Source organism: Salminus brasiliensis, chromosome 10 (genome assembly GCF_030463535.1).
Source record: "Salminus brasiliensis chromosome 10, fSalBra1.hap2, whole genome shotgun sequence".
NCBI classification, from domain to species: Eukaryota; Metazoa; Chordata; class Actinopteri; order Characiformes; family Bryconidae; genus Salminus; species Salminus brasiliensis.
In genome coordinates, this window is record NC_132887.1 from 34,038,057 (window position 1) to 34,182,235 (window position 144,179).

General features: G+C 38.9%; 1 protein-coding gene across 1 annotated transcript; it reads right to left on the reverse strand.

The window, feature by feature from the left end:
* Nucleotides 1-12,493: 12,493 nt before the first annotated feature.
* Nucleotides 12,494-74,971, reverse strand: spata17 (spermatogenesis associated 17). The gene is made up of 10 exons (XM_072690527.1): nt 74,901-74,971; nt 74,533-74,622; nt 73,724-73,805; nt 72,205-72,255; nt 64,521-64,624; nt 56,512-56,635; nt 48,294-48,473; nt 45,409-45,557; nt 37,785-37,920; nt 12,494-12,694 (listed from the first exon to the last, which is right to left on the reverse strand). The coding sequence occupies exons 1-10, from the start codon at nt 74,966-74,968 to the stop codon at nt 12,614-12,616; spliced, it is 1,065 nt and encodes a 354-aa protein (XP_072546628.1). The 5' UTR covers nt 74,969-74,971; the 3' UTR covers nt 12,494-12,613.
* Between the last annotated feature and the right edge of the window lie 69,208 nt (nt 74,972-144,179).

The window sequence follows — 144,179 nt, forward strand, 5'->3', positions numbered from 1 at the left end:
TATAGCATCTAAAAAACTAAAAAGTTAGTATCAGTTATAGTACATACACCATGTCGTCGCTGTCCAATGAAAAACATGTATCTCCAAAATGGTGACTTTACAGGAGAGGGCAAAAATGTAAACATTGAATGGAAGTCAATGTAAAAAGAGTTTATTCCAAGTAATTTAGAGCATTTGTGTTAGTCCATTAACCCAGAATTATTTACATAGTGTACGGATCAGCTACAGGGTTTAAACCATATGCAATACATGTACATAACCATATGAAATATGTGTACCACATGTAATATATATAGATATTATACTGTATATAGCCCAATTGACCAATAAATGCTCCACAATTACTTCGAATAAAATGCTTTTACATTGACTTCCACTGAAAGTTGATACGATAATTTGATGTCATATATTCCTAAATACACACTATGTAATCTGTATCTTTTGAGGTCCTCTTGCAAACACATGAGAAAAAGAAAGACTTTATTTCCATGCACATGGCTCCTAAAAATCTGTGTTTAGGCTTGTGAGGCAGTTTTGTGCAAAACACACAGGCAAACTGTGTCCAAACTGCTGCTGACACCAGTGCAAATGGCTTACCACATTGAGTAAATGAGTCTCCAGGTGTAATCACATGCAAGAAGAGAATTTTAGATACAGTTACAGTGTCACACTGAAGCGCTGCAGCACAGTTGTATTATATCACTTTAAAGCCACTGCACACAGAGCTAAACAAATGGAGCTCGACCACAGAACAGAAGGCAGCAGCCATTGTCTGAACGTGCATGCTGCACACTGTACATACGTGCGAGTGAGATTGACTGGAAGGCCTATCTCTCCTCACACAGGGCGCCGGTTAGGTGGTGGCGCCGTTCGAACTCTTCGAACGCCCGTGGGCCACACAGGCATTAGCACCATCGCCCAGGTGACCGATAGCGTCGCGCTAACCGAATGAGCTGCGCTTTTTACCTCTTGGACCATCTGGTCCCGCTGTCGGAGCAGCCTCCCCGCCTTCTCCCCGGTGGGCTTCTGTCTGAAAGGAGGAGGCAACACGAGGGGCTGATGAGTGAGGCCTCCGGGCCCTCCATCACTCCTCGCCACCAGGAAGGCACCAGCTGTCTTCACTCATTTGCATTCTCTCTTTCTCCAGTCCCCCCCTCCCAAAAAAAAATAATGAAATTAGCCACAAGTTTCCTGAGGTGATGCAAGACACACACTTAGGCAGGATGTGTCAGTGCACAAGTGCATGTGTGCGTGTGGGGGTGTGTGTCACCAGCCAGAGCAGGGAAGGTCATGGAGCTCTTAGCTGGAGAACGCCACTTGAATTAAAATGTTAAAAGGGAAATCTGCAACAACAAAAAAAGGATGGTCATTTTGGAGCTTTTGTCCATTGCCAGAGTGCAGTGCAGTCATTGCTGATACAGTTGTTAGCGAATAAGCGGTTGCAGTAATATGTGTAGGACCTGCATATATATCAAAAGTCATATATTTTAGCCCTGATTTTCCACAGGCAGATAGGTTTTGAAAGTCGCAGAGAAAAACATGAGCTCAAAGGCAAAACGATGTTCGCTTGGGCCTCAAAAATCGCTATGTGTAAATTGCAGATGTGACCTGACCTGCCTGCCGATTGCTCGGCGAGTTAAAAAAAGTATCTAGCATGCCAAATATAAAAAAATAAAAAATATATAAAAGTGTCATGATCAGGTTTGGTGCGGTGTCTCACTCTAGCCACTGAGTCCAGTCTTATCATGCATCTACATGTGTGTGGTGCAGGAGCATTTCATTGCACAATTCCAGCTCCCTCTGCAGAACAGACAATCCCTGCTGGCCTCACATCCCAACCCACTCCTTCATCCATATTCTTCGTTTTTTTAGCGAATCTTGCAGACATCCACATCCATGTTTTTTTGGAAATAAAAAACCCTTTCTCATGTATGAAATTGTGTCATCTGTCTCTTCTTACGTGTGTTTTTTCGTGACAAAACGAGAGCAGACAGACTCGTCTGCAATTTTTCCTGGAGTGGTCATGTAATGTGTGAGCTGCTGTTGTTGAACAGTCATGCAGTGTTCATACCACTACGACTTAAACATTCACGATTACAAGAGATCGAGTTGTGCAGTTTAAACAGTACAGCGACCTGGCAACTCTACAAGTTGTGTAGCATGTCCAAGCCATTAGCGAGCGCCCTGAACACTACACCTACCAAAGAGAAACAACATTGAATTTCTACATTAAACTGCCCATCAGGATATGTTTCCATCTGTTTCTCAGGGTTTTTAACCAACCTTGCTAATGACAATTTGAGTAGATTTTGATTAAATTACCCACTGATCTTCAAGTTTTTAAGCATTTTTAATGACAAACATGAGTAAATCTGTCCCTACGTTCAGCCCTCAGTTCACTCCTCTTCAGTTTAGCTCTTGGTTCCCTCATTAAAAACAACACATGATGAGTGGGGTTTTTCTGCTGGGGTTGAACATTATTAAACTTGATGAAGTGTGTTTGGTTGAATTATTGGTGTATTTACAAAAGGCAGTAGCCTCATGTAAATGGTCTATTGTGTAAAATCTAGTAGACCACTACCTTGATTAGATAGTAGCACTTTCATCGTTGAGCGAGAGAAAAATTACTGGTGTTTCTGACCTTTTTTCCACAAACAGCTCAACACTGAGGGTCTGAAAGGATGTGAAGTTGATCAAGAAATTCTTAATGAGAAAAGAAAAGAAGAACATTTGTAAATAAAACAAGGAACGATCTGCTGTTCTCAGAGTACTGCACTGATGTTTTTTTTTGGAATATAGAATCTGTGAACTTTTATATTTGATATTTTTAGATATTAAGGCATCTATATAATTTTCTGTAAAATTTATAATTCCTGCTTTAGGATTTGGGGTAGTAATTTACTGTATATTTCCATCCATATATAATATAAAATCTCAAGGAAGTAGAGTACATTTAAGATGCAATTGTTTATTATTTAAACAATTTAAAAATATATTGTTTTATTTATTTCTTTATTTAAGCCTTTAATATTAAAAAACTGACCTGAGTTGGAGAGACTAAAATAGGTAAATTAAAATAGGTAAATTAAAATAGGTAAATTGGTACACTTACTGCTGGCTCTTGGTGTTGGGCTCCCATTGGGAGTGGCTCCCTCTTCCTCTCGCTGCCCTCCTCTGTCTGCACGGGTTAGCCTTTGACAGCTGGCCTGATTGATTCTCTGAGCGGAGCCAGGCAGGGGCACGGGCAGCACACTGAGCTGTACCTGTCCACCCTGCCAGCGCCTGGGGCGTCCATCAGGGCCCGGGGTCACTCTGAATGGGCAGCAGATGACACCCTCCTCCGCTGCCCATTATCATCATCTCTATTTTCTCTTCTGGTCGATGGGTTGCTCGAGTCAGTTGACATATCCTGGCCATCAGAAGTATGGACCTGTCACCAAAGTGCTAGAGATCAACCATACCTTATATAGATTCATCTTTATTAGGACCTCTATTCCTTACAAACGTCTTACGCGTTATTTGAGTGTTTCTGGATATGGCATGGACCTTGAAAGGAAAAATGATAGCGAGAGAGAGAATCTGTCTCTCCTCTCTCTCTGTTTAAAGACATGTCAGCACATCCTGTCTATCAATAATGCCTTGTCACTCAGGCAGCTGACAATTGCCCGAGGTACACACCTGCCAATACACGTGTTTAAGACAGACACCTGTCTCTTTGTGATGCAGTGCACAGAACAAACGCTTGTCGATACCTCTTCTGATTGGTATTCATCATTGCTTTTGCTGCTGCATTTCATTCATCACCTGATTTGGCATAGAGTGATTGTGGCCACTAGTTTTGTGTTAGTGTCCAGTGCCCAAAGTTCTGTAATTGTTACCTTTAGCAGGAAATAGGAAATAAAAAAACAACAACAACAATTGAACAATTTAGAGGTTCCTCCCACCTTTATGATACATCATCTTACTTTTCATTTTTACTGTTACTGTTTACTACACATTAGATAGCCAGCATGCTAATAGCAAAATTACCTCTTCGGACTGAGCCCCTCTGATGTCTGCATTCGTTTTGTCCGTATCTGTGCACATTCACAGTGTAACAAATAGTTCAAGTGAAACACGACCGCTACTGCTAGAAAAGAAACTTTTGGCGGGTTATTTATATACACTGCTTGCAGCCGTTTATGCTGCTGCCTCTTCTGTATTTTTGGAGTAAGCACAGTTTCACAGCCTCTTTAGCTGTCTACATGTTTGATGCACCTTTGACTCTGAACTGCCCTTTAGTAGATATGTTGCTTGACATCCATGCCAATGTAAAGGATGCATAGAAGTATGTGGGCAGTGACGGTTGCATAGTTTGAATTGGACATATTCATTTTCCTAAGGATGTCAGGCCCCTCATGGACAGTGTGTGCATGTCTCAATCTAGTCTGCCACTACTAACATCTATAAGCCAGTGACACAAATAGATGCTTTTCAGACAGTGAGTTTTTGAAGCGTACAGGTGAAAATAGATGATCAGTAAATGGAGTCATTCATCCAAAACTGTCACAAAATCATGAATTAGTCAGGGGAAAGACATCGGGACTGGGGCCTTCAGAGTGGCAATAGAAACCTGCCTGCTCGGATCTGCATGTGAAATGTAATTATGGAATCACCCGAGTGAGCTGGGCCACACATCTGGCATGGCATCTGGTAGAACCCTCATTGCAGTGCTTTCGCATCTTTTCAGACAATTCAAATACCTTTCCTACAAGCCCATTAAACTCAATCTCTGCTTCAGGTTCAGGCAACACAGAGGTGATTTTGTAACTGTTCAGCTTAAAGCTACAAATCAAAAGAAGAATCAGGCCGGTGCACATTTTAATTAGTGCCAGAATGCAGCATGTAAACGCTGCTAAGGTTTCAAAATGTACCATTTACTCACAAATCCCTGAAGAAATGTGGAAACTTTGCTGCAAAAATACCCTGTTGAATTCGATGAGGATCTTTCTCTTTTACTAGAGCTCCTCGATAGATGTATGCCCATGTTTGTGTTTTTCTCACCTCTGAGAAGATTACAGGCACATTTACCTACTGTTACCTACTGTTTTTCACAGTAGTGGTGGTACTCTGTGGTGGTCTAAACATTTTAGTTCCGTCCAGATTTAAATCTCTATGTACCGTATTTAGTCACTTGTCCAAGATTCCCCTGGTAGATAAACACTTTCTAAACTTTCAGGATCGCAAAACAAAATGAAATCAAATGGTTGTTGGAATCTTGCTTAGCCTCAAACTGAAATGAGAGCTAGCATCTGTTTGACCGTTTAGACACAACTCATGAGAATGTGATCATATCGCTCATCCTGTGGTGATTTGATTGCCATGTGGATGCAAGAGTTTTATCACACCACTCGAGCACCCCTTTTAAAAATGTATTATAGATGCCTGATGAACAAACACAGTCAGAATAGGTCTATGACAGGAATTTTTGCCATTCTGACACAAAAGAAAGACTAGCTAGGATTCCGCTTCAAAACTCTCAAGGGTTTTATTTGGCACTTGAGTGTATCAGCTCATGTTAGCAGGTGGAGGTTTGGAGTGCAGCGGTTGGAGCAACAGCCAGGTCTGGCATTGCTTTCTAACAGCATGCCGCAGAGTGAAAAGATGGAAATGATCAGTCTCATTCCTCTATCTCTCTCTCCACAGGAGCCTCCCACAGCCTTCTGCACACTGACTGACAAAAGATGCCTCAGAAGCTAATGCACACTGATACGAAAAATAAACCTGTGTTTGAAGTTGCCGCTGAGTGTTTCAGTCAGGCTGGTCCCATGCTGAGGTAATTCTAGTGTGTGTGTATATGTGTGTGAGTGTGTGTGTGTGTGAATGGTGTTATTCATTACAGTAATAGTAGAGTTTTAAGCATTATTTAACTCCAGGCACATAAAATAAAGCAAAAAAACATGAGATACTACATGTTATAATGATTTTAGGTTTAGTTAAAGCAACACTATGCAACTTTTTTACCTTGAGATAACAGCTTTAATCTCATTGTGATGCTACACTCGCTTGAAATAGAAGGAAATACATGGCTACCCAAATAAACTTTGGAGAAGTGATCAGGAAAACATTTGTGAGAACTGTGTAACTGAGTTATATGTGTTTAGATTTAGGTAATATTACTCTGCCTAGTCAGTCAAGGTGTTTTTCACTTTTATTGGTGGTTCTGTATCTCACAGTTCTGCTATGTGTGAATGCTGCTAAACACCACACCCTAAACAAATGATGAACCTGTGAGCTAATATGTCCAGAATTCATCTGCAAATTAAAAGTGTAGAGAATGTGACTTGTGATGTGTGATCACAGTAGTTCAACCATGTTTTGATTACAAAGACATCTGGCTTAACCAAAGTATTTGTTGAGGTAGAACATCAGCATGAATCAACAGATCAGCACCAAAGAAGCGCTTTGGTCATGTCATTGATGCTCATGGTCATAAAGCCTAAAGTGATTCAGTCGAAGTTCTGATATCTGGGGATATTTGCAGTTATTGGCCTTCTCAGCCAGTCCCGATTCATGATGTGCAAGTGAGACCCACTCATTCACGCAATTATTCATTATACCTTGACAATTATACCTTGACTGACCAGCCAATCATGTAGCAGTGCAGTGCATAGAAATCTGCAGATATGGGCCATTAGCTTTAGGTAATGTTCACAGCAACAATCAGAATAGGGGGGGGATGTGACCTTTTGAGCATGGCATTATTGTTGGTGCCAGAGCTGGTTTCTTGGGATTTTCAGCACAACAGTCTCTAGAGTTTATTCAGAATGGTGCAGTAAAGAAAACCAATCAGTGCGTGGCCCTTCTAGGGACAGAAGAACTTTGTTGATGAAGGTTATGGTTCAGACTGGTTCAAGCTGACAGAAAGGCTATGGCAACTCAGATGACCACTTTGTACAGTTGTGGTGTGTAACTGGTTCAAATGTAAGTGGCTCTGGATAAGAATATGAATTATTGTTATACTTTAATACAGCTGCTTTATCTAGGCGCATGTTGTTTGCTGTATTATTGCATTGAGTGAATGAAAGAGTGGCTAATTCTTACCAAGGGGTGAGAAGATGGACAGAGCGGACGGACAGGTAGGAGGCAAGCCAAGCTGCTCTGACACATCCTGCTGTGGCCCAGCAGTGAGCTCAGACAGCCCATCACTTCACTGTCAGCCCTCCGACCCAGCTCCTCTCCCGACTCGCAGAGGCCGTTAGCCGAGCTTTGGAAGAGAGGGAGGAAGACCCCCCACCCTCTGTGCCCGAACCCCTTCTCCGTTCACTCACTGACAAGCTGACTGATCACTCTGACCCATAACCCTGCGCTGACCCAGAACATCAGCAATTCACACGCGGTCATTTTCATGAAGCCTGAAAAGCTGACTGAGGATGAGCTCTTACTGTCCTGTAGAGATTACTGAGATCTAGCTTTGTCTGCTCTTTTGCCCACTACTCTGTGGGTGGCTAGAGAAGCCAGGTGCCCAGCATTTTAGGATGCTTGCATGATGGAAATGTATGGAGCCAAATGTATGTCCAAATCTCAGACTGAGTGTATATTGTTCCAGAAATAATAATAATTCCCCCCCCCCCCCCCCCCCCGTCCCCTAAATGTGTCCATTGCTAATAACTCCTGTCCGATAAAGACTAGCCTCACCAGTATTCCAACTCATGAACACCCTTTAATCATACACGTAGACAGCAGTATCTAAAAAAAAAGTGTCCACAAAACAGTGAATTTGTAAAAAGCACTGTCCTACTGAAAAGGACACCAATACTTATTTAATATGTAATATGCCATTTTACAAAATGTTCTGCAGCACCCCAATACATCCCTCAGCCTTGGTTTGAGAGAATCCCCAAATTTGTTATCAGTTTTTGTACTTCATCCATTTGTGTTCTCTCACTGCAGTACCCAGCATGCATTACATTCAAATATTATACACCTATTGTTACTCTTGCCACGGTTATGACAAAATATCACACTATACAAGATGTATACTGCACCACCACTATAGGAGTCAAGTAGGCTGGCAAGTAGGCTGCATTTTCTCTGGTGTATCTCTTTTTAACCCCTTAAATAGCCTAGGGCCTGAAAGTACCAAGCTTCTATTACCAAATAATAGCCTCACCAGTTTGTACAGAAGTCCCTGTATTTACTGAATAATACACCTTAGTGTGTAATAGGCCTTTCTGCATTGAGGGGTTAAATTACTGTCTGAACTCATGATCATCAGAAGATCATAACATAACATAAATGTAAATAGGCCTTAAAAAAACCCATAAGACTACTGTACAGTGGCAGCAGGCAAGAGTTTGAGTACCTTGGTCAAAAATATGTTACTGCATAAAGTTTAAGATGACACATTTCTTCTGTTTTAAGCAGGATTACGTATTCCATTTAATTTCCATCTTCAGTTTCATTTAGCAGATGCTTTTATCCCAAAAAGTGCTTTACTGTTTACCCAGAAAATATTCTTAGCTAAGATCAAAAAGATATCTCTAAGCTTAGACAATACTAAAACCAAAAATCAATATGGAGACCACAATATTCAATAAACACTACACTTTGCCCTAGTAATCTTGAAAGAGGTGGGTCTTCAGTCTGCGTGTGAAGACAGTGAGCGACTCTGCCACTGGGACACCCAGGGGAGGTTCATTCCATCACTTCAGTGCCAGGACAGAAAAAAGCCTGGACGCTTGTCTTCCATGGATTTTAAGGGATGGGTGGTCAAGCTGAGCCGTACTTGAAGCTTGAAGGGCTCTTGGTGCCATCAAGTATGGAGGTGCTGGTCCATTCTTGGCTTTGTAGCGTCAGGGTTTTTAATCTGATGTGGGCAGGTACAATTAGCCAGTGAACATAGGAAGAGATCATAATCTGTTTCAAAGCTTTGCATTTTATTTTGTGCAAAATAAATCAAATGCCCTCTTTTAACCCTCTTGCTTAAAATGATGAAAAGAAGCTTTAGTCTTTAACTTTCATCTTTATCTTCTTATCTATTCAGAGGAACAGAAATGTTGTCTAGGGGGGTGTCCAAACATTTAGATGCCAATGTGTGCTTAAGTCAGACTGAGAATTTAAAGCTTTGCAGCTGGTGGACTTATAACGTCCAGCTGTATAAACCAAATTCCTTACGTTTTCATGCCTACTGACCCAAAATCGGGAACACACAAAGTCTTCTAACTAATACTATTACTAAAAGACGTACAGCATGCGAATAAAGAGGAGACAATCCCCTGTCTAAGATAATCTTCTATATTTACTGTACCTGTCTCCACTCATAATAGCATTTTAACACTTATGCTCTCCCCTCCACCGCTCAGAGCCTCTCTCCCACATATGGCCTTCAGACTGTGAGAGGACATCCCGCAGCCGCTGCAGCACCTTTCCACCCCACGCCTTGGCCAAGCTCCACACTCGAACTGCAGCCAAGCCCAACACACTCTCTCACTGAAAAGCACACTGCAGGCCAGACTGGATGTGTGAGAGGTCTTGTCTAATGTGGACAGTGATACAGGACCAGTATGAGTCTGATTTGGTGTTTTGACATTTTCAACTGATAATACGGGAGCCAGTGATGCCTGAATGTTTATTAATGAGACCCAAGATACTACAGTACTGTGGAAAAGGTGTTGACACTCTTAATGCGTTTAAAAAAAATGTATTCACTTCACAGCATCAGGAAGAAAGCATAAAACATAACATGTCACTGTGCATATTTATCATCACTTTTTGATGTTCTTCTTGTTGTATGAGTTTATTAACATGCTGTGGAAGGGACCCAGTTGAATATTAAACATAAACAGTAAGTTATATGATAACTTTAATAAATAAATGTAAATTTTATTTTAATTTTTGACATTTTATCACTGGTATTCCTAGTTATTGGAATTTTAGTTATTAGGAATTTTAAAGCAGCAGTATGTGAGAATTGGCATGTCTTGCTCCTGGGCTTACCCTCGAGTCACAAAGTAAAATCCACCACTAAAGGACATGCTTTACACATTCATTTCTAGACAATCTAAGAGCTACAGAACAATCACTGAAAGAGAAATAAGCAGGTGGAATAAATACAGAGAGCGTTGTCCTGCCCACCAAAGTTACAGTGCAGTTCTGACATGCCAACTCTGGAGTAGCCACAACAGAGACGGTATTCTCCCTATGACAGGTCAGTGAAGCATAAACATGGTTTAGAAGCTATTTTTTTATGTTGCTTAAAACAATTGCACCTTCAGGTCCATGGTGTAGGTGGTCCTGCATTTAGAAGCCTTGGTTAACGTTGACTAGGCTTGGAATAACAATACAGAAAAGCCAACAATCTTCTTGTCTTCCACAACATGGACAAAGTTGTACTGATAGCCCATGTGCAACGGCCCTTCTTTCCACTGGCCCGTGTTGTATAAACTTGGCGTGGAAAGAGAGTGCAATCAGATCAAGGTGCTGTGCTTTTTTCTAATCGCCCTGATGGAAAAGCAGCTTTTTTTTCCTCCTTTCTGTTTCCTCCTTCTTTTTGGAGGCAGGAGTCAGCAGTGGGCTGAGTTATTGTGAAGTGATGGACTACCTTGGACTGAGAGCAATCAAAGAGATAGCTCGTGCATCTCCAAATTACCGCTGCTTCTGCCTCTGATTCATCAGCAGGGGCGGTGGCGATGGCGGCCAGAAGGCTCTGCTTAGAAACAAACGCACACACACACACACACACACACACACACACACACACACACACACACACACCACTCACTGACACAACAGAACAAAGCACTCAGAATTATTTGTGGAAATTAAATCTCCGTAGGAGAAGCCTGGCTCAGCCGACTTTGCCTTTCTCCCACTCAGTGGAATTAAAGGACATTTATTTTCGGTGGAAGCTCTGCGTGGGAAACCTTTCAAACAAGCCCTTGGTTCCGGGAGGAGAAAAAATTGGACGCATGTGATGAGGTAGCTGCCTACTTGGCATGTGTCCATTGATGGATGGCTGTCAAGTCAGAACTCATGTCTCACAGCACTGAGCACAACGCATGACTAGAAACATTTCCTCTATTTGTTGATGTGGGTGCAACGTGTGTTGTTCTTAGTCTGTCACGTATTCACATCAAGAAGATGAAATGAGGACATGATTTTATTTATTTATTTATTTATTTTTGATCCTGGAAGTACTTCGTATGGCAGATATATTTTTGACCAATCGATATAATTTAACTGATCAAATAACATATGGAAAAGAATTTGTTACTGTATAATTGTATATTATATTTTATGTTTCTTGAAAAATAAGATAATAAAGTTCACAAAAAAGTATTCATTACAAAATACCCTGGGAACAAACCACTGAAAAAAAACAAAAACAAAAAACACAAGAGGGATACAGGAATAGTCCACATCTCTGCATACTTTTTAAAGCACCCATATTATAGACAAAAATAAATTTATGTTTTCATTTAATAAAAGTCATATAAATTACATACTATATAATAAAAGTGCCATATATAGAAATTAAGCTGTTTAATTAACACAAATATCATTGCATTTCCAAATACCTACAGCCTACATTGTTTAGCTCTGTTTAGCCAGGATTATAAGGAGTGTTGCATTTTGGAATGCTTTTTTTAACAAGGCACAATACAGGGCTGCAAGTCAGAACAGAGTTTATGTACATTTATGAGGCATAAGGCATGAACTTAATAATTATTATTTTTTTATTCTAGAATTATTGCAACTGGACTGTCATACAATACACATGCTTATATGCGGCTACGTTACGTTTGGCGTGTATGGTAAGCAATACATGTACTGGAGGGTAATTCAGAGTCAAAAGTTTCTGACAACAATAAACAAGGAGACAGTGGAGGAGGCCCTGATAATGTACATACTTTCAAAAAGACAACAGGGGCAGTGGTGTAGACATTCATAAAAGTTAGTAAACGTATAAAAGTAAGTGTAAACGTGTAAAGTGTAAAAAGTGTAAACTATAAGTCGTCTTCTTTGTTGCGTCCATATGGGAGTGTAAGTGTTTCGCTTGAACTATTGGCTACACTGTTTTCACAGTTTCCAGAGGTACTACTCTGTTTAATCCTTATCCGTTAGCTTTCCATGCACAAATATATGGATGAAATAAACACAGAGTATGGACTAAAGGCTTAGTCTCTATACGTTTTTAACGTTGTTCAGTTATCTTAAAATATAGCAGCCTGGTTCAGATTTTTGTTAAAATAGCCCTGCCTTGGTTTCCCCAAAAGCATTATAGTGTTAACATTATCTAAACTGGTAAAAGTACAAAGTGTGATGCTCGCTCTCCTATTTAAGAATCCTATTCCATCTAAAGTACTTTCAGGGAAACTCAAGCTCTTATATGTTAATATAAATTAAAAAATAAAACCACACAAATGTCAAAAGTGGACTTCAATAAGAAAGAACACTGAAAGATTAACGTAGGATATTAGCCATTTATTTTTTGCCATATTTCTCCCAGAACAAATAACACCATGTCTTTTTTTAAAATATAATCATGTCTGAAGATATACATGCAGTCTGAAGATATACTGTCTGAAGATATACATGCAGAAACTTGACTTATTACTGAATACACTTTCTGTTAGACAATTTTACCAGCATTGGAGTACAGGCGTCCAAACTTGTCAAAGACGTGGCACGTTGTGAAGACAGTCTTGAATGGCTGGAAACAGAAAGAAAATATTTCAATGGGAACATGTTGGACAATATGTATAATGTGTCCCAACAAAGTGTTTGCTATGATTTAATATGCTGTAGATATAGCTGCTCAGCCCAAAACACAAACAAGTCTTAAGCAGTTGAGAAAATGCTTAAAATGATTTATTTCAGCTGTACATAAATACAAATAAATGATTAGTCAGAATGTGTTGAAGTTATCAACACATTATTAATGTTGGTTAATCTAAATACTGTATGCATTTGTTTATTTTCTATTCATTCTTATGTTAGTATTTTTGTAAAACATCCAATGTTGCTATCCAATGTTGACTGTGGAAAGTGACTAAAAGTGCCCATCTAGATGTATGTTGATATAAGGGATGCTGTAAGGGGCAGATTTTCTGCACAGCGATGTTTGCTTACCTTGATATTACAAATATTTTATTAAAAGAACAGAGACAAGACTGAATAAACAATGTTGAGTCATAAACAAGACCAAGTCAAACTAACGCTGACACTGAGACGAGACCAAGTCAAACTAATGTAATGATCGGAGACAAGTTCGAGTCAAAATAATGTCAAGACAGAAACAAACCAAGTTAAAATAAGTCAAACTAATATTGAATCTAAGATAAGACAAAGCAGTTTCGAGACCATGACCAGACTCAGGTGCTAAAAGTTGTGTCTGATAACTAGAAGCCGTGAGGCTGCTTTATGCACTCGCACACACTTTCCACCACTGCGTGGTTCCTTCCCCTAATGCGATGTTAGCCATGGAGTAGCGTGCCCTCTTCATCATAGCTCTAATAGTTTTTTTCCCAAGCTCAGTCAGCCTGTTAATGATGGATGCCAGAGCCACAACACAAATCCTGACCTCTTTTTTTGCAGTTCTGCAAAAAAAAAAAGAAAAGAAAAAAAATCATAGTCAGATATTTTTAGCTGGACTGGATTCAGCCTTTTGCAAGTGGCCTAGTTGCTGCACTACTAGCAGGCCTGGGTCTCGCTAGGTGTGAGCTAGTGCTCGCTGACCCCCCCTAGAGGCAGACCTGCTCTAACACAGGCCACCTTTTCTTTAGCGCTACTTACTATTCAGAGAGGCCGAGTGGAGCGCGTCGGCAGGATAACAAAGAGAACGAGTGAGGAGTGAAGTCAGGCTGGAAAGAGGAGGGAGAAGAGAGGGAGGGAGGAAGGGAGCTCGTTGAGAAAGAGAGCGAGAGAGTGAGAGAGAGGAGGTTTAATTATATATTTTGTTTCTCTCATTTTTTTTAAGACTAAAAAAAGAAGAAGTTGAGCAAGGACAAACTAATGTCATAGACTGGGGCATTGACAATTTCCCTTCTCGCAGGCATGCATGTGATCCCTCTGTCAGTCAGCGTCCGCCGCCATGACAATCATCTGTCTGCCAGGGCCTCGGGACAGGCTGCAGCCAGCTGCCCTTGTAAACACCACTCAGCGCTGACACTAACGGCTGCGGAGCAAACGCGAGTGGACACACCATCTCAGGAAAAACGCACTCTGTTAAAATTCTCACAAGAGGGAAGAAAACTCAACAATTTCTGTGTTACACTGAGGTGTAAATCAGAGCGATTGGTCACGGTTTGGTGGCTCTATATCCAGGTAAAGGTTGAGTTAGGCCTTTTTTGTCCCTGATTGTTTTATTTTTCATTTCATGAAATGACAAAACAACACCGTTCCACACAGATTGTGACTTTGGATGGACCATTGTGGGTCAAACAGGAGGTCAGGGGAGCAACCATATGCACTTGTATGCAAATCAAAATAAAGAAGTTGGCTTGGAACTTTGAGTGTGTTGTGATCACGTTCAACAGCACACTCGGGGGCTGTTTACATCCTTTATTATTATTGTCTGGATATACTTTGGACAGATTCCATTTACACTTTTTACTAAAACGCATCCCCAGTGTGACCAGATGATTTGGAACTGTGGATGATGGTTTGCATAGCAAATAGAGGTCTGAAGTGAAGTATGGACTGATTGTGAGGAGGTAAGCAGCATTGAATCTTTACCGTGAAGGAGAATCTTTATGCAGGAGTCATAATTAAGCAGGTGTAGCGCACAGTAACACAGTAGTTATATTATGCTATATGGACAAAAGTATTGGGACACCCACTCGTCCTGTGAGCAATAGATTGCATTCAGCAACAGGAGCATTAGTGAGGTCAGGATGTTGGATGATGACCACCTTTAAACTCTGCAAACATCTGGTTCCCATCCCCAACATAATGAACAATTCTGTGAGCAGGTTTCTCCAGATTTTAGTAATTCAATTATGCAGACATGCTTTCAAGAATCAGTGGATTTCCACTTTAAAGTAATAGTGAGAAATGTAAGTAATATAATAATGTTGCTAACAATGAATAAAAGTCAATACCCATTACTTTATGCAAGCTACTATCAGGCTAAGTAGTGGTTACTAGCTTCCTAGTCAATAATAGCTTTGTTGATCAATGGCTTTAAAAGCCACTCTTTCATAGCTATAGGAAATAATACTTAAACTTGCAGATCCAGAGAGGGATGGGGTGCAGATAAAACTAGAGAGAGGAGCCAACCAATCAGCTTGAGAAAGAGCCCAGAGCCTAATACAGCTTTCTGAGTTTTTTTGTTATGTTGTATGTCCGTCCATAAATCTTTTTATTCATTAACCCTTTGAACCCTATGTTTAACGTTCAGTTATTAATTCTAATGAAATGAATCTATTATGTGAATGTGAATGTGAATTGTGAATTTGAAGTCCCACCAGGTTCTATTTTAGGGTCTTTGATATTATTTATGACAGTACACAGAAGTCTAAGTACTCAAAGAAAGCCTCAAACACCTGGGGGAGGATGACAAGAGAGCAGGGATACAAAGAAGGCACAGGTGGGAAGAATAAAGACTAGGTGGGGCAAGGGCGGAGACAAAGACCAAAACGTAAACAATGAATCACAAGGACAACACATGGGGAATGTAAACAAAGGAACAGAGACAAACACAGGGGCAAAGCTGGGCTAAATGTGACATGGTTAATCAGGTAAAGAATGGCCATTAGGAAGGGTTAGATGACAACAATTGCAGAGTTGAATAAAGACTCTTGAAACCCTGTACCAAACAACCAGCCTCAACCTACCATATACTTCTTCAAATAGCTAACTATAGATCAGAAAATTATTTGATGCCTTAAAAAGAAACAAAATGATAAAAATATAAAAATATTGCACTGTCTGAAAAATGATCAGTGTTTTTCTAATGAAAAAACCTTTACATTTGTGACACTGACATAAAAATGTCAAGTTGTTAAACAAATGTGATTATAAATGCAATAAGAATCACAGCAAAGAAGAATGTAGTACAACTAAAAAGTAATAACTTCTAACTCCTAAGGTTAAATTTTAAGTTTCTCTATGTGGGTACACATTTCAATGTTTTACTTTCATAAATACATCATAGCAATATCCCAATCTTAGCCCATTCATCTTTTATTGGGTATTAGCTATTTTAAGCCCAATCCAGTTCTGATTTTTGTGTTTTTACTGATGTGTTCTAGAACAGCATCCTCTGGCTTTTAGTGCTTTGTTCCTCCAGAAGTATCTGCTGTTTCAGCTATGTCACTAAAACCATGTGGGGTAGTCCATTCCTTCCAGGTCTTCCACTCTAATTATGGTCGGTTATTAACAATTAAGAAGACATGGACATATGCTGTTAAAGAAATGTCTAAAATCATTAATGAAATCACTAGAGCAGTTATCATTTTATATCAGTAGTCGACAAAAAACAAAAGTTGTATGCACCACGATACACATCAATCATAATCATTTCATAGCATTTTACATTACCTGGGACTTGGTTACAGAACAATTTATTGTAGTTGCAAAATAAAGTCTTTACATTAATAAATAAATAATAAGCTGCAATTTAAAGGGTTAAGGAAGTGATGTGTTGTCCTAGTCTTGGCACTGCACAATGCACAAGGTCCCAGGTCTTTAAAACACCTTCAATCAACGTGAATAAAGACAACAGTAAACCATGTAAGTCAGTGGTCCTCCAGTATTGGACGCCGGCATCTCTGTATTAGTGTGTTTAACAACTACTTAACAGCAGCTATAAGCAGGGACACTTTTTACCGTAGTGGAGCCATAATTTAACCCAGCATTTGTTTTCTTTTCTCCTCAACCTTACCCAATAAAAAAAATACAGGAGAAAAAAAAGATTGATTTATTTGCTTCAGCGTTCTTTGGGATGAAGCCGTCCTTTTTCCCCCCCTGAAACCAATTAGCAGGCTAGCACTTGTAGTGCAGAATGTAGGTCAGCATCGAGTAATAAAAAAGTATTGACTTTTCTCTGACTGTAAGCAGTGTGAAAGGGGTGCCGCGGCCTTGTCGTACATGAAAAGAGCTCCATTAATTTCACTTATTTCAAGAAGGACCCTGTCAAGTCCTAATGTGTCCAATGCACTTTTCGCAGTCCGACACTCTGACATCTCGCCATGCCCCAGCCGAAACGAGTTTACATTATGTTAGCTAGCGAGAAGTTGACGGCGTAATTCCCCGCAGCAATGGCAGAGGGCTCTTTCATACACGGCTGCTTCTTGGTTCCTTCCAATGCTGCTGTCACCATTTGCTCTTGAGGGTCCACTAAGGAGCAAGGCCAAATGACTGGTTAGAGTATCTGTTGATTTTTGTTAGGGATTGGGAGCTGAATGAAAGCAAATCAAGTGTAGCCTGCACAATGTTAGGATATGTGAGGCTCATACTGAAACTTTGAAATAATGGGGTTATTTTGGAGTTTTTTGAATGCTGAAACGACTGAAATAATGTAGTAAACAAGGCAGTATGAAGTAACCTGTGAAATTTATTTTAACAGTACAAAAGTATGAAAGGCCAAATGCACTAAATTAAATGCAGTACAATAGGATGAATCAGTGACAACAAATGCAGGTGGTGCTGCATCTGAGTTAACAAACCAACATACTGGAAAACAAAACCAATAATTAGAGATACTGCTTAATATTCACAGTTTGACAACCTAACGTTGTCATTGATATTAGCCAAACTGTATGCTACAAAAGCCGTTAAACTCCTTAAAACTCGTTAAATTCCTCTCCGCTTGGACAGGGCGCTTGGCACTGTGCTTGTTGATGTAAGGCTTGCAAGCAGCTGCTTGGCCATGGAAACCTATGCCAGGAAGCTCCCAGTACACAGTTTTTGTATTGACATTAATGCACTATACACCTAAGCACGCGACGACCCCGCTCTGTAACTTTACGTGGTCTCTCTGTGGTGTTTGATTTTAAACACCTGTGGCAACAAGGCTGAATTAAACACCTAACTTTAACGATTAAGAGGTGTGTCCAAATACTTTTGACCATGTATCGTATCACGGTCATACTAAGTACTGCGACATGCTGAGAAACACCGATGTATCTTATGGCATAGTGACAGTTGCCTTAATGTGACGTAGCCTGCATATCGTCGCTATCATGCAAAAATCTTGTATCTATCTTCATGCTGTTTCCCCTTTTTGTCAGTTGGGATCTGCCAGTTAACACATACAGTTTAATACACAAACATAATGGGTAGGATGGACAGACCTCTCCACACGATTCTAGCCAGTGTGAGCGTCTGTTATCTGATGTAACAGAATTTGCAGTTTACGTCAATGTGCGTAAGGCTGTCCAATAACGTTGCGCTGACGGCAGTTTAAAAACACACGGTTGACTGGCTTCACGTGACTTTGAGGAAGCGTCTGCTAGCCTTCAACCTCCCAGGACTGGTGGCAATGCATGATAGGGGAGTCATAGCATTATGTATTTGTTGGCAGCAACAAAAAAAAAAATTAGGATACTAGCCATCAGCAGCCGAGGCCCCGAGAGAGCACAATTGGCCTTGCTCTCTCCAGGGTGGGTAGATGGCGCTCTCCCCTCACATCACTTCGTTGCGGTGCTGGACGTCACTGGTGTCTGCAGGCTGGTGCTTTGGGGCCGGGTATGTGGCGCTTCCCATTCAGTCGTGTTGGTTGCCCAGTGATATTGCTTCTACGGCAGTTTGATAAATGAACGGCTTGACTATGCACGCATTGGAGGGGGTGTGTGCTAGTCCGCCTTCACTGGTGACAGGGAATCACATGCGATGGGGGGGGGGATTACGTATGGGATGGGCAATTACCCGTCCAAATTGGAGAGAAAATGGGGAAAAATTTTATAAAAAAAGTGGAGGGCACAAATTGGGAAAAAAAAGAAAAAAAATTGCATTATGCAAATTGTAATAATTGCACATTCAACGAGAACAGTTTCGTTCTCTACTATTTCTTTAACCTATTAATCATGCTTAATCATGTATGGTATCTCCGCACCACATATGTTCAGAAGAACGCAGTCAGAAACTGGGAAAACTACCTCGGCCTCCAAAGATAAGGAAAATATTTGTTGAAAATTCTGTATTCCTGAAGCAAGAGTTGGGAGACAGTTGCATGCTAAAGGGTATCTACAGGCAAAAAAACAATCAGGGCTAGATTGATAAAAAAGAAACCCTTTATGGTATATGGTAATCAGTCCAACCCCAAGATGGCAATGCATAATAATTCAGCTTTATTCAGATGCTTGATGAAATATGCATTCCACGTACCAAAGTCCTATTTTATCATCACGCTTATTTATTTATTTATTTCTCCTATGTGCGGAAGCGACTTGAGTCTGAGATGGGCAGAAGAATGCTGGAGACAAAAACAAACATAATAAGGCTCTCAGCGAGGGGTCCGCTGAAACATGCTGTTTCCACCGTGTGCGCATGGCAGGAAACAAAACAAGCCACGAAAGAGCTTTAATTGTATTATGATCTGTATGTGTTAACGGAATATTAAAGTATCATTAGAGAGCTAGATATGGATGATGGCTTCAAAGTCTTATAGTCAGTGATACAAGATCAAAAGTGAGAAGAGAGGAGGCATGCGCTGGATTGTCCTATCGCAGAGTTTGAGCACTCGCTCTGGTCTGTAGTTTGACTAATCAGATCGGATTTCTCCTTGTGTGCACTTATTATAGGGATCATGTTCACATAGCTGAGCCAGGAACAGTCGTCAGAGTATAAATTAATGTCACTATATCACTCATACTAGAGTAGTACAAGAGCAAAACCTAAAAAATTAGGAGTGACGTCAGCTTTTGAACTTCCTTTAGTTACAGCAACATTTTATCTTTATTGTGAAAACTCATGCTGTTATCAGGATGGATCTTTGCCCCTTTATTAGCACTCTGTATAGGTCCAAGATTGGGAAGATTACAGATTACTGATGTAATCTATTCATTTAGTTTCCATTACTATTGAATTATGTATCTGTTTTTGTTTTTGTTTAAAGACAAAAGAAAAACAGTGTATTCAGCGCTTTGTCACACTGTGACACTTTATTTGAAAACTACCTACACCAATGACTGTCGAAAAACATGGACAGCGTATCGTCTCTGAAATGTAAAGCCACCACAGGTCTAGCACCTCTACTGGCTGGATTTTCCATCTTATTTGTCCATCTCCCATGTCTTATTCTTGAAAACTGCAATTTTTTCATTTGTGAGATATGGGGGTAAATAAAAAATTGCCAAAAACTTCTATTACCAATAAATTGCCCAACCAGTTTGTCCAGAAATCCCTGTAGTTACTGAAGAATACACCTTAGTGTGTAATAAGCTTTGATACGTTAAGGGGTTAAGAAGGTGGGGTTACAGCCAAGACCACAGCTGTAGTCCAGTGTTCAGGCAACTAGTGATATACACAACACAAACATACTTTTATTTATTTTTACTTATTACTGTTTAATTTTCACATTTTGACAGTTGTGTCGTGCTATTCTGTTGGTGGTATTACTTCTGCCATTTCATGACATCTAGATAGCTACAAGTAGACTAGGGAATGTGCTGATATTCATTCTGTTAAATCTAAAGTAATGTGAAGCATGCAGCCCTAACCCTGACCTTGAATCCACCCTGAAACCCAACCTTGACCTTAACCTAAACCTTAAATCTAACCCTAATCATAGCCGTAAAAGAGAATGGGTAAGGTTAAGGTTAGGATTAGGTGTCACATACATTCAATTTTATTTAGCTAAACTTATTTATTTTATTTTATTTAGCTAAACTTATTTAACTGCATTTAAAAGGCTTTAGATCAGTGTTCATTGCGCATCTGTGCTGCATCTACAACGGACCATCCAAGCAAAGTGTTACCAATGGAACTTGCCTGCTAAGAGCTCTGTTCCATATTTTTGTTGAACATTAACTTTTTATATTTAAGTACATTTTGGAAGTAATTTAGTACTTTTTTCAAATAGAAATACTCAAATAGAAATAATGGCATCCCACTTGACTACAGAATTGTATCACTTTAATTTGAGAGCATTAAAATCTTCCATAGATTTGTCCTCGTCTTTCGTGTTCCATTACTTGGAAATGAGGCATCATAACAATGTTATAAATGGAATAACCACATGTCACTTAAGTCAAACAACACTTATGTCAATACAAGGCCAAAAACTTCATAAATCACCATGTTACTGGCATAAGCTGCATATAAAGATTCAAATATTGCTTTAGGAATACGTTCATACATACTCATTGTTTAAGTGAGAAAAACTCAGCGTTCTATGATAAGAAAACTTTGAGTAATTGTTTGAAAAGGTTCTAATAAGTCTTCACTTCTTCACTTCTCTGTACTGTTATTTTCTGTCAGAGGGTGAATATATCACAAGCTTCCCGTTCCTGTGTACAGAACTTTTCTAAAGTTACATAATAGGAGATGGTGGCTGTTAGTTATGCCCCCTATTACTCCGCTCAGATTAAAAAAGAAGACTCTCTCGTGCTCTGGATGTCAAAGCTATTCCTCTAATCCCACTCTTTCAACAGGGTTTAATGCTTTCATTCATCAACGTGAGTCTCCGCGATTTCCTCTATAACTGTAGTTCAGAATTTAACGGGCCCATGTTCCTACCTGCTGGTGCACCTCCTTAATCTAGCTCGTTTTTCATTGTCATCTTCAGCCAAGTCCTAACATGATTATGTGGAGATAGCCCAAAAGCATGGGAAAGTATTGCTAATGTCCTTTATGAATACATTAGTCATATACAAATGATGTGGCAATAAGGGAATGTATCAAGGCATGGTGCGTGCTGGAACAGTTGGAGATGTGTTAGGGTCTCTGATTAAAGGATCCCCAAAATTGAGAATTCTGAAATTGCTTACAGCAGAGCATATGAGCACAAGGGCTTGGCCAAATGTTTGTTAGCTTTGGCTAAGGACCTAAACATTTAGATTCAATATTATAGAGGCTGGAATAAGAAATAAGAAACTATCATAAAATCATATTTTTTTGCTTCTAAAACATTGCTGGGCCATTAGGCATTAACTGGCATTAACTGTAGATGTGGTAACAGTCATTGCAGTTGGATAATGTTAGCCGACCAACCAATTTAGTCTACTGACTAAACAACTTGATGATACAGATTTTTTAATTATCGTCTATGATTCAGATATCTCTTTATCTTCACATTTTCAGCCCAGTCTGGGTACCGTTGTTGTGTATAAATGGAGTGGACCCAGTGCAGGGTTTTTAGAGTCTTTTCACATAGTGACTGATTTTAACAGGCAAACAACATACTGCTGGAGTCTTTGAGTTGTGATGAAACTGTATTGTAATGATTGCTACTGTTTCTTTTCAAAGGTGAAATAGCCCAGTCTATTCCACAATTAGCCTAAAGAAACACACATGCACACACATACAGATCCAATCATTGCCATAAGATTAACCAAGAAATACCACAATAATGCAGTTTTGTGCAGGAGGTAATCCCTCTGCCTCAGTTGAAGAGGCCCCATTGCATGTCATCCGAATGAGGTTTCTGCAGGGATGCAGTGGGCTACTGGCATTACAACATGCACACTCCTGTCCTTGGAAGCCCTGTTATTGTGCCTTAATTAATTTAATCAATCCCCAGAGAAACAGAGACCGTCTGTGTATGCTATGAACTATATGCACAAGCAAAGGCCTGGAGTCTCATTTGATCCACAGCTGTTTTTACGGTTGAGGTCCCGTTCAATTCCATGCATGTTTTTAATAAGTTGGGCTGTAACTTATTTTGTTACTTAATCTGTTCATGCTTTCAGTTACAAGGTCACTTAAAAAAGGGTGCTAAACAGGGTGCCATTAAAAGAACCATTTTAATTCCATAAAGAATCATTATTATAAGAGATTATTATAGCATTATTATATCATTATTATAAAAGCAATTGGCCAGGACTCAAATAAACATATGTTGGAAAATACTAACGTCAAATGATCTCTGGAACCAAAGATGGTGAAGAAAGTACAGATTTTACCACAAATATGATCCAGATTACGCAGTGTTAAACAGTTCTCACAAGCGCTGTCCAGCCCACTTTACAAAGTTACATGTGCAGTTTCTGGCCTGGAGTAGCAACGGTAAAAATGCTACTCTCCCTATTACAGGGCAGTGGAGCACTTTTAAGAAGCCTTTTGGTTGCTTTTACAATATATTTTGCATCATTATCCAGCTGTACTGAGAGTTCCCATGAACAGTTACTAAATGCAAATTTCACTCTTGGAACTAACTCCAGACCTTTTGTCTCCTTATTTTATTACGAAATAACTGGTAAACTGGTCAAACTTGGCCATGAAGCTGCTTATAAGTCAAGCCAAAATGATTAATGCAATATTTTTGCTAACTCCCTTGAATTAAAACTGAGTCTTACACTTAAATCACATCTTTGCTTCAATGTTGCAATTTTACTATTTGTAATCAAGCGGACAGTCCCTTCAGATATTGTCTATATTAAGCCACTTCCTAAGAGTGCAATTCTTATTGTAAAAAATATTTCAAAACTTAAACAAGAATATTACATTATGCACAAAATGACAAAATAATTGTAGATTTACATTTTACCTAAATTCTGTAGCTGGATTATGGATTAACTCTGTGGAACCATATTGACCAATACTCAACAATAAAGTACTTGTGAAAGTAATCGAATCAGACGGCCAATGGAAATCTCTAGTTTTTACGTTACAAGGACAAGCAAGAAAAGGACAGAGAGTGGACATGAATTGAGGTGTGTATGTGTGTCTGGGTTTATTGTGTCCTGTTTTATGTTATGGGGGGTGGGGGTGGGGTGTTGTTAACCATCCCTGTTCTTTTTTTTTTTTTGCCACTCTCAATGGACCCTTCAGATTGCATCTGCATCTTTTCCATGTGTTCCCTCCCAAGTAATAGAGTGTGCATTTGCATTTTGCTCTTTGCTGACTTCTAGTCCATACAATGGAATATGAAGGCTGTCATGTCTGGCCGTTTGAAGGCTGAGATTTGGTGCCGGTGTGGAGAATGTGAGGCAAAGCAAAGAGAGAGAGACAGCAGTATATTGGTTCACTGGAGCGTAACTATTAAAGAGAGGCCTGGCTGTGAGGGTGAGTTTCTGACACGCGCTTAATGCAAAGATGCTTTTGAAGAGGGTTATCTTTGATTTCCATACTTACTGTAGAAGCGCCGGCCATATACTGGGATTTTCTTTGTTTTTAGGCTTTTTAAGCACAGATGGAATCTCTATCAAGAAAGCCTAGACCTGGTTATCTATTCTCACATTAAACCATATTGGACCAATGTACAAATCACTGCCTTTGAGACTTTTCTGATGTCTTTTTCAGCCTAGGACTATAATGTCTAGCCTATTTTCAGTTCTAAATAGTTCTGAACAGTTCTGATCCGTGTTCAATTTAAGTCGACTATTTCTATTCATTTGCTGAATTTAACATAAAATAAATAAATACATGCGACAGTTTATAACTGTTGTTTTAATGTGTACTTAATGATTATAAATAAACTTATAGTTGGATTATAGTCCTTACAGTGGCTGGAGTGTAGCAAGACCTGTATTTTGTTTACCTGCATTATTCTAAACAGCATATCAATGACTATACTGAAATAATATATTGCGACTTCTCAGGCTTGTGACTTTCTGAGGGTTTTGCACTGTACTGAAAAACAATCTTAAAAATAAAATATATGATTCCATATTTGTAAAAGAAGAATTTTCCCCTTTAAATTGTTTAACCACTTAAACAGACTATGGCCACCAGCAGGCCGAAAGTGTTATCACAAACTTCTATTACCAAAGAATAGCCCCACCAAGTCCCTGTAGTTACTGAATACTACACCTTAGTGTGTAATAAGTCTTGCTGCATTCTCAATGGACTCAAAATGTAAGAACCTTTATATTGTATTTAAACCTTTAAAAGATTCACGACATATATCTTTTTTTTTTACAAAAGTACGAAAACTAAAATGGTTCCTCTGTGGTATTGCTCAAAGAACCCTTTGTAGCACCTTTATTTTTAAGAGTGTACTGTAAGAAAAACTAGTATCTCAGAAATGGTGTCTTCATAAGAGAACGGAATAGCTTTCTTAACCTGTATGTGTATGTTAATAATACAGCAATGCAACTTTATTGCAAGTAAGACCAGGACATTTTCTATTGGTCTGTTCATCATGAAATGTTCTCAAAGTATAAAGATCATTCTGCTGTACAGAAATAACTACTGCATATGTAATATTTCATACAATAGTATCAAAATAACATTTTGTAACAGTATCATTTAGGGACGGATGTGTGAGGAAAACTATTAACAATCCCATTGTTTTTGACTGTTTTAAAAGGCCACAACTTGCATCAAGCACAGACCCTCTTTTAGATCATATTTCAAGTCGTGTTTATTTGACATTACTTGTATGCCGAATGATAAAAAAGGAAATGCTGACATAATGGAAGAAAGTGTGGAGTTAATTGATACATATAGAACATAAAAAGTAAGAGGCACGTCAGGAGAATTGTTTATAACGTGGCAAATGAAGGGGCCGGGAAATTTTATCACCCTATAAAACGGTTATAGTGAATCACCCAGTGCCTCTTGGTCACTAATGTAGTCCGGTATGATGTACGCGGGTGCGTGTGCGCATGGGTAGGGTTGAAACCTGGATGTCTACTATCCTGGAGTGGAAGCAGGCTGTCCTACTTTTTATTTTACTTATTTATGGCTCATAATGAATATCATTCACTTTTAAACACGGCTCGTACATCATGCGGATCATTTTGATGCATTATCCTGCCGATGATTAACAAGAGAAGGCAGTAACAAAGCATCATTTTAGGCTAAATATTCCTGTTGCCACCAGGCCTTCTAGCACAATAATTTAAAAAAAAAAAAAAAAAGACATTGCTTGAATCCTGCTTAGAGGTAGTGGGGGTGGTGGTGAGGGGGGGTTGAAAAAGCAATTACTGAGGCAACATTAAAAAAAACGGAGAGAGAGAGAAAGACAGAGAAAGAGAGAGAGAGAGAGAGAGAGAGAGAGAGGAAGGGGGAAAATGTAGGACTAGGCAGCGCACGAGGCTTTCACCAGCAAGATATATCAGTTTAAAAGCGTGATTGATGAAAGTCTAATGCAAGGCGATGGCGAGGCTTTTTGTGGCTAGGCATGGCCACTGCCTGCACTTCATTAGACGCTGTAATTAGCCCTGGTGCTTCAATTTGTTAGCACTGGTGGTGATAATGCAAACATCAAAACACAAGGCTCTGGCCACGCAAAGGGCAAACGTGCACCCCTGTGAAGGGCCATCCTCATCTAGCGGATGTTAACTAATGCACTAATTATGGAGTATGCATCAGCCGTCATCTTCGCCAGCTGGACTTTCACTATGCATCAGCAGAAACTACCATCATAGCAATAGGTTACGTGCAGCATACCACACTCACACTCAAGTTATAGCCCGGGCTAGGGCTGTCACGATTACACATTTAAACACTCGAAAAAGATTTATCATTCTTCTTCAGGCAACGATTAGTTGGCACTTTATATGTCGCTAAAAATGTATATAGTCAATTGACCTGCTGCATGATAAATGGAGATTTGCTATTTGACAAAGCCCAACAGGACCTGACACTGTATGGGTCATCGAGCTAGATTGGGATCGGGTTAATTTTTTGTCTTTCTCTCTCTCTCTCTCTCTCTCTATAAATGTGCCATCTCACAAGTCAGTGCCTTCGAAGATAGTGATAAAAGTACAAAATTGTGGTTTGAGACGTGTGTCGAAAGTGACAGTAATGTTGTCAACAAACCAATGGCTTCAAGGGTTCTTTGTGAAAAACAGTGGTTATATATATATATAACCACTGATATGCTTAAACTTACTTAATATGTTCATGCCTATAAACTTCTGTTAATACAGTAAGCTAAAGCCTGTTAAATCAACGTACTGTGCAAGGCAATGCTGGACAACAACAGAGAGATACATTTTTATCATGATCTATATTAGCTGTTGACTATATTGCATATCTATATTGCATATTTTGCTGCTGTGGACAGCATTTGACTGAAACACTCACAGTCCAGCTTTTCCAGCTTTTCACTAATTCCTGAAAATGTTATGTAGGATTTACATTTTTTGTGGTGCTCCATGGACTTGTAAAAGGGAAAATAGCATGTCTATCGTTGCTACTCTGGGCTCAGCACACTGCTAATGGCACTATGTAACTTTGGAAAAAATGTGCAGGGCAACGTTTGCGAGAACTGTGTAACACTGTGTTACCCAAGCCGTATTCATGTAAAATATTATATTACTCTACCGCGTCAGTCCACATTTCACTTTTACTTTCAGTGATGGTTCTGTATCTAGTAGCTTGTCCAGAAATGCATGTCAGTGTGTTGTCCTTGAGGGGAGGCTCAAAGCAGGAATTCCACTTCTCAAGCCTAGGAGAAATACCAATTCTTGCATAATGCTGCTTTAAATATGGTGTAGGGTTTTTTTCTTTGGACGTCATAAATATATAGGACCATTAAATGATTTTGGAGAGTTGATAGGCCCTGTTGAACCAAATATCATGATTTCTGTTACAACCTAGAGATTAAAACTATGTTACATTACAACAATAAAAATTACTAATATAATAACCATGCATTTACTAATGTAAATGATAATGACAGTTGTATATTTTAAAGCAATTAGAATGTTTATATGTATTCAAGCACTTAGTGAACTTTTCAAAGTGCCAGTATTCGAATATTGATATCACAACTCAAGGAGTCATTACATTTAAGTACAGGTAATATATAGAATGTACAGGCCGAGAGGTGATTTATGCTTTGGCAGGACAATTAAGTTAATATATCAAATTCTGTTCATACTGTATATAAAACTGTCTCTAACTACTCTAGATGATGTGAGCTAGGTTCAGAAACAGTGAAAAAATGCTGTATTTCTCAGACAAACATGCTGCCACATCATTCATTGAGGAGAAACACTGTACTGGTTAACAGTAGTGTTAGATCGTCAATTATCTGAAAAAGCATCCTGTGATACTCTCAGAAGAAATTTGCCTAGGCTATTTCTAAGTGATCAAACACATTTCCAACTATTTGCTGCTAAACTGTTGTGCTACAACATTTATATTTATTTGTGCTTAACATTTATATTTCACTTTTAAGGCACTTGGCTGACAAACTTATCCAGAGTAAAGTTCATTAGCAATGTATCTGAGCGCGTCCGCTGCCTCTGCAATCCTTCCCACATCGCCTGCTTTTATCTTTACAATTGAGATAAATCATTGTGTGCTGCTTTCGGGTTAAGACATGTTAATCCTAGGAAATAACAGATCTCAAGGTGCCGTTCCAAGGAGGAGTGGAGAAGGAACAGAAAGGAAGAAATGTAGGGGGAGAAAAAAACAGAATAGGTATAATTTAATCACAAATGCACCTGAAAATCACCATATCCATCATTATCTTCCTGTGAGTCAATGCAAAGAGGGAAAAAAGAGAATGAGGGGATGTGGAAATTCATTAGAAAGGCAGGTTTGTGTGCAGCGCATTTCTCACCACTAACCGCCAAAGGTAGGCAAACACGGCACATTTATCAAGCCACAGACAAATGACACTGGGTTACTAGTTAGACAGTGTAATAAGCGCCATTTAATTTCCTCTTTAGAATCAATTTACGTTTTAAAGTATAGGATTGTCATCAGGGGCTGAAGCTTTTCTTCTGAGAATTAGGAAGGTAGATTTTTTCCCCCTTGAACATCAAATTGCTCAGTGGTGTCTGATAAAGATTAGAGTATTAACAAGTATTAACAAGTATTAACATGGTCACTGAAACTAAATGTTATAGCTATCTAGCTAGTTACAAGTTTCCAACAATGTGCAGGCCTTGGGAAACATATTATCATATTAGTTATGATAATGCACGTCCTGCTCCTCTTGCTTTCGGTTTTAAATGCACTATTCTATATAAAACCAGAAAATACGCTTCTGTTGCCAGTAAACTTTTGTTGGCTGTTAGTGGTTTGCTCAAGTAGCCTGACCTAAAAGGTCCAAAATTCTGAAAAATAATGTAAATAAAAATGTACAATTTCAGTTAACCATTTAATTTTTAAAATGTCTTCTATCATTAAATAGCAAAGCATTTTTGTAAGTCGCTTTGGATAACAGTGTCTGCTAAATGCCTTAAATGTAAATGTAAATTTTCCAGTAGAGCTGTTGCTTCATACAGCCCACACAGACCATGTGTTGAGCAACAGAGCAACAGATCTCCAATAGTAAATAAATAAGTAATAACTAAGTAATAGGTAAATAACTAAATAAATATGAATATTTATACCTTATATAAAATAAATTATATATATATATATACAAATAATTTCAAACAAACAAAAACATATATATAGTACACAGGCTATAGAGAGAGAGAGAAAGAAAGAGAGAGAGAGGAAAAGCATGTGGTACGTAAAGTTAATGTCACGCCCACGCCGCCGCTCCCGCCTCAGGGGCGGTCCCGGGATGCGGCTCACACGGCTCTCAGAAGCGCCTGACCCGCGCTGTCTTTCTGTTTCACGTTTTTCCCCAGGCACTGCCTGTAGGTTTAGGTTTTCGGTATAGTTCTGGCTCAGCCCTGGCATGCTAGCCTAGCCCTTGTCCCTCACCAGCCACAGGTGTGCTCTTTTGTTTGCCCAGTTTGTTTGTCACGTTTGTCTTTTGTTTATCATTAACTCTGTTAATCTGTTGCTGCTTTTTCCTTGTTTTCTGCCCTGTTTGAGTTAATAAACTCTCTCGCTTTGGTCCATCCCCTGCGAGTGTTCTCCCTCATTGTCTGACCCAGTTGATCATGACAGAATTCTCGGCCAAATACCCCCGAACAGCGGGGATGGATGCCAGAGATCTAGCTGCTCGTGCCCAAGGACAAGTCTTGGGGCAGCAGCACCACTCTCAACAGAGTGTTTCTGAGGCCGTTGGTCGTCTGAGGCAGCAACAGGCGAACCAACGGCAGCTAGTGGCCAAACTAGTGGGTGACATCCAAGGGCTCACGAATCTAGTACAGACTTCGTTGGAGCCTGCTAGTCTTCCCTGCCAAGTCACTAGCCTGTATCTGATGGACATTCCGGATACGTATTCAGGCGATCCAGAGCTTTACGAGGGGTTCTTGTTTCAGTGCTCGGTTTATTTATGTAGTCAAGGAACCAGCACTGACCAGGCGAAGGTCGCCTTTCTTGTATCCCGTCTCGCTGGAGAAGCTCTGGATTGGGCCATAGCCACCTGGGAGGAGCTTAGCGTGGAGCCCTTCTCGACGTACCTGAAGCACTTCAAGGCGGTGTTTCAGCGTCCTCGAGGGGGACTCACGCCGGGCGACCTGTTGCTGTGGCTGGAGTAGGGCAGTAGGTCTGTAGCCCACTATGCGCTGGAGTTCCGCTTCTTAGCTGCGCGTAGTGGGTGGAGTCACGCTGTGCTTGCTGCCCAGTTCCGCAACGGGCTTGCCCCCCATTTGCAGCAGGAGTTGGCATGCCAAGCGAGGTGAGTCGCTTGAGCTGGATGAGCTCATAACGCTCGCCATCAGGCTCGACCAGCTCCCAGGTCGCCCTACCCCCACCATGTCACAGCCAAAGTCACAGAGAGCAGGGGGTTTAGCTGCTGGGCCTGGAAGGCAGACCGGTCCGGTTACTCAGCGTCGGGGTGGGTTTATGGATCCAGAGTCGTTGGCGTCATTATCTGCGGTACCTGTCAGCGAGCCCATGGAGGTGGTCGTGTGCCACTCCAAGGCGACGTCTGCTCCCGAAGTCCATGGCCCTAGGTCTACGCCTAGGGTCTCTGCTACGGTGGCTGTGCCCAGCTCCTCGGCTACAGGCAAGGTGGCGCTCGCGGCCCCGGATGACGTCAAGGTGGCGCTCGCGGCCCCGGATCACGCCAAGGAGGTGGCCCAGCCCGCCAGTCAAGCCACGGAGGCAGCCCAGCCCGCCAGTTAAGCCACGGACGCACCCAGTAGACTCAAGGAGCAAGCAGGGCCAGCTGTCCCAGGTTCAAGGTCTGGTCTGGCGGTGGTACCCAGGACTGCCCCAAAGCAAGCGGTACCAGCTGCCCAAGGTCCAGTGAAGGCGGGGATTGCTGCACCAGTGCCCTCGAAGATGGCGCCCTCCACATCGCCCCCTTTGACGGCTATGTCAGCCCCTTCGAAGGGTGTGCCCTCTACGTCAGTTCCTGCGTCGGCGTCCTCCGCCGGGCGTCGACGCCCACTGCGTCGGTTGTAGAGCCTGCGGCCCCTAGGGTTGCGACTGCCTGGGGCACTGATCATCATCATCGGCCCCCGGGGGGGGGGGTCTGCAGTGGCATAAGTTAAGTGGTTGTGGTCTTGGTTTGATTTTTGGTTTTCACAGGCTGGTTCATGTTTTCACCCTAGTCTTGTTTCTTGTTTCATGTTTTTCAGCTACGCCTGTGGGGTCTGGGTCCCTGGACGTGGTCACCCCGGAGGAAACGCCGCCATGGCCTGCAGAGGCAAGGGGACCCCCGTTCAAGCGGTCAGCCAAGGGCTGGGTTCCCGGAGGCGTGGGGGCCGGAAGCAGCGCTTCAGGGTCCTGGAGGGATATGGTCCCGAGGTGCGCTCCTGGGTGCCGGACGATCAGGGTATTGGCCCCGCACAGAGGCGGGGTCTTCACGGGCGTAGGCCGGTCCCTGGGCCGTGTGGTCGCCTCCCCGGGAGGTTCGCCTCTACGCTGGTGCTGTGCCCTTGCGTCTTCGGCAGTCATGTCCCAGCGAACTAGGCTAGCAGGGTTCCTCGGTGGCCGTTCATGCTCTGCAGGTTGCTGGCCGGCGACCGGGGTGTCCCCATCGGGTCTCCCCCTTCAAAGTCATGTCATGTTCATGTCATGTTTATGTTATGCTCTGGACTTTTATGTTGAAAAGGACTCTTGTGTTGACACCCATCGTCGCCATCTTGGTTTTAGGTTGTGTTTGTCATGTGTCTGTTAATCGCTCTGTTAATGTGTTTCACCTGTGGGCTGGTGCATTTAAGGAGGGCTAGCGCAAGCAGCCAGGGCCGAGAATTGACTTTAGTTGAGTTCTGTTAACTCTTAGTAGCTCTGGTTATCTCAGGTCAACACTGGGTTGGATCTGGTGTCTCGTAGTGCTGGCATTATCCGTTGGGCTCTCCAACGGTCTCTGCTAATGTCAGTTAAACCTCCTCTGTCTAGGGACTCTGCTCTGGTGCGCGCTCTAGTTATCACCTGTGCCCTGGTAAGCTAGCCCCGTCATTGTATCGGTTCTGTTTGGGTTCGGCAGCGGATCCCTCAGCTCCGGAGGTCCAGTAAGTCTCAGAAGCTGCTGTCTTTGTTTCACGGTTTTCCCCAGGCACTGCCTGTAGGTTTAGGTTTTCGGTATAGTTCTGGCTCAGCCCTGGCATGCTAGCCTAGCTCTCGTCCTTCACCAGCCACAGGTGTGCTCTTTTGTTTGCCCAGTTTGGTTGTCACGTTTATCATTTACTCTGTTAATCTGTTGCTGCTTTTTCCTTGTTTTCTGCCCTGTTTGAGTTAATAAACTCTCTCGCTTTGGTCCATCCCCTGCGAGTGTTCTCCCTCATTGTCTGACCCAGTTGATCATGACAGTTAACTGAGTAGAGGATGAACTGATCTTGAACGTTGACAATTTGCTCATTCCTCTTTAACACGTTCTCAAACCTTGTCCTCTTGTCTGAAAATTATATTCATTGATTCCCACAAAGCGGGAGAGAGAAAATTCTGAGAAAATGTTCAAGCAAAATATGTTCAGGTAGCTGTGTAATTACAAAATCAGTTACCAGTTTACAGTTAACAGTGGAGGTCAAGGCAAGGTGTGAAAGACAAAAATATTTAAAAAAAACTGCTCAGAGGACTGCTGGGAAATCAAAACCCCAAAAATGCATCTTTTGCTGCACAATCTAACAGTACACCATCCACACCAGAGTCTGCTAAAACTTTGGCATGGTGATGCACTGTTTGACTGTGCATCGCTACCTGCATAAACATGACCTAACTGGAGTTATCAAATAAAAATTCTGCTGAAGCCCGATGCATTTAGTCTTGTGGAAATGGAACTTTTAAGCCATAACAAGCAGTTAACAAAAATAGTGAAGGCTAAGTTAAGGCCTGCCCACTTTAAAAGACCAGTTATGCATAAACTCCCTGTCTAAGCCACATCCACTTTCAGTTTCAATCTGACATGAATACAGGTATTTTGAGCCTAAACAGCATTGCGTTACACCACTATTGTAGATACTGAGACCCCTGGTCCATATGACCACCACTGTACAGAATTCTTAGTACATGATGAACAATTTCATACCATACAGAATTCTTAGTACTATGATGAACAATTTCATACCATACCTATAATTACTTTTTCACTATTTTTTACATCTTAATTATGCAGTACAGTTTTCCATGGAAAACTACAGACTACGGGAATGTACAGCACATTGTTTGGGACGTCCCTAAGTGACCTGGCAATCCAACCTACTGCTCTTTGGATGTCTTTTTCTTTACCAATGAGACTTAGAACTTCAAGGTCACAACACAATACAACAGAGAGACAGACTGAACTGCTACCAGTATTGCTGGTATATAACAGTAGGATGAAACCCGGAGAATGTTATTTAATCCTAACACCACTCATATATACTCATGGGACCTTCCGTTTCCGTGGCTGGGCCTCTGTGTGACCTGGGTTAAGCGAAGGCCATCTCTTTGACTGCATTACTTGTTTAGATCTCCATTCGTATACCCCTACCCCCACACTCTCTCTGTCTCTCTCTCACACACACTACGATAAAAGAGTGAGGAGTGGAGACAGAGAGAGAATTTCCTCAGACATTTCATCAGGCAGAGCTTTGTTGAGGGTTGGAGGGTAAGCCGCTCAAAGAGAAGACATCTCTCTACATGCTGTGTGAGCTGCTTGCCTTAATTATAGCCAGTGAGAAGCCTTTCGTTAAGTCCTTTCTGAAATGTAATTTAATATAATTTGATGTCAGCATTTAGACATTGTAGTTTGCATGTTTAATTCTGAATTCATTTTTCAGTAAATGTTAGTCCTAGTCTCTCCATCATGTGACCGTGTTAGTGGCCTGAAGAGTGATTGTGTCATGCAAATGAGGCCTGGCATCAGGGATGTGGGAAGATCGTTTTAAGCTGAAATTGTATGCAACAAACACTGTATATGCTAGTACTGTGCATGACAGTATTTGTTGCATATATTTTAAGGCTTTACTGACCTCTAATAGGGAGAAACGTGCCTCTGTTGTTGAGTCATATCTGTGCAAAATCCTGTAATATAAACCGCCTCAGTCCACATGCTTCTTTCACTTCAGATGATGGTGCTGTATCTGTCAGCTTGTCCATACTGTAGGTGGAGCCCTAGAAATGGCAGTTCTCACATAAGGCTGCTTTAAAGAGTTTGTTTTCTGGCTCTATGCTAGTTAATTTCATTTATGGTTTATTTTTTTATTAGCTTTTACTTTTTTGCACCATGTCATATATAACACAAACCAGCAAGTTAGTGTTTAGGGGCAGAAATTTGAAGTGTGGGAGTGCAACACGTATGCACATAAAAAAGGTACAAGATAGATGAGCTCTGCATTAAAAGCTTGCGTATGAAAGCATTTTGGCAATGAAGTTGAAGGGCCACATGCAAGTTGTGTCAAACGTTTCCACTGAATACGGATGCAAATACTCAGCAAAAGTCACATGAAGTGACCAGGTATAAATGAGGTCTGTGTGCCCCGGACAGATCCAGTAAATGATCTTCAAATTATGATTACTGAAAAATGCATTATTTGCCCATTTATCAGGTACACCTACCCTGTACAGTCACCTCTAAAAGTACAAGCTCTATCACAACTTCTATTGCCAAAAGATATTCAGTCATTATGAACCAGGGCTTTCACGCTATGTTGCGCATTTGGGAGCCGAGATACAGCAGCGTCCCACCTAAAAGTTATTTAACTGACACAGCGATCCCCACACTCTGAAGAAAATGGGTAGGACAGCAATAACGTGCTGCACGGACATCCATTGCCACAGAATGTTATGCTACCATACCTGTGCATTTTATCACAGATAAAAAAAAATTCAAAACGTTTTTGGGTAAAAATATGTACACAGCTCAAACTAAATTATTATGTTAAATTTTCTAAATTTTTTCTCATTAATAAAAATTATATAGGGACTTCACTAATATTACCATGAGGTTGAGATTAAAATTCATCAATGAAAGTACCTAACAGAAGCTAACAAAAACACTACTGCAAAGAACATCAATTATCCAAATTCTTGTGGACACCCCTTCAAACAAATGAAGTCAGCCAATAGAATATAGGACTCTCTTAGATAAACATGAAACAACTGGCACCATGCCTAATGTGAGGTGTGGGCTAGATTATTATAAAGCCCCTAAGCATTGAGCTGTGGAGCAGTGGAACTGTGTTCTCTGGAATGATGGTTTCTTCAGCCAATACTTTTTTATAGTTATTGAATGGATCCCACAGGACCCGTGGACACACCTGCTTTCTATCAGCTCTCTACAGCCTTCTATCATATGTGCATCATATGTCACTCTTTTTTCTCCTGAATTCGGTTTGATTAGAAGATTTTTAGTATGAACCGAAACCAAAGCTATAGTTGTGCCAACAATCTTTAATTGTGGCAAGACAAAAAACTGTGCCATGTTTTTTTTCATTTTTAGCGTCTAAACAAAGTGCAGATTCGAACCTGCCTCCATGTAAACTGAATTATAAATACAATATAAATTTAATGCATTACATAGCTTACTGTGTACTTAATTATGTAATTGTGTTCAGTGTAATTTATCATGCAACCTAGTCTATATCAAAGATATAGCAAAGTGCTGCTCTGACTGCTAGATATTCAGAGTACTCGCTCTAGTATTCATGTTTTTATTTCTCTTGGGAAAATCTGACCTGCTGCTATAATTTTCAGACTAAAATGCTACTTAAAACACTGGATGAAGTACTGTAATTAATTCATCACAAAGAGAGGCTCCGTGTATGTGTGTGTGTCTGTCAGTGGGACGAGAGACCTCTCTAGGTCGGGCATAACCCCTGAGGGTGGGGGGTCTTCCCACTATGTATGGATCAGTGATAATCCTCAATGTGACATCCTCAGCTGCATCAATTATGCTAATCACACACACGCTCGTTACGCTGATCCTTCATTACTGTCAAACGCCAGCAGGATGGGTTTCACACCCCTGCAATATAAACCTGGCTCAAAAAAGAACTGGATAGTCCCTGTGTGGTGTCAGGACACGTTGAGCTTTTTTTTAGCGTGGTGTGACATGATCAGACTAGACAGAAGGAAGCCACTTTCTAAATCAGCAAATTCACTGTGACCCTGTTTACACCTGGTCACGTCATAAGTATCAGGATGCCAAACCACATCAAAATGCAAGTATAAACTTACCCAAGATGCATTGAAAAGAGATACAAATCTGATTGCTCTGAGATTAATTTGATATATATAGCAGTTTAAAGCATTCAACCCCTAAAGACACACTCTACAACCAAAACCCCTCCCAGTCCAGCCTGAACACCAGTAATTATTGCTACGCAATGAGCAAATTTCCATATTCCAGCCCACACAGCAATCAAATTTCAGGTATGACTAAACAGAGATATACTTGACGTTTACCGAGTATGAATGGATATGGATCAGGATACAATCCAGATGCTAGTCATATGAAGTGACTAGGTGTAAACGAGGTCTGTGTCCCCTGGACAGATCCAGTAAATGATCTTCAATTATTACTAAAAAATGCATTAGTTGCCGATTTATCAGGTACACCTACCCTGTACAGTCACTAGAACGGCAAGGCAAGTTCTTTTGTTTTTGCTGTATATTGAAGACATTCAGATTTGATGAATATGTATATACATTTTAGCTTTTACCTCCTGCTATTTATATCTAGATGTTCACTTAGTTGGCACCTGTTTAAATCTTCACATTTGTCAAGTGAGCAAAAATACTGCAACATGTGGCTGACTGGTGATTTTTTTTGCCCAGGGCTCAGGTGTGCCCTGTTCTATTTTTATTAGATCTGAGAATACTGCATTTGTTGTTAAAATAGGATAAATCAACATGAATACCAGATAGTCTATGGGAGAAAAGCAAGTCATTCTGAGAAAACAGATACAATCAGCCTAAGCCATTGTACAAGCATTGGGCATAGCCAATACAGCAGTTTGAAAAGTCCTCAAACACAACAAGACTTCGAACAGGTCAGCTAAAGAAAAGAAAATGTAGAAAAAACAAAACAACATCCAGTATCTTTCATCCACTGTTGAATGTATTTGACACTAAGTGTGCTCGTCTGAACAGTGTCAGCTGTAGGGGCTCTTATATTTACTTTATTCCAGGAGGAGGCATTTCCGGGCAATTGCACTGGATGCAGAGGGCAGTGCCTGCTGGTAAGAGCCAATAAAGAACTCTCATCCATGAACGGCCTTCAGCAAAGACACAGTCAATTACCTAATGCGAGGGCCTTGGGGTGGTTGGTTGAGTGTCTTCCCCTCATTTCCTTGTGTGTTTTTATTAAATTGCTGTCAGATTTGACAAATTTGTGACATGGATTTGGAATGGGGTTGCACGCTTTTCCTTGCTGAGTCATGCCATGTTGAGCACATATGGAGTGCATGTGGGAGCAAACCTGGATTCATTCTATCTGTGCGGTGGTGCTATCGAACATGTACCTTTTTTCCCTCGAGTTGGCCCGTGTTCTCCTCTCGGAAGTGCTTATTCCCATACTCCGTCCGCTGATAGGGAGAGGTGGTGTGGAGCAGAGCCTCATACTTTCTGTTTTGGTGGGCATTCGAGAAGGGCAGAAACCTATTTGACCAAGAACAGAAAACAATTCAACAACAAATTATTATTTACATATCCCATAAGAAGTGTGGGTAGATGTCGACTTCCTTCAACATGTTAACACAAGGTAATGTAATCAGGAAATACGAGATCAGTTTTCTGTCTTTTAGCTGAGCTTCCTGAGAAAACAATACACCATCTATGACAAAGGTTTCAACATTACCCCCATTTTGAAAAACTCCACTGGAGATCTATATATTTTTAGGACTAATTCTAAAGCATGTTTGCATGTTTAAAGCTCTAAATGTCAGATTATCTGTGTATTTCACTGACTGTCTGTCTATATGTTCTAACAGTTTCTTTGCTTTCTGAAAACACCTGTTGAAACTGACATACAAGTAGTTTTTGTTTTTGTTTTTATACTTCTAAACTGTGACATTTGATTAAACACATACAAACAAAAAAGTACAAATTAGTTCAAACACACACTTTCTAATATATTTAATACATTACATATAAAAACTCAGAAGACTGTATTGTCACCATTTTCAACAGCCATTGAATTATAATTCACCGGCATGAAACATTTAAAAAATGTAATTTTAGTTCGTTCTATACTTTTTATACTTTCTTTTTATTACTTGTCTTTGTTTTGAATAAATATGCTTGTATTTAATTTTGCTACCATTTGTTACCTTATATTTGTTACTGCTCTTTTGATATTTTGAGCCTGTTGGGTTATTTTAACTATGCTGGGTAGTTTTTAAGTAGTTTTGCTACTGGTAGCCTAGCTGCCAGACTGTGACTGGGTCACAATAATAAATCAGATAATGGGTTAATTATCAGTGTTAATTAATAGCACCTGAAGACATCAGTTAGAATAATAAACAGCACCTGAGGTAGACAATTAGAACAGAGTCGGTTCAGCAGCTTCTGATCAGGCAGCTCTACAGAGTCATGACTGACAGGAATCGGTAAGCTGGTGTTTTACTGTTATCAGTGATACTTTTAAATGTGTTTTATATAAAGTAAAAACAATATTAAAGACTACATCGCTGCTCTTCTATTAATGTTTGGTACATTCGTTGGTGGGTATGAAGCAAAAATGTTTCATGTGTTTTGTTCTGTGTCTGTGAAAGTAACTTTTTAACTACTCTTTACATGTATGAATAATATTAGGATATCTACAAGCTGAAATGACATACATATCAGAAAAAGATTAACTAAACCCTTACACACACTGTCATTATTGTGCATTGTATATCTAATATTAAAATAAAAAAGCTACCAAAAACTACCAAAAAAGCTACCAAAAGAGTTGAAAACAACCCAGACCTGGCTCAGTAGACCCATGTGTGTTTGACCAGCATGTGCTCAGTTGTAAAGTAATCCAGCACCGGGTTGTGGGGAAAGAGTTTTTTTTTCTTTGACATGAAGAACAGATTTTGTGTAAAAAAAAAAAAAAAATCTTTTATTAACAATTAAAAGAATATACTGATCTTTTGTCTGAAAGGTGGTTTAACCATCTGTAAGGTTTGAGTGTTAATGAGAGCTGGCATCACAGGTGGATAAAATACTTGGTAAACACATGAACTTTATTTTAAAAGCCCTCTGGAAGTCTAGGTGACTCCAAAAATCTGATGAGTGATGTTTCTAATAAGTAGTAAACAAATGTAAACACATGTTTTTTTTAATAAAAAAAGTAACAAAAAAAAGTTGTTGCACTTAAGACACTTAATCCTAACACTTAGGATCTAAAAGCATCTAACTATTCATCAGTGTGCAACAATACTGATATGCCATCCTTAAAAAGAACCAAAAGTGGTTCTACAGCATTGCTTTTTTGAGGGTTAGAGTGTGGATGAAAATTCCCACAGCCGGCATGTTCCATTAAGCATCACAGTAGGAATTTAATCTGAGTTTGTAGTGATGCCCTCTGGTCCTAGCTAGCGCATCCACTCATGGCTAATGTTTTAAGTCTTCCACCGCACAGCGCACATAACACTTATACATCACCACGTCTGTTCATTCCTCTCTTGGAACTGTGGCGTGTTCCAGGTCCAAATCGAAATAGCTTCTTAATCGCTACGTTTCTTGTGGGCCGCTTTCGGAGTCGTCCGTGTGTTTGTTGGGCACTTGTTCAATGCAAATGGCTGTTACTTAGGAAAAATGCCAGATGTTAATTACAGCGAGGTTGATTTTGTAAATTGCACCCAAGACACGTTGCCTGGAGGAAGATTTATCCACCGCAGTACAAGAGGTGTCTGAATGAGCCCGGTTAAACGTCCTCTGGGCATTGGCTTGGCTCATCACAAAACAAACAAACAACCAACAGTCCTGGCACTTTCTGCTAGCCCGATCTGCAATAAAAGGCCTTTTTTTATTCACGCTGCTTGTCATATTCATCGTTTTTTTATGATGATATGACCGCGAGCGCAGGTGGGAATGCGTACGTTTGCAATCAAAGCAGAGCCGTATGGAAAGTGTACTAATAATAGTTCCATCTGGCATGAGAGAGTTTATACCGAGCCATACAAACACTGAATGTGCCAACATGGCATTGTCTTTGAGAGGAAAAAAAAAAACCCATAGAAATAAAAAGAGCAAACCTCTGCTGGAAGCACCTTGTAAAAAGTTAAGCTTTCAATAAATCATCCCTGGCATATGAATACCTCATAGTTGCTTTTTTTCTGCTGTGGTTAATCGCACATGGGGGACAGAAAAAAACAAAAAACAAAAACAAAAACCCTTGACAATTAATTCAGCGGTTGCAAAAAGTGAAGCACCTAAAGAAGAGTCTGTGTTCTTGTGCCACTCTTCTCCCTGTGCGCCTAAAGAAAACAAACTGAAAAATGAGGCCATTATTTACTAGAGAGATGGAGTATAATACCAATTGACCAATAAACAAGCAGAAATAACTGAGAAATTGTTGATGGGGCGTGGGGGAAAGGGGGGTTGGGGGTGGTTGGCGGTGAAAGTTACCACCAAACGCATCCAGCACTGGCCCTTTAAATAATGGGCCGGTCTTGCTCACACACATCCTTCCTCACTAGAGACGCCGGCCTCTCCTGCAAGACAGATTACAGTGCAAGCCATGCTAATGTGCACGTGGGACGGACATCGCGAAGCAAAAATTAATGTGGCCCCAATGTCCCCGAATACACAATGCTTCTGCTGCTAGCCGGCTGTTTCACTTACTGCTTTCATTGCCTCCGAATTGCATTTTAATAGGCTAGTTTTTATTCATTCGAAGCCATTAAGGCAAGTTTGACTTCTCGCAGGGGATCCTTTGGCAGTGTGGACCAGTGCCCAGTGACAACACACCGGGCACTCACCAAACAGGGAGTGAGTGTGTGTATGTGTGTGAGTGTGGGAGTTTTTTTTATTCTCTCCTTCTCATTTATGACTCTGCATTAGGAGCAGGAGGCATGATAAGCAAACTCCTCCTCATAAAGAGTGGGGATGGGCAATGTGATGATATCATTATGTTATATCATGGGTATTGTGAGTAGAACACAGAACGACTGCACCAATTACAAACCTGTAAAAAAAATATCCAGCGTTTAGAAACTGGATAAAGAAAGTAGCTGATTAAGCTATTGAGAGTATTAAAAAGAGTTTACCCTGCTTTTCTTGGAGAAACTGTCTGTACTGTCCAGGAAAGATGTTTTACTATTTTGAAGCATTGCTGTGAGGATTTGATTGCATTTAGCAACAAAAGCATTCAGTGAGGTCAGGATATTGGGTGATCTCCCACCTACCTCATCCCCAACTCCCCAACACATCATAAAGTGTTAAGTGGGCACCATCATTCAGGAGATCACAGTTCCACTGCTCCACAACTCCGCGCTTGGGGGGGGGGCCTTTAAACCCATGGCACCAACAGGTTCACGTTTATCTGCTCCAGAGAGTCCAATTCTATTGCCAATACTTCTCTACCAAAGGTATACTAGACTAGACAAGCTGTCTCAGCATCTGTGTCAGCAATGGTGCAATGCATTCATTAGAAGGGGTGTCTACAAACATTTATACATTTAAAATAGAATCCCTAACAAAAGCAACAAGAGACATAGCCTTCAGGATATCATCCAGTGACAGTTTGGTACCTTTTTTTGTGAGAGTGTACTTATAATTTTTCACAGCCTAAATGTGGGACTTATTCTTTTTACTGGGGCATTTTGATATGAATCCAACCTGTTCACAAACCTCAGCTCAATTAAATAAATGTCCACCATCAACACACAACAGGATATATTACAATAAATGAAAATAAAATAAATAGCTGTGCAAGCACAAATTCAGTAAGCAATTGCATGTACTGTTAGACCCCAGCAGTGGGTATCTTTTTTTCTAATACTTGGTTATGCGTCCCATTGCCACAATGACAGCATGTGTTGTTCTAAACTCAGACCTGGTACTAAGGTATGGTGATTTTGCTGGTCAGTAATAGTGTCAAAGTATCATCACTAGTAATTCTGGAGTGTGAAGCTTAAAGTTAGTGCCAGAAGGCACTAAAACAGACAGGAACGCTCTCAGACACTGGTTTAGTCCTTACTTGACAGAAACTTATACTGCTTTAAGTACAAGGATGAGTATGTTTAGGTACGAGAATGGGTAACCAAGTGTTAGAAAACAAATGTAATGAGCTAATGTCATTTGTGAAGCATATTAATCTTCAGATGCAGTTAATAAAATTAGTAAATAAACACTAAAATAAAATATATATTTTTAATACATGTTAAATCATGGCCTATTTCAATAAATACTGCTGTTGATTATTTATGTATGTATTCAAACATATAGTCATATGCAAAGGTTTGTCAGAGCATAACTGGAATCACTGGGTGCAAGGCAGGAACATGACAGTACCCTGGGCAGGGCACCAGTCCATTGCAGGGTACCACACATGCACATTCGCTAACACTCACACCTATAGGGTTATTTAGCACAACAATTTCATTTGCTAAACTGTGTGTTTTTGGGAATTGGGAGGAAACCAATCTCAGAGGAAACCCGCACAGACATATGATGAACACACCAAACTCCTCACACACCTACAACCCAGGCTACCTGCTGAGCCATAGTTCTGGCCTTTATCCAATATTTGAAATATTAAAATATTAAAAATAAATAGAAATTGTGTTTTTAATTTAGCAGAAAAATGCCTTATTTAGGACTTACTCACTTAGTTTCACTCAAGAAATCAACAAAACATGAGTATCCCCGAAGTCACACTTTTTATTTTCTTTTATTTCTAATGGCCCTTATTGCACATTTTACATATGAACTAACTACCAGTATTTGGAATTATTTTGAAATTTACTGTTTATTTATAAAATTCAAACATACTGAAAGTTGCCTCCTAAAGCTAATGTACCAGTCTAGAATGAGTCTAGAAGTCTACAAGACCCAATCTGACCAATTTAAAAATGCCAAAAAATCTAAGTAAAAACTTTACAATCCAACCACTTACAACCGCTGATGAAGCACAAGCCAGCTTTAAACTTTTACCCACCAGCGAAATCTTCCAGCACGTTTAATTCATCGTAATCCACTCCAGTATTATCTACATGAGAGGCGGAGTGGACTTCATTTAGAGAGGAAATTAAGCTGGTGATGGAGAAAAAAAAGAGTGGCAACTTTTAGGTGGCTCTTTGAAACATTCCAGCAGAAATGAGTGAGAAAAGAGTGAGCCGGATGCCAGATCAAACGCGGTCTAATCGCGCTTTGCCATGCACCGGAGACGCCACATGTATAATACGATTTGCACAGTAACTACCTCTCCTATTACAGCCTGTTTGGAGCGGCCCGTGTTAATGGGGTTAGCTAATTTACTGTTTAAAGTTGGCGCAAAAAAAGGGGGCCGTCCTGATTAATAAACGCTGCACACTACGCTTGTAATTGAAATAAATGGAAGGCCTTTCAAACCAAGATGCTACTGTTAGAGTAATATTGTTTAAAAAATGTTATTATGATAATCCGCTGTAATAATTAGATTCTGGAGAGGAGTGCTAATAGTGTTTCGGCAAGGATGAAATGCAGTGGAGGATCTGAGTGTGGTGGGATATTAATAGCCGGCAAGGCAGAGTTTTATCCAGAAGTGCCGGTTGTTTTCTTGCTAACTTGTTTAGACGTGACCCCTTCCGAGTGCTTACCATCTGCTCTGAGGCTTGAGAGGATAATGCTGAAAGTATTAACCCAGAGTATGAAATCGTTTTGCTTCAAAGACAACAAGGATTGCATTCAGTGTCTTAATTTATTAAACCCGAATATCAAACGCTGTATAATTTGTGTTATCTGAGCATACACTAAAGACACAGTGATTCTATATCTTGAAGCAGTGGACTATTTGGTGTTAAAAGCAGAGGTGCACTCATACAGATTTCCAAGTCTTATAATGCTAACTAGGGGCACAACGATGTAGAAACTGTGATCAATGGCAATGCTAATATCTGTCTATATTTAAGTGGCAGATATTAAAATATTAAAATATCTGCCACTCAAATCTTAGAAAATATTCATAGCTAGTTTGTATAGGCTAGGATCCAAAATATACCTCTAATATTTGGCAATACTAAATACAAAGGTCCTTATGAATACCACAATACTCAACATAAACTACACTCTGCCTATATACTCTTGGAAGAGGTGGTTTTTTTTAGTCTGCGTTTAAGGGCAAGCGACTCTGCCATTCACACAGAGGGAAAGTTCTGTCCACTTTGGTGGTAGGACAGAGAAAAGTCTGAATGCTTGTTAATATCTGCTTCCTAGTATATGCTTTCAGTTTTAATTGGCTAATACTGAGGTCCCAAGTAAAATACTACATTGTTACAGAGGAAGTGGCCCACTGAGAACTGACACCATAACTTCATGAGTTTTATAAATCTTGCCCACTTATTGCTGGTCTGTGGTTATCAGCATCATACAAAAATGCAGATTTTAGTGGGGCTTTTTTTTCAACTTCAGTGTTTGTCGTGTTATGACCACTTCAGACTGTTTTGAAATGACAGTTCACAATACATAAACAACAAAATGTGTGGTTTGCTTAATGTTTACAAAACTGTGTATGGTTCTGTTGTGTAATCCATTATACTCTCTATCCGACTTTGAGATTGCAAAAACTGAGATATTATGTGTCTGTCCCATGTATATCCACAAATATTGCACCAAGCTGTTGTTGTAATAATTGGCTGTTATTCCATTATCAGACCAATAAAAGCAATTCAAAGAGATGTAACAATACAAAGTATGGCACTGTATCACTGAGTAGTGTCCTCTATCATATAAAATTTAAACTGTTACATCTATATAATTGTTTTCCCATTTTTCAGAAAATAATAAGCTCTTAGTATGTCATGTATCTCTGGCATGACTTACATCACATTTCAATTATTAGTTTGCATTTTTTGTAAAAACAAAATTCCCACCCACCCAACACATGAGCGCTGTATGTATGTGTGCATGTTTTCCTGTGTGTGTGTGTGTGTGTGTGTGTGTGTGTGTGTGACTTACGGGTGGTCGATGAGGCGAGTCCTCCACTCCTGGCGTCGGAGCTCCTCTCTGGCCTCCTCCAGGGCCGTGATGGATGTGGCCATGCGCAGGCTGGGCTCCAGGGGCCGGTAGCGCTGCTGCTGCACCTCCACAGCTGGCCGGAAGGGCCCCTGACAGGTACGGGGAGGGATAAGGTAAATGTTTTATTGCCCACGCCTGCCCGCCTTTTTATTGATGAGGCCCTCGGGCAGCCAACTGGCCCCCCGGCTCCTGCAAATTCTACTGCCATTCTGTTAGAGCTCTGCAGCGATGGCGATATGTGCAACAGCAGCTTGCTATGAGGCGGGGTGCTTGAAGGATGCCATGGAGACTTTTAGGATATGTCTTGATGTCTGTGGTGTAGAACTAAGCTCCAAAGCAGGCCACAGCGTGATGTAGCGCCAATGGTACAAATAATGTATCATAAGGGAATTCCCTTGGTTTCCTATGTAATGGAGTTGTTTTTATGTAAACAAAGTATTTCAGAGTGGTTTGATAATTACCAAGAGACCACCACAAAACCCAGGGTCAAGATATCCAGATACCTAAAATGAGTCAGTCTATATGTTGTAATATAAATGTTTTGAACTAGAAAATCTGAAAAAACACCTGGCTTTGGACACTTGGTTCATATAAAAGCCACTGTGAATAATTCTAAATCACAGGCCCTTTTTACTTCTTACCTATTAATTTATGCAGACACTTTAACCTTTTGTATACCCTTTGTAATCAGAAGTAGGAAAGTTGGGTGGAATTTTAATTCAATCTTAGTTCATTTTAATCTTAGATTCTGCATTTCTGCAAATATATGCTTTTAAAAAGGAAGATACTGTTTTCTGTTATTATGTTTCTAAAGTCCAACTCAATTCCACCTTTAATGTGCTGTCTGATGTATTAGACAGACACCTCTTTAGTATAAAATTTACAGAAAATTCTGCCTAACTTTGTATTTTTTGTTTTAAGATTGCTCCACAAGTCTGAGATTGTACACTCTTTTTAAAATTGTCTACATTTCAAATGACATATATAATGTAAACATTGCATTGATTGAAAATTATCTTTGAAATTGTAAACATGAATTTTAGTTTTTGGTGGTGTGTACTCCACTATCCCATGCCGCTATGGACCTTTTCCATACATTTCTGCCATTACTGATACTTAAGTACATGTGTAAAATATCTGGAAGAAGCTGGGACTACATCTACCTGGATCAGCATTACAGTAAAATGAAGCATTTATTTGTACAAGTAAAAAAAAATAGGATTCAAAATATTTGCCAAGTCTAAACCTCTGTCTGATGCAGAGACATTTTTAAGCTATCATCTGCTAATATAAATATGATGCCACCGTATTTTGTATTAAGATATATGAACGTGCAGATGCACTATGAATTGTTTCTAAACTCTATATTCTGAACAGAAGATGGTCAGCAATCTTTGCTTTGCTCTGGGACAGTGAGCTTTTGTAGTGTCTAGCTCTCTGCTGACCAGAACTGCCTCAAAGTGCAGCTATATGCATGTTGGCCAGTGCAGGGTTCTTTTTGTTGTTGCTTTTTGTTTCTTAATGTGACCTTCAGACATTGTTGCTTTTAATTCATGCTGGTGCAAATGCTCCCTGCCCTTGATACTATCAAGCCCAGATCAGCACCCGGCACTGACCAATCCCCTCGCTTCCCCAAATGGCACACATAATCAATCTATCACTCCCAGATGCTTATCACTGGGGTGGTTGGAGGGGGGTGTTAGTTAAAAAAGAGAGTTAGAGAAAGGGGAAGGGTGGGGGGCTGGTCCAGGGTCTTTGTAAGGGTAAAATGTAGATAAATAATGCATCTTCATCTATTGCACATTGTCTGAAAGGGGTAGCTTTTTTTTCTCTTAATAATGACTTCCCACTAAACGGGCCCAGCTGGAGCCTGAGCCTGCCCAGGGTGAAGAACTCAGGCTCTAATAAAAAGAAATGACTCACGCCTCATTTCTGCTCACTTATGTTTTACATTAATAGAAACCAATAATAGGAACCAGTTACCATAAAAGTCATAGACCGTAAATAACACAAATGGCAAATACGTATCATCAAATTCCCTCTTGCAGCTGGACAAGATGACATGCTAGATTTGGAAGTACTTAAAGAAATTCTTTATCGGGAAGTGCTTTTAAACGCCTCTGTATTCCCTTGCTGAGAGCCCCCTTGATGAGATTCACTGAATAAAAAAGAGACCGAGTTGACAGGCGCGCTTATCGCCGGTTATCTGTCTGTCTAAATGCTTTGGTGCTATCCAGGGGAGAGGGGAGGCATGCTTAATGACGTTATTCTTTCTCACGGGCGAGTTTTCAAAAACAATTTCATATGAGCTGTAAATCTTCGCTTTAATCGTGGTTATCTCTGAATCTCCTTTGATAATTGTCACTATACTCTGCTATCTACTCACATTTGTTGTATTAGCTGAGTTGCGGGAGGGGACTTGGCAAACGCAGTGCTCACTTGGGCACATCTGAATGCAGAGTGTGGGTAGTTTAAGTATGCACTTCAATCACACAGCAAGAGTGGAGGAGTTTTGCAAAGAGCAAGAACTAGGCCATCAGAATGCAAGTGTTGTAGAGCACTTCAAGAAATAATTTCATCAGAAATGCCAGTGTAGCTAATCTGAAAAAAGGCACATCTATTAACATAAAATAACATCTATCAACTACATCCACTAGCTTTTTAGCAAGGCATACAAAAAATTATGTCAAATCAACAATGCCGATTCACTTCAGTAGTAAGACCATAGCTTGTTTAAAGCTGTAAAGCTATTTTTTTGGCTTATATTTCTTATCCCATATCATTTTTCATACGGTTACCTTTCTACAGTCTTGCTAGCACTCTACCTGCGGTGACTTGTGTATGGGCGGTAGTCTCTCTTCGTTGTGCATGAATCTAGAAGTCTGTTGGTTCGTTGGCCACGTTTCTTTGGGAGCAGATCGGGTCCGAACTGGTTTAACTCTCCTTAGCCTCAGCTCCATCTCATCAGGCCCTGGGCGGAATGGCGAGTTGAACACACCTGGGCACTAGAAAGGACATACATACATAGTCATCATTAAAAGCTACGCAGCGCACTGAACAATAATAACTTCATTTAGTTCTTTGGATTACTTTGATGGACTTTTTTTTTTGTCGCGCCCATTGCACATCACTGGTGTTTACTTACCTACTTTCTTTTACATATTATGTAGATTTAACTGTATTGAATGTTTAAGGACTGAACATTAATGTTAGTTAATTAATTAATTAGGCTAATCAAGCTTTTATAAAAGCTTCTAAAAGTTTCCTTTACTGATCCAGAACTAATATGTTTAAATAAAAATAAATGTTTAACTTTAAATATAGGAAGGAGGAGGAAGCATCTGACGCTGCCTTATCATTCGGTCAGAATTAGGTATCTTAGGTATCTCAGTAGAAATATCTAGGGCACTTTATGATGTAAAATGCTGTCTATGTAGCTCTCTATGTTATTTATTTTTCTGAGAATGTTAGATTATACACTATATTTTCAAATGTTTGTGGACACACCTTTTAATGAAAGCATTCAGTTATTTTAAGTTGCACTCATTGCTGACACAAATGTGCACACACAGCATTTCTAGTCCCTGTGGAAAAGGTCTCTCTGGAGCAGATGAACATGAACCTATTAGCACCATGCCTAATTCCAGGCGTTGGCTAGAGGGGTATGCAGTGGTAACTGTGTTGTCTAGAATGATGTTGCTCCATCCAATCTTTGGAATCAATGCTCCAAAATCTAGCAGGAAGCCTTCCCTGGACAGTAGAGACAGTTACTCTTTTTTAATACCTTTCATTATTTGTTTCAAAAGAAGGGCGCCAGTGGCGAATTTGCCAATCCTGGTGTTCTCTGGCAAATGCCAAGCGTCCTGTGCTCACAGCCCAACACCCATCTGTGGACGTCGGGCCCTCATAGCATCCTCATGGAGTGGGTTTCTAACCATTTGTGCAGACATATGCACATTTGTGGCCTGCTGGAGGTAATTTTGCAGGGCTCTGGCAGTGCTCCTCCTGTTCCTCCTTGCACAAAGGCGGAGGTAGCGGTCCTGCGGCTGGGTTGTTGCCCTCCTACGGCCTCCTCCACGTCTCCTGGTGTACTGGCCTGTCTCCTGTTAGCGCCTCCAGCCTCTGGACACTACGCTGACAGACACAGCAAACCTTCTTGCCACAGCTCGCATTGATGTGCCATCCTGGATGAGCTGTACTACCTGAGCCACTTGTGTGGGTCCGTCTCATGCTACCATGAGTGTGAAAGCACCACCAACATTTAAAAGTGATCTAAACATCAGCCAGAAAGCATAGGTACTGAGAAGTGGTCTGTAGTCCCCACTTGCAGAACCACTCCTTTATTGAGTGTGTCTTGCTAATTGCCAATAATTTCCACCTGTTGTCTATTCCATTTGCATAACAGCATGTGAAATTGATTGTCAATCAGTGTTGCTTCCTAAGTGGACAGTTTGATTTCACAGAAGTTTGATTTACTTGGAGTTATATTGTGTTGCTTAAGTGTTCCCTTTATTTTTTTGAGCAGTGTATATATATATATATATATATATATATATATATATATATATATATATACAGTATATCACTGAAAGTTTTCTTAGAGAAGGAAAAATCAGGTGCTAATCTCACTCATCAAGGTGTTTTTACTGTTACAGTGTAAATGCTGTAGAAGCATTTAAATGAATGCATCGATTGATTTTGTAGCCACTATACTGAGAATAGCATGGCATTACTTAAAAACAGCAGCACCAACCTTAAGCACGGAACATGTCAATAGTTCCAGTTCACCAAATGAGTGTACTCACTGTGCAATAATTACTGTACTGCAGAAATCCCCATGTGCTACCATGGCTCATTTTTACTTGTCCGGTTTCTTTTCTTCTACTATTGTTTAATGGGTGATTATAGCCGAAATTAATCCGAAAGTATGAACCATCCAAAAAAGTTTTTTCATGATGCAAACGAACCACACCGTTCAGTTTGAACCGGACCAAGATCATCTCTTTTCATTAGACCAAATTCTGGTCCTTTCGTTCATGTTCTCTAAGGCACCTTTTATACCTGCTAGTTTGGTTAAGACCAAACTAAAAAAAAAAAAACAAGGTAGCTGTGAAAGCACCCCCACAGGTCAGGCCCGGGGTTCAATCCCATGCTTGTGCAGACCTCAATATGCTTGGAAGTTTTGGACAAGTGAGGAAAAGTCTCTGCAGATTTATTCCAAATAGAATGCAAGCTGCAATAATAGCAGTAGGCACACTAAATGCTGACTAGGTTACCATTGCATTCAGTTCTTGAAAAATAAATCTTGACTAGAATAAATGAATTTAAAAAAATAGGGGCGTGCAATACAATAATATTTTATATTAAAATAAAATTTTGTTATTGTGATACACAGTATACTTCTTCTTCTAAGCATATCGAGGATATCATCAGTGCTAAAAGTGCTTGTTTTATTACAAACTGTGTAATTAGTGTGGATGAAGTGAAGCATATTTTAAATGAATAATGTGCTGAGTAAGGGAGAGGATTTGAATAATAGTTTTTAAGTATCTGTCGCTATGGATGCATTTACATTTACATTTATGGCATTTAGCAGACGCTCTTATCCAGAGCGACTTACAAAGTGCTTTGCTATTTACTCAAGAAAGCCTTAGCTAGTTAGAATAGACTAATAATTCAAAAGATACCTCTCAGCTTAGACATTGCTAAACACAATACAATAAGGCGACCATAGAACTATTCGTCCAAGTACTCCCTGAAGAGGTGGGTCTTCAGTCTGCGTTTGAAGACAGCGAGCGACTCGGCCGTTCGGACACCCAGGGGCAGCTCGTTCCACCACTTTGGTGCCAGGACAGAAAAAAGTCTGGACGCTTGTCTTCCGCGGATTTTGAGGGATGGCGGGTCGAGCCGAGCCGTATGAAGCTCGATGCATTTTGTCTGTGACCTTGTTTGTGGAACGGGAAATTCAGAATTTAGAAATTGGAATTCGGAACTCGGAATTTGGAACATGGAATTTGGAACTCGGAATTCGGAACTCGGAATTTGGAATTTAGAATTTAGAATTTGGAATTCGGAACGGGGAATTCAGGACATGGAATTCGGAACTCGGAATTCGGAACTCGGAATTCAGAACTCGGAATTCAGAACTCGGAATTTGGAACTTGGAATTTGGAACTTAGAACTCAGAACATGGAATTTAGAATTTGGAATTCAGAACGTGGACTTCGGAATTCGGAATGTGGAATTTGGTACTTGGAATTCAGAACATGGAATTTAGAATTTATTATTTGGAATTCGTAATTCAGAATGTGGAATTCGGAATGTGGAATTCGGAACTCGGAACTTGGAATTCGGAATTCGGAACTCGGAACTCGGAACGCTGAATTTGGAACTTGGAATTCGGAATTTGGAAGTCAGAACTCGAAACATGGAATTTAGAATTTGGAATTTGCAATCTGGAATTCGGAATTTAGAATTTGGAACTGTGTACTTTCTTTAAATGTCAAGATAAAATATTTTTACCATATCGCCTGCCCCCCAAGGAAAAATAAACTGTCACTAAAAGAACATTTCACAACATCCACACTACTTGACCTTCACGAACGAAGAAACCTCCATTAACCTACATTACACTACTACCTCATTTTTTTTAAGTGTTTCTCCATACTATCCGAGTATCAACAGTGCAATCCCCCTTTTGCATTACATGCCTCCTTATTGGACCACCACCCATCGCATCCCTCCTCACAGGTACCCATGCAAAACCTACCCTGAAAATGCACTTGGCGTTGGCGGAAAAATGAACCCGCTTTTAATCACTCAACCTCGGCGAAACAATTACACTTGTCACCTTCCGTGAGCGGACAGATATCTATCACTTTAGCACCTGTCAAGTCTTGCAGTTAGCGTGAACATGCTCAAGCTTGCTACTACTTTGTGGAGCGAGTGAACTCATGGAAAGTGTTGGCTTGCCTGATTCGGCCTGGAGAATGCCTAGCTGCAATCACAGGCCTCCTGACTCAGGCATGTTTAACGGCAGAATGGATTGTTTAAGCGGAGCTTCTAATCATCCTAATACGTTAAACAGCTAATTAGGCTTCATCAAGGCTTTTTCTCCCAATGCAATTGCGGCTTGAGGTGCGGCATGATGGGGGGTACACTGCAAAGTCCCTGCTTGCCACAGACTTACAGGAAAAGAGCAATGATGTTGACCCTCGTACCGGGGAACTACATCTATGTCAGCACAGCCACTTTTGTCCGGCAGAATTTTCTCTGGTTAACGATGAACCGTGGGAGACCCATCCATTTCCTTGAGACAAGGTCAGACTATGGGAACAGAAGTTGGCTAGAGCACACACACATACACACACGCAGAGTGAGAGAGTGTGTTAAGAGAATGAGTGGGAGATAGAAAGAGAGAGAGACAGAGAGTGTGTCTCGTGAAGATAGTTATGCCTATCCTGCTTTGAGGAGTGGGTTTGAGACCTAGGTTTGAGATGCACAGTTTAAACCCTTGACCTTTTCCGCAGCCGTTATCTGCGCTGAATAATGCGCATGTCCATATGTGCTTTGTGCGCATCGTGTTTACAAATGCCATCCATTCGCAGCTTCCACGGCAGAAACAAAAAGCAGATATATGTTCAGGTGAAAAGGAATTTTTTTTTTCTACAGGGTCCATGTGATGGTAAACATCACATCATTCTTACTTTTTAAACCTTATTTAATATAGCATGTATACAAAGGTCTGTACAGTTTTACTTGCATATAGCCCCATGGCAGGTTAGCCCTGCCCACGTTTACAAAAGCTTCTTTCAGGACAAGTTACTTTTTGTGATCACATCATCACAGTTCACATACAGCACAAAGAAAGCAGATATAAGTTTAGGAAAAGTGTAAAAAATGTAAAAGGCATATTTCAGTGAAAACCAAACAAAATCATACATTTTTAAAATAATATCTTATTTTGTTTGTTATGTACTGTTTACTCTCCAGTTTACACAGTCCATATATGTATTAGTGCGGATAATTTTTTTTTATGTAAATTAATCATCTGACCAAGTTTGGCCCCAACTTCCTCCTGTAGGTCTCTCTCTTTACAGAGCTGAGTGATGTATTAGCGTTTTATTTGGTAATGTAAACACAATTAATCACATTTTTTCGATTGACACCACTAAAACACACACACACACACACACACACACACATATATATATATATTTTTTAAATATATAAAAATAAAATAAAAATAAAATCCGTCAACACATAATGTAATTGATTATCTGAATATGTTGCTAAAAATATAATTATGTAATTGCATTTCAATAGCATAACAAAATGACAGTAATAACTTTAAATAGAATGGATAGAAGCATTATAAACACTTTAACCACTAATGCCTTCCAAGCCGTTCTGAGTGTGCTCATTCCACACCCTCCGCCCATTTTGACCCACTATCATGCTGCTCCCCCACATCTGTTCTCCATTAGCCATTAGCTGCTACGTATTATTTCTTGATTTCCGCCCACCGACTGCAGACAGCTGGCAATAGTGTCCTCTTGCCCTGGCCATTGTGGCACGGCTGGCTTGCGACGCGCTGTGAACCAGGCGGTAGTGCGGGCATGGGTGGCGGAGGCGGCCACAGTAACCGAGGGCCTCGGAAAGGCATAATGACCAGAAAGGCATGAAGGGGACCCCTGCAAAATGAAATATCTGCTTGCCCGCAACTGCTGCTGAATCAACAGCGACCAGCGCACTTCATCATCATTATCAAGACACGCCATTGCCAAAGGGACTTCTGAGGAAAAATTATATATATATGCCTGTTAGCATTGCCTGTCTCTTAACTGCTGCAATGATTTGCTGAGTGGGGTACATATATATATATATTTTTTTTTTTTTTTTATTCCAGATGGAACTGTTAACCTGTGGTACACATGGAGTGTCCACATTTTGGCTCTAGCAGGGGTGAAAGGCATACCAGTATAAAAATGAATATTAATGTGATGCTGTTTCATAACATGGATTTAATCTATATGCTGTTATTAGGGATGGGGCATTTCAGTCACATTTGATTTTTGAAATTAGAAATAAATAAATAAATAGAAATAAATAAAATTATAAAAAAAATCCCTTTTTTCACTTTTTACCTTTTAGCTGTAAAACAGTGATCATGTGACCAGGATATCCAATTATTAATTTACTAAATGATAAGGGTGTAATAGTACAGTCATGGTTCAGTACACATAATGGTTTGAAACGATTTCGGTACAGTGGGGAAAACAGGAAAACAGGAATTATTTTAGTATGGCATGTATGGCTTATAGGTATCCTTTGAATTATTGGTCTATTCTAACTAGCTAAGGTTTTTCTTGGGTAAATAGCAAAGCACTTTGTAAATCGCTCTGGATAAGAGCGTCTGCTAAATGCCGTAAATGTAAATGTAAATGTAATGTTGCTAATCGTTACACCACTGCTAAATGATGTAACTGTGATTTTTTGTTTATTGGTGCTTTACTGCAAGACATCCTATGTTATAGCAATGTTAACCAAGACCAAAAACCCTGTGCTGGACTTTTCCTACAGTGTGCAGAAACCTTCAGCTGGCTGCAGTAGTCTCTCAGAGCTTCCTTCTTTTGAAAATGCAGATACTAAACTAAAACATAAGCCAATAAACAGCTAAAAAAAGCAAAACATAAGACTCTACACTGTCCTCTAGCGGGATCCCATATCGAAAATCCTAATTTATGGGCTCTTTGTGGCCCAGCATCTAATATGCTACCACTATGGCCTGGGGGTCACGAGTTCGAATACTGAGCCATGTCGCTTTGTCATTAGTGTCTGGAGCCATCAATTGGCCAACTGATGGCCAACTGCCATGCTCTCTCCGGGTGGGTAGATGGCGCTCTCTTCCCTGATCACTTCTAAGCAAAGTTGGCAGGCTCAGATGCCTGTTAGCTGGTGTCAGCTCCGCAATGATCGGCAGCAGATTAAAAAAAAACAACTGGTGGCTGGCTTCATATGTATTTAGTTATGGTCCTCTTAGTTTCGGGAGTATTGCTATTGCTAGCTACGGAGGGGTGGGTTAATTGACAGTACTTAAATGGGAAAAAGGGAAATATTTGACAAACTAATATAAAAAAAAAAACAACTACAGTTTTAAACTTTAATGCATACTGCATTTACTGCAGTTTATAGACCCAGATAACAGGTTATCAGAGTTCAGTGACTGCTGGGATATTCCTTATGATCCAACTGCAAAGAAACATTGAGAAGCTGTTTAAGCAAGTATGTGTTATCAACTCCTCTGGGTTCTTGATAACCCGGCTGCTTCTGTAGGATCTCACCCCAAAGCAGTGCTGTATGATGCAAAGGCAGGTGACCATAAAAGGAACTGGCAGATTATTATGAGGTACTTGAACAACTTAACCTCCACACAATCCCAAATAAGTCCAGACATGCATTCCTCTTCCTACATGTATTCCTCTTTCTATAACTTAGGACTAACTCAACCAGTTTGGTTTGTTTACCATGTAATTACAGTATAATAGTCCTGGTATACCAATATTTGGGGGGAGGTTATGAGTACGCAGTAAACAATAAAATATCTGTGACATTATTTTTTTTTGCCCTCTGTGTGATTTCTGTGACATTTCTGTGGTAATGTAACTCAGTCTTTCAATCACGGATGCCTTTGACATTGACAAAACACAGCGTTTTATACCTACTCCCTTTTCTGTCTGCTCTCCTTGGGTTTGTATGATCTGCAGCTCAGGGCATCACTAAACACTGGTGGAGCTAACTAGCATGTGGATCCACATGACTACCAGATCAGGCACAACCAAGGCAAGCGAATAGTAAAGAAGGTATTTTTTTTTGTTGTGATTGTATATAATGGCCATGACTATTTTCATAGAAATAAATGTTATATTTTTATATTATATTTTTCTTTTTACACTGTAAATCATTACATAGAATTTGGTGAAAGTAAATAAATTGTGTGTGTGTAGTAAATAGATTGTGTGTGTGTGAGAGAGAGGTGCTGACCTGTTTGGTGCTGAGCAGAAAGTGGAGTCGTTGAGCTTGAATGTATTTCTCCTTTTCTTCTTTCTCCATTGCATGTCGTTCTCTCTCTTTTCTTTGGTGCTCAGCCAAATCCTCTAACTCTCTCCTGAGAACACACACACACTCTTTTACAAACACTTCTGAAAACTCTGCACACTCTCAGCCTTAGACTTCTGTAAAGCATACGACAGAAAAAATAGTATTGCTGTGAGTACGAAAAGGGGGAATGGCATTACAGAAGCATTCTGATTAGTTCAAGCTGACCTACATTTAGATTTTTATAATAATCATTTATCACACACAATTTGGCTTATATATATATATATATATATATATATATATATATATATATATATATATATGTATATATATGTATATATATGTATATCGTATGATTATGTTTGCCCATTCCTGTTCAAATTTTGTAAGTGCACATAATTATGTAAACTTTTATGCACAGAATTAAATACCATAATAGACTACTATTTATCTATTTATACTATTTTAACTCACCATTCCAATTCAAATTGGAAGAGAAATAAATAAACAATCAAACTAAATAAATAAGTAAATAAAACATCCAAAAATAAAAAATCCAAATAAACCACTGACCCATTATTATCTACAGCAGTTTCATTTGCATAACTGTATTACCACACCCAGAAAACACTCACTTCACAGTTAGTCCCAAACACAAACACTTACATTTTAATATTACGTTATCCTAAGGATACCTCACCGGTACAATATTTTGCAAAAGTAGCAGAAAAGCACACCTATGGTACATACAATAACAAAACATGCAGTGGGGCTGTTTCTACTGCAATTTGTCCACAAGTGAGCGCAATAAAAAAGGGAGCAATCCCTCATCAGCCTCCACCCCAAGCCTGCACTTTTCAATTACAACAGTACAAAAGACTGTATTAATATTCCCTTTTATGTATGGTTATAGAACTGGCTATATTGACATTTAAAAATCACCACTTTTGCAGAGGTGCACCCCCACTCCCCAAACCTCCTCAGCACAAGATTAAATTACAAAATGAAATATGTAGACTAGCATGGCCTGGGGTCTCCCACCCAGACTGCTGGAAATAGCTTAAGTAGAAAGACTTCATCTATCGGCTTCCTTTTGTTATTAGCAACATTAGCAGTTTTAGCTAAAATGTATTTTTCATTATGTTGTTATGTGTAAAATTTCATTACATTTTCAGATATTGCTTGTGTTTTGCAAGATAGAATTAAAATGTGTATACTTAATAACATTATATTATTATATAATATATAGTTATGAAATGTACATTTTGCATGGATAGTAGTGGATAGTGAACATTATCAGGGTCAAAACTATTTACTTTCCACAAAAGTAGTGCATATTTACTTTAGCTTTTGTTTAGATTTCAATTGTAATAAATTGTAAAATATTATATTTCTGCTTAAAATGAAACATTTGTGCCTTTGACAGTTTCTCCACTTGTTTTAACAGCAAGGAGTGGCAAATAATTTATATCAAAGTATGATATGCTGTTGTCATTACTGCCAATAACTTTCTAAGGGGTTAATAATGAAGTTGAAGTATTTGTCTTGTTTTTGTGGTGATCGGAACCCGTGCAGTCTCAGTCCAGTTGCTGTATCATTTTTTTGTGCTTGGTGCTACACTCTCTGTGACCTTTGCTGACCTATATCTCACACTTATTATTAATTGCACTGTAGTGGACAAAAGCCAAACAGATTTGTAACCGTGGAAGGGGATCTCGATCTGTGTCTGAGAGAGGGGATGGGGGAACACATAAACCTCATTAGTGCTGATGGACCAGCAGGGAGACATGGGAGCAGCTAACATAGATGACCTTTGGGTGTCCTTACACCACAAACACACACATACACTGCCCTAACTTTACTGATGGACAGGTACTCTATGGAGCCCCTGTTGGCACAAACCACTTGAATTGTATTTTTAGTCTAGCTGATCTTTCTTTAGCATGTTCTATAAGTCTCTAAAGTGGAACTTCAGCAATATGTCTGTGTTCATAAGTAGCAAGAATGGAGAAAACATAGTTTTTGGGTAGCTCAGCTGCTGAGTTAGGGACTGTGTCATAATAACCACCCATTCAATGGGCAAATTTGTACAGTTTTGCCATTGTCTGTATAATTAGGTACCTTAATTATTCTCTTTACACAGAGATCACAGGGTCAGCCATCCTACAGCACCCCATGAGTAGATGGGTTAAGGGCCATGCTCAAAAGCTCAGCAGTGGCAGCCTAGAGCCCCTAACCCTGCCAAGCCACCACTTTTCAGCTGGAAATAAACATGACAGAATATTTGTGGCTAGCTGAGAAGTAGCAGAAGCATTAATAATTTTAAAAAATCATTGATGAATCTCGATTAAAAAAGGTTTTAACTGATTTAAGTCTTAATCTGGATCCATATTAATTTTACTCCAAATGTAGACTGGATTAAAACAATTAAAACTAATCTGTTTTTTAATCAATACAAAGTTTTTCTACTCTTTATTTAAATTGAAAATAATAAAGATATTGAAAGAGTTATAGAAATGCAGTGCTGAAACTTTGTGCAACTCTTATTGTTTTTTATCTTATTTTATTTCTTTTTTTTATTATTATTTAGTCTGCATTTACAAAATGGTGAAATATGCCTGTAGAGTTAACAAGCGTCAGAGCGCCAGGTCTAATTAATATGTGGTCTACATAAATCAACTTGATGAACTTTTTGTTTGTAAATACTTTATTATATTAAATCATTTTAATATACTTTACAATAACAAGCAGACATTTCACTGCCAATTTTTTATGGTTATATTGTGTAAATGACTATGCATTATGTACTTGGATATGTAAGTACATAATTAAATATGCTTGTGAGCATTTTTTTCCAAATGTCTATATTTTGCAACTGCATGATCTGCAGGCAGTAGTTGACCGTTGAGGATGCTTAATTTGGCACGCTAGAAAGTTACTAATCTCACCTAATCTCACCCTCGCCTAAGGAGAGAAAAAAACCATATTTAATAAGGTCTAAAATTTATACCTACTATTTTATACCTTATATAAAATGTCCTGCTTATAGTAGGAAAATAAAAAACAAGTGAAACTTGCCAATGTCCTTACATTGTCCTTACATTTACATTGTTTTATGGCAAACGTTACCACATAGATAGGCCTCCTCAGACAAAACATTTTGGCTTCCTGGGTCTACATCGCACATATCTTTACATTTAAACAATTTAAATACATAACATGACTTTATAACAAAACTAAAACAATGCTTTTGTTGCTATACAGAACCATTTTTGAAGGTTTTTAAAAAGCTGTATACTACAGGTAATATTCAGGCAAAAAGGCATTCACGCATTCAAATGATTTTTTTTGTTTCTGGGTTCTATATAACCATATACAACAATGGCCCTTATATAGAACCCTTGAAGACGTATATAGCTGATTCTCTGAGCTCATAAAAAAATGAGACTGTATAATGATATTTTTAATATTTTGTGGCAATTATTGCTGTAATGAGCAGTTAAGCATATGCATACCACCACTTTATTATTGTGATGAAGTGCTTGCCCTAAATTCTCTGAAATGTTTACAGTACATGAAGTAAGAAAAGCCTACAGTTATGAAGCCAGATTTTTCTTTTCAGATGTCCTTGAAAAGCGATGTGAGGGTGGAAAAAGTAGCCTAACCACTAGGAGTCCATAAATTCCAGCCCCCCCCCCCCCCCCCCCCCACACACACACACACTCAAACACACTTCCGAAGAGTTAAAGATTTGCCTTGCTAGAACATTACAGAGAGACATTTATCTGATTATGGCAGTAATAATTACCCAGCTGTTTATTACAGATAGAGGAATAATTCATGCAGGAAACAGGCCGTGGTGGCAATGACACTCCGCATTTAGTAAATATGCAAGCCGCTCACTTCTAATTACTCAAGCCCAGAGGAGGCCCTTATTAAGCGGCGGAACCTTAAGTGTCTTTTTGACAAATGATAAATTGTTATATTGCGCAAACTCTTGCCGCGGAATTACCGCGGTGAACTTGGGTCCCGACTTCATTAAGATATGCAGGAGAGTGGAAGATGGACACGGGAACATGGCGGCTCCTGTCGCCAAGTCTGAGCTAATGAAATGACACGGATGGGTTTTTTCCACAGGTTGAGAGCCTTCACTGTTGGCAGGGAGTAAAAGAGAGAGAAAGGGAGAGTGAGAACAAGAGGGAGTTAGAGAAGTGGAAAAAAGAAAGAGAGGGGGCTGCCCTGACGTGGGCAGATGCTGGCCTAATATCATTGGCGTGTCATGGCAGTCGGCTCATGCTAAATGAGAACCATTAGTAAAATTTTGAATAATTTATTCAGGCGCTGAAGCTGCGTGGATTAAAATCCTGGCATGGAGACCTTTGAGGGGTGACTGATCAGTCACTAGGTGATTCCAAGCCCAACACAGAGCAGATTCTCAGAATCAACGCAATCTCTCACTGATTGATCGTGACCTCAGAAGCACTACATAAACAAGTGATTAACTGGCTAGCACAATAATCTACAATTAAGGGGGGGGGGGGGGGGTGAGAGCTTGAAGGGTTTGACCATAACCAACTAAACAGACAGACCTTGAGAATATATTAATATTTCTTGTAATAATGGCATTTACTTGTGTGTTACCAATGTGATTGGTGGCAGGACAAGATCACCGTTTTTAGCTACAACAGCCTAGCATTTCCTGATCTAAACGACAGAAACACACTTCAGATCTTGGCTGTAAAATGCCTTTAAAATGCCCTTTGTTTTAAATGCCTTCTCACAGCCCAGCTGTGGCTATCACTAATAGAAAAAGTGGTCATTACTGTAGTCAATCCTGTTAAATAAGAGGATTTTATTTAAAACATTAATAAGTTTTCTTTTAATTTTCTTGCTTGATAAAATGTAAACATCCAGAGCCAGAACCTCAGCATTGCCTGATTTTCCCCTTTCTATTTAAATGAAATAGCTCAGTCCGCCCTAAAAAAAGGATTTGAATTGTTATTGCGAACAGTGCACTGCTAGTTGGGAAAAAAGTGCCATGCAGCATTTTAAAAAAATCGGAGAAAAGCGAAGACAGGAGAGAAAAAGAAATGCAACAGTATGTTACCCAATATTTCACGGAGAAAGGTGGGTGTAGTCAGTGAGTGGTGGAAATGAACATGATAGCTTAGTACATAGCGAAATAGGCCAATAGTGCTTACTGCTAAAAGAGTGCTCTTCCTTTAGCCGACATTTAATCAATTTAGGCAAAGTTTTAGCAACTATTCATAGTAAATGAGTTGTCTATGCCTCTGCCCTGTGCCAGGACAGGCAAAAGCAGCTTCAGGCTCAGCTGCACTCCCTCCCAATCCCCATATCCCAGCCGGACTCCCAACTGAAGATGGAGGTGAGCAGCACAGTGCTGAATGACATGTCAGTTGGCAAAAGGGTTCTATAGTAAAATGTATTTTATTATTACTATTATTAAAACATCAATTATATACATTCAGTTGAATTATTTACAATACAACAAATTTAAACACTGTAATTGCTTTTCCATGCCCTGCTGCAAAACATAACATATGCTGTTGTTGCTGGTTACCAACCATGCTGTCTATGCTGTTTTTATCCAGCAGTTTTTATCCACTTCATTGATGTTAAGTTGTCAGTATAATAACTCTACTATTAAAATTATGGTCTTATGAGGGTATCAGTCTTGTGTCAAATAGTGAATTCCACTGTACGTACAATGTTACATTTGTTTAGGGTTGGTGTGATCTGGGACAGTGGGGTGGTGTGTCTCATTGTAATATCTTTTCATGGAAGCGGCCTGGCTTGTTGATGTTATTGAAAAAATGCTGATTTTAAAGAACACTCTAAAGACTGCTTCTCTGTTTGTTTTGTTTTTTTTTTGCTATCCATATGCTGGGTTGAACCTGTTAGGTCATTTCTTAGATTATTCCTAGAGTTTTTGGTAGTTTTTTGTGTAGCCCAGCTGCTGGGTTACTTATTATGCTACAGTAATAACTCAATGTGTTCATTTTTAGCATTAATTAATAAAACCTGAAGAAGCTGAGATAGCAGAGTCTGTGTACAGGTTTTCCTCATGTAGCACCTAACAAAAATCAGTAAGCAAACATCCATCAAATATGATGTTTTACTTATTCATGAGTACAACAAAATTCTGTTTTGTCTGAGCTGTATGGCCAACAGAATTAGTTATTAGTTATATTAAGTTATGTTTGTCTCCACTATGTTATCAACTACACTGGTAGTTGTATCCAATGTTGTGATATTTACCAATTTACAGCTGACAATGAAGTTATTTTGTTAGTGCTGAGTAACCAAGCAGGTGTTGTGTTACATAGTAAGCTGGTGCTGGGTTGTGGCAATGACCCAAAATGGGTTGTTTTTTTACCACAGCATTTTTTGAGTAAATGATCTGCAGCAGCTAAGCTGTTTCCATGGAATCATACGTCATGTAAAATTGCTCTAAATGTATTTACAATTAAATATTTCACATCAATATATCCATCTTATACATTTATATATATCTCAACCACTAAATTATGCATAGTGCTTACTGCTAAAAGAGTGCTCTTCCTTTAGCCGACATTTAATCAATGTAGGCAAAGTTTTAGCAACTATTCATAGTAAATGAGTTGTCTATGCCTCTGCCCTGTGCCAGGACAGGCAAAAGCAGCTTCAGGCTCAGCTGCACTCCCTCCCAATCCCCATATCCCAGCCGGACTCCCAACTGAAGATGGAGGTGAGCAGCACAGTGCTGAATGACATGTCAGTTGGCAAAAGGGTTCTATAGTAAAATGTATTTTATTATTACTATTATTAAAACATCAATTATATACATTCAGTTGAATTATTTACAATACAACAAATTTAAACACTGTAATTGCTTTTCCATGCCCTGCTGCAAAACATAACATATGCTGTTGTTGCTGGTTACCAACCATGCTGTCTATGCTGCTTTTATCCAGCAGTTTTTATCCACTTTATTGATGTTAAGTTGTCAGTATAATAACTCTACTATTAAAATTACAATGTGTAAATTATGGTCTTATGAGGGTATCAGTCTTGTGTCAAATTTAAAAATTATGCAATTTAGAAAAAAATATATAGAATATAGAATAAGTTTGTTCACATATGTATTACTGTGCTACTCCTTGTTATTGTATTTACAGAAATTGGATTTGAAAAAGAATTTTGTCTTGACTTGCTTTAGCTTTTTCTTTCTAAAGTTCAAACACAGTACGTTACTGTAAAAGGCATGCCCTTTTTTAAACCTCGCTGCTTCATGCACTTTAGAGAAGTGACTCATAGGTGAGAAACCCCATTAAAAGCAAGCAGAATCAGTGTGTGTGTGAGAGAGTAGGGGGTCGTGGTGGTGGGGACTGGAGTTACTGATCCAAGGAGCACTTAACAAATTTACATTTAATTTTAGGTAAACCCTTAAGATATTTTCCCACAAAATATATTGGCCACATTAAAATGTGACTTCAAGTTTGTATCAAAGGTAAAAGATGGTATCTTTTTTTGCCCCCAAAGCATGCATGTTTTATTAATGCAGGGGCTCGCTGAATTCAGGGGCTAATTTTTTAATTTCATAACATTATTCGCTTGCGAGTAACCCAGGGGCACAAAAGATTATACATGGCATGCCAGTAATGCGCATGTTTTACACACGCTATTTAATTTATAAAATTAACTTCTCTGTGCAGAAACCCACCAAATTTAGGCTCTGTATTTAGTCCCCGCTGCATACTGTACACTTGGGTTTCATGTAGAAATACAACAATACAGTACTTAAAACGGACAAAATACAACAGTAGAAGTGCTGCATAAAAAACTGCTACGTAATATTATGTATAATATATAATTAAAAGCAAAAATAATCAGGTTCCATAAAAACTGGAGAAAAATCTTAATCATCTTTACAAAATAAAGTCTTCTCCTACCTGATTTGCTCATTCTTCTTTGTCAAGGCTTCCAAGTACTTTTTCCGTGCGTAGTAGTTGTGAACATACTTTCTTATGTAGTAGCCTCTCCATCTCTGCTGAATCTGTATAAAAAGAATATTAGTAAAGATGTAGTAAATGTATTTCATCCTGGAATTTCCAATTGCATTCTGAAACAGTGCAATATATATTGTTGGTTTTGGCATATAATAATGTTTGTATTTTGGGCATACGCTCATGATATAATGACTATTAAATAAAATTAAATTACATACAATTACAAAATTAAATAAAATCCCTGATGTCAAGAATTTATTTATATTTGCTTTGTTTTGTGTACAAACCGGATTCCAAAAAAGTTGGGACACTAAACAAATTGTGAATAAAAACTGAATGCAATGATGTGGAGATGGCAAATGTCAATATTTTATTCGTAATAGAACATAGATGACAGATCAAAAGTTTAATCTGAGTAAATGTAACATTTTAAAGGAGAAATATGTTGATTCAAAATTTCATGGCGTCAACAAATCCCAAAAAAGTTAGGACAAGGCCATTTTTACCACTGTGTGACATCCCCCCTTCTTCTTACAACACTCAACAGACGTCTGGGTACAGAGGAGACCAGTTTCTCAAGTTTAGAAATAGGAATGCTCTCCCATTCATGTCTAATACAGGCCTCTAACTGTTCAATCGTCTTGGGCCTTCTTTGTCGCACCTTCCTCTTTATGATGCGCCAAATGTTCTCTATAGGTGAAAAATCTGGACTGCAGGCTGGCCATTTCAGTACCCGGATCCTTCTCCTACGTAGCCATGATGTTGTGATTGCTGCAGAATGTGGCAATCACAAGTGTTCCATAAAGAACTTCAAATCGTGACTCATCTGACCACAGAACAGTCTTCTATTTTGCCACACTCCATTTTAAAAGACCCCTGGCCCAGTGCAAACGTCTGAGCTTGTGGAGCTTGCTTAGAAATGGCTTCCTCTTTGCACTGTAGAGTTTCAGCTGGCAACGGCGGATGGCACGGTGGATTGTGTTCACTGACAATGATTTCTGGAAGTATTCCTGAGCCCATTCTGTTATTTCCTTGACAGTGGCATTCCTGTTTGAGGTGCAGTGACGTTTAAGGGCCCGGAGATCACAAGCATCCAGTAGAGTTTTACGGCCTTGACCCTTACGCACAGTGATTGTTCCAGATTCTCTGAATCTTTTGATGATGTTAAGCACGGTTGATGATGATAATTTAAAAGTCTTTGCTATGGTGGGTAACACCATTCTGGTATTGCTGCATCTTTTTGCGCAACAATGGTGGAATTGGTGATCCTCTTACCATCTTGACTTCAGAGAGACACTGACCACTCTGAGAAGCTCTTTTTATACCCAATCATGTTGTCAATTGACCTAATTAGTGTTAATTGGTCTTCCAGCTGTTCGTTATATGCTCAATTTCCTTTTTCCAGCCACTTATTGCTACTTGTCCCAACTTTTTTGGGATTTGTTGACGCCATGAAATTTTGAATCAACATATTTCTCCTTTAAAATGTTACATTTACTCAGATTAAACTTTTGATCTGTCATCTATGTTCTATTACGAATAAAATATTGACATTTGCCATCTCCACATCATTGCATTCAGTTTTTATTCACAATTTGTTTAGTGTCCCAACTTTTTTGGAATCCAGTTTGTAGTTTAGTAATTAGGTTAGTGCAGTTTGTGTATTTCAAACAAAACAAAACAGTAAACCCTAAAAGAGCTAAGGTACAGCACTTTATTTAGTCTTCAGTCGAAACAGTCAATAACTAATATTTCAGCTAAAATTCACTATATGTCCACACCCCTTTTAAATGCACACAAACACAGCTTGTCTATTCCCTGTAGAGAGGTACTGGACTATGGACTATCGAGCAGATCATAAGGAACCATATTGGCACCATGCCTAATGCCAAACGTGGGCTAGAGGGGTATAAAGCCTACAAAGCATTGAGCTGTGGAGCAGTGGAACTGTGTTCTCAAGGAATGATGGTGCTCCATCACTACCTTTCTTGTCGCTGAATGTATTCAAATCTAGAAGAAAGTCTTTCCTGGACCGTAGAGACAGTTACTTCAACAAAAGCCGGATAAACTTTTTTTAATACCCTTAATTTCAGAAGAAACAATAAATAAGCAGGTGTTGCAATACTTTTGTCCACACAGTAAACTTGGGGAAGAAAAATAAAAAGTAACATATAAAATAAAATATTTTATATATGCCACTTTTTATGTTGTATATTGTATTTTCCCCAATACAGTACAGTGTAGTAACATGTGCAGGTGTGTTCTTCATGTAGGGTCTGTTCTAATTTATACTTAGAAAATCAAGAAAACACTCTTCACCAGACATTTGCCCAAACATTGACTGTACAGTCACCATCAAATTACAAAGAAACCTATAGCTAAACATAATATCATAGATTTTCATATTTGGTAAGTGCACCCTTTTCAGTTTCAGTTTCCAGACTTTCAAAAATCAGTCTTTTCACCACCAAAGTAATCCTAAACACATTAATGGTGTTCAAATCTGGACTTTGGGGTTATTTATTGTTATGAATACTGCAGCAACTTCTTTGTTTAAATTCTTCTTTCTTGTTCTCATTTTTGTCCGTTTTCTTTCTTTATTTTTTAAGGGATTCTAAGAAGCCCCACACTCTTTTACACCTACAGCATTTAGTCGTCTTTCCACTGTCAAAGGATGGACAGAAACCTTCAGAACTGAAGGGAGAGTGGATATTGATTTTTCTTTGATGTATGCAAGTGGATTATTTTATTTCTAATCTCCTCGCAAATAGCTCTAGAAAAACATGCATGTCATGGCCATTTTGACTGGAAAATAAATAAATTAAGTGTGGTCTACAATCTTAGCAAGATCAGAGTCATATAACTATTAAACCTTTGTTTTTTATAAATCCATGTACAAGTGGTTTTCCATTACAAAGACTCATTAAACCATGAAAATATTTAAGAACTTAAAATGGTTCTATTTACTCGTTGGTAAATTAAAATAAAATAAACTGAATTAAACTTAAATTCAATTTAGCATTTTTGCTTAGTGTGAACAGTACTGCATATCAGGTTTGTAAACCTTTTTTAGTACAGCAGCAGCACTGTTATTGTAACAAATATTATTGTTATAAATATTAGGTTTTTGTTTGACACTCTTAATTTCCCAATTTGGTTTACTTTTTAGGTAGAAGAATCTGGTTGTTAGGATTATCAGCATCATTGATTTCACACCAGACAACTGAAAGTAACTACAAAACTAAGAAATCCTTTTACTTTCCATCATAATTATTCGTTAGCTTGCAGTCACTGTCACAAACTAAAAAAGAATGAGAGAGACTAAAATAAGCATGTTGGCCGCCACTGCTAAAACGCGAGTACTGTGGTCCTGCACTGAAGTAGACAGATGTCCTTCAGCCTAATTAGAAGATTAAAACAATACCAGGAGAAAAAATAATAAGGCAAAAACAAAACAAAATGAGAATTGCCATTGATCAGCAGTCAATAGATAATTCTAAATAAAGTAATTGCAGGCTTGGAATCCAAGTTGTCTGTGACCTTTCAGACAGGTAAAATCAATGATGCATATTGCTCAATTAGATCTAATACAAATCTGTGCACCCTTGTAAACACTGGTTTCTATTAACAGGCTAACATATTGGCCTCTGGTAAATACTGTGATAAAGACTGAAGAAATAAAGATGGATTTAAAGTGGAAGAGCTAAAAAGGTGCAGCTATTGTTATCTTCTATTACCAAAAAATTAAGTATCAGCTTTATTGAGCAATGATCTTTATTAGCCAATTGCGTAACTGATGAACTTTGTGTTGTCCTTGTTGTTAAAAAAAGTTATAATATAAGCAAAACAGACATTTACAAATACATTATCTGTCAAAAAGTTATTTCCCGCTAATTAGTACATTCAACAACCTTTAAGGTGCATCCACTGCTGCCTCTGGTTTTAACTGCTCACACACAGCTTGTATAACCTCAGCACTGGGCTGTGTCACAGTGGAGTTATGTTCTCTGGAGTGTTGTAGCTTCACTAATCCTTTTGTGGCTGAATGCACTGAAATCTTCACAGCAGTGTTCCAACAACTAGTATAGGGCCTTCTCAGACAAATAGAGAGTGTAGTAGGAACATCAGATTTACAGGACACACTGTTTAAGTTAAAAGTTGTGTACATTATAAAGCATAACTGTTGTTTATATACTTACCTAACATATTGAAATAAGAAAAATATAATTATGGCTGTAGCAATTCAGTCACAACACTCAGTCACTGGTCACTGTAAGATCCAGATATTAAACCTGCTAGATAGCATTGCCGATCACTCATGAGCTCTTGCATCACGTCTTTCAGCAGTTCAGACATAGCGACCGTGTCAGCGATGAGCAAATACTAATTTGCTTCTGACCTGAGGCTTTTATCAGTGCTCTCTAAAAACAGTCTGCAACTTGAAAATCAGGGCTAACATTGCGTAGTGTGAACCTAGCATTACAAATAGAGTTGTCCAAAAAGTTCAGAGAAGAGATCATTGCCTTGCACAAACAAGAAAAAAGGATGCAAAAACATAGCAAATATTCCTAGGGATTCAGTTGGTCAAAAACCCTCGACCAAGAGTGGTCAAGAACCCTTGAGTGATTACAAAAGACCTGCAGCAAGATTTGGTGGCACTGGGTTTGCACAGTAAGATGCATACTAAGCGCTCCAAGATGTACACCCATACTGACCAAAAACACAAGAAAAGTCAATCAGCTGAAAACCATATAAATAAGATGTTTTGGGACGCAAAACAATTAAGTAAAACTAGAACTGGAAATCTGCAGTGTGTGCAGGGCAAGATGGATTCAAGTATCAGGAAATCCTAGGAAAAGTCCACCAAAGCTTGATCTCAGAAGAAGTCCTGGATGATTCTGGAGTGTCTGTCACAGTTGCCTGACTGCCTAAAATAAAGTTTGTACATTTTGCTAAAAACCTTTGTAATGAGGGTTTAATAATTTTGATGGCAACTGCATTTAAATTGATCAAAGCTACACAGTGTGGGCTGAGTTAAAGAATGGATCTCAGACCAGATGTTTTATATTTATGATATTCACAGACACTGGTTCTAGATCAACCCTTGAAGTGGTTTGTGAGCAGCAAAACAGCAAAAAATGTATTTATTTTTTAGTTCACAGTAAGTAATGTAGTGTCCTAAACCACACTGATAAGTCTATATAATCTTACTAAAAACAGGAATGCAATTTGAGCAAGTTGAAAGAAGGGTGCTGGTTTACATTTTCAGAAAGGATTTGGGTGACTATTGATTTTTAGTGATTGCTAGCAATAGTGCGCATAGCTTCAGTTTAAAACAAAGTTTTGGTTGAGTGAGTTATTCTAGGATAAGAGGACAATTAGATTTTGAATGTTTTCCAGAACCATTTATATACAGTTTATATATATTTTTATAGATAAGAATGTTTTTCTGTCATATATAACTGTCCATTTCTAAGATACCCTACAGTTTTGTTAGGATAGCGATAATGTCATTTATTTATTTAGAAATTAAGTAAATTGACAAATGAACAAAATTATACATTTTTACAATATCTATAATAGCGTAATATAATATTTATAGTATATGTAGTAATTTCGCGACTAACTTTGAGGCAACTGGAGATCATGCCATTTAAACATTATACATGAGGCCTTAAGCAATTAACACATAGAAAAATGTAAGAAACCCAGTATTGTTTGACTAGTTAAGATATTCCGTATATCCAGTCTCAGCTTGAAATTCATCCTTCCATTTTCACAGTTGCCCCTTATTTCTCCCTTATAAATTTTTACATTCCCACTTCTTCCCGGACATAACACTCTATCTTTTACAAGAGCTGTAAAACACGTCTGGCCTGTTGAGCTGCTTCTGTTGCCGTCTAAGTGGCGACAGGACCTTCGGTCTTACAGACTACGACCTCTGAGAATAGGTCAAGCTCCATCGCTCCAATTAGACTCATGTATCAGAAGACAGAATGGGTGTGGGGCCTGAATCCAAAGCCGAAATGCTCATATAAGTCTTTACTTGTTTCTGATTCCTGGTGAAGTCCAAACATCACAGTAATGGTATTCCTCAACGGTAATATGCTGCTCTTCAATAAACTATGAAATTTTGTAAGACTTGTAAAAAGTTTCACTTCAGGGAAAAATGCTATGTGGGATTGTAAAGCTACACTTTCAGTGCATATCTTTACCTCCATAAAAGTGCCAAAGTATCACTCAAACAGAAACCTTTTTGATTTATAGGTTTTGAAATACAACATGCTGGACTGATAAAACTGTAAGACTTCACATTTTAGTTTTGAACTGGGTTTCTTTCATGGTAGCATGGTTAGCTACACGCTTAAACTGCCATAAGAATACACTTGAACCTGGAATTTGTTAAATGGGAAATTTCACTAATTTCTGCACACTAAAAATCTGCACAATTCAAGACATTTAGGGAGAAATGGTTTACTGTATACAAGCATACTTGGATTTCTATACAGGCATAGCAAAAGGAACCAGAACAAATATATTCATTAATTTTTTTTTATATTCCAAATGACTAGTAGTTGATGTTGATCTTAATATTGCTCTTGTATCCAATTATAATTATCAATGTTTCAATATGGTAATCAAATTATCAACAGGGTATATTGGGCTTTGTATATACAGTTCTTGTGATGTCTGTCTACTTGTCAATAAAAACAAATAGTCATCACAAACAAAACCAGCAAAACAAAGCAATGCCATGCAATTATTGTTTGTGGCCTTTGCAGAGTTCAAACACCGGGTTGTAAATGGATGTGTAAAACCACATCTGCAATTTTTTTTTACCACAACCAAAGTCATAAACTTTCTACTTAGACATCAAATAACAACTTCAAATAATCAAGAAATGCATTATATGGCGCATTAACAGTAATTACTTTAGGAAGATTTAAATAGAAATTAAAATTGAAAAGAGCAGTAAAAGATTAAAATAAAGTGAAAACAAAGTTTACTATCCAGAGTGCCTTGTATTTCAACTGTTAGTACTATAAAATAGTACTGTAAATAAATAATTAAAGTGTATAAAGTATGACTTAATAACTTTTTGCTCCTTCCAAATACCTGGAATATTAAACAAACTATAAATACTGTACCATTTGGTGTTTCCAAATTGTAATATTTTAGTCTGTGTTGCATGTGTTAATTTTTTATTTGTTTATACTTGATTGATTATACTTATATAATTTTATTTATATGTTAATTAAGTATATAATTATAAATTATATTATACATTATAAGTATAATCAGTTGAAAGTATATATATACACACAAAATTAACTACACAACATGTATAAGTGTATAATGATCTTTTATATCTGCATATACAGATAATAAAAATATTTAACAGGTAAACAAAAAACAAAAGTTTTTAGCTCATATAACGCATTCACAGTTTCTCAGAAAATCACTGTCACTTCTAAGCTGTAATACAATTAGGACTGCATCATGTGGATCAGCTGGGCCTTGACTTTTGCTTGGCAAGACAATTCGTTGGCAGATTTCATCACATATTTCATTACGAACTTGAGACCCAGTGACTTCTCATTCGCTAAACTGTGGAAGAAATATTTACCTTGACAGCCATCTTATTGTAGAAATTCATCTTCATGAGAAAATATGCTGTCTGTGAGAAGAGAGAAAGCAGCAGCATTACAATACAGTCACCGAGCCAACACCTTCTGATCCATTCTCAACATGCAAGTCGGGAAAACTTGCTTTATACATAATACATAATGAGGCATGGAGAGACACAGAATAGAGAGGTAAGTCAGACTTTGTATTGAAGGGACATGGCTGCTCTTAATACATAATGCAGACATGGCCGGGGAAAATCTATGGTAGTCAAGCTGGGAGCTAATGGAGATATATGACAATATGCTTGACGCTGAGTTTGACAATCAATGGCGCCCCACCAGGAATAAACTGACTAACCATAGTGGAGAATGTTCACAACAAGCAATGAGGTATCTGCTGTGGGCTATTCAGAGAACACTCAAACTGGCCCACACAATTCCATGAAACAAAACAAACAAACAAACAAACAAAAAAAAGTCACATAGACTTAAGTTTTGGGAGTTTTCATGTGCTGTAGGGGAGCTATAGTTTAACATTTCCACGGTATGATGACCTAGTCAAGAAATATCATGCTTTCATGATGGCACAGTCTTACAAAAGAAATATCCACTGTAAAAGCAATTATCATCCAATCATACACGGTATAAACTGTAAAACACTGATTCTGTAACAACCCTGCTGATCATGATAATGCTGTCCATTGTTCAAGAAAAGGTCCATAGTTTCTATTAGTTTTGCACCAATATTTGAATCCTGATGTCTGATATTGTTGTCTGATACTGTCCTGATGCAGATATTAAGTACGCAAAACACTTTAGTTTTGAGTATCATGTTAAATCGATACAATCAAAGGTGTTAGCTACAACTGACTGGTCCTTAAATAGGCCAGCTATGGCTTTAATACTAATACTTTGATACAGTCACATTTCGCTTTTAAATTAAGAAGTGTAATAAAACTCTAATAATAAATGCACATGCTCTTATATTTTATTCTGCTTACACTTTTATAAAAATGTCCATACTAAAGACATTTTAGTGCATTAGCAGAGTGTCACCTAAATGCTGTGCTGTTCAAGGGTTCATATGCATCCTCAGATATTATAATAATTATACCTTTCTAAAAACAATGATAAAGTACTGCCAATGTACAATATAAATATTATCTGTCGATACCATTATGAATTTGACAAATAATTTTCTTTCAAAAAAAGTGACAAAAAATTGTTTTCAACAATATGGGTTATTTATGAGTTAGCGCTCTGCATAAGTTAATAAAAACAAAACCACTAATGTCTGAATGGACCAACAGAGATATCAGCTCAAAGGATGGACAGAAGAGGGATAAGAACACTAAAACATTTTAAGAGATAGGTGTGATAAAGGCATCCCAAAGCAAATCAATATGGATCGTCAAATTACAAAGCTACTTCATATGTAAGTCATGGCATGCCTGTAACTGCTGAATGTTAATGAGTGTAATCATAACATAATCAATATTACACGATTCTCCAGCTTACCTTTACCCTTTCCCTGAAGTGCTGTCGTGCTGTGAAACCCCTCCATGTTTTCTGTATCACCGTCGCCTTCCTGTGGATATGGCTGCAATATGTGGATATGGTATTTCCTAGTTAATCACCTTCCATTACTAAACGTACTGTGCAGGAGACTAAGAACTCCACAATCAAACCTGAGATGAGACCATTTTAGGGAACATTTAGAAACCTTTCTCCTGAGAGCCCCCGAATGGCCGGCACTTCTTAGACAACTCTACATTTGCATTCATCATGAAAAGCTCCCCTCTAAATGCACTTCTGTGGCGATTCTGAACTCAAGAAGGCCATCAGTTTCAAAAAGACCATTTATAACCCCAGAAAATCAATGCAGAGATGGGGAGGGTGGTAACCCGGGAGCTGCACTTAAGGAGCTTAGATTGTGCCTAATTAACCACTTAACATACTGATCAATTAACTAAAGTAATCTAAATTAACCTACTGTCTGGAAGTTTGTCTGCTGAATGCACAGAAATATATCGAGGTTACACTGTGGGAGCACCAAGTGTTCTTACTAATTTCTATGTCTGAAGACTAAGATAGACATGATTTAGTGTTCAAAGGATACATAAAATTGAGCTCAGGCCTGGAATTGCCCCCAGCACTTTAGGCTCATGGAAAGTCTACGATGGATCCCCAGCCCTTGGTCAGTTAGCTCCTTGGACAATAGCCCTGCTCCCCCTTTCTTTCATATCTTTAGCTACATTTATTCCCAGATTTCTCAAGATTATGAAAAACATGAAAAACATAATAAATATGATCAGGAACGATCTCACCTCAGGTAAGCTCGAACTCGACAGCCTTTAAACCAGCTTTGGATTTTGATTGCTGCCTCATTCTCTCGCTGTCTGTTTTCTTCTGCAATCCTACGACATTACAAATTCACTTTTTTTTTTAAATAACCAGTAAATTAAAACATTTACATCATTGCTTTCATTCCCCTCTCCACTCATTCTCATTATGGAATATGTAGCTAGCTAGCTAACTTGTTGCTAGCTAGCTAAGTTGATCCAATGGAATTTGGCGCTAGCTAGCTAACTAACTAGCTAGTGCTAACGTTAATCATATTAAACTGCACTAATCACACCGCAACTCACCTTGGGCTACCGAAACCATAACGACAAAGATTTATGTCCTTAATTACCTGTTTCGGATAAAATATTCCTCTTTCACTTGCTCAATCTGACTGTACAGCTTCACCAACCTGGCCATGTTGGCGTTAGTTTACATGTGTCCATGACAACAGGAAGAGTCCACACCGTGAGGGGGCGACTGCACGCCGTTTGGGTGCTTGTTGGAAGAGACATGAAAACCGAAAGCAGGAAAGTGCAGGTTTATTTTTATTTATTTATTTATTTATTTATTTATATATTTATGACAGTATTAACAAGTACATATATCGAATAGAATCCTGTCAGGTAGCTATTGTTCAATGTATCATCTCATAAACTCGCTTGTAAATGCACCTTAGCTAAATGCAGTTTATCATATAAGATAATAACATATCCCCACTTTTTTTTTTTTTTCTTGAATAACCATTTTTTCCCATCACTTCTTAAAATGCCAACTGCACCATAGCTACTTCTTTTCCTATGGGCGCCCACTTTCAGTGTGGGAATTAGCTACAAATTGGAGGACCGTCCCAGTTCTCTTTTGATCATGAAGGCAACATCAGAATGCATGGCTAACGTCTCTGTTCTCAGCTTGTGGCAATGTTAATCAGACTAGCTGGTTTGCTTCACCATAAGCTGCAGTTTAAATGTATTCTCTTAGCAGAAATTGGGTTATACTGCTGATGTTTAAAGAGAGTTTAAGGCGAGTGAATGGATGCTTTATTCATCGCACCAGATTCAACCGAAACCCTGCAGATCAGCGCCAGCCTGAGCCAACGGTCGGTTCAATCCTTACAGGTAAAACGTTAAAATCCTCATTAAGTGTTGAACACTAAACGTTACTCTCACTGGTAGGCCGTTGTCCTAAAGATTGTAGCTATAAAACTAAACTTTAAATGTTGTCTTAGTGAGATCAATTAGCTATAGCTAAACAACTAGCTAGCTAGCTAGTTCTACATAAGCCAGCCACTATACAGCCATTAATCCTAGCTGACACAATTACATAGTGCTACTACGGTAAGTTAAAGCCTGTTTTTTTATATTTTTTCATTTTACTGTATTTAAAGAGTAGTACAAAAATAGAAGTGTAAAATCTCATAAATCCAGTGCTAAATGAATTAGCTAGCTATTAATACACCTTCACTGAGCTAACGTTAGCTAGCTAACCTAGCTAACTAGCACTAGCTATCTAAGTGTGTTAGCTAGCATTAGGGTCTGTCTAGTGATATGAGTATCTTTTTATTTTACTGTAAAAAAAACAACAACATTTATTTGAAAACATGGAGGTTTTCATGCTGTAAGCAAAACAAAATGGTTTCCTACTACAAAGTGTGGTCATGCCTCATCTTTAAGACACACAAAGTATAAATATATATTCCTATATAAATATATATAAATATACATTTATAAATCCTAAAATGTCTTGCAAAAATCTTGACCTGAAATGTTTTGTTTGTATAAGTTCCCCAAGACATCTTAAAGAACAGTGAGCTGTTTAACTCTACTTATCCAAATAGGTAACCATATAATTACATGAGAAGAAGTCCATAAAAATACAGTACAATGTACTGCAATATTGCAAGTTCAGCAAAAAATGTCATACGCATCTTTATAGCTATCCTAAATCCTATGGTCAGCCAGGCAAACTATTATGTCATGTGATTGGCGATCAACAATCCCTGGTGTTCTGTGTATCTAAAAAAAAAAAAAAATGCAGTTGATGAGTGTCCTTTCTGTCTGCCTCTATCAGAGTGGACGAGTGACCCCGTTTATTGAATCCATGTTCATTTGATTCCCTGTAGTGTGATAATTATGGCATTAATGCAGTATTTAGACATGCTTGGAATTTGGATTAATATGTAGAGAATCCCTGACATAAAAATCATTTTTGCAGCGAGCTAGCTCTTAGCAAACTTACTAAAGTGTGATTTGCTTGTTTTTCCACTTTGTTCTATGTGTACAATCCTTTTAAAGCAGCGTTAAAAATGCACTGTTTTGAATAATTGTTGACTTTAACATCTTTAACTTGCCTGTGATTTAGTTACAGACATACACATAGTGACTGTGTCTCACAGTTCTTTTAGATGGAGCTACTTTATTGATCCCGAAGGAAACTACAGAAAATTTACATTTTCTTCCAGAAAGCCTGAAGCTTTTCACTCTTTGGTGATGTTTTATAACATTTTATTATAACATGTATAATACAACACAGCACCTGTTAGGCATGGTGCCACAAGTATGGACAACACAGAAGTGACGCATGCTTGGTGATCTATTGTCACATCTCTAATGTTTACGTCATTTCAACCAGAGTAGTTTTATGCCAGAAAATAAACGCACTCCCTGCATACAGATCTAATCCTATCACTTCACAAATGCTGACTAGTTTGTTGTGAAGATCAGGATTTGAACAACAAAATGTAATTAGACAATCCGTCCTGGAACCAATCCAAGTTTTGACACACAGACGCAGGTCGCATTCAAACCGCCAACTCTCTTTCATGCTCCAGCTCCTTATCACAGAGTATACAGAACACTTTATTTTTTCTCTTCCAGCCATCCTTTCAGAAGTCCTGTCTGTGTCGGGGGAGTGCGCGTGGGGGATCCAGCGACAGATCACCAATTTGCTGTCCCTCTGCACGGGAGTGAGGTGCTAGAAATACGAGCTGCGCTTTGACCCTTTGGCCATGAGGCCCATCCATCCGTGCTGGACGCTGGGCCTGCCGTCGCAGTAATGGCCTGCGAAGCTGTGTTTTGACAAGTTGGACGGCTGTAAGCTATCAGTCCAACAGCATGGAGATAAGGTGGTACCTGGCGAGGTTTACACATGACCAGGAGACCCAGTTTCAGTCAAAGCCACAGGAAAACCAGTTTTAGGTTAGTGAGGTCATGCTACTGTAAACTTCAGGATAATGTAAATTGCACTCGTTTGTGTACCCTTAATACAAAATCTTCTTTAAAGACTGTGCTTAGATAATGTACAATACAAATTGGCAATACGTTTGCTTATTTTCACTTTTTATGTCAGTTGTTTCACGGCAACCTCTCTAGGGCATGTCCATTCACATCAAGGAAGTGAATGCAATGAAGACATTTGTGCAAACCTTTCACAATTTCAGCACTTCAAATATGTATTTTTTTTAAATAATAAATTTGCTCCCTAGGATCTGCATTTTAAATACTGAGTGTAACAACTTAATTTTAAAGTTATTTCTCCAAATGATTAACATGAAAGGAGAGTTTAACACTAATACGCCAAGTGAAACCCAGTTAACAATCTTAATCATTATGTTAGCACTTGTTCTCTATACTTGGAATGTAATTTAGAATTAGATTCTGGCAATGTCAAGGTTATGCTTGATATTTGTTTTTTCCACAAAAAAAACAAGAACAAAAAACAGACAGGTGAGTAGCACGCATGTCTCCAGTAATTCTGGAAGTCACTGTGCAGAACATTTACATTTACGGCATTTAGCTGACGCTCTTATCCAGAGCGACTTACAAGGTTACTCATATTACAGAGGAGGGCCAATGCAATGTTAGGAGTCTGGCCCAAGGACTCTTATTGGTGTAGCGCAGCATAGTCACCTAGACTGGGAATTGAACCCCAGTCTTCCACCTGGTGTGGTAGCTTACTGGCCGGTAGTGGTGTTATCTATTGCGCCACACCAACTACGCAGAAGCCGTCACAACTCAAATCCTTCAACATTGCAGAACTGTTCTTTACAAAGTGACTCTTTACAAAGACAGACAGAATTGCATCATTCTAAATTCACCATACATTTTAGAAATATAGTGTAGTAAATAAATAAATTATGAATAAATTGTTTAAAATATAAAGTAGTTTTGTACTAAAAGACCTTGTGTCATAGAACTACAACAGATGCTTCTAACATTTGCAGGCACTCTAGTGCCTGGAGGAAGCTGTTTAATTTCATGAAATATCGTACTCTACACATGTACCTTTGCATCATCAATCTCTTAGCCTTTTTTTGTCCCACCACTATGGGAGTGCATAATTGAAATGATGGTCATTATTCCCTCTTGCTTTTTTACTCACCTCACCTTCCCTTTCCTTCTTTGTTTCCCCCTAATGGATAAAAAGCGTGACTGTTCTGGTGGAAGTGAAAATCATATTTTTATTAGCTGGCCCTTATCTGGGGGGGAAAAAAGGTAATGAATTGAGGATTGTGTAAGGTGGTTTAATCTGCCCGTGTTTCATCATTATTTGTGGCGTGGTTGCGTGGAAACAGCGGTAATCCATTAAGAAGGGGGATGATCCTGCGAGGGGCCTTGATGAAGTCGAGGCTCCTTTGCCCCACGCGGAAGGGCATTTAGTGCTGCCGGCCCCCACTGCCAGCGAGCCAGATCCATCACCGGTGGGCTCCAGCTTATCCCTTCATCATTCCAGTTTCCATTCAACGCCTCCTCCACTTTTTTCAGACCAGGCCAACCAAAGTCACTCATGTTATGCAGCTCCTTTTGTGTATATGTGTAGTGTGCTGTTGTCTATGCAGGGAAGCAATTAAGACATGGCTCTACTTTTGCCATGCGTGTTCATTATAATCTCATACTGGCGTCGCTTATCACACAATGCACAGTTATTTGTGTCCTCCTGCCACTTATTATTCATCAGAAACTAACTCCAGCTATGCTATCCCCCCTAACTGTTTTGCATTTCCCCTCTTTTCTTTCTCCCTCTTCTCTCCTACCGTAATACTGGCTGGAGGGTTGCTGTGTTTCATGTCCTGAAGAAAGGCTTAGCCTGCGTTTGATTGAGGTCTCCTTCCATTCCATTGAGACGTGCTGTTTGGTGGCTACCACACTGTATCACATATAAAGGAAAAGAAAGCTGATCCGGGAGCCCATTTGTTGGAGGTGAATAATAAAAACACATCATTTGTGCGGCTTCTGCATCTTTAAGGGGCCCACAGTTGCTTCTTGTGGTCCACACAGTTTTATTGGTCCTAAAACACACTCTTTAGTTGATGGAAACAAGAATGCTTGCTGTTCAATTTCAGAGCAATGAAAAGAGCAACTAGAACATGCTTTAAAAAAATGCACCCTCCATCTATTTCTGTATGTTTTTTAACAGATAGCTCCTTTGAACTTGTGCACTTACTTTGCAAGTAAGTGTCAAGCTTGTTTTGCAGATGTCGCAGTGGACTTTTTTTTTTCTTTTTTTTACAAATATCTGCCTAATTCAAGTCATTCAGAGTAATTTGATTTGATGTGGTGAATTGCAGAGAAACATATATATATGTGTCTTCTAGGTTTTTATGTGTAATGTTGATACAATGTTGCACAAAACATTTTCTTCAGGTATGTCTTTCCTGCATGTACTTCTCTGCCATAATTGTACTTTTAAAAAATAAATTTTAGGCAGTTGCACATATCCAGCAACCATTTAATGACATGACTTTCTAGGAGAGAGCTTGGAGGCATTAAATGCCTCAGCACTTCACCAACATTGTGAAAGATTCTCTGTACGTTTCTCTAGCATTTTGCATTAAACTGACTAACTGATTGACTGTTTCCATCTTAATCACTTAGTTATGCACACATTTAATGTATTCAGAATGTGCACTCACCGAAAGCAAACACAAAAAAACACAAAGAACAAATCAAAAAACGGACACAGGAATCCAGTAAATAGCGTCTAAATATTGAAGTCCATTTAGGGTTAGACGCACTGTGCTATGAATTTTGAACTTGGTAATATAGCAGATTGCGTTTAAAACACATTACACACTGAACTAATTGATAAAATGTTTATGTTCCAGTCAAGGTTACATTTGTGGTGGTTGAGGAGCAGCTGGGCTACGCACACACAGCAGACCTGTGACCTGGAGAGGGAGCTGTTTAACCCTGTTGCACACCAAGACAACAGAGGTGGTAGAAGTGGTAAGAAAGGTTCCCAGTGTGTGTGTGTGTGTGTGTGTGTTTGTATTTGCATATATAGTTGGACATGAGTGTTTTGTGATTAACACATTTAATATTTCCATTGTTAAAATTTGGTGGCTTTGTACAATGGGGTCTAAAATAAAAATCTAAATGTGGATTTTGTTTCAGTTTAACCTGGAAATAGACAACAAGATTTTGTTAATATTGTTATTATTGTTTAAAAATTAAAACAGTAAAGACAGTAAATTGAAGAAATATATAAAATTCTATGTTTCCACATTAATACTGAAGCAAATGTGTGTCATTAACCATGTTAAGGCCTGTTTGTAAAACTTATGCACAGCCATGTGGAGTCCATGCAGCTTCAATGCATGGTGTCATTAAAGTGAAAGAGACACACACTTCCAAATCCAAAAGACATCTAAAAGACACATTCCAAATTGTTATGTGGAAATAAATTTTAATTAAATGAACAATATAAATCGAAACCCTTTCACTAGTGGTTTTAAACCTTTGGAGCCCACTATAGATATTTATCATTATATGCATTCTTATTATAAAGTAAATGAAAAGTAAAGTAAAAACTTGTAAATGTAAATATTGCCAAATAACCAAATAACATTTTTAACTCATACATTAAATTGCATTTGAGTTATTGTAGTTGTACACTTCTCTCTAAATGTGTAAATTACAAAGCTGCTTGTGTGATAGGAGCTTATTTAGTCTGAAAGTGGCTGTAATTGTGGCGAATTGAACCTAATCTAAGCAATACCCAGCCTGTCCAGCAATTCATCTTCTATTGGAGAGATGGAGGGTAAGGGAGGAGGGAAGCGTGCATCTGATAAAGACCTTGACCTATAACCTCCAGCCCTATTCTCTTTTTTTCTGGCTTTTTTTGTGGTCACGGTTCAGCCTGCTCCATCCAGGGCCCGATCCCATTCCTACCTCTTGGTTTGCTTCATTGCACGCCTGAGCCTGCCCCAGGATTTGTTGCCTATTTACTTGCTCTTATTGCAATGGCTCAGTCCGCTTTTATAGGAGCTATTACTACAGATAGATTCGTTTTCATGGAGCGTGATGACATGGCACTCCGCTAAGTTGTTTTAAAAGACTGTTTGACACCGAAAAAGTTTAACTATCAAATCAGCCAAGTAAGTGAAGCACAGTGGCCAGTGCTTTTGGAACTAAATGGATTTTTGTTCTGCTCGAGACTACTGAGTATTTTGTCATCATTTGGAGGCTAGATTGTTGGTGTTTTGGTGGTTCTTTTTAGCCCGCTTTTATGCATTGTTCGTTTATAAAATCTGTTTTAATAGAAATTGTAGCTAGCCTATATAGACAATTTGTGAAAAGGTATATATGTACAGTCACATAACTGTTGTCTTTACTTGGTGTATATACTGTATCTAATAAAACCAAAACCTTTCAAAGGTTAAAATCACTTGGATATCCCTTGTCAAAACTCAAAACTTTTACAGTGCCAAAATAACTGTATTTCCAGAATTTGCTGGGAATCCATTGGTTCCATTGGTTACTTAGTAAAATGGTCCATGTGTCACTGGCTGCAACACATGCAGCATCAGGCTTTAGTGATATCTTTTGATTTTTGGTCATATCTTTGTAGGTATTACTGCACATTAGAACCACCACCACTTCAGGATCTGCAAAAATTTTTACAGTTAAAACAGGAAATGTTTTCTTAGTCCTCTTGGACCTCGACTTGACCTCCACTGTTCCTGTTAACCACATTTTTAAAATTACCTTACAGACTAATGAGCAATTCTTTGATAATAGAGGTTTGTTCGGCCTGCCGCCTTGCCATAGGCTTTTTAAGGGGTTGAATACTAGACTTAAAACCTAAAATGGGTTTAATGTGGAATTAGGTCAATTAGGTTCTATGAGATTACAGGGCCATCTTGCACGCACTGCTCTTTGGAAGTCTGTTCAAAGGTGTTTGATGATGTTTAGGTCAGGAGACTGTGAGGGCCATTGCAAGGCTTTTTTATGCCACAACTTGCTTTCTGGAGAAATCCATGTTTTCAGTGGCCGTGGCCGACTTTGGGACAATGCACGTTATGCAAATCCATAATTCCATAAGTGATGTCATTAATTACGTCAACAAGTCATCCCCGCCCTACTAAGGAAATGGCTTTAAGACAGCACTTTGTTGCTGTATTAAAGGCTTCTGCTGCTTAGTGGGTTAATAATATGTTTGATTGTGAACAAACCATAGCAGCTAGCATCTAAAGCCTAAGATATTGCTCAAATCTTTTGTGGTGCCCAAATTTTTGCATGATGCTTTTTTTTTTTTATTTGTACTTTAAAATTGTGCAAAACAGAGATCTACTTCCTTAAGTATTCACAATGAGTTTTCATAACTGTTCAAAATAGATTTGGACTGACGTATACAAACTTCTACATGCCACAGTACATAGTATATTTAGACTAATATCTGTCTCTCTCTCTCTCTCTCTCTCTCACTCTCTTTCTCTCTCTCTCTTTCTTTGTCTCCTTTTCTCTTGCCTCTGCTTTTTCTTAATCGTTATTGCTATGAGATCATTCTTTGAATTACCCAGCAATCATTTAAAGAGTCAACCACTGCCAAGTCATTAAGCAGCAAAGGTCACACGTGTTCCTAAAGGATTATCCTTGTTAAGGAGTCGGAAAACACTAAATATTTCTAATCCCGTGTTATTTGCTGCATGGCTGGTTAAAAGCTACTTTAAGCCTCATAAAATTAAAAGGGAGCATTCTCTCAACTGTAGCGGCAGTTGCATTTAGATGGAGAGGTGGGGAGCCAAAATATTGCTACTGAATTAAATGTCAAAAAATCTTCTCAAGCTGCAGATATATTGTTCACAGAGTGCGGTTTTGATTAATACATTTCATCTAAATCACCGAAAGTTCCTCTTCCTTTTGTCCATAAAATGCAATGGGACACAAATCAGTTTTACCGTGGCTTGATAACAATCGGAAAATAATGCATCTTTCGCACCCGATAAATTGTTGCTTAAACCCTAACCAAAATCAATTCATCTTGGCCGGATTTATTAAAATCCCAGCCATATATCTTCACCAATGTTTGTTCATCTGTTTTTTGATACATTTATATCACCTTTGTTATGGTCTAATGTTTTCCCTGTCACTGCAGCGTAAAATGGAAAAATCTATTTTGGGCCAATTTAATAATTAAAGAAGTGGAATCCCGGCGAGGTGGAGTAAATGGAATCGATAAAGATGGCAGTGTGCAGCTCCAGATAGCACCTTTTCCCCTTGAGTTTTTGATTAACCCATCCGACAGTGAACTTGACAGCAATATACCACTACCAGGTATGGGAGGTATTCCCTGAGGCCCTCTTTTTGTCTTTTCATAAACCTTTCTGGATATATTTGAAAGAGATTTTATGGGTGAATGTGTGTGTATGTGCAGGCTTGCTCATGCTGTTGCTGTGCATGTGTGTGTTTGAATGATTTTTTTTCCTATCGAGACAGGCTTAAGGGCACTCTATTTTACAGGCCTAATAACTGCACTGAGTCCATTTAGAAATATTCTACACCATGTTACCAGAGCTCTACCTGAGGCTATGAATTGATAGCCTAACTGAACACAGTCTCGCCACATAACGAGCACATCGGACGCTCAAGCAATTAAAACACAGTGCAAACGGCGTCCTCTTAGTAAGCTTTTACCCACTTGATATCTAAATCAGATTTTTGGCACTCACTGCTGGTATTTTTCCTTCACATTCTGTGGGGGGAAAAGATGCTTCTCTGTCCATCTGTTAGTTTGTGCTAATGATTTGGGCACGCTTGAAGTACAGGAATACGGTGGACTTCATTGTTGCACATAGTCTTATTTACTCTTGATCAATTACCAGGCCCAGCCAGACTGGGTCAGTCGAGAGTCGGACTGCTTTGTGATTTATTCTAGGTGTTAAAAAATAATTTGTTTTGGATTGATTAACATTAATTAATTATGGTAATTATGCAGGATGAAAACAGATGTTCCCCTCTCAAAGACTAGACTTTAATTACTGCCTCTCGATTTCCCTAAAAACAACACTAAGTTCTTAATAACAGTTAAAATCTTGGCAGCATCTCAGATACTCTCTGGATGCATGTTCATTTAGCTACTATTAGGCATTATGACTGAGATGAGATATGCCCCTCACGTCTGGCCAAAAGCCTGGAACTTTTTAAATAGTAACTAAATTATTTAGTAATTTATTTAGTATAGTTTATTTATTGCAGTTTATTAGTTACTTACACCTACTGACATTTTAATGACATGTTTCTTGTATGATTTTATTCACCTTGATTGGTAGATGTTGTTGATTGGTATATGTGGGTGTTTTGTAGTATTGGCATGAATGGGACTTTTGAGAGATTCAGCTTCAGATTCAAGCAAATAAAGCAACTGACAAAAAACAAATCCTTTGAATCATCGCAATGCAATCTGGTGGCCAGTAGTTATTAGAGGGTATGCATGTGGTGCCGCAGGTGGCGGGAGTCACTGCGGCCACGCCCACTGAGTGGCAAAAAGACAGTGGCAGTGTTCAGTGTGAATGCAGCTAAAACACAAAAATGGGAAAGAGCTGTTGTGCAATCTTCCCTTATACACATCTCCAAAAGCTTAAGAAAAGAGAAACAAATGGAATGCTGCAAATGAAGTTTAGCTTCATGCTAAGTTCGATTAGAAGGACAAACAAGCCACCCTGGATAGACCAGTCTACTCAATGTTCAAGAAAACAATTAGATACACTGCTAAAATCATTCACTCAACTTTGTGCTTTTAGATATAAAATTCTATCCTAGGATATAAGCCATTTAAGAAGCAATGTAATGGAGACGGAAAAACACCTTTTATCAAAAACATCCTAAACAGTTTCCTTGTTTAGTATCAGTATCTGGCCATTTGTACGCTCATGTTCTCCTTTATCTGGTTTTACTGGGATGTCCTCCAGGATGATTGTGTGAGGCAGCCTCTTTTCCTCAGCGAGTGCCTGTCATCACAGGCTGCCACTCATACGCTCCTCTTGTCTGTCAGCCTGTGATATGGTAATTCACCCTGGCCTACTGCAATAATGACCAGTCTGCCGGGTGTGATTAAGCAGCCTGCTTCTCTGTGCGACCCCCTGAACCCTCACACACAGCTGCCCTGACCTCCACGTGACTGCCTGGAGGGCCCTGATGCTCCTCTCATCAGCTCACGTATGATTTGTACATGAACACTGAAGCGGAACTTTTGTGGTAGTGCTGCCTCTTGGCTCATAATAAGCCTGTTTTTTTTATTTTGTTGTGAATGTTAGGGTTACAGTTTTGGAAAGCATTTTATAGCTATAATCCTACTAAGGAGATTTAGGGATTAAGTTGCAGTCATCCAGACTGTACTTGACCACATTGTTTTTTTTTGTAAATGCAGGGGTAAAACATTTTAAAACATTGCACAAATAAACTTGTAGTATGAGCTTACAAATTTGACTTCTTCTATGATTTTACATTTAAACTTTCTTACAAATAAAGACAATATGCATGTACATTTATTTGCCTATGCTTGCTCTTACTTTCTTTATGGAATGAGAACTAACATTTTTTTTTATATAACCACCTATTCAACCTACCACAGTTTAACCTCTGTGGCCAATCAGAACAGCTTGTTTATCTTCACAGGCACAGTAACAACCTGTTTAATTCTAAGAGAATCCATACAAACATAAGTAGACCTCAGGGAAAAATAAAAAAATAAATAAAAATGTAGCATATGAGCTCTGTACATCACAATTTTATTCAAACATATTGAGAGCATAGCGTCGTTTCTCCAAAATGGCAATTCACAGGACAAAGGGAAAAAGTTTTAGTGTAAAAAGATCTTGTTTCAATAAAATTGTGAAATATTGACAAAATGTAAAGGACACCTGCCAAATTAGAAAATACGTCAACAAGTAATAAACGACAGTAATTACATTTTTTTTTACATCGGTTAAAAGTTAAATTCTTTTTCATAATCAACAGTGTATTTAATTAGGGCTGCTAAAATCAATGCTGTGTATTAGAGTAAACGTGTAGAAAAGGCTGCCCAACAATGACTCAATCCATCAAACAGCAGATAGGGGATATTAGTTGGACATGATTAGGTATATCAAACTCACCACCAAAAAAGTCACCAAAACAAATGGAGAAACAGTTGTATACTACTGTTACAGTTTGATGTATTAACTGTCTGTTATATGTTTGTTTATTTTTATTGTGATTGGAAGTTTGGAAGTGTTCCTTTCAAACGTGCGTTTTCTTTGACCCCAGATGAGTCACGGTAAGGTTACATGTGTACTGAAGGCTTTAAACTTTCCTTGATGTACTGGATCTCCCATCGAGCCAGAGCATGCTTCCTTGGCCCTGTGTCGAAGCGCAGGTTAAAAAGTCCCCTCGGCCAGTCTATATCAGCTGACAGGAAATGTCACGGTGGAGAAGGTTGATGCAGAATTTGATCTAAAGCAAATTTCTATCTCGTCTGAACTCCCCCTCCTCCTTCCTCGTGGCTCCCTCAGTAGCTTAACCGCATGGATTTGCTGCTGAAGTTTGAGCAGGTTTGAAATTAAAATGTATTGCTCATTCTCAATGTATTGATTCACTCCTCGCTGTGTCAATATTAACTTCAGCTAGTTTTCCAATAAGAAGCAAAGATCTGGTGGTGGTCTCTCTCTCTCTCTCTCTCTCTCTCTCTCTCTCTCTCTCTCTCTCTCTCTCTCTCTCTCTCACTTTATCTCTCTCTCTCTCTCCCTCACTGTGCTCAGTGCTACAGTATCATTCACTGGGTACGCTCTAAAACCCCATGATGTAGTGCACATTGCTCAGTTTTCAGTAACCACAGGAATGCCAGTCACTTATTATTTAAAAAATCATAGTCTAATTTAATTAGGGCTTATTCTGAAATTTAGTAACTTCCCATCTTATACTTAGCAACTCAATATTGGAAAGTCAGAAAATGGGTGCTACAAATATACATTTTTTTAAACTGTCACTGTTCATACAGCCCAAGATGCAAACATTTCCTTTTGTAATAAGAACACAGTTCCTACTAATAGTGCATGTTTTTCTGAAATGTTGCTGGGTAATGCACTTTTGAGGCCAATTACTAAAATTATTTCTGCTTTCAAAATAAAATCTGCTTTTCTGATTATTCGAATCCAAAATCTACAAAATGAGCTAAAATATGCTTTATAATAACGATGCATAGTGTTTTCTTGATTAATGTACAATGGCATTTGTACTGTAAACAGTCTGTAGCTATACATATAATCAGTACTGTACAGGTTTTTTTTGGGAGTGTGTTTTTACAATTAATGAAACATTTAAACATTTTGTTTAATATGCTCGTTTCAGCATGTTTAATGATGTAACACCTCATTTTATATGCAAATGTAATATTTGAGAAAACTTCAAATATGGTTTATAAGAATATCAGTAATTGACTGGCAACTTAATGTGATATGTTATTTGAAAAACTGACCCTATTGTAAGTATTCTTACCTACTCTCTCTTTCCCTCACGCTCTCTCTCAGTCTCACTCTCTGTCCTCTCAGTGCAGTGGCCCTGTCAACCCACTCCTCTCCCCTTTCTCATTGTCAATACCCATCTAATTCTACTTTAACAACAGTAATTGGCTGATAGAGTAGAGGTATAGATTTGCTTTCCTGATGACTCCTTGACTTCTTTTTTCCATTGGTAATTCTAATAGAATTTCAAATCCTCGCCGCTGTGATCGCACCATGAGTAGGTCAACAGTTATGTCAAGGTCCTATTGGAAACTTCACATCTAACATCTTAATTTAGACTTATCTGCCCCCCACCACCACCACCCTTCTCTTCTTCAGCTAGCCACGTATGAGCAATTGCGCGCAGCCTCCCCTCTCAAGCTAAGACGCTCGTTCCATCATTACCAAATTCATTTAATTCAGCGACATTCAATTTTTTGCATGTGAATTATTTGGCCAGGGCCATTATCGGAGCCGTTCCTGTCGGCAGCTGAAGGATTATAGATTTGATCTCCATACAGCTGGCACCTTCTGGGAGGGGACCAGGCGAGCACCGCTCATTTGTTTTTATTTATAGGCTTTTGAATTGAATTTCTGATCAATGGCGGAGGACGGCTCGCACTTGCGCGCTCCTTTTCAAACCAAAAGGGGGAGGAGAGAGAGAGAGAGAGAGAGAGAGAGAGAGAGAGAGAGAGAGAGAAAGAGTACAAGAGAGAGAGAGAGCCCTGAGGAAGACAGAATTGATTATATCTTTGTGCAGGGGACTAAGTTTCGTAACAAAGCAGACACTGTTCCTTCCAAAAATAGCTGATCCACAGCTGGGCATGAGAGCAGTTACCTTGTGAGGAGAGTGAAGGGCGACCAGGGTTGTTCTGTGGGCTTGTCTGCACACTGCAGCCTATAGAACCTTCTCCTTTGGGGGAGCTGAGTTCACTGAATCATGCAGAATGCCACACTGGGTCGCTAACAAAGTGGCTTTAAAAATCACCAGCTCTTCGTTTGCAAGGTCGTTTACTTTTTGTTGGATGCCCGTGGAACAGGTATGACGAAATAACTATTTGGAATGCATTACCAGCCTCAAAGGTGTAAAGACGTGAAGGGCTTCAGAGTGTGCTTCTTATCTTGTTATCTTGTGGACTATTATTTCAGTCTCTCCTAATTCAACACTGGTAACTAGTCCCAATTAGGAACAAAACAACTCTTCTTTTCATTCTTTCAAAATGAAGTCTAGACCCAACAATGGTAGCCTTGCTAATAATGAAACTAGTATTTAAAATAATGCACAAATACAGAGGACACATTTACTTTTTTTCTATGATAATATGTAAAATGTATTTGTTCTCATTATTACAACAAAACATATATAAAAGGATAATTTAATTTGATAATATATGCTGTTTCAACCAAAATTGAATTTCCTATTTACTATTTATGATGTTTTTGGGGCTAGCAGTTCTGATAAACATTCATATAAACAACAAAAACAACAACATTTCTATAATCATCCCCTAAAATTGTGTGCTGTGTGTCAGGGTACAATAGTCTATTAAGCAACATTGCTTACTAGTTTCCTTACAAACTTTGTACTGTTCTCATAGGCTCCATTCAGGGAGCTGTCTGTCTTTGTGTGCTATTTAACCACTTGTTGCTCTTGCGCTTACCATCCATTTCAGTATCCTGCTAATATTGTACACCAGTCATTAAAGCCACCTGCCTAATATTGTGTTGTTCCCTCTCTTGTTTTGTCAAAACAGCACTGACCCATCAAGGCATGGGCCCAAGAAAACAAAGGCAGCAATAACCTTATAGAGATGTGTGCTACAGTAGCTCTTTGGTGGGGTCGGCCTAGACAGTGTGTCCTTCGCTCCTTACTCGCATCAGTGAGTGTTAGGCTCCTTACTTGGAACACTTTTGATATGTACTGACCACTGCATACTGAGAACACCCCACAAGACAGTTTTGGAGATGTTTTGGCATCTAGACACCGCAATTTAATCCTTGTCAATGCTGGTCATATTTCAGATCAAACTATTTTTTTTCTGCTTCCAACACATCAACTGACTGTTCACTTGCTGCCTAAAATTATCCCACCCCTTGGCAGATGCCATTGTAATGAGAGAGTATTCACTTCACATTTGTGACTTTAATGATATGGCTGTTGTGTATGTTAGAGGGCTTTTTTGTAGGGGTTGAATCGGTCAGTAGTCTATACTTTACAGGATGGTAACTTGTTTTACCGAAAAAAAAACTTGTTTTTACCAAGAAATTCACCTGTGCAATTTACAAGTTTAATGCATTTACATCTCAGGACATATTTTTCATATCTTGAAAAATATATTCTGATGCCATAGGAAACATTTATGACATAACATTGGCATAAGGAACTCTGGTAATAATTTTCTCATTATCATAAAAACCTGAGTAGCCTAAATAAAATGTGCTTGGCCCTTAGGGCTTCCCTGCACAAGCAATCATGCTAACTGTCTTCCACTGTCTTTCATACCTTATTAGCCATAGGGGCTGAAATATTCCTTCAGCCTGTGATCTTGAAGATCTAACACACCTTGCCGTTATGCTATATGAACCAATCATCTCCTCACTCGTATTATGATCCATCTACTCCCTGAACGGCGTAGCTCACTAAGCAACCTTAACCAGGTTCAGTAACAAGGTCAGCTGCGAGACCAGGCTCCACATACTGCAGCTTAATTTCCCTTTTTACAGTAGCTCTCTCTACCCCCCCCCTCCCTCGTTTTCGTTTTCCTTTGCTCCGCTGGTGCAGAGCAACTCTTAGTAAGCATCACTTCATTAGGTCAGCCTGCAGGCGTGAAGGGTCCACTCATTACTGCACACGCCATAGCCGCCTCCCTCCCGAAAGCTGATGGCGGCTAATGGGACAGCACCTAGACTCAAGGCCCTGTTAGAAGTCATTTTTCCATTCCTTAATAATTAATGTAGTTGGACGTTTGGAAAATGTTATTGGTCTTGAGTCAGTGGGGCAAAAAGCTGTGTTTTTTTTTTTTTTTTTTTTTTTTTTTTTTTTTGCTGACAGAGCTCTCTCTCTTCTTTTGTTTCTGTCTGTTTGTCTGTCTCTCTCTCTCTCTCTCTCTTACTCTCTGCTTGGGGAAGATCATACTCAAATGGGGTGAAAAGGTAAATTAGGTTGTCATGCTAATTTAGTGTCAGGTGACTGTGTAATTGAATGCATAAGGGAGGCAGCGTAGGCAACCTGAACTTGACCTAGCTAAAATGAGCTGACCTTGACCCCCCACACACACACACACATACACACATACCCTCTTTCACCGGTGCCTGTCGCTTTACTCACATGCCGCCCCTCAAGATCTACAAGCTAGAGGTCAGCAAATTAAGCCAATAAATCTCTTCGCCCTCTCTGTGGCTTTGAGCACCATTTACATTAAAGCAGGGCGTTTGCAAACTTGAGCCAGTTACACGTCCCAGAGAAGATTTTAATGTTTTGTTTCATAGCTTGTGTGTCTATAGTTATCAAATGAATGCTTTGAATAGTGGGAAGTGGGGCTAAAAGTGATGTAACTGTAATACATTAGTATTAGTAGGACTCGCAACAGCATGTGCAAATTTTGACTTACCCTGAATACTTTGTACCATAAAAGTTACTTTCTGTGTATAAGACACCAATTTCACTGATTTCATACACTTTGTATGAGGCAAATAAAAAATTCATAGAGGAAGGTAAACCCTCTATCTACACTATATGGATGAAATTATTGGGACACTCGCTCATTCAGTTATTCTCCCGAAACCGAGGATATTAAAAAAAACAGTTCATTCTTCTTTTGTTGGAGTAACTGTCTCTACTGTCCAGGGTTAACTTTCTTCAAAATCTTTAAGCATTGCTCTAAGGATTTGATTGTATTAAGCGACAAGAGCATTAGTGAGGTCAGCATGTTGGATGATCACCACTCCTCCTCATCCCCAATGCATCTTAATATTATTGGATTGGATGGGGCACCATCATTCCAGAGAGCTCAGTTCCACTGCTCCACAGCTCAGCACTAGGGTGCTTTGTACTTATCCACCCCATGCCTTGCATTAGGCATAGTGGTTAATGAAGGTTCATGTTTATTTGCTCGAAAGGGGTCCAATTCTATTGGCATTACTTCTCTACAGCGACTGGACATGTTTGTGTGGGTGAGTGCATTTGCACATCTGTGTCAGCAAAAAGTAGCTAAATATATTCATTAAAAGGACTGTCATATAATATATTTTCAGCTTAATTGTTTAGCAACAAGGTGCTGGGAACAAAGTTGTACTTGCACTTGTAGCAGAATTGCATAGGGTGCTTATAGAAAAAATATTAATCTTTCTCAAATATTTCAAATGTGGCAAAAAATTTAAAGCTTTGTGCCCCGTTTTCCTGTGCTATAACATAATATTTAATATTAAGTTAAATAAAATAATAGATTAAATGTAACTTTAAGCTTAATATTTACATTTTTAAGCTAACCTGCCTATTTTACAGTGTGAATTGTTATGCTAATAATTACATGAAATACACCAACGGTACACTAGAATAGGATTTACTGGTTGGATTTTCTAGTGCCTTAACGCAGCATCACATTCATGCATAGTCCGTGTATATTTATGTGGGCAAGCGTTCTTTTACCCTTGCCAAACAAACAGTTTTCGATAAAAGTGATACAAGAACCATTTTCCAAAGAGCTTGTAACAGTTGTAGCCATGTTTATGCCAGAGCGGCTTCTGGCCTTTGCTTTGCAGAATGCCTTTTTAAATAATTCACAGCACAATCACACCTGTTTCCCTCCAATCAAAAGATGGATATCACAGGTCATCCATTCTTCCAGATAAAGGTGACCTCTTCCTTCCCTTGTAAGAAGTGTCACGGTGGCCCCGCTCATTCTCATGAAAACCTTCCCTTCACTCGCTGAAAAAAAGGACAACTTTAACTTTTTTTTCTTTCTTTTTTTTGGTTACGCTTTGCATCTAAAGGCTTAATGACCTTCTGGAAAGTGAACTGGAGATTTATTGCTTTAAATGCAACTTTTTCCAGCTGCGGCACAACAATGCAGTGTTGGGGGTCATTAGGAGAAAGAGAAAAGCAAAGAAGCACACAGGACCGGTCGGCAAGCGCCACGTTGAGTTTAATCAGAGACACAATGCCAGGATAGAAAGAAGGAGAGGACATCTAAGGGATAAGGACACAATGAGATGGCAGCGATTGAAAGTGGTGTGGAGTGTTATGTGTGTGTGTATGTATGTGTGTGTTTGTAGGAGATCGAGAGAGAGGGAGAGAGAGAGAGAGACAGGGAATTCATTAGCATGGCAGAAAGAGAAACATGGGAGGGCCTTGAAGGACATACATGATCTGTCTATCTATAGCGGGATGAACTTCGACAAAGTGAACAACACGTAATGCAGACTAATACCCAGTCCTCTTTGACTGCAGTACTAAAAACACCTCAGCCACACTTTAGTTTAGTGCCTTATCACCACTGTAACAAAACCGTACAGTAACGTAAGATGCTGTTCTTTACTTCTTACTAATAGCTCTTCAAATTTTGTCAGGAGGAAAAATCTCCAGTTCTTCCCATTTGCTCTGGTTTCCTCTCACCTTGCAAAAACACATGATGTAGTACCCTGCAATGGACTGTCACAATATGTCTCAATACCCTTTTTGACTATCAGAGACATTATCAGTACTTTTAGGATACTGACTAACTGTATGTTTTGTTACAAACCCAGAGCACAGTTAGTCCTGGTTAAGTTGATTTATTGCAGCATAGTGTGTTATATGTTCATAGTATGTACATAGTTTGATGTACATAAATACATCAAAATCTCAATAGATCAGATTTGTACTTTCTATACTTTATGTGCAGCTCTATGTGGAAGTGCCCTTTTTCACCTGTCCTTACAGATTGTACAATAAGGTTGTGAACTGTTCCAAAATGCATTTTTTATGTTTCAGTCATTAAGGCAATGCACTGCACTAGTCAATAGTGCCATAAAAGACCTGTTTTGTGATGTCACTTGAACCAATTAATTTACATACATCTGCCTTTTTATCCTACAGCAGTTTAGCCCCGCCCCTTCTGACTGAAGTTAGGAGTGTTTTAGGCTCGACTGCTTTCTGAATGAGATACAATACAAGGCAGCCAAGGTCAGTTACATACGTTGGTCTTAAAGGGACAGCAACCAGAACAGTCTGTTTAATTCTAAGAGATAAAGAGAAGTGCGTGATTAATCAACACACAAACATCATAACTCAAAAAGCATTAATATACGATATTGACTCTTAAATAATGCAATGCAGAGTTGAATAGCAATCATGACAGTTAGTTTTTTCATTCCCTTCTCTCGCTCTGTTTTCTTGAGCTATTCTGTCTGTATCCTGACATGCTTACCCGTTTTTTCCCTTGTACTGTGTACCAGCTGCCTATAGCTACGGCACTGGGTGGAGATTAATGGAGCCATGTGGATGGAGTAGATTCACTTTGCCTGCCTGTCACACCAACTCTCTCTAGGCCAATTAATTATGATGGCCTAGTTATGATGTTTAATTGTGATGATTTATAGTGTAAATAAACACGTTTGTGAGAAGCTTGATATGAAAAGCTTGTCCTGCATCTACACACCCCCACCCCACCCCTTTATTGTTTGTTGTTTCAGTTTTGTTTATCTCCAAGAGACACGGGCCTAGAATATCTTCAGGAAAAATAAAGCTTTTGCTGGTTTAGAAGGGCTGAGGGAGAGAAATTGTGTGTATGTGTGTGTGTGTGTGTGTGTGTGTGTGGGGGGGGGGGGGTATGGGGACTTTGTTACAAATGATTTTAAGCCGCACAGATTAGTGGCTGGAGGAGTTGTCACGTCGCCGGCTGTCAACGATTGCACAATTGAAGGGGGTCTGGGCGGCTGGAGAGCAGTGCGTCCGAGGCTCAGCGGAACGATGTGCCGTGAATTGCAAATGGAGCAGAGTTAATTTTCCACAGCGGCCTTGTCCTACTATTACACCGTGCTGGTCTAATTACCTAGCTCGCAATCTAAATGGAAGGCTGTTTTCCCCCTATGTAGGCCACAACTCTCTCCTTAAGTCACTTGGTTCTTTTACACAATGTCTGAACAAAATGCTAGGTTTAAAGTCCCTCCTTGTTGCTCTTTTTTTGTGCTGCATTATCTATAGGAACACTTTTGCAGTTGGTTAAAGTGTTTGCAGTATTAAAGAATAGTTTGGAGAAAAGAAATCACGTTACATGATTTATCACTTACCTCAAATACAGGCGATTAGCAGTGGGAGATACACACTGCTAACAGACACCAGGCTCTTAGTAAATACATGTTAATTATCTTTATTTATTTGTGTCAAAATCTATCAAAAAGCTACAGTTAAACTGTAAAATGCAGTAAAACATATTATTTATTTATAGACCCTTTAAGCTAAGAAAAGAACTTGTTATTATAAGTTATATTAAGTGTGGTTCAAAACCACATGAAATTATGGTCTTGATGCTTTTTTGCTTCAGAGGAAATGTAATTAAAGAGATGAGACTAGTGACAATGGAAGGCCAATGTTTGTTAGCAAAGTTTGCTTCGTGTCTCCCATTCTAAACTAATGAAGCAAACTTGAGATACCATTAGGATGCTAATACTGTTTCACATTAAGCAAAATGCCAAAATGTACTGGTACTGCATTAAATCACATAAGCCTGACATGCAAAGATAAAATACTAAGTTAAAGGTAAGTTACTATCAGTAACGACATTTCAACGACATTCAGTAAACGATTGTTAAAGGGATTATTAAAGGTTCTGTTGATTCAGAGTGGTTTGACCACATGATTGGAAGCTTCTCAGTTTAAAATCAGATAAAGCTGATATAAAATATTGGTAAAAATGTTTTATATTCTTTTATATCAAAACTGGCAGGCTATTCATATGTCATGAAATTAAATGTAAATATAATTCACTAAATATTCACTAAGTATAATTCTCATATTTTGGATATGATTGGACATAATTCTTGGACTTTTAAGGGTTAAAATGTAGATTTTATTTTTATTTTATGAATAGTTCAAAATGCAGTCCTTACTTGATATGATTGTGTGGTGCTGTAAAAATGTGAGAAGGAAAGGGGACCCCATGTGAGTGAGGTGGACAGTACCCCTGGCCAGCGGGCCGGACAGGGCAGGGGCATGACCCCATCGGATGACCCCCCTCCTCATCATTTCCACAGCCGGGTGACGCCGGCAATTACGGCCACCACTACCGGCCATGTGCAGCCGCTCCGGCAAAAGGCCCCAGTGATGAATAGCAAATGGCCGGCGCCCCGGCACACCACTCCAAACGCAAATAAATCTTGGCCATGTAATAATGACAGGAAGCAGGGAGAAGACTGGCAGCTATAACAAGGCAGCCGGTGTCACCCACTTACGCCGGCCTTTCCTGATCCATCATTGCCTGGCAGGCCACGCGCTAAGGTGAGCCGGACACGCAGGCCCGCAAGAAGGATGTGTTGTTTGCACTGGAGCGTCCAGCCAGTCCCATCTGGCACACCGTAAATGGGATTTTTTTCTTTCCCTTCCTCCTCACCTCTCCGCCCCTCCACTCATGGCTAGTTGTCTGACTGGTACTGTCTGTCATACCTCAGGATGGTATCGTCCTCTGAGTGGGACACCCAACCAGACAGAGAAAAGTGGACCTTATGTTACTAAAGGAATTGACACACATACACTGTATGGACAATACAATATAGACACTGTATTGTTGGGGAATTTTCTAGGGAAGCAACAATTTATGAAGTTCATAATTCAGTTTAATTTGATGCATTTTTCAATACATAAAAAGTAAAGGAGCGGATGAAAGTGTTCTTTGTAGTGCATTTTATGTTAATGTTTCCTGTTTTAAAAAAATAACTGTCCTGATATACAGTGTCCTGATTTAACATTCAAACCACAAGATAATGTTAGCTTGAAGCTAATACGCTAGCCACAAGCTATCATGATATGGCGCTACTATACTGATACAATACATTATGCTGTATTGTTAAATCTCTAGAATTTTTTGCTTAGACTGTGGCCTAAATGAAAATACAACTTTGTGACCAAGACCAAAGTTAAGGAGCTACCCTTTCAAGTAACTGACAGTAAGACAATAGAATATGGCTAAAATGAAATGGACATTAGTTTTAGTTAAAGAGCACTTTATTACTAGTCAGTTAGTAGTTGTCAGTGTAAAATATGAATAGTTAAATTTACAAAGTTACATTGCTTGACTAGTTTGGCCTATAGGGTAATAGAAGTGGGCAGGTGGTGGCTGTCAGCTTAGCAGTGTCTTTTGAGTACAACAGTGTCTGTTTGCTAGCATGTGACCATATATCAGTGCTTTTTTGGGGAACTTTTTTCACATAAATGACTGTGATAATAAAATTGGCTCCTCTTGACCCTACACGTTTTATTTTATTACATTTTATTGTAGAAGAAACATGCATACACATACACTTAAACATTTTAAACCATTTTAACATGTTTTTAACATGTTTAAACCAACATTAAACATTTTTGAGACTTGTGCCACAGTAGCCTGTTTGTCTGTTCCACCCAGATCGCATAGCCTCTGTTATTGATTTGTCCTTCCTCTGACTGTCGTCCGGCCATAACAATTTGGCCCTTGCCAAAGTTGCTCACATCTTAATGCATGACATTACAGATTTTCTCATAAACAAACTAGTATCGTAACGATGTTTGTACGTTACTATAGGCAACAGGCAGATCTGCAGATCTGACCATTACTTGTGTTCCCTCCATTTCTATATTTTTGATTAGCGTTACTTGTTAAAAATGTCCTGCTAAATTGTTTTATGTGTATGTTTTAAATATTCAAGGTGAGTTGTTGCAAAGTTGCATATTCACTTCCATAGTGAGCTACACTAGTAATTGCATTAGATTACATTCTAATTGGACAGGTTCGAGTCTGCACTATTGACAAAACGACAAAAACAAAACTTCTGCAAAACAAGAGCTCATGCAAATACTGGCCTACTTATGCATATAGATGTTTCATCCGTACAAAGTAAACTCCTGAGAGAAATTCTCTGCTTGTTTCCTCAACACAAAATAAATAATATCAAATTATACCACGTTTTGATATTTACAGCAATTGCTGTGAAAGTTTAAACTCCCTTGCCAGTGAACATAACTTAATAGTCCTTAATCGTGATCTACTTAAAGCATAATCTGCTTTTTCAGCTGTAGAAAAAAGTCCTCGCCTCTCCTCTTATCACGGAAACAGTTCCCACATGCCGTAATCTAGGATGCGCTTAGATTGTCGTGGTCAATAACGTGAGTAATAGACTCTTAAAGTTTGCGTAGCAGTTGCTATAACCTCCTGACACAGGGTCTCATCAGTGACCTGCTGATCCTGTGCTTGGACCCCGACGTGCCTCCTCTCCTCGTGGTGCGGTGCGCTGTAATAAATCTTTGCCTCCCGCATGCAGATGGTTGCGTGGGTGAGAGGGCGTTGGAGCAGGACCGCTCGATGGCCTCTCTCTCTCTCTCTCTCTCTCTCTCTCTCTCTCTCTCCCTCTCCCCCTCTCTCTCTCTCTGGGCTCGGATGGGCCGTGTAAACAGGGATGTCAGTAGCTGCGGATCTCTCCAGTTGAAAAAGCAGGCAATTTGTTTCGACGCAGTCAGAGGCTTGTTCCGTGGCCTATTTTTGGAAGCCCCTTCGGTGGCCTTACCATACGTTTCCACATAATTTATGGTGGCACTGTAACATATGGACTTTTCATCATTGTCCGGCCCCAAACTCCCCCTTGAATGTTGGGTTCTCTGCGCTTGCTCACTCTCTCCCTCTCTCTAGTTTCACTCTCCACCCACTCCATTTCACTTTTCTCCACTCTGCCTCTATTTAAACTGCAACTATTTTTTTACATTTCTGTAGCCCTCTGGAACGTGAAAGACTGTACTAAAAGGTTCTTTAGAGCCTCAAAAGAACACTTAGGAAATGATGAGGCAACATATTACTCAGCTGTTTTTGAATAAGCATGAAGGCACTAGAGTTCACTTATTGTCTTAATCAGAAGTTCTTTAAAATCACAATTTTAGTACAATCTCTCAGTTAGGTAAGCAATACTGATTATTTATTTGTTTATTTTGTACACACACTTCCCCCACTTGCTGAGTCTCTTTCCATTGCCCAGTGCCACCAGGCATTTACTCCTCTTGGGCTCTCTGTAATAGATGGCTGTGGGTTCACACTCTCTTGATGATTTTTGAAGCGAACACTTACACAGAAGAACTGCTGCCATTAGTAAAAATGAATTGCCAAAAATGTTTAATACAAAAATAAAAGAAATAAATAATTTAACAAAAAATTATTTAGATATATTTTTTACAGATTTGATGTTTAATTTTAGCTTCAAATAATTTTATAACTAAATTTGCATACTTGCATATGTACATTTCTCTTACAAAAGATGTGTTCCTTGTTATAGGGCACATTATGTCGGACAAACTAATATTAACATTAGGCTGAAACATTTAGTTTGTGTGTTCTTAATTTGAACTTGAAAATAAGTATAAAGTGTCCCATCGAGGGCCACCATTATTGCAGTCAAGTAGACGTATAAGTCATGTGTAATGATCACAACCCATCAAAGTTGTTACTGGCAATAGTACATTTATAACATCCTTGTTGGCCGTGTTTCTATGGTAGCTAGCGGTGAAACGCTCCAAGTGCAATATGCTCTTCACCTGCTGCCATGTTAACACAACCCGCTAATTAAGCAGTGCCCAGCACTCATGAGATCCATCAGTAGACTGTTGGCGCGCGATCTGCCAGCATTTACGTGGCTGGTGCCTGAAACAGCTCCGTCACTGACATGAAAGAAGGTGAATCACGCCTGGTGCTCCTGACCTCGCAAAATCCAATCTGCTCTGTCTGCCTTTAATAGAGGGAAGGTCCTCTCCAATGCCCACTGCTAGCAATACTTAATGTCTTTAAATGTGCGTGTTGCTTTCTTTCACTGGGTGTATGTTTAATAGAAAAGTTTGCCTTAATTAAATTATTTTACATTTATTTTAGATTATTATTATAATAGAGCAGAATTTTGATGAAGGCTATTGATAGTCTGTTTAAATAAAAATCTGAATATATTTTCAGATGCAAATTATTAGAATATTGTTTTAATGTAATCTGTCCACTTACACTTAGAGCTCAAAATTCCAGATACTGTAGATTACAAAAATATTATTTTGTGACTTCTAAATATATTGCAATATTGACGTTAACATAGTTTGTTGCATTTAAAGTTTTTTTTCTAAATCACTAATTTAGAATATAAACACACATTTAAATATAAAATCCCCACTATATTTAAAATCTCTAAAAATCACTTTAGATCGGATTTTCTTAATTTTCTACTTACTGTAGCAACATGCCGTTTGATAAATGCCATTGGATATTATTAATGATGTCCTCAAGCTTGGTCAGCCCCCCTCCGCCTCAAAGGTTCCATATTACACTAATGGTCTATATAATTCCATATGTAAAGCATCTAACTACTGTACTCATTCCCTCCTATAAGAGGGCTCAGGAAAAGGGCTGGTAGCCATGGATGCGGCGTGAATACAGTAAGTTATGTATAGTGAATGGATGAGGCGTGTTACCAGTGTTGCCGCCTCCGTCACGCTAAAACTGTAAACTGCTCAGACAGCGTGACAGTGTATCTTTGACTCATGTTCCTCACCGTTAAAAGCATGAGCTATTGAACAGAGCGTGAGGCTGCACGAATAAGGCTTTGATATCTGATGTGAAATTCAATAGGTGGGGAATAAAGGGGGGGTTTTCAGGTTACACAGGCACTTGCATTCTCTTTTTTTTTTTTTTTCTGTCCAAGGTCATAATGCAGTCACTGATTTTGCCACACACTTTGTCATGTTCTGCCACTGCACAGCAGTTTCAGAGATGCTGCAATTAGGAATTCAGAAATGTGGGATGCTTTCCAGGGACTCGATTTAAAATATATACTGGTAGCTTTGATAAACTATGCACTGAACAAGAATTGTATCTCGTCTTATGCAAACGTTTGGGCAGCCCTGGTCAAATTGCAGGTGCTTTTGGTCTTTTAATTAAAAATAAGTTCACATCCTTTTACAGAGAACTCACTTCATGTTGTGATAAAAAGTAAATGTGGTATGTGCATGTTTAGTTGTTTCCAATATTTTAATTTCAGAAAATAAATAGGAATTGTGTGAAGTTTGTGTCTTGCAGATGATCTATTACCTTACTATCACTTCAAAAATCAATACAATGTGTGTGCATGTATGTTCAAAAATGAATTTGATTTTAATTCACTGCAAACAGCAGTGACTGCGCTCTTAGGGCCAAAATCCGTTCTTTTATAATTGTTATTTTCTTTGATGGCTACCTACACCTAATAAGCAATTCTGTTGCTTATACATGTATATAGTTCAACTTGCATTGATACAAGGACATGTTACATCACCTTGTAGGTCGTAAGTTCTTATAAGTCTGATTGATTGAGGGAAAAAAAACAGATTCATGTTCAGTGATGTTCTTCCTTTTCTCTTTTGTTTACTTTTTTGTTCTCGAGTGTTCATCGAGTGACATCTTTTCTCTGACTTTGAGCTGATCGGGGGTTCTTTCGAAATCATCAGCGAACAAGTCCCATTAAAGCAGTAAAAGTTGTGCATTGTTGTTTATGTCTCACAAAAGCAGAGGCAGTAGAAAGTGAGCCTCTGATAAATCTTTCTGTTTCGCGGCGCTATTGATTATTTCTGGCCAAAAGCTCCCCCGAGAACCTCTGCTGTGTCTTTACTGTCATTCATCCGCATCAATATATCCGCTCCCTGTTTTTATGCCACCAATCAAAAGCAGGGTTCTTCTTGTGAAAGCTAACCGTGACGACAGCTTCCTTTTGCAGTTGTGCTGGTAAATAGGTCTGCCGTCTAGAGTTACAATCACCAGGCACAAAGCAATCATTTATATGGGAGGACAGAAGATGGTTTGCTTTTGTTTTGGGTCGTGGGTGGGGAGGGTATGGATGAGAGGGGGTGGACAGTGTGTGTGTATGTGTGTGTGGTTATATGTGAGTTGCAGATGTATAGAAAGACAACATCGTAGATGTCCCTCCTCATAATGTAGCGGAATTTGGGCACTGGAAAAAGGGTGAAATGTGTGATAGGAGATGGAGATGGAGATAAGACTGTGTATGTGTGTGAGCACATGTGCATGAGCAACACTGCTACAGTGTGACTCATGCTGCCCTCAGTTAGCCAGCAGAGGCCACTCACAGCATGTCATACAGCTGACAGTCAGATGCTACATTCCACTCTGACTATGCATTGGTGCACACACACATACACAAACACACACACACACCCACACACAAAGACACCCTCCCTCTTTGAATCCATTGACAACATCATGAAGTATTTGTTGCCACTATATTCACTGCCCAAAAGATAATTAGCATCAGTAATTAGCATTCCTGTATTTCTTCTTAACAAAATGTTGAATACGACCAATACACTACCAGCTACCAATACACTTGTGCTCTAAACGCTCTCTCCATATTTTATCCTCATTCTCCTCCTCTTCTCTGTCTGAGCATACCAGGACGATCCCAGCGCGAAAACGCATCAATCACTCGCTCGTAAAAGCTGATAAATGATTTATCCATGAAAAAATATTAACTGCAGCGTGGACAATTGATCGGCCGATGATAAATGCGAGTCGCGCGGATTATAGGAAAGAGGCGAAAAGCAGTAAATACATGTGTCAGTCCAGCCCGGTGAACGCCACTTTCGCACACATTACACAGCTGTTGCTGGGCCAGAGGGGACATGCGTTCTTCTACATTGTTCTACAAGGTCAGGTTTTCCTTTTATCAACATCATATTGCTTATAAAATTACAATTAGTCTTTGATTAGAAAATTCAGTAGAATTCAGACTTTTGGTGTGTCAAAGCAATTATATAGCTTGCTTGATATGAGGAATTTGTGTCTAATGGCAATTTTGGGAGGATAAGAAATTATTTCTGAATCTAAATCTATTTTAGGTGGTGAAAGAAATTAGTTAAAAGTTTATTATTATTAAAAGTTTTAGTGTAGTGTTTATTAAGTTTAGTCATTTTATTGGAGCAGTGCTTTACAAACTAATATGAGCTACATCAGTTCTCAATTATCGTACCTTACAATCATAAATAAAAAAATAACAGTAGTACTGTTTAAATATATGTATGTATATTGGTGTTGTCTGGGGTTGTGGATTCAACTCTATTCAATTCTTATTCAATTCAATTGTTTAATATCTGTTTGTGAGGAGTTTATTGTGTTCTCCCTGTGGTGTCCTCCCGGGTACTCCAGTTTTCTTCCACCTCCCAAAAACACATGGTAGGTGAAATGGCCATGCTAAATTGCCCCCTCGGGGTGTGTGTGGTGCCCTGTGATGGACTGGCACACTACTCAGAGGGGTTTTCTTGCATTGTGCCCAGTGATTCCGTGTAGGCTCTGGCCCAACCTCAACCCTGAACAGGAAGAAGCAGATGAGAAGATGAATGAATTAGTTAAGCCAGTGTTGATAGTCATACCTAATAATAGTTAGGTATAATAGTAATTATTGTAACATAATAGTGTGCTGTAGTATTCAGTTATTATGACAACAGTGTATTATTACATTATGAGACAGCTGTAGAGATGTAATAATTTTCAACATTCATAATTGAATTGAATATAATACACTGACTTTTATCCTAAAGTATCCTGAAAATCAGCCATATGTTAACATTTAAGCATTGCTGTTGTCAGTTTATTAGAGCATTCAGCATTATATAATTACAGTAAAGCTAAAATACAGTTATAAGCTCTGTGCTTTTTCTTCCTGCTCTTCAGGAGAGATGTTCTGTCCTCATTGTGAGCGTGTTTGTTTCATTTTTAGAATATTTTATTCTGTATAATCAGCATTCAAATGAGTACTCTGTTTGTTCCAGTCTGTTGAGTATATTGTTTGATGCCCACGTGTATTGAATTAAGAGGCTCGTAATGACCGATTCAATGCGATATGCTGTACTGTTGTGCTCAAGCTGCGGCTAAAGGATAGTTTAATTTTCATTGCTGCATTCTCAGATTCTCCCTGGTTTTCCAGTCCAGCTCGTTTCACCTGTTGAGGATCTGGTCAATCTAGCTGATGCTTTAGTTGTGATCAGAACATGGAGAGGTTTTTGGTTTGGTCTGCCTGTTCCACCCTCCGGCTCATCCTGCCCGCCATGATCTGCCTGAGAAATTCAAACGGGGACACGTTCCTGTCAGAGCAAAGCTCGGGATTTTCAGCCCAAATCACCAAGGAGGGACTAATGAAATCATCATAATCCCCTCCCTTCCCCTCGGCCCGCGTCGCTAGCACAAAATCTCCTGCCTCCACATTCATTTACTATTCCATCTTTAAAAGGGACAAGAGAAGCCAAATCAATATATCGCACTGCTTTGAAATGAGAGACAGAGAGATAGAAGAGGGGGAGAGAGAGAGAGAGAGAGAGAGAGAGAGAGAAATAAAACCCTTGTGGTAATTAAGACATATGTGCTTGTTTCTTGTGCTGCTCTGTCTCGTTCTGCATGCTTCATGGAATTGCCGACTAAGTGGGGATATGATGCTGATGAAGGTGTAATTGAGAAGGGAATAAACATTCTCTCTCACATGCGCACGCTCTCCCTCTCTCTTTCTCGCTCTTTCTCACACTCGCGCGCACATGCTCTCTCCCTCCCTCTTCTTTTCTCCCATCATCATGTCAGAATAGGGTTGGGGACACTCTGGCCCTCTGAATTAACCTCCTCCTGCAATTGGTCCCTGCGGCTGTGCTATAATTCTGTATACAGTAATACGGTAATGACATTCCGATAGTCATACGCGTCATAAACCCGGGCTGGTCCGATTTGGAAAGTGCAGAGGATCAGCTGCTCCAAGTCATGTGGATGATCTGTAATTTTATAATGAACTGCAGGGCCATAAAGAGCTCGGCACGATATTGGTTTTATGATTGTTTTTTTACCCTAATATTCAGGAGGACATGTTTTTCTTCAGATTGGGGGAATTAATCAAATGAATAATTCTATAGTAATTTGACTTGAATCAGTTGTAAGACAGTGATCTATTTTACCTTTTTTGTTTGTTTACTTTAACATACGTAAGTGTTTTTTTTGTTTCACAGTGTCTTAGTATTTCAAAATGGGTTCTCAATGATTCTTTCACTAACATAACAATCTTTTATAGAACCATTGCAGCTAGTTCTGAACTATACTATGCTATACTGTATCGTACAGTAGCCTCTAATGAGTCAGTCAGGTCCACTTGAGAGACGTCTGAACACAAGCTGTAATGAAAGAGAGACTCCGAACAAGTCTGATCTTTCTGTCAGAGGTGTTCACATGGTCAGTGTCCCAAATTTGCTTGTACTCAAGCATTTACATACATAGAAGTAGTGCAATAATACATAATGATGCTTGTGTTTCTTTCCCCCATGTTTTTTCATGTTCCATTTCCATGTTTGAATAAAATTAACACTCAATAAATAAATAAATAAATAACACTCTCTCTGACTTTTGGACTCTGTGGACACTGTGTGCACCACTTGACCAGTGGCTAAAATTCCATTTTCATAGCATTTCACCCAGTTCTCCGAAGCACTTGTTTTTTTTCCCCCTCGTGTTTTTTAAGGCCACGGGTAGTAAACAACCAATTTTTATTCTAGGGAATGGCTTCAGCCTCCATCACCCTCCTGTGTGCTTTCTGCCAGGGGCGTGCGGGAGAGAGCCCACCGCAGAGTGGTATTGTGATATTTTGTGCTGCGATAAGTCCATAAATAAGATTAATATGGTGTTGAGAAGGTTGTCGGTGGGCCCGGCCTAAAGGAAATAAGTTGACTGTGAACAGACACCACTGTAAACCGAATGAAGCGGTGGGTTCCCGGGCCAGATAATGTGATCACGAGCCCATGTAACTCAGCATGACAATGGGCGCTGCGCTGCTCACCCTCCACGCCACACTGTTGAGAATGGATTACCCAGCCGCAGTGGCACACTGCACAACCATTTTCAACCTGCCACTGAGATAGCGGCCAGATTAAAGGCTGCATGCGCGCGGGCGCACACACTCGCGCGCATGCACACAAACACACAGTTAGTCATGTGGCTATTTCACACATGGACCCACATGATCACATACGCAAGGGCTCGCGTGCTCAGCCACCACCACCACCACCACGCACACACATATGTTCGACATATGATTTCGGGAGCTGCATGGTCACACTCCTAGAGGCACATCCATTCTTTACCTTCACGTTGGGTCGCAAGGTGGCTGGGATAATCCTACTTCTCTCTCTCTCTCCCTCTCCAGATGTACATGTTGTTGCTGTCCAGAAAGCGTGTATCTACAAAATGGCAGTTTTACAAGACAAGGCAAGAACGTTCTTGAGTGAGTTAATGTAGAGAGGTTATTTTAGGTCATTTTGTAGCATTTTTATTGGTCAATTCATTAATAAATGTTTATACACTATTGTAATTATTGTAGGTAAAAATAAAGATAATGTAAAAATTTGATAGCAGAGATCTATCTACACACAAACACCAAAGTTGTCACTACTCAGTACATTAGTCACTGGATTACACATTTAATTTTTAACCGAAAAATAGATTTTGGGGAGAGGTTTCAGGCCAAGTAGTGAAAATAAAATGGAAACTTTGCTTAAAAAATTAAAAGTCTTAAAAATACTTCATATACTTCAAATGCTAGGAGTGGGCAATATATTATGAGACATTTTCATAATATTGTCATATTTTGACATGCATATAAACAAGCACAAATTACAGCAGATTTTAAAAACAGCTATACAGATAACTCATACTTGCATACACTGATGTTTATTCAAACTTTGCTGCACTTTTGCTGCATCTATTTAAACAAGATTAATGAAACTATTTCTATTATAACCTGATCATTTGGTCAGTGTTCTTTAAGCACCAATGATATTCGCTATATGTCCAGAAAGCATATTGTGTTTCACAATGACAAAATGTATCACAATGCAATCAAATATTGCACATCTTTACTTAGCGCTGTTCGATACAGCCTTAAATTAATATCCCAATTAATTGAACATTTTACCTTGATTACTATTAATGAACAATTGTATTGAAACGGCTGAAGTTGGCTCCATTGGCACCGTTGGCTCTGTTTTTGAGTTCTCTCTCTGAGTGATTGCAAATCTGTAGTATGCTTTTAAGGGGCCAGTACATAAACACACATTGGGGAAAATATTAACAAAAAAAAAAAAAATCGAAATATCAAAAATTTACATGGGCAAGATGGCATCGATTAGATGTTTTGAATATCAATTTCGATGTGTTTCTAATTTCGACTTCATATAGTCGATAAAAAAAGTGTGGTAAAACATACACAAGAATATGGTGCTCTGTTTCATACTATAACAGACACCAGAGTTTTCTACATTTTTAGACTATTCAATTAAGTGCATTTTCAGTTAAAGAAATTTTGGGGAAAGTTTCTCCTATATTTTTCAGAAATTTCATAAACTTCTCAAATCTACATGTCTGAGAGCAATGTATGTTGAAAAAAGTGTCTCTTTGGAGCGTTAACTTAGTAAAAATCATTATTAAACAAAACCTATTACGTTATATACACTTCTGCTTTATATTCACGTCATTTTTAACTGTGGACATTTAATCATGTATCTTGTACATGAATTTCAGTCTGCTTTTAAGATATTTTATAATTTATAAGGCAATCAAATAATTGTGGCAGCCTTTATACACATGAATAGACACTATACACCTAGAATGAACACTTGTGTCTGCAGTACATTCATATGGTCCCACAGCACAGAGCTTGCAGGCCCACACACACACACACTAAGGAAAATCCTCACGTGCTGGCACAGTCTTTGTGCTTCACAACTCTTCATCGGATTGCTGTATGGATTGTTATATTCACTGAAGTAATCCTTATTACTCGCCGTCCTCAGGGAACCATTTACATTGATTTTTCTCCTCTCCTCATTTCTTTTCACTTTTTAATGCTCATTCTGTGAATCATTTGCCTTTCCAAACTCCAACACACATACACACACACTCCACAAACTCTTTTCTGTGTTGTCTGGCGGCCTCATATGGGTGCGATTTTCTGCAACCCGTTGGTCCAAGTGTCTTTATTTAAATCACTCCCAGCAGAATGGCAGACAACAAACCAGCCCCAATAACAAATCGCTGCAGTGTCGTGCGCCACTGCAATTAGGTTAAAGTGTGATGGAACGCGGACGCTGTGTAATTTGGGCCTGGCGGGAGGTTTACGGCAGGCCGAGGCGGGATGATAAGAGCGTTTGGGCGCGTGTTTGTGTTGTCTGCCGGTGGACCACTTCATTACGTGTTTGTGTGTGTGTGTGAAGCGTGCACGCGGTGGGTGGGAGATAGCCTCCCTGAGGAAGAGCGCTACTGCATCTTTCCCCCCGCTGACACCGCCGCATACATCACCACCCTCCTTCCAGTCAGCCGCACCCCTCTGTCCCTCCGCTGCCTCGCTTTATTATCCGTTTATTCCCCTTATGCTCCCTCTGTCTCTTTCCTCCTCGCTCCCTTTCTCTTTCTCGCACACTCTCTCTGCTTTTTTTCTTTTCTTTTTGTGGACCCTCTATTTTTGTCATTGCTGCTTCCCCCTCGATATATCTTCCTTCCGGCCGTAATGAGAGGCTTGGGAGAATCAAGATCCTCCCCGGTCGCCCATCACCAGCATTGAGAATCATTTACATCCATGATCCCTCATCATTACCTGTGTCCTGCCTTATTCATTACCTGAGGGTCCACTTCCTCCACCCAAAACTCCACATCTGCCTCTACTTCAACCAGGCTCCTGTTCCAGCGGACTTTGTTTTAAAACCCTTAGAAGGCCCTCATCAAGTTGCTGCTTTTGTTTTAGCTATATTATTTCAATTTAAATGCACTGCTCTTCGTTCAGATATGTGTCAAATGTAATTAACTTCATTGTGAATTTAAGTACTGCAAACTTAGGTTTTAAGCATTGTTTATGTTGTTTTGTTGACAAATGTATATTCTACATATCCATTTAAAAACATCTATAGCTGCTGTACTTGTCTCCATCTTTTTAAAAGTGATCTAGGGCTCTATTTGTGAATCTGTGAATCTTAGGTCTTAACATTTTTTAAATTTATATAAAGCATATAAACAAAATGGTTTTATATACTTGACTTTTTTACTAGACATATTTAGAAATTTTCTTTTTCATGTTTAAATATATAAAATAATTTGCAATAAAATAATTATTGTAATATGACATTAATCAAGTTAACTTTTCACATGCACAGTCAAACACAACTAGCGGTGAAATGTTTTAATTACTGTCCAGTTTCTAAAATGACAGTATGGCTAAAATATAACATAAAAAATGTAAATATCATAAAATATCAAAAATCACAAATTAAACAAGAGGGGCATTACTACAGCCATTGAAAGTTGAAATTGGGTGGTGCTGTTGTGAAGGTAGGGCTGCCTCTGTACCAACATTGTCCCTCTCACTTTTAAAACGGCTGCTTTGGCTCTGGGAGAGTGTCACACAAGTCTGAACATATTTACATATGACAGCCCATTTTAGATAATGTTTACCTCACCCATTCAAGTTGAAATGCTTTGAGTGCACAGTGTGTGTGGGGAAAGTCATTGGAGTCGTTACATTAAAACCATCTGCCTAATATTGGGTAGGCCCCACCCTTTGTTTTGCCAAAACTCTGACCTGTCGATGCATCCTATGGCGTCTAATGGTATCTGGTACCAAGACGTTTGCAACAGATTTTTAAGTCCTGTAAGATGTGTAATGGAGTCTCGATGGATTGTATATATGACCCTCAGGTGACCATGACCCTGTCACTGGTTCATCTTTTGCACTTCCTTTGACCACTTTTAGTAGGTACTGGCCACTGTGAACACCTCACAAGAGCTGCCATTTTGGAGATGCTGTGACCCAGTTGTGTAATCACAAAGTGGCTCAGATTCTTATACTTGCCTATTTTTCCTGCCTCCAACACATCAACTTTCAGAACTGACTGATCGTGTACTTCCTAATATGTATATTAGGCAAATACTTCATATCATTACATCCTTTCAAATGGAGCACTGAAATTGAATTGCATGTTGGATGTGGGTGGGGTTTACAATTGAAAAAACAATGAATACATAAATACATCCCACATGCTAACAATGAATAGAAACTAGTAGTCGCCAATTAGCAAGATGGCATCAGTAATTCTGATAGGTGACTATCTACTTACATTAGCAAGGTTAGCATGGATAGCTGACCGAATAATTAGGTTGATAGTGTGGCGCATGAGTTGCAAAGGGTAGGGAACCTGTTCAGAGGGAAAGTTTGGAGAGTTTGGAAACTCATCTTTTCAAATTGAATTATGTTAGTTAAAGTTTTCAGAAACCTACACAAATGTTAGAATTGGATTTGAGGGGAAAATACAAAACAAATGAAAAATGTATATTATGAGCGTGATCTTAAACAAGATTAATGAAACTATTTCTATTATAACCTGATCATTTGGTCAGTGTTCTTTAAGCACCAATGATATTCACTATATGTCCAGAAAGCATATTGTGTTTCACAATGACAAAATGTCATTGTCATCTTGTCTTGTGTCATCTCTTCTTTTCTGCTCCTCCCTGTCTTCTTTTTTTTTTTTCAAACAGAAGAATCAAGATAAAACAGCTCATCAGGTGGACGCTACCTATACCGTTCAGCTATATGGCCGAATCAGTCTCAGTTCTCATCTTATCGTCTCCTGTTTTTACCTAATGTGTTGCACCATCAAGACAATCAATATCATCGTAGCAAAAATATTGATATCAGATTCTTCCCAGCTTCTTGATGCAGCGTCCCATTGAATACATAGATTACCGTGCTGTACTCCCTCTTTCTTCTGTTGCCATTCCCAAGCAATAGCAGTGGGCACACAACCGTGGCAAAGAAGAACTTAATAATCAGAGAGAAAATTGATTTTCCAGAAAGGGATTCAACTTTGATAAGGTATTAGTACAAGAGAGAAAGCGTTCTGAATCTTCATTGCCGCTGCTTTGATATGCACTGGAACTGCCGTTAATAGAGAGAAAGAATGAAAAATGAATCTAGAAAATAGACTCCTACTTTTTAGAGAAAGACGCCAAAGCCGAAGGTTGGCGTGCTGGTAAAAGCTAATAAGAGTGGGAATTGATTTTTTGTTCCTTGAGGATGAGATTGAAATTAGATAAAGTTGAAGATTCAGTGAAAGTTCATTAGTTTAGATTCCATGAAGAAAGATCTGTTATGATTTTGCTGTTGGCTTGGGTCAGGCGGCATGCGCTCTTAAGCTCTAGTGCTGAGAGCTGGAAGGAGGCAATGGAATGAGAGACTGTATGTTCATTCTGAGGCATCAGAAAAACATAAAAAGAGGATAAACCTCTTTTTGGAAAAAAAAGTCCATTCTAACTATTTATCTTTGTTATTCTGTCCCTGTACTGTTTATTTCCTTCCCTTCCACCATATTTCTTGCCATTATCCTTTCTTTCTATTTTTACCTCGAACATTTTTCTTTCTTTAATTTTGTCCCTCTAATTTTCTTTTCTTTTTTATCTTTATTCATTTCTTTCTATTTTTTTTCTAGAATAATAATATCTAGCTCTCTTGCGTTTACTGACTTCAGCAGGACACCCTTATAGTGTGTGCGTGCATATGTATGTGTGTGTGTGTGTGTGTGTGTGTGTGCCTTTCCCTGCCCCTTTTTCCTGATCATGTGGCAGTGTGCTGTGCTGATGTGTCACGAGTAACTCTCACTCTGTCTTGGGGAGATGCTGGTGTGAGGCCTTCGGGCATGGCTCAGATGTGTGAATGCAGACAGTGGAAATGACAAAAAATCAAACTGAAATGTGGAAAATAATGTAATAAAGCTGGATCTGGGAGCAGTTCAACCAGTGTACACCAGTTATAGTCTTCTTAATCTAACTATGGTCTTTTGAAGTGAGCATGAATTGAACTGACATGAGGTTCTAGTCCTGTGAATAGAGTAATTAAATGATCTATATACTGTGTGTGTGCATTTCTATTTGATGAGGATTATGGCAACAGAGGCTATTGGAAGCTACTTGCTCATTAAAAAGTGCCAGCAGGTTAAAGATAGTCAGCCCATCTTATTCTTATGCATACCAGCTTTGTCATCTTGGACGGCACTGTGTGATTCCTTCTCTACTGCTGAGATGGTTTAAATGTCTCATTGTAAAATCGCAGTCATCACTGAATAATAATCATAAGACTATGATTAAACTTCTCTGGCAGCTAAGTTTTGCACCCTTTTCAATTTGCATGAACTAAGCTCAAGACTACACAGCTAAATCTAAATTTTACAAAAAGAGTCAGGGACCACCCATCGTCAGCTTAACTTTCAGTTAAAACATGTACAAATTGATATTTTAGGAGATATTTATAAGGAGCATAGAAATTACAAACATGTGCATAAGAGGAAAGTCAAAGACATGAAACCCCTATAAAAAAGCCCCCAACACCCCCCTCAACAACCATACAAGACCTAGTAGACCCCAAAACTGTGTATAATCAGAACAACATGTATCAGTATGTTTTACACCCATCTGTTACTGTAAGTCTTTTTTACACTAACCTATGCATATCTAATTACCCTGACTATTACCAAGAGCACAATGCTGGTCTCACATCAGCATAAAGCAATGTCCTCCACACGCACCAGAGCCCTAGATCATATAAAGGCCAGACAAGTACAAGGCATTGAGGGATTGTTTCATTTGCAACTCTGAGGCCTCCACTGATGTTTGCCAGCAGATACAAATTGCTGCCTTTTATCTCTACACACCAACAAAGCAAATTAACCCTTTCGTATTTATCTTCAGCCGTCGCCGGACGTTCTTCGCAGGCGTGTAACTTCTGCTTTATGGCCTCACTGCTTGGCTTGCAATACCGTAGTGAAACAAAACGTCAAGGAAAGGGCCTTCTTCTAGTCTTGTATCTCTGTAAATGTCTGGTGTGTTCAGTTGTTGAAGATAACTGAGTCTCTTTGACTGGTGTGTTTAGTAGTTCAGTTTTCATGTCATTCTGCTGCAGCATCTCAGGTTGAGGTGCGGAAGATTGCGAGGGACGCGCTTTCTGTAATTGTCTTATAAATAGAATCGCGGACAGCAGCGTCGAATGGCAACACACAAGCCTCAGGGACTCAAGGGAGTCTGAGGTGAGCCACTTCCCCACCGCCTTCCTACTAATATATCACACGCACTAATAATTAAGTATAACTTCAAGCAGGCATGTTACATAGGAACACTATACTAATGCTAATTGGGCAGAACATCCCGTCATTCGCAAGACAGCTTAAATGCATTGTTCCATGGATTCCACAAAATGTTGGAAACATTCTGTTAAGATTCAGTTCATCTTGACATGATTGTGTCGTGCATTTTTTCAGGTTGAAAACAAGGCGCTTTCCTGAATTATATTATACAGATTTGTTTATTTTTTATATTTTATATAGCAGCTATAAACTAAAGAAGTCCTCTATCACTCTGCTTTTGAAACTCATGCTTTTTGATACTTTCATCATGCAAAATGTGGAGCTGATTCCTTCTACTGATATAAAGTTGTTCAAGCTGAACAATGAACTGAAGTGGCCTGTTGTGGTCTTTAAAGTCCCCCAACCTCTCCAAAATGAAAATGACTATTTTACTGCAGAAAAAAAGAGTTCATATATGTAGGCATTTTAACAGGTTTTGTATTCTTATATACATTTTTTATTAATTGTAGTTGGCATGGGTTCACAAATTTCACCTTAATCAGAATGTATTTATTATTTACATTATTCTGTCACTTTTTGTATTGTATGAATGCAAAGTGAAAGTAAAAAAAGTATAATTTGAGTACAAATATATATAATTTATACTATAAAAATGTGATCATTTGTTTCAAAGTTAGAATTTAAAACAAATATATACACAAATTTATACAAGCTTATATTTTTTAAACAATACCTTGCATTAAGCAATTGTAACTGAAAAAAATAATCTATTGTTTGAACCACCAGGGGTACTGACTATAAGCCAATAAAGAATCAATCAGTTGTAAACTGCAGGCATAAAGTAAAACGCTGTTATGCGTTTATAAACATATTAGTGCTCATATTACTTTCCAAGGCATATCTATTAGTTGAATCTGTAATTTTTCTTTATAATTTGGCCCAATTTTGTGATAAATGGACCAACAGAAATGCTTCAAAATGACCTGGAACAAACTCTTTTTACTTTGACATCCACTGAAAGTTAAGAAGGCTTTTCACTTTTGTAAAGTTGCTGGAAGGTGTATCTATAGAAGCACTACTGTTTTATGTGGATAGTTGCAGTCAGTTTTGCTTTTGAGGTGAGCTGACTGGCACCTGTAGGGAGGATTACAGCTCAGATCATGATGAGCTATCGCTGGCGATCAGTGTTATTGCTGTAGCGCTACGGAGGATGTGAGGCTTTCAGTGTGGTGCCAGTCTGTACCTAATGAAGATTAATGCGCCTGGCCTGCGTCAACAAGCCAAGAAAGAAACTTTGCTCTCGCTCTTGTACATGTCTTCAGGGTAGCCTCCATCACCCCCTCGCTCGCTTCTCCAATGAAACGAGACAAGTGTCACATCACTGCATGTCACCAGCCTGACACGGATTGCTCACTGCTGCACACCAGCTTTTTCACACGCTGCATCACTCTAGATTTTTTTTCCCTCACCCTTTTTCCAGTGTTGCCATACATGTACTTTTTTTGCTGCTTTTCTTCTTGTTGTAGTGGATGGAGTTTATTTTCCTGCTCAAAGCCAGGCAGCAGTGTGCTCATACTGTTTTCTGTTGATCGTTTCTAGCAGAGGCAATGCTGCACATCTTGTGGATGTCTCCGGCAACCCACCACCCCCCCCCATTCTGACCTGACCTGGCCACTGGATATCTTTTACCTTCTTTTTTCCTTTCTTTCTTTTTAAATGCTTGGTTTACATCTCCTAGCGCAAGACCCGAGCATACACTTGGCTAGCTAAACTGTGTCCAACAGCATAACAGCAGGGGAAAAAAAATACCTTGAGAGGATAAATGTAATATCGCATCTGACGGCTCTTTTTTTTTTTTTTTTTTTTCATTCTTTTTCGAGGCCGCTTAGGGTTGCTGGCTTCCACTAGCCTCTCTCTCCCCTCTCCGTTAGCTGTGCACTTCCAGTTTCTCCCCGTGAGGCAGTGATGCCTTGTGACAGCAAGCGCTCTTGGCGGGGGCCAAGCACCGTCGCACCGAAGCCAGCATGCTGAGGGAGAGAGAGATATACAGAGAGAGCGAAAGAGAGCGAGAGGGTTCTACCCCTTCTGCCCCTCGTATTGTGACACTGGCATGGCCGTTCACTCCCCTGCTGCAGCTGATGCTCTGTCCAGCCCCATCCCCATCTCCTTGACGATGAACGCTCTTGCCAAACGCCAGCAACCATAGTCACATCTGCTCGTCTCGGGCGGGTTGGGTGGCGGCCTGCCGCCCGTGGGCCACCGCCGGCCGGAGGGCAGGCAGCAGCCGCTGCCTCTGATCCACTGGCTGAGTGACAGAGAGAGTGAGAGAAAAAGAGAGAGAAAGCGAGAGAGAGACATGGACAGACTGACTGACTAGAGTACCTGTTGTTTCCTCCTCAGTCTTTATCCCTGTTGACAGGCACTGGAGCTAGACATGTCAACACTGCATCAAACGCCAACCTCTCAGGCTACCCAGTCTTGGCTGCACTTTTTTTGTCCCCTCCCCTTCCTAAATACCACATATCTCATGTGAGACATCTTCCCACTCATTCCATTTTCCCTGCTCACAGCAAGAGGTTAACAAACTGGAACAAATGTAGAGAGAAAAGACTAGCATGAGCCAGAAGTTGTTTTATTTTGTCCCCTCTCTCTCTTTTAGGCCAAGATATTTCATTTATGTTATTTCAGTTGTAATGGCTGAAAAGTGGATTAGAGAACTAAAAACAATTAAAGCTGAGGTTTTAACACATAATGCATCACAGTTGTAGTCATACATTTCTCCACTTAATATGTTTGTCTGAGTTTATGTATTAAAACAGTCTGAATTTATTTTTATGTGGCCATTTCCCACCCTTTCCTCTTTGTTTTTTTAGAATTAAACAAGCTGTTTTTTATTGTGGCTAATATATTTAGTAGTCTCTGCTCTGATTGGCTGCTTAATCTTTAAGAAAGCTATCGTTTAAAAAACCCAACCTGAAAACACTTATTTTAGCTTCAGCAAGGCTAAACTGTGCTAGGCTAAATGGATCAGTATAAGCTAATGCATTGTTTTTTATAAAATCACGAAATAATGAATTTACAATGGTCTGTTTTTGCAAGATTAGTCTCAATATAGGGCTGTATGTACTGGGGAGTAAATGAGACATTACACTTTAACATTGTTTACATGCTACATACGTTTTTCTTGAGATGGAAGTTTTATGTGCCTTCTTAATTCATTTTGTGGGTTTCACAGTGTAGTGATTTTCTTTCCGTAAGTAGCAAGATGTTCATCTGAGATGTCTCTCCACAGATTGTTTATCACTCATTGCAATAGGGTTATTAAAGAAGTAAAAAGTAAAGAGAAAATAGTCACCTGGAAGATTCTTAGGGATGCAAGTTGTAAATAAATCGCATAACTTGCTGTGTGTGCAATGCCATTGCAAGAATATATTACAAAATTACACAACTTAATATTTTAGTGTAATAAGAGATAAAATAAGATAAATATAATAAAATAGTCTAATAAGAAATTGAAAAATAAATACAAAAAATGTGTAATATGTGTCATATGATTTCTAAAAATAGAAAACGATTTATATAAATTATTATTTATATAAGTAATATTTATCTTTTCATTGGTCTAAAGGATTGTGGCTAAGTTCAAGTTACACAATGTAATCAAAAACTAGAATATTAATCTTGTTTTAAGCATTTGCTTAACATCTTGCAAAAGCTCTAAATTAGAATATTAAAAAAAAATCATGCTCATCCTCAGAGAAACCTTACAAAAAACACTCAAGTTGATTGGCAAATTACCATGGCGAGTGCAAATGATTTGAATCTTTCAATATAGTGAAAATGGAGCACGGAATTGCAACGTCCGTCCTAATCCACAAGATTTAGTTTTTTATTATTCTGTTTAATTCCTGCAAAGACTTTACCTTTTGCCTCTGTGGAGCTGCATAACATTACACTACTGTGCTGTTTTCTTTACTGTCAACCACAGAATGGAAGAGAATGCTTTTTAAATATGAACAGTGTTTTCACTTTTGCAGCATGTAATTTATCCTTATTTGATTGGCTGCCACTTAGTTTTGGTCTGAAATGAATGCTATTTAAAGCTTATCTTTACCGGCATACACTTTTAAAGAAATCCTCCCCTGACTTGCCTGCGGTCACTGGTCACAACAAATAAAGAAAATTTACAGATGATGTCCTTGATTCAAGTTCTTTTGAGGAACGAAACATTTTTAATATAATCAATTATGCAGCATTACCAAGAAGTTGTCTTTTTTAGCCACCTCCCTCTTCTCCACTCTGCATGGTTTGGGTGACCTCACACATGGGCCTGGAAAACACGGACCGTGGCGTCAACCCCTCCATCCACTCCATCCACTCTCTTTGCCTTTAATCATAGTGTCCTCATGTATGCTGTTCGCCAGCCCTGGCTTTTTTTAAACAGAATTTATTTAGTCGGCTTCTCCCCTCTCATAAAATAGGAATAGGCCGGGGTGTTTAACCTTACCTCCAGGGTTAGTTTCCACTCGTGGCTTTAAAATGAACAGCGGCGGGCCGCTCTCTCGCGCACTGAATGCAGACGAATTGAACCTGTGCCCTTCTCACTCCCAATGTGAAGTGCTGCATATTCCCCTTAATGGAACCAGAATTACATGCTTTCGCCAGGGGAGCGGAGGGGAAGAAAGGAGAACGCTAGCGAGAGAGGAAGAAGGGGGGGTTGAAAGAAGGGGAGAGAAAAGTGTTTGTGTGTGTTCGTGTGTGTGTGTGTGGTGGGGGGGTCAGAGTGTTTAGGTTTTCACACTGGCACTCTGTTTTATGATAAATACATTGAGGTGCTCTGCGACTCTCCATTAGGACATTAGAGTCAGAGCGCACTGAGGTGATTAAAACCTTCACCTTATGTGTGTGTGTGTGTGTGTGTGCGTGTACGGTCAGTTGTGTGTGTGTCTATGTGTATTCATGCTCATGCTTTTTACATGCCTAGGCAAAGGTGTATTTTATCTCAGGTGTATATTATGTCTCTTTCACAGTCATTGTTATACTATGTTTTTGCAGTTTAGAGTTCTAAACTTCTTTTTTTACAGATTGTTTGTAAATAATATTTTCAGACACTTTATTTTATTTTTACTGTAAATATACAGTGTTCCAGCGTTCTCTGTCCCAAAAAATGACTTTTATATGAAGGTGCTGATATTAAGTAATAAGGTGTACTGCAATATTCAACACACACAATAATGTTATAAACACTAATTTCCGGCAAGGGTGTTGCAGTGTAATCAGAGATGATACTAGATATGTTCATGGCATTTGTCCGACACTCTTTTTGATATGTCAGTCGGCCAATAACAGTTGAATTATGTCACACAGGTGGGCAAAGACAGCATTAGGAGTGTTGCCCAGGAACCCATGGGGAAAGTGGTGTTCTTACCCACCACACTACACAGACACTGCTTAGACCAGATATAGGCTTTTCCTCCACTGTCACATTGTGATCCCATTTGTTTGATGTTAGTGCAGCTGATTTGCGGTGTTTTTGCTCACAGCTCATGGTAAAGCTAGAAGTGCTATCCTGTCATAGTGTGCTCAGTGTTCCAAGGGTTATACTACTCAGCCAGGGAAAAATGTCTATGAAAAAAAACAATAAATAATTCCAGTAAAGACTTGTGTAACCACTAACACATTATTACTAACAAAAAAAGGAATTCAGGGCACTTCTGTTGGTAATAAAGATTTACATACTTCTGTTGGTAATAAAGATTTATATATAAAAAAACATAAATAAAGGAATTATTTTATTTGTGTGCAACCACTTCTCACATGTTACAGATTTCAATTCAGAGCAAAACATTTTTAGTGGTGCACCTTCCTAGGTTAGGCTAATTAGTAGGAAACTGCAATTCATTCATTCATTTATACATTAAATGTTAGATATGTCCAGAATATTGATCTAAGCTGTAGATAATTCTAAAACGACTGCATTTATAAAGAAATTGTCAACAATAGCAGAAATGAAGAATAGTGTGCCAGGAACAAAAACATGGTATGTTTTGGAAAAAAAGGTCAGTTTAAACTATATTAAGTTATCTTTTTACCTAACTTCCATACATTTAGAATCAGCATCATGTCTCATGTGATTTCATTAAGTGTATCATTTTACACACTGTGCAAGCCTATTTTTTACAGTACATGGCTTCAGTTCATAGTTGAAGGAATGAGGTAAATAAAACTTACTATAAACAGTTTCTCAGGATTAAAACTTATGATATTATTTTCATTATTTTAAACAGCATAACAAGCATACCATTACATGATAATTCATTACATAATAATCATGATAAGTGCACTATATGCAAATGGGTTCTATATAGTATTTAGTAGTTTTATATAGTAGTTTTTTGGGGGTTTTTTTGGCTTGTAACAGTCCGAACCTTCTTCCCAGGCAAAGAATCAAATAAGCACCCATAAGGTTCGGTAAGTTGTCATGGTTCTAGAACCATTGCTTTTACCAAAGATTTCATATATTTTTTTAAAGAGAATAAAAATATAGTTTAATGTACTTTGTGTTTTTTTATATTACATCTGTTCCAAATGCTGTAGCATATTGAGTAACAACACTGCTTCTCCCGTGGCAGACAAGGGTTCAGTTCCTAGTCTGGGCTTTAAATGCCGCAATTGCAGTCGCAATTGAAATCATTCAACATCCATTGCAAATTATGTTTATTCATCTTTATTTAGCCATTTGCAATAAACCAATCAAAAAAAACGAAACAATACAAAACATTTAAACAGCTCAACACAACTAATATAACAAGTGCTTTCTCCAAATTCAACACAAAATGCCACTTTTAATGACTAGTGCAGTTTCAGAATTATTCAACCCCTTAAACAGAATACCTCATATGAGCACACATTTGCAAATCAGGTGGCAAGTCACAGTCTTCACTGGTTGCATCAGATGTGCTTGAGATAAAACACATCAAATAACTGAACTGGCTAGAAATATGGCCCAGGAGTCAAGAGAGTTGTCTGAAAAATTCAAAGAAGAGATCATTGCTTTGCACAAAGAAAATGTCACAAAAGGAAAGCAAAGAATACAGCAAGAATGTTCCTAAAGAAATAGCTGGATGCATTGTTTGCAAATCCAAAGTTAATCCAAATAATTCTCAAGCTACTTAAACTTTTCTTGTTTTATTGGTTTATAGCAAACATCTGAAATTTTTTGTAATGAGGGTTAAATAATTCTGATTGCAACTGTGCATATAGCCTGTGTAAAAGGATTAAAATTAAGATTTTTCACCGAATTAATTAGAAGAAGTAGTTTTAATTACTGTTGTAACCAATTCAGGAGTGTCATTTTGAGATCTGAATGCAGGAAAGGAAACACAGAGCAAAACAATTGTTTTCTTTTTTTGTGACACTTATAATGTATCTCCTTTTCCTGTGTTAGACAAAACAGAACCTTTTGCTCTTTATGACACTGGAAAGATTTTGAATTAAGTGAGTTCCTTTTATGTTGTTCGTTGAGGGAACAATTTATGATGTCAGGGCTTGAGCTCTGAGCGTGTGTCAACCAGCATAATTATGTTTTGATATAAATAAGATTGGTGGCTCTATAGTGCACTACTCTTTTGCTAGAGTGTGCTGTGATTTAAGTTCACACAGGAGCATACATAGATGTTCTTTATGTGTTTACAAGCATCTTTTTTTCTCTTTTGTAAATTATTTTGCAATTCACAAATTTTATTTTTTTTCATAAAAGGGCTGTAGAAGTGGGAGTTAAAATGTCCAAGAAGAGGGGTGTTGTGGTGTATGTGTGCGTCATGGTTTAAGACTTGACTGATAAATCAGTTTTGCCGACAGCAACTGCAGATATAGATATCTTGAGATTATTATGGTAGCAGGAATATATTAACCTTATTGGTCACCACCTACACTTTAGCAAAATAACAAAAGCACATACGTGCATTTAGGTTCAACATGAGCAAAGCATTTTGCAACACTATTGTAAAACCTTGTTGTGTTTTAAGTTTGTAATGTTTTACTGGGAGAACTGAGTTCAGCCTGTTTGGCCGAAGGTACACATCTTCCTATCTTTATTGGCGTGTTGGTGGCCTACCAAAGGAATATGACAATAATAAAGGCACGAGGCTGTTGGCAATTGCTATCTGTTCATGAGCAGGGATGAATCTCACGTTTGCATGAGCACAAAGTTGAGGTAGAAAAAAGGTAGAATCGTGCAGTCAATTAATAATTTAGAAGAAATTCTGAAAACAGCCCTGAAATTAAGGTCCCCCCTGAGCGCCAAATTGTTTCTTGGTATTCACCCAATTGAGTACAAGCCTGAAAATGATCAATTTGATGCGATAATTGAACAAAAAAGGCTGGCCTAGGTCACTTAAAACCTCAAGTATTTGTTTGTTTCTTAATTTAGACTAAACCAAATATTAGACATTAATGCCAACTAAGAAATTAGTTGTTTTGTGGGGCAGAACAACATCTTTAATTAAAAAGAAAAACAAAAGAAAAAATTATTTGGTGCACAGGTTTTCATTTTAGGGAGGTTTTCTGAAAAGCAAGCTTGGTCAAAAATATACATACACCCATTTAAATTATTATTTCAGTTGTGCTGAAAGTTCAACAATCAAAATGTACCTAAATGCTATTCACAAATCACTTCAAGAGTGAGTGTGCTGATCTAGGCCAAGGCCTCTTAACTTTCTGTGAGTGATCATGATTGTATTACTGGTAGCTTCTCTGTGCCCACATTTGACGTGTTTGACAGCGCTCATGGATTGGATTTGAAAATTGGTCAGGAACTACCCAAGAATCACCAAGGCTGGAACTGGAAGCTGCATGAACACTAGTGTCACTGTCTACAGTCAAGCGAGTTTTAAATCATTATGGACTGAGAGGCTGCCATCCAAAAAAGAAGCCTCCACAATCAACAACTTCAACTAGAAGTTCAATTGAAGTGTTTTAGCTGACCACATAAAGAAAGAAATATTATTCAACTTCAAGAACAGTGTATCAGCTCTTAAGCATGATGGTGCAGGACAGTGAGCCCAAACAGTGGGTATCCATTCCAGGTTATGGAATAGATAACTCCTGACCTCAACCCTATCAAACATATGTGAAAGTAAAATTTGGGTCCATGCTGAGAAACCAATTCTGATGAAGCTTCTAGATGGCTACTAAAGGTGTAAAAGTAGTGCAACTTGCTAGGAGAAATTTTATATGATGTATGTGTATTTTTGGCCCTGTATGGATACGAATGACCATTTGTTGATTTTAGAACCTGTACAATAAATTCAAGTTTTTGTTGTATAAAGAGGTTTGTTGTATGGGCAGTTTTGAGATCAAGCATTTGAGTGCTGTTTTAGACACATAGAGTATTTGAATCCTGAAATATGTTGTTTGGGTCATCCCTGATGTTCCCTGACAGGTGACATTCATATAAATAAGTAAAACAATGCTTAACCTAAACTGTTTATCCTGTCTGCTTTATATTTGATGTTAAATTATATAAGCCCATACTGTGAGTTAGAAGAATTTTAGCTCTACAAAACTGGTGCTGCAGTTTTTGGAGTCGCAATTATCATATCAGTCAGCCATAGTGTAGACGTGCAGTTGGTGAATGCAACAATGGGTAAATTTATTTCCTCCATCTTTCGTCCACCATCCACGGAGCAGAGCCCTCCCCAGCAGTGTGCTTCTGACAGCCTGATAGTTTTGGAGTTTCTATTAGGCATATTGCATGGTTGAGGGCGTCCAAAGATTGGTTACATTTTGTTCTGACGGCATTAGCGCTCCTCATAGGACCCATCAGCGGCTGTCGGCTGGCTGCTGTGATCTATGATTCCCCCATCATGCTCTTATAAATCACACACTAAAAGCATTTTCCCTTCCACAATCCCCTCCGTCAAATTTATGCTGTTGTAAAAAAAAAAAAAAAGTGTGTGTGTGTGTGGAGGGGGGGGGGGTTGAAATTACTCATTGATGTCCCCCTCCCCACTTTCTCCCATACCCATCCTTGTACATTGCAATAAAACACAGAACAATAGCATGCATTTAAATTATAAAGCCTCTCCTCTCTCCGGTGTAGTAATTATCAAGGTTTTTAGGGCTGAGGGTCTTCTCGAGTGCACCGCCTTGCTCCTGAACCTTTGCAAGTGTGCTGTGACCCTGAGGCGTTGGACAGCATCCTAATTACCGCAGCCGGCTTGACCACAAACAATTTCGGTGGCAAGTCGAGCACCATTTATGTGTCTCCATCGCTAAATGCAAATCAGCGAGGCGCTGGAGTGTAACGTCTTTCAAATCCTATTGCCTCCCCATCCCGGGCCTGCCTCGCTCTGCCTCACGGAGTTAGAGTGGGCCAACTCCAGTCGTGGTTGACTTGCTCTGTTATTACCGCCAATCTCAGAATTAACAGTCGCTCTCTTTCCCTCTCACTCTTTCTCTTGCTGTGTGTGTGTGTGTGTGTGTGTGTAGGTAGGCTTTCTGCATTCAGTGTAGCAGCATAACAGAAAGCAAGGTCTTGTCTGAAAACTAATATGTTGTCACTGTCACACAAAAAATACTTTTTGACATTATGTGAATCTGGCAGTTGTTCTTTACATCGTGTCAAAATTTCGTGATGACTGGACCAATAGAAACTGGATGACTGGACCAAAATGACTTGGCTACCTGATGTTACACCTGATGTTGTTGATCTTCCAAGACATGCTTTGTGTCTAATTGTTGTTTCTTTAGTTATAAAAACTTCTTAGATCAGATTCCTCCACATTTATGATAGTCACTTGAAGTGGCTTTTGAATACCCCCAGCTTTCAGCTGCACAGTAAGTTCCCTGCCTTGAACCACATTTACTAGTCTGTTTGACCTTAATGAAGACATGGATGTGGTTTGAGCGGGTTGAGAGACATTGAAATTTAGGTGACCGTTGACTTCCAGTGCTTGTTAGCTACCCTGACCTTAGAGTTCCAGTGTACTTTTTTGCCAACCAAGGGTGAGCTGAAAGATCTGCAGTGAAAAAATCATCCATTGTGGTGCAGTTGGTGAGCTGGCAAACTCTCTAACCAGTTAACTAAAACATAACATATATGTTTACCTTATAATTACAGTCGTGTGAAGAAGTTAGAACATTTAGGATATTTTACCTCCATCTCCCAATATTGTTGAAGTGAAGATCAAATGTCCTTGGCACTTTTTCACATTACTGGATATACTCAAAAGAGTACAGCACTGTGATGGACCGGTGCTCTGTCCAGGGTATATTTCTGCCTTTTCCATGTAGGCTCTAGACCCACCACAACCCTGACCAGGACAAGCAGACAAAAAGATTAAGTGAAAAGTACAACACAGTGCCAAACACACTCAAACACAAAAAAAAGTCATTGGCGTGGTTGGCAGCAGTGGGGTGATCTCCAGAAATGCAGCCTTACAGGAGAAGGAAAAAAAACATTCAGTGGAGAATAACAATGTGATTGTTAATGTATCCTTCTAAAGTATTGTATAGGCCCAATTGTAACAAATTATTCAGCTTTTCATTTTAGGTATATAATTATTTAGCAAATATGCATATTCAGTAAGTGTAATATTAATATACTGTATAGGTTATGCAGTTATGATAGTAAGGAGTTGAAATGTAATCCTAAATTAGGGGTTAATGATACCTCAACAAGATTGCTTTTATTTATTTATTTATTTTTGCATAGAAATGTTCCATGTACTCCTCTAAAATATGCTAGAAATTATGTTCTCATGGTTTGAAAAAAAAGGTCTCAGTTTCAGAAATTCCTAATCCACTCTTGGAACAAATTAAATGCAAATCCATGTCATGAAGTGATTTGCCTCCCCTGAATGAAATAATTACTGCAGCTCCAGTAACATGAAAACCTTTTCGGCTTATGTCGAAGTGTGTGTTTTGTTGTAATAGAAATGTTTTACAATATGACTGTACAAATCCATGAAGCCTATTGGCTTTTATACAGGAAAGGGTATTGAATGCAGAATATTTAGGCCTTTTCTTTCCATAATAGAACAGCAGGCTCTCTGTAGGAGCGTTCCTTTCCACAAATCAGCATCAGATACTTGATTTATTTCATTTAATGTGAGTTCTTTCTAGTCTGCTTTTTCAAGGACTGATATTTTTGAGTATGTTTAGCTTTTTCATCATAAGTTATTTGTATTTGTCCAGTAATGCTTAATAAGTAGGGGTAATATTAACCCTTAGCATTCAGAGCTATCAGATAATTCTAGGTTGTAATGGTGTTATTTGATTTTAATTATATCATGAATAGTTTGATATCGCATTGGAACAACTGGACAAACAATCTCTCTGCAATGTCATGCAACTATGTGATGTAACTTTATTATGGCAGCACATATAGCATAACATTATCATCATATTTAATGTGCTTAGGCAGATATGAAGGATATTAATGAATTGTCATACCCTGACTTTACTTTTAAGCACTCACCAAACATTATTTCAGTTTCCATGCAAAAGCCTACGCCTTATTAAACTGTTAGAATAACAGCTTAGTTCCGAGTTTCGAGTTTGAAGCAAAGGTACATTGGACAAAAGTATTAGGACACCTGTTCATTCATTGTTTCTTCTGAAATCAAGAGTTTTGTTGGAGTAACTGTCTCTACTGTCAAGTGAAGGCTTTCTATTAGACCTTGGAGCATTGCTGAGGGGATATGATTGCATTTAATCACAAGAGCGTTAAAGAGGTCAGGATGTTGGATGATCACAACCCCACTCTCTAACTCCTGAACTCAGCCAAAAAAAGTATTGGATGAAGCACCAACTATCGTTTCCAGAGAACACAGTACTTCCACTGGCAATAGGTTCATGTTTATCTGCACCATTTTGTTCTTTTGACAGTACTTCTCTACGGGGACTATATGAGCTGTTTGTGTACATTTGCACGTCTGTGTCAGCAATGGTTGCAACTTAAAGTAGCTGAATGAATTCATTAGAATTGGACTTATAGTGTAGTAGATTCAAGTCAGCAAATGTGAGTTTTGTCAAATGTTGTTGTTATTATGAGTGTGCTAACATTTTGGCTAGATAATTTTCTCTGACCCTTGCGATGCCTCGCTGCAAACCAGCCAATCAGAGCAGTGCTCATCAAATTATTCATGAGCCCACCATAAAAGGAAAACATTTCAATTCCATTCTAGAGCCAAATAGGGTTGTAAATGGGCATTCTTTTGGACCTCAACGTGGTCACAAATAGCTAGTTCAGTAGTTTTAGTTACCCAACCTTTCCTACATTTGTAGTAAATCACCTTTAGAAAAAGACAATGTTACCAAATTTTCCTGTTCACCCTCACAGGTGGCCATGCTACCTTTGCAAGCTGCAGATTATAGAACCATCAGCACAGATGTCACCAAGCACACACACATACACATCTGCGGCTGAACAGTAATCCCTATGGGTCAGCATCAGGCCGGGGCTGGCCACTGCCCTCAGAGAATTACCCAGACAAGGACATTGCCGGCCCATCACCACCGGGGTGTATGTTTGCAGCCCACTGCGCCATCTTCGCCATTCGCCCCAAATACAAAACTCAACGGGAGGGGGGTCTTGACCACACGCCCTGACCTCTCTTCACAGCCCGAGGGTGCTTATAGGGAAGCTGCTGAGAGGCTAAAGAGCTGATTAACTTCCTCTGCAGGCAGGAAGTACGCGGCAAAACAAGGAGAGGACATGACACGAAGTCAGAGCAAAGTTTTCACCCTGAAGGGCTGCGAGGAGAACAAAAGCGTTTAAGAAAAACATACACACACACAGAATAAAATGTTTTTCGCAGAAGAAAAGCATCTGCTGACCTTTTCCCTGCTGGACATTATGTCGGCATCTCTGTTATTTCTGCAGAATAAGACCTTTATACACAGAGTGCGGCTTATTTGTGTGATTTATTAAGTCAATACATTGATTCAGCACATCTGTGTCATTTTTGCCATGTTTACCAGCAACATGGACTCAAGTTTAATCTCCTAAATAATGCCAAATGAGGCCAAATCAAGCTAAATCAAGACAAGCCAATTTAAAAACATTTCAACTGCTTTAACTACTAGCCATTTTGAATACTGTGTGAAAAACTGCGAAATTCCATAAACTATGTCATGCGTTTGGTGTATGGCCATTATGTTTAAAGCCTGCCTCATCCTAAATGAAAGCTCTGTATTAAAAATTTAATCTATCACAACTAAAGGTGGTAGCTTGGTAGTGTTTTTGGTAGCTACTCAATAAAAAATATTTTACATGGGTAAATGAAATATGTACTGTGCATTAATTATGTTGAAGTGCTCATTAGACAGATATGTAATTCTGTTTATTGTTGTGCTAACTAGCCCACACTCTAAGACAAACAATCTGGGTAACAAAGTTAGCTCATTAACTCAGGCACCCAAAAACAAAACACTCAAAACAAGTAGACATCTGTGACACATGGATCTTTTTGTCCGTTTTATACTACATTCTAATTTCAAATAAATCATTTTTAAGCTAGCCTAGCTTTTTAAATAATAATAATACACAAAGATATGTGTTACTTTGGCTAAAGTTGGCTTTTTCAAAGTCTTACAGCAAACCTTAGGGTTTTATTTAGAAAAATGCACATGACTGTTCTTTTTGGTGAACAGAAAGCCAGCTGTGGAAAAAATGTGCTCTTCTGTCATGGAAATAGCAGAGGTGCATATAGATTGCCTTACTGGGGCCATATTACACAATGTGACTGACTTGCAAATAGAAGAGAATATAATATTGAAACATTTCTTTGTTTGTTTGTTAGAGGACATGACAGTAAATAAACAAAAATATTACATGATGTAGAATGAATTGTATAATATTTTCCAATGTTGTATATGCCTACATATAACCTAAAGGAACAAAATTGACCATTTTTTCCCTTTTGTGTCTTAACAATTCTAATGCTACATTGGGGTAGAAGCACAAAATGCATTGAAAATTAGTGCACTGAATATAAAAAAAATATTATCCACCTGTGTCCTGAATTTAAAAAGGAGGACAAAGAATGCAACAGTTTGAAGATTAAGCATTCTTTTCAACACTGTAAGCTAGATTTGTGTATTATTTTTGTTTTATAAATTTCAAAGCTTTCTAAATACCTCGTCTCCTCTATCCTTGTCCCAAAAATCAGCATCCATGGGCTCCTCTAAGCAGCAGGATAATGCTCCTAAATACACCTCAGAATCCACAATGGATTACCTCAGAAAGTGCATTTTGAAGGTTCAATCATCAACGTAATTAATATTTTTAATTACAGAAATATGATAGTTTGCATAAGGTGCTTCGAGCCGTCACAAAGACGGCTGTGCCCACTGAATACAAGCTGTGGCTAAGAGACTTGACCATGGGCATCTGATGTGTGGGAGTATTTTGGACATAGACCCATCAGTGTGGTGCATGCTTTGCAAAGTGGAGATTGCGCCTGAAGCTCAAGCATCCTGGAGAGCTTTGTCAGGCCACAGGATAACAGCACCGTAACTGTGGTGTCCTACGTGCTGTGCCGTAATCGCCTTGTGTTAAAAGTCAATACTACCATTACAGCCTCATTCTACTGTCTGTAAATTGTTTTGAATTATTTCATTGCAATGCATTAATGCAAAAGTACATTTGCCAGTAATTGCCAGTACCTTAACTACGTATTAGCCCAGTGATGACCTAATTTTAAGTTTTACCAATTTTAAGTTATCAGTTTATTATTTAGGTAAAAATATTGATACTCTGTTTATACACTGAAGTGCATACTGTGTGTTTTCAAGAAGATAATTAAAGAAGACACATACAACACCCCCCAGTAGAATAGAAAAAAAACATGAATCGTTTAAAAATAATCATTAGATGCAGCCGTACTGTGGCTAGACCTCAAAATTGCAGTGCGTACAAGACAGCTCAAGAACCTTATAGAACTAAAAACAATTTGCAAGGGCAATTGGGTAAACCCCCAAAAGGCTACCTACAAAAAGCATTTACAAGCTGTGCTACTTGCCAAGAGGGGTGTTACTAGGTTCTGACCATGCAGGGGTCCTAAACTTGTGCTTCGGACCCTTTTTCTTTTTTATTTTGAAATTGTGAAAGAAAAAGTAATCTTGCTTGAAAATATAAGCAAATGAGTCTTAAGTCTATGCCCTTTGTAAATCAGGTTTTACTCACAATGTGTAATTACTCATACCAGGGTTTGTCAACCTTTGTCCTGAAGGCAATCTGCTCTGCACATTTTAGTGCCTTTCCTGCTCAAAACACACATAATTCAACTAATCAGCTCACTATCAAGCCCTTTCACAGTTGCAGGGGGTGTGTTAAAACAGGAAATCCTCTAAAACCTTTGACAAGTAGTGCGTAATAATGCATGCCACTGTATATGCATTGTGTATAACTGATAATACTTTGCTTGGACACATATATGTTAACATTTTTCAAAGGAAAGGTTGCACTACTAGTTACAGGAAATTGTTAGCTTAGTGTAACAATTCAACATTTATTTATATAGTGCCTTTCACAACAAATGTCATCACAAAGTGCTTTACAGAGATCCAGGTCCACGCCTCTTATGAGCAAGCAGTCCTTTTCTTTTTTTTGCATGGACAAGTTTGCATTCTTTAGAACTAAGGAAAGCCCATCTGTTTGAGTCCTAATGAGCCTTTTAGCCCCCTGTCCTCTCGGATCGGGGCAATGTAAGACGAGACGGGTCGTCATCCTCTCGTGAAGTCGAAATGCTAAAGCGCTTAACCCTCTGATGTCAGGGTGGCATTAGGGCAGAGGGTCCGGAAAGGCGTCATGCTGCCATGCTCACCATTGGCGGGTCCAAGTGGGCGCTTTGCCAGAACCTCAGACTTCACTGTTTTTTTTTTCAGGGTTTCCTCTACTAGTCACAAGGCTCTGTCCTCGCGCTGTGTAATGACATCTGTTTGTCGCCAACTGAGAAAAAGAATAGCATGTTTTTACAACATTATGTAATCTTTGTGTCCAAGCTGAGGTTGTTGCGCCAACACAGCTTCTGTTCATTAGTTGAAATAAGGGATTTTAAATGCACGCAATTTAAACAGAGATTATCCGTTTTCAAATTGCTCACACTTCCCATCTCCAACATTATCTACACTATATGGCCAAAAGTCTCTGTCCACCTGTTTAATTCAGTTTCAAGTCAAATCAAGGTATGGACAGACATATTGGGACACTGCTGACTCATTGTTTATTCCAAAATAAAGGGTATTAAATAAATAAAAAAAAATGAGTTGTTCCTGACTTGGTATAACTATCTACTATCTATTCAACTTAAAGTAGCTGAACTTCACAAACATTTTGGCATGTAGTGTATTAATAAGGAGTCTGCCCCCCTCTTTGCAACAAAGGCGTTAGTGGTTTTGGTACTGTTCTTAAAGGACTAGTTTAAGATCATGAACAAAAAAGATTGGATGGTGCTTCACCACTCCAGAAAAAGCAGTTACACTGCTCCACAGCCCAATGTTTGGCTGTTTTAAACTCATCTAACTATTTTATTGTCATTGCTTTTCTGTGGAGCGATGCAGCTGAATTCACTAATTAGAAGTGGTGTCCATAGATCTTTGGACACATAGCGTAGCTCTATTACTAATCTTTAAGCTTTAATGACTTGTTGGATTGTTGTAATGTCTCTGGGTTTATTTTTGACTTATTTATTGAGATATCATTGCTCTCAGGCAAAAACCTTGAAAACTACTCCAAACAGCAACTTTACCGGAGAAGGACAAATTTTTGTATTCTTTAGTAGAAGATTTCATTCCAATTCATTTTAGAGCGTTCTGTTGGTCCATTTATCACGAAATTATAACCCATTATAAAGAACGCCTGCCGGATTCACATTATGTCAAAAAGTAAAACATGCCAACCATGCCAAAAATCATAAGCGACGATGGACCCCTTCTTGTGCCACTCTCAGTGTCCTACTCTACTGTCTACTCCACTGGCCAGCATATCAGAAGTAAGAGTCAGTGCTTACTTTCAAAGTTTTTGAGAAATCCATGATTACAATTCCCATTGTAACTATGTCAACTAAATAAAATATCTTAACCTATAGATTTGTTATGGATGCTTCTTTAGCAAATACGCTTTAATGTCAATGCCCCCCCCCCCCCCCCCCCCCTCATTAAATACTATAAAGACCTTCTCTAAAGTCTTATGAAGATTAACCAGTTTCATGATGAGTTTTTTTAAATAGATCAAATTGAACTAAAATTAATGGACTGGACACTAACAATCACAGATAACTAAAATGTATAAACAGATTTACTCATTAAACAACAGGCCAACACAGCACCGCACTTAATAGAAAATAGGAACGCTTTATAAGCAAGGCTTGTCAGCCTGTTTTACTGTTTGCATGAAATCTGCCATTATCCCTTATTTACATGCAGCATTCGCTATTCATGGACCTCACACAAAAAACAGCAGTACCTCGGCTGCATCTCGCCATCCCAGTAAGTTACAGTAAGATGTGGGTTTCATAATGAACAGCTGTGGAAGTGCACTCATGTTAATAGCTCCATTTCAGCAGACACCTCATAGTTCTGAAGTCTCGACCTGCCGCAGCATAGCCTCGAAACGATCGCACACATGCACGCGCTGGCACATCTGAGCAAGACTAGAAAGGTGAGAGGGAAAAGCCAGGGACCAGATGTTTGCTTCCTCATGTCAGTCTTCGCAATATGGCAGGCAGCACACAGGTGTGGTGAGAGAGCGACAAGGCCTCATCTTGCATTATTTACTGCTATTAATCATACCATCGCATCACTCACAGCCTCAATAGAGCCTGGCTTCCCTCGATGCGCGAGGAAAAAATAATTGGGTGTTAATTAACAGCGCTGGGACCATCGAAATGTCCTTTATTGACTGGATGTTATGAATTTAAAGGGCCAATAGCATGGAAAAATGAATTTTTCTTACTTGTGAGTATACCATGTAAACATTGCTTTAAAAATTACATACTCTGTATATGTATACAAAAGAAATATGATTGTTATCAATTTTTTTTTTCTGTCATGTCACAAAATAACAATTGCCCATAGACTACTTTTCAAATCATGTGTAATACAGGACAGCCAATCAGAACAGATGTTGTTTACAGCCTTAAAGGCACAGTAACAGAAAAAGCTGTTTAAGAGATAAAAAGGTAGGACCTAGTCCATAAATACATTGATAAATTTAAAAATTAATTTCAAAATAAAATATTGAATTTCTTTTATTATATTAAAAGAACAAGCCACATTATATCTATTGTACATACATGTCAGTAATCTATACTGCTCTATGATTTCACATAAATATTCCTTTTTAAAATGCTTTTAAAAGACTGCTAATCCCACATGCGAAGGATGGCTTCAAGAATTAGCCCCGGGCTGTTTGGCACCGTGGCGGAACTTGAGGTTTTAACAACTCATTTGTTTTACTGATTTGTTGTAACTGATATGCAACTGACAACTGGACCATGAAAAGTCCTGCTGGTCCCCAGTAAAGGCAAGCCTCATTGACTCGGCACACCTGACATATAGAATAGCAGATTTTCCCTGCTTTCCCCTACCATGCTGTGCTCCCACTTACTAGCACACTTCTAATATGCATCATCAATACACATTAATGCCAGTATTTCTGGGCCTAATTTCTGAAGTAAAGAGGAGAGGAGGGAGAGGAGCTTCCAAACAAATTATACAGATGAACTAAAAAGAAGCCTGATGAAATGTTCTACGTATGTTTTATAGATTATTTACATAATATAAATAAATTAGGGGGTTAGGTTGAGAAAAAGAGCTTGTGATTATGCTATATATTTAGGATAGTGCTATGATTCATTGCACTTCCTACAAATGCATGTAGTTTATGTTAACTTTTAGTGTACAATAATATAGCGACATTCTGTTCCATGTCATTTGCATCATATCTGTTGTGAAGGACAGCAGGTGTTTTTAATATAGCAAAAAGAAAACCTAAAGACTGCAACCTTTTACAAATTATCAGTATCCCCGTAGTTCATTTATTCATTAGGAAAAGGAGAAGGGTAAAAGCCGTGATTATTCATTTGTAAAGATACAGTATGGGGTAAACAGCATGATTGCCTTTAATTACTGTGTGAACACGAACACCACTGGATAAATGAATGAACAATTAAGGAAGCAGAAGTCGATACACAGTGACAAAGGCTTCTAGCTCTGAGAGCCTATTCTTCCTGCTTAGCTTAGTTAACAATCTGAGCAGACACACACTACTGCCTTCCTCCTGTCCTCTCTCTCACTCTCTCTCTCACTCTCTCTCTCTCCCCCACAGTGAGTAATTGTCTACACAGCAGTGACAGATGTGCAATATCGCCTCTTCTTTCAGAGGAAAAAAAAAAAATTCACAGTTTGTCCAGCGTGTCAGTTCCCTCTTTTTAGTGCTCCAGAGGTCCTGCCCCCATTATGGTTGATTTAGAAATGGAGGAAGCACGGTGAGCAGATGCCGGTGAGAGCGGAGAGCGCTAGTTAGCGGCCGGGGCCTCATCTGCATTCCGCCATTCGCTTACTGCAAAGAAATTGTGGCGGGCCCCTCTGGCCAAGGAGATGAGTGTGGGGGGGAGGGATGACAGTGCCTTGATTTGTTGAGAGGGAGAATAAATGGGTTTTTCTAAAGCTGAGGAAATATCGCCATTACCAGCCAATTTATGTCTTTTTATCTGTTCTTCAAACATGTCACTTTTGGTACTCTGGCATGGTAATTACATGGTGTCCAAAAGAAAAGTGAGGAGGGGGCAGAGAAAGGGAGAAGAGAGCGAGGGAGAGAAAGTGCGTGAGTGAGTGTGTGTGTGTGTGTGTGTGTGTGTGTGTGTGTGTGAGAGAGAGAGAGAGAGAGAGAGAGAGAGAGGATATGCAGTGTGGTTTATATGTTCAGATGGGCTTCAAAATCCTCTAATCCTGATAAATACCCATTTATGATACTCTAGGCTGATAGACTCATTTTAATTTTGAATGGCCTACACTGCCTGTAAATAGGATCTAGAATTGGATTCCAGAGATTATGATTATCTTAAAAGCAAATCACAATTTGGTTATTTATTGCCCTCTGTCTGACTATATAAAGCCAAAGGGTCATGGTTACTGACTGAAAAACAGAGATTTTAAACAATAATGTATCACCTTCCTGTTTTCTACTCTAGGCATTCTGAGTAGTCTGCCATTTGCAGATGTGGATTGTAGAAGTGCATACAGGCAGAGGTGATTTTTTTGCATAATTGCCTTTTAGAAGGAATTCATAGGATACATTTGCAATATAAGATATGCTATTTTAAATAACATAATTCTGTGAAATGAACTCAAAAAGTAAAGCTGTACTTTCCCAAAATCATGTCAACATCATGTCATGTCAACACATTCAGAATGGTCTCGATCTTCATTTGTTGAACACAGACAAATCAATGTGGTTTAAAGCATGGTATTCCGTACTTTAGTCTATAAGACCAGCAAGGACACAGTGTCATTGATGTGAAGCACCACTCAGACATAGTATCCTAGGGTGATTTTTTTTTTCTAAGGGTCCCCAATCCAGCTTAAGTGTGTAGGTTGAAGCAAGATAATAGACAACCATCTCGCACCTTCAGCCTGAGAACCACTGAGTTTATAACACCCACTTATGGGGTGTTATGATACATAACATTTATGTAAAAATGGCTGTTAGTACTGCAGGTATTGTCATCCTCTGTCAAATAACGAATATAAAAGTGTATTCTACTCAAATATTTGACAAAAAAAAGTCTGGACCAAGTTTTAGTTGCACCAGTATGGGATTTTCGCAGTTTGATAACCGTCCCAGAAAATATTACGTTTTTTCGTAGACAGTATTTCACAAATTTTCATCTTGTTTTTGTTATTGTTGTTCTTCCTATTATTATTATTATTATTATTATTATTGTTGTTATTATTAGTCTTTTTAGGAATGAAATCAAGGTTCCTTATAGTTGAACAAAAATTGTACTAGTTCAAACTATTTATTAATGGAACTATATGTAAAAGGACTTCCTTTTGAAAATGAATAAATATAAAAGATGCATCTGAGGTGGAGCGTATTTGAACTTTTTTGGCTTTTCTCCATTAAGCAACTGATTGTTTGTTTTTAAAACTACACTGAAAATAAATAGGTGGGATTATTTTGCATTTTAAAACGGTTATTATTATTTTGCATTTTTTTCCCAGTACCAGTATTAAGCAAATGTACATAGTATGAGAACCATCACATTTTATACCGTGATATAACTAAAACCATTATGCCACTGCAACCCTAGCTGGGTATCAATACCGATCCTTTTTTTTTTTCAATTTTCCTTCCTAATTTTAGATTACCCAAACCACTCATTAGAACTCTCCCCCTATCATATGTAATGCTCCCGACACTGGAAAGGTGAGGACTGACGCATGACACTTGTTCAACCAGCCACCGAGGCAACGTCACCGGGCAACCAACACACTTGGAAGAAAGCACCAGGTACCCAGCTCTGATGCTAAGAGAGAAAGCAAGGCCAGTCATGCTCTCTCTGGCTCCAGCTGCTGATGGCAGGCTGGTAGCCTACGTTTAACAAAAAATAAATGTTTATAGTGTGCTTAATATCTTAAAATACAGTATGACTGACCTTCCTAATCATTTGGACCAAATTACTTAAAAGCATATGTTTGATATGTGTAAAGACATACACTCTGAACTAATATATATTGTTTTTTGTTGACTACTGATGTAAAAGAACCATTTTTTAACTGGATTGGGTTTAAAAGAAACAATGCATTTAATTATGTCTGGACTTGCCCCCAATTTAAAGTTACTGAATCCCTAATTAAAGACTAAGTCTAGAAATTAAACTGCAGTAGCAAAGGATAAATCTGACACAAACTTGCAATTGCATTGGCACAGTATGAAATGCTATGGTGGAGAAAATATATCTTGCTAACATGTCTAGCTGCCAGGTTTAAGGTTTTGATCCTCCTGTTCCTCAAATGGATTAGCACATTCATTAAGGTCTTCCCAAGGCATATTTTACAGGGCTGATGTGTTGTCCTTAATTTCTTTGTGAAACTATGGTATTAATTAGCAATTAGCACTATTTTCTGACATAATGTGATGAGAGTTTAACATCATAGCTAACTTTTTATTTTTATATTTTTTGTTGTTGTGCTGCATGTTTCTCGTGTTATAATGTTATGTTTTGTGGCATGGTTAAATAGGATATTCAGTTGTATTTATGTTGTAAATAAAGCCATTCGGAGTGGTTTCATATAAACTATCCACTGTATAGAAACTTACAGATCCTGGTTTCTTTACAGTGATCTCAATAAGAACCCTGGGGTTTTTCACATCAAACCAGTCCACATTTCTGTGTTCGCAAGTTTGGAAAAATCTGTGGAATTCCTATGTAGCATACATTTGCTAATTTAAACTTGCCATGTAGAAACTATGGTAGCCTGGTTACCTCTCACTGTGAGTTGCTTATGTGCATCAAAATTATACAGTTTTGCAGCCAGCAAGAGGCTGATTATATTAATATGGGTGTGAACTCGGTGATCAAAAACCTTATGAGAAAAAAAAATACTTTTATGGTACAAAAATATGGTCTTTAAACTGAATCTTAAGAAAAGGGTTTAAACTCAAAATTCGAAGGTAATGTTGCTTTGGGAATTAAAGAAGAAATTAAATCCTTGTTACATTTTGTCTCGCATTAGCTTGGGCCATGCTCTCCCCTAGTTTTCCTTATCGTGCTGTATATGTACCTCTGAGCCTCTACCTCATAAATACATTTAAATATGAAGTATTTTAGGCCTAAATTATTCTCAAAATGATTACAAAACGAGAGTGTAAAATAAGTATTCATTAACAACTTTTTTGAGTTTCAGAGGTGTAGCATTAAAGTGAGTTTAAAGTGAGTTTGTATCAGTAAAATTTACTGGTTTGTATCAGTAAAGTGAAGAAATCTGTGGAATTCCTCTGTAGCATACATTTGCCAATTTAAAAACTTTTGAGAAAGGGAAAGTTTGCCAAATTTGATATTTCTTCTGCTTTTCTAGAAACGGGTCTGGTGGATGGGGCACATGAAGGTCGTTTGAGTATGATTTTTTCATATTCTGGACTTTTCACACCGGGAAAAGAAAATGCCACGGATTTGTCTTACTTGTACGATTTGAATTGTTCTAGCCTGCACTCTTTGTAGGATTGGAAAAGAGCTCTCTGCTAATGTCTCTTTTGTCTTACTGCTCCTTCAGCTCTCATTTGCATTCGGCAGGGTTATTACAAGCACTAGCTGCCCCGATTCATCATTTCTCGGAAAGCTCATGTTCCGAAAAGTCATAGAAGAAGTATTAAGTGCCGATGGCCTAGCGATGAATTCCGCCTTAGCAGCGGCAAAGGCAATTTCACCCTCCTCATGTGTCCCATTCATGCGGCAAAGAGGGACTTTTCAACATGACTAAATATGTTCAGTCCTGTTGCATAGGATCCAGTCTGAACGTGCTCTGTTACTCAGAGAAACAATGCCTTCATCTTAGGACATAGTGAGATTAGTTAGTGTCTAACGGAACAGAGCCTTCATCTAGTGCCATGCCAGCTCTCCAAAATCCTGTTAGGCTTCTATCTCCCTTCTCACCCACTTACATATTGTCAGTGTGTCCAGACTCCACTATTCAAACAGGAGCCTCGGAAATTAATTTGAGCCATTATCTCAAGTGTTTAAACTATTAAACTCCTTGTGCTCAAGCATTGTGGGTAAGCTTGAGGCAGTGAAAAGGTGGATATTTTCTCTATTTCTCTTTTTTTTTCCTCACCCAAAGCCTTTAACGTCATTAATTAGAGTCACGGTAATGAAGAAGTGATCTATTGTCACTCTGCCACATTGTCTGGCATGCTAATGAGATTGGCTGGTGTGTTGTTAGCGGATGCTAGGCTATCTGGAGGAAATGCGGCTTGACATTGAACAGGATTAGCATGGGAGTCTCCAGCCTTCTTAGCAGTGACTGTGCAATTAGTCCAACACCTGCCGCCAAAACTTCACCCCACTTGGACTTGTGGTCATGGAATCAGTGGTGTTTTAATTGATTTGGATTTCCAAGATATGGAGATCCAAATATGTTGGCCTTTTCTACTAATTCCCTTATTTATACAGTGCATACTCAAATGTAATAGGCTGAAGAGTTGAGAGCTAAGACTTGATTATTGACAGTTTATAATTACAATTGGTGACATACCTTAGGCCTGATTTGCTAACCCTGGTCTGAGACATTGTAAGAATCAACCTTTGTTAAATCTTTGCCATGCTATTTTGCCTAGGCCACATTGATGATTTTGGGTTTTTTTGTGCTTGGTTTTAATCTTATGAAACACAAGAAGGACATCCTCTCCCCCTTCTTATTCCTTCTAGCCATCAACTATGTGATGCAAAGGCACATAAATCAATGTTCTATGTAATGAGCATTTCTCTGGATTTGATAGCCCAAATTAGGTTTATTAGCAACATGTACAAACTTTCAAATAATGTAAATATCTCAACACAACTAATATAACTAATGCTTTCTCAAAACTCATCACAAAATGACTACTGCAGACTCTGAATTATTCAACCTCTTCATGACAAGCGTCTGTAATACCTAGTAGAAAACCCCTTTTGCTGTCCTGCTGCAAACATGATGCATTGCCAGACACCAGCTTCTGGCAGTGTTCCTGATGACCAATATTCATGGTTCTGTATTCAGGTGGCTGGGATGGCCACTCCAGAATTATCCAAGACTTTTCTAAAACCAAGCCTTGGTGGACTTGTAGGAAAGCTTGGGATAGCTGCCCTGTTGGAAGGGCCAGTGATGGCTAGGTTACAGTTTCCTCACATGATATTCTTACCTGATATTTGATCAGGTAAGATATCTTGAATCCATCTTGATATTTTGAATCCATCTTGCTCTCCACACACTGCAGGTTTTCAGTGCCAGAAGAAGCAAAGCAGTCCCAAAGCATCACAGAGCCACCACCATACTACGCTGTAGACAGGGTGTTCTTTTCAGCATATGCTTGATTCTTCCTTCTTCAGACATACCGCTGAACCATAGACCTGAAGCATTCCAGTTTTGTTGCATCACTCCACAGAACAGAATCTCAAAATGTCAATATTTTTAGTAATTATTACATGAAATATACTGTATAATGGTATAGAGTGTGTGATTTGACTGGATTGTAACGCTAATTTAAGAAAAGTCCCTGGCCAAAAAAACAAGGCCAAAGCATCCCTGTGCTTAACGGTTGTAGAGGTGTTCTTTTAATTCAATTCTGCACCTTTTCTCCTCCAAACACACCTTTGCTAATTGCAGGAAGAGTTCTATTTTGGCTTGATCAGTCCACAGGCTGCATCAGGCTTGTTTAAATGTTCATTTAAAAAATTCTGTCTCTAATTTTTGTGACCAGGATGCAAGAAAGATCTTCTGATTACTTTTCCATGAAGAGCATATTTTTGCAGGTGTGTGCAGGTGTGATATATCTTCCTAAAGGTGTTTTACAGTCAATCGTTTTGATTTGCCTTTCTAGCAATCCTACGATCTGTTCTCTCTGAAATTTTCTTGATTATTTTCTCCAATTACATTACGAACTGAGGAAATGGCTACCTGAAAGCGCTGTATTATCTTCTTATAGCCTTCTACTGCTATGTGGGCATCAATCAATTACATTTTGTTAAAATTAACAAAAATAATGCTAGATAGTGCTAAACATCTGCTTAGAGGAGCCCATGGCTGCTGGCTGTTGGTTGTTGTGTTCTTATAAAGCCTAATGAAGACTGTGAACAAGCCATAGCCCAAACAAGCTGATTAAGCACTGAGACCTTTATCTGATAGCTCAATTCTCTTTTAGTGTCCCTAAAATTTTACAAAGAGCTTCTTTTTTTCTCTAAAATTGTATAAAATTAACAAGAATATCTTGCTTAAAATGTTGAAAAGAAAGTATCCTCTATAACTAAAACTCCCTAAAAAACTTCCCTATTCACAGTAACACACATTTTGACCAAAGGTACCCAAAGCTTTGTATATAGATAGACACACCTTTCCAAAATAATTTTGTATGTATATTTTGTAGTATATTCGCACTAGCTACCAGTGCTTAGAATACCCTTATAGTCCAACACAACGGTCAGTTGATTTGTGAGTATGATTTTGATAGACGTTATTGTCCCTTTGCACCCACCAAAGACTCTACACTACACTTGAATTCACATCTTATGTAGTAGTAACTAAAGTAATGTAAATGTTTCACAGATCATATATTAAACCTATATTTTAAACAGTGATAATGTATGTGTCTTGTATATATAGTGTAAGTCAATGTGTATATTGCTGCTGTCCAATGAAAAACATGTATCTCCATTTTTGGCAGTTTTTAGTTTTCTCCATGCTTTGAACCCTGTAGCTGTCCTGTACCCTATATAAATATTTCTGGATGAATGGATCAGTAGAAATGCTCCAAATTGACTTTACATTGACTTCTATTGAAAGCTAAGAAGTTTTTATTTCCTTCTCCTGTAAAGTTGCTGTTTTGGAGATACATGTTTTTCTTTGAACAGCAACAATGTATTCCGTCTTACTTATTTTGAATATATTTGTTTTTGTTTTTGCATGTTAATATTTTGTTTTTGTTTTTGCATGTTAATATTTTGCATACTGATTTGCTCATATTATTCAAATCTACTCTTAAAATTTGATCACAGCATATACCTCACATACCAGTGCAGTATTGGTAATAAATGTACAATTAAGACACAGTATAAGTGTATAGGTGTGTTTTTGTGTTAGCATGCGTTAATTGTGTGAGTTGAATGTGTGTGTGGGTTTGTGTGTGTGTGTGTGTGTGCGCGCATGCATGTTTAGACAGGAGGGGCACGCGCTCCCCTCAGCCATACGCACTCCTCATGCTCCATTTAAGACGATGATTATTTGCTTTTGTTCTCCTCTCCGTAAATTATCATTATTCCTCTGACAGCTTGTCGGCCGCCAATGCCCGGAGTACGAGACAAAGTGGTTTTAGAGCTGCTTTCAGGCCAACTGTGCCAAAACGGAGGCCTTATCCTCACTCTCCTCTCTTTTTCCACAGTAATACACCCTGAACTCTCTTGACAAGACCACTGATTCAAGGCCATAAAACATTTTTTTGCAAAGTCTCTCACAATAAACAATAAACGGTGCCTTCCATTCGAGCGTTTATCTGTGTTGACAGATTTCTTCATCTTATTATTTCCTCGCTATGGAGTAAAAAGGTATGAATCTTAGTTTTTTTTTTGTTTTTTTTTTAAGTATGTGTTTTTAAGGCCTGTAACCAAAAGCTTCAGATTTGATTATATGGTTGTGTCTTTCATTGACTCTGATACAAATTGGTGTATGACGGCAGTATGAAAGATCTTTCCATTGACGTTTTTTTATTTCTTGTTTGACATTTTACAATGCTTGAAGTAAAGATGTAAAAAATCGTCCCTTCAAACCAAAAGGTTTAATATTGCCTGTGCAACACTAGTGTGTACATCCAGTTCATCCAGTTGTGTTTGTATGAACACTCGCGACGCATATACTCCACAATTTTCAGTGGTTGATGTGTCGATCGAATTCGCCTGAGTTCTCTAAACGTAAGCTTAAATGGAAGAGTGGAAGACTCAATAATGTTTTAGGAAAAAGGCATTAACGTGGTTAATGTCACAGATTAGCTCAGATTTGAATATTGACCTAGAAACAGCACAGCGAATGTGAATTTCCATTCTTCATTTTACTACTGTAAACAAAATTGCTACTGTAAATGACTCGAAACCTTGTGAGATCAGACATTTACACCCCTAACTTGGACTGAAGAATAGAAGTTAACCAGGGTTCATATGCAGTGTATAAATCATAAATCATAAGTGAAATGTTTCATACATACAGAAAATACTGTTAATATATAATCTTCTATTATTCTCATGAGAATGTGTTTCCATTGTGTTTGTGGATGGCTCTAATGCCACTCCCCCTTACACACACACACACACATTTCTGTCTGTCCCCTTCTCTCCTGGTGCTCAGCAGGCTGGCACAGGCTGACCCCGAGGTGCTAAGGATTGTGGGTAGTAGGATTACCTGTGGTGGCGTGGTGCGGGGCTTCCTGTGAGAGTCGGGCTAGGCTGAGCAGATGGCGACGGCCTGGCAGCCTCTGCATGGGGTGAGATGGCTCCTCTGCAAATGCCAATATACACATCAACGGCTGCGTGTGTGTGTACACGTGGGCTGGTGATGGAATGTTATCGCACAGTCCTGCCGAGGTGCCATGTGACAGCTGCATGTCAGTGCTAACTCTCATTATTCTCAAGTTGCCCTGTTTGTCTATGCAGTCATTTGCTGAGCTGATTGCGTTATAGTCATGCTTGTACAAGTAGCTTCTGTAGAAGCAGAATAACAATGAAGAGGAGGAATGAAGGAACCTTATCAAAACAAACGTCTCGCCAGTAGTCTAGAGAGTTACTTTTTTAAAAGGGCTGCCCAATATTTTTGTTACTCTCCATGCTTGTTACTGTTTATGCTTTTTATCGATAGGGTCCTAAATAAATGGACCACTGACTGATAACCGAAGACCAATTTTTTCTTTTTTAGATTTGGATTTGAATGTTCATCAGCAGTGCCTTTCCACAGCCCTGCACCTTAGAAACCAATGTATGTTTAGTTGTGCCAGTGAGTGGACAGGGTAGCCTTTTAGAAATATGCAAAAATTCTGTCATGCAAAGACCTTTTATCTAAATTTTAGCCGATTTTTACTTTTTAATGTAATTTGAATCTGACAATTGTTCTTAACAGTTATGATAAAAAATTAATAATTAAAATTGGACTAATAGAAATGCTACAAAATGAGCTTAAATAAAATTGTTTTACCTTGATTTTCATTGAATGTTGGAAACGTTGTTTCCTGTAAAGGTCACATTTTTTTGGTTTATGTTCTTTATGTTTATATCAGTTGAAAGCCGGGAAAGTCCGGGTAATTTATTCAGACATCAGAATTGGAGTATTTTAGTATATCTTCACAGACACCACCCAACCAGCATTATTACAAGGCTGAGGATTCAGTCTTAAAAAAACACAATCCTCTGCAAACGTTAATTAACTTAATTAGGGGTGAGAACATGAACCCACATGTCAATGATGGATAAATGAAAGCACCCAATGACTTGTTTACTTAATTAGTGATCGAGAATCCTTTATGTGAAGCTCAGCCAGAAGGAGCAATTGATTGTCATTTAGTTGTATATAGATTGCCACTTGGCTGGAGGATCTTGGATCTTGAATAATCCTTCCTCAGCTTCTTCTCTTCTTCTGGAGCCTTGATGACTGTTCCACTTTTCTCTTTGTAGTGTTTTTGAAGACAAATGATGCTCACTCATCCAACAGCATGAGATTATAAATTGGCTAGCACTCCTGCGTGCCTG

Bases quoted from the DNA above. Each gene is read 5' to 3' on its own strand.
- spata17 (XM_072690527.1), bottom strand. From the start codon at position 74,968: ATGGCCAGGTTGGTGAAGCTGTACAGTCAGATTGAGCAAGTGAAAGAG. The intron at 72,256-73,723 runs GTAAGCTGGAGA...CTCTTCTCACAG, and splicing joins ACTTCAGGGAAAGGGTAAAG to ACAGCATATTTTCTCATGAA. The intron at 12,695-37,784 runs GTACATGTTCGA...TTCTGTTTCCAG, and splicing joins GCCAACTCGAGGGAAAAAAG to CCATTCAAGACTGTCTTCAC.